This window comes from Haliotis cracherodii, unplaced genomic scaffold, assembly GCF_022045235.1.
Source record: "Haliotis cracherodii isolate W230 unplaced genomic scaffold, xgHalCrac1.p SCAF_20, whole genome shotgun sequence".
In the NCBI taxonomy this organism is placed as follows: Eukaryota; Metazoa; Mollusca; class Gastropoda; order Lepetellida; family Haliotidae; genus Haliotis; species Haliotis cracherodii.
In genome coordinates, this window is record NW_027266276.1 from 14,300,800 (window position 1) to 14,444,978 (window position 144,179).

General features: G+C 40.6%; 7 protein-coding genes across 9 annotated transcripts; 6 read left to right on the forward strand and 1 right to left on the reverse strand.

The window, feature by feature from the left end:
* Positions 1-610: 610 nt before the first annotated feature.
* On the forward strand, positions 611-45,902 carry LOC139470345 (hypoxanthine-guanine phosphoribosyltransferase-like). 2 transcript variants are annotated; one of them, XM_071252721.1, is made up of 9 exons: positions 611-711; positions 23,197-23,303; positions 23,578-23,761; positions 27,722-27,742; positions 31,365-31,430; positions 40,137-40,237; positions 41,352-41,398; positions 42,186-42,262; positions 43,283-45,902. In XM_071252721.1, the coding sequence occupies exons 1-9, from the start codon at positions 688-690 to the stop codon at positions 43,334-43,336; spliced, it is 681 nt and encodes a 226-aa protein (XP_071108822.1). In that variant the 5' UTR covers positions 611-687; the 3' UTR covers positions 43,337-45,902. The 2 variants fall into 2 exon arrangements, with proteins under 2 accessions (XP_071108822.1, XP_071108824.1); XM_071252723.1 differs by lacking the exon at positions 27,722-27,742.
* Positions 45,903-52,739: 6,837 nt separating this feature from the next.
* Positions 52,740-53,522, forward strand: LOC139470395 (uncharacterized). The gene is made up of 2 exons (XM_071252812.1): positions 52,740-52,828; positions 53,120-53,522. The coding sequence occupies exons 1-2, from the start codon at positions 52,740-52,742 to the stop codon at positions 53,520-53,522; spliced, it is 492 nt and encodes a 163-aa protein (XP_071108913.1).
* A 152-nt stretch (positions 53,523-53,674) lies between these two features.
* LOC139470394 (integrase/recombinase xerD homolog) lies at positions 53,675-56,560 on the forward strand. Its single transcript, XM_071252811.1, has 2 exons — positions 53,675-53,771; positions 55,746-56,560. Exons 1-2 carry the CDS (start codon positions 53,675-53,677, stop codon positions 56,558-56,560), a joined length of 912 nt encoding a protein of 303 aa, XP_071108912.1.
* An 888-nt stretch (positions 56,561-57,448) lies between these two features.
* LOC139470204 (rhodopsin-like) lies at positions 57,449-70,606 on the forward strand. Of its 2 annotated transcripts, none has more exons than XM_071252519.1 (2): positions 57,449-57,496; positions 68,640-70,606. In XM_071252519.1, the coding sequence occupies exon 2, from the start codon at positions 68,685-68,687 to the stop codon at positions 69,702-69,704; it is 1,020 nt and encodes a 339-aa protein (XP_071108620.1). In that variant the 5' UTR covers positions 57,449-57,496; positions 68,640-68,684; the 3' UTR covers positions 69,705-70,606. The 2 variants fall into 2 exon arrangements, with proteins under 2 accessions (XP_071108620.1, XP_071108619.1); XM_071252518.1 differs by lacking the exon at positions 57,449-57,496 and adding an exon at positions 59,445-59,638.
* LOC139470028 (putative golgin subfamily A member 6-like protein 19) lies at positions 66,853-67,617 on the forward strand. Its single transcript, XM_071252320.1, has one exon. The coding sequence runs from the start codon at positions 66,853-66,855 to the stop codon at positions 67,615-67,617; it is 765 nt and encodes a 254-aa protein (XP_071108421.1).
* Positions 70,607-84,028: 13,422 nt separating the features above from the next.
* Positions 84,029-93,552, forward strand: LOC139470224 (cysteinyl leukotriene receptor 2-like). The gene is made up of 3 exons (XM_071252542.1): positions 84,029-84,091; positions 91,508-91,561; positions 91,868-93,552. Exon 3 carries the CDS (start codon positions 91,882-91,884, stop codon positions 92,953-92,955), a length of 1,074 nt encoding a protein of 357 aa, XP_071108643.1. The 5' UTR covers positions 84,029-84,091; positions 91,508-91,561; positions 91,868-91,881; the 3' UTR covers positions 92,956-93,552.
* A 15,358-nt stretch (positions 93,553-108,910) lies between these two features.
* On the reverse strand, positions 108,911-118,397 carry LOC139470029 (telomerase protein component 1-like). Its single transcript, XM_071252321.1, has 5 exons — positions 118,302-118,397; positions 114,851-114,997; positions 113,698-113,889; positions 109,527-109,705; positions 108,911-109,181 (listed from the first exon to the last, which is right to left on the reverse strand). The coding sequence occupies exons 2-5, from the start codon at positions 114,995-114,997 to the stop codon at positions 108,911-108,913; spliced, it is 789 nt and encodes a 262-aa protein (XP_071108422.1). The 5' UTR covers positions 118,302-118,397.
* Between the last annotated feature and the right edge of the window lie 25,782 nt (positions 118,398-144,179).

Consider the following 144,179-nt stretch of genomic DNA (forward strand, 5'->3'; position numbering starts at 1 on the left):
ATATGTTGCTACTGTGTATCATGTGTAAATTTCTCACGTATGCATCTGTAGAGTGCAGTTCGATGTAGGTCGTGGAGCCACAATATAGATAAGTACATCGCCATTAATTATATTGTAAATGAACGTTATTTCAAGTGTGAACATAATTTAGGCAAAATGAAAATAACAAAATATTTCAAGGCTTATTGGCAAACTTACGCACGTGTGATTCCATATTCATGATAATTCACAGCAAATACTTCAACGGAGAGTGTGACATCTCGTTCAATGAATTAAAATAATAATGAATGTTATCTTTCGCGCATACAAGTGAATGATTTACCTAACTACGAACAGCGACCCAATTTATATTTACATATTCATGATAATTATAGCAATAATACAACGAGGAGTGTGGCATGTCCTGCGTGGAATTAAAATAATAATGAATGTAATCTTTTGCGCCTGCAAGTAAATGATTATTCTAACAACAAACTGCGACAGAGTAACATATTATTTTATCTTTATCAATCCGTTAGTTCTAACACCGTCACCACACGCTGAATGGGTCGGAATCCGCGACTACAGCCTAAGGGAGGTAACTGTCGTTTCACCACCCTTTCCACACGAGGCGTACACAATGGCACAACGTGTTTGACTGAGCTCTTTGGATTTAACCGTTTTACCTGAATCAAATATATTTTCACAATGGCCGAAGAGAAGTACATTAAGGTAAGTTGGTAGGGTAGGCATAAACGTTAATATTGGACCAATGTCGGCGCCGAATCTTACCCCAAACAAATAATCAGCCCACTTGAAATTAAATGTATGTCCACTTTGAAGCCAGTGGGTATATTATTCAAAATCAGTGTATTATGAATGCGGTGCGTATCACGAGGACAGCTGTCAGTGTGGGATTATCGGTTCTTGGTGCATCTGTGACCTCTGAGGTCCTTCACTGTGACCTGAATTGGGGCCCTGTATGGGTATATGAACACAGGTGACATTGGGTCAGATTTGTCCTTGTCGGTTTTTAAATAACGTGGAGGACGACAAACAGGATACAGTACATGTCATGAATTACAGCACTTCATTTCATAGTGACAGTTAGATAAACATATCAAATATCATAACAAGATTTATGTTATGATGGATTCTGGAGGCTGGGTCACTGCATCGTGAATTTACAGCTGATAGGAGAAGTGCTAGGCATACCCATGTATCGATTCACATGCTATGCATACCCATACAACGATTCAAATGCCATGCATACCCCTGTATCGATTCACATGCTATACATACCCATGTATCGATTCACATGCTATGCATACCCATGTATTGATTCACATGTTATGCATAACCATGTATCGATTCACATGCTATGCATACCCATATATCGATTCAAATGCTATGCATTCCCATGTAATGATTCACGTGCTATGCATACCCATGTATCGATTCACATGCTATGCATACCCATGTATCGGTTCACATGATTTGCATACCCATGTATCGATTCACATGCTATGCATACCCATGTATCGATTCACATGCTATGCATACCCATGTATCGATTCACATGCTATGCATACCCATGTATCGATTCACATGCTATACATACCCATGTATCGATTCACATGCTATACATACCCATGTATCAATTCACATGCTATACATACCCATGTATTGATTCACATGCTATACATACCCATGTATCGATTCACATGCTATGCATACCCATGTATTGATTCACATGCTATGCATACCCATATAACGATTCAAATGCTATGCATACCCATGTATCGATTCACATGTTATGCATACCCATGTTATGCATACCCATGTATCGATTCACATGCTATGCATACCCATATAACGATTCAAATGCTATGCATACCCATATATCGATTCACATGTTATGCATACCCATGTATCGATTCACATGCTATGCATACCCATATATCGATTCAAATGCTAAGCATTCCCATGTAATGATTCACATGCTATGCATACCCATGTATCGTTTCACATGCTATGCATACCCATGTATCGGTTCACATGATTTGCATACCCATGTATCGATTCAAATGCTATGCATACCCATGTATCGATTCACATGCTATACATACCCATATATTGATTCACATGCTATGCATACCCATATATCGATTCAAATGCTATGCATACCCATGTATCGATTCACATGCTATACATACCCCTGTATCGATTCAGATGCTATACATACCCCTGTATTGATTCACATGCTATACATGCCCCTGTATCGATTCACATGCTATACATATCCATGTATTGATTCACATGCTATACATACCTATGTATCGATTCACATGCTATACAAACCCCTGTATCGATTCACATGCTATGCATACCCATGGGTCAATTCCCATGTTAACTGAACTGCAATAACCTCCCCTGAAAATAACTTGAGCCAGCTTACCTCATCACCTCTCACAATTCTGATTCAAACTCAAGTATTGTGTTACATTAATGGTATTATATACATTGTATCACAGTTCTTAACATGTACCATATACCATGTACCATAGGCACACAGTTCTTAGTTCAGCAGTAACTCTGTACTACACAAGTGATTGCACAGTTCTATATCACAGTTCCATATCGCATATCAACTTGGTCCATGGTTTGAAGCACAGATATTCAGCAGCTCAGATGGTGTTATGTCTTAGTTCAGCACTAACTCTGTACTACACAAGTGATTGCACAGTTCTATATCACAGTTCCATATCGCATATCAACTTGGTCCATGGTTTGAAGCACAGATATTCAGCAGCTCAGATGGTGTTATGTCTTAGTTCAGCACTAACTCTGTACTACACAAGTGATTGCACAGTTCTATATCACAGTTCCATATCGCATATCAACTTGGTCCATGGTTTGAAGCACATATATTCAGCAGCTCAGATGGTGTTATGTCTTAGTTCAGCACTAACTCTGTACTACACAAGTGATTGCACAGTTCTATATCACAGTTCCATATCGCATATCAACTTGGTCCATGGTTTGAAGCACATATATTCAGCAGCTCAGATGGTGTTATGTCTTAGTTCAGCACTAACTCTGTACTACACAAGTGATTGCACAGTTCTATATCACAGTTCCATATCGCATATCAACTTGGTCCATGGTTTGAAGCACAGATATTCAGCAGCTCAGATGGTGTTATGTCTTAGTTCAGCACTAACTCTGTACTACACAAGTGATTGCACAGTTCTATATCACAGTTCCATATCGCATATCAACTTGGTCCATGGTTTGAAGCACATATATTCAGCAGCTCAGATGGTGTTATGTCTTAGTTCAGCACTAACTCTGTACTACACAAGTGATTGCACAGTTCTATATCACAGTTCCATATCGCATATCAACTTGGTCCATGGTTTGAAGCACATATATTCAGCAGCTCAGATGGTGTTATGTCTTAGTTCAGCACTAACTCTGTACTACACAAGTGATTGCACAGTTCTATATCACAGTTCCATATCGCATATCAACTTGGTCCATGGTTTGAAGCACATATATTCAGCAGCTCAGATGGTGTTATGTCTTAGTTCAGCACTAACTCTGTACTACACAAGTGATTGCACAGTTCTATATCACAGTTCCATATCGCATATCAACTTGGTCCATGGTTTGAAGCACATATATTCAGCAGCTCAGATGGTGTTATGTCTTAGTTCAGCACTAACTCTGTACTACACAAGTGATTGCACAGTTCTATATCACAGTTCCATATCGCATATCAACTTGGTCCATGGTTTGAAGCACATATATTCAGCAGCTCAGATGGTGTTATGTCTTAGTTCAGCACTAACTCTGTACTACACAAGTGATTGCACAGTTCTATATCACAGTTCCATATCGCATATCAACTTGGTCCATGGTTTGAAGCACATATATTCAGCAGCTCAGATGGTGTTATGTCTTAGTTCAGCACTAACTCTGTACTACACAAGTGATTGCACAGTTCTATATCACAGTTCCATATCGCATATCAACTTGGTCCATGGTTTGAAGCACATATATTCAGCAGCTCAGATGGTGTTATGTCTTAGTTCAGCACTAACTCTGTACTACACAAGTGATTGCACAGTTCTATATCACAGTTCCATATCGCATATCAACTTGGTCCATGGTTTGAAGCACATATATTCAGCAGCTCAGATGGTGTTATGTCTTAGTTCAGCACTAACTCTGTACTACACAAGTGATTGCACAGTTCTATATCACAGTTCCATATCGCATATCAACTTGGTCCATGGTTTGAAGCACAGATATTCAGCAGCTCAGATGGTGTTATGTCTTAGTTCAGCACTAACTCTGTACTACACAAGTGATTGCACAGTTCTATATCACAGTTCCATATCGCATATCAACTTGGTCCATGGTTTGAAGCACAGATATTCAGCAGCTCAGATGGTGATATGTCTTAGTTCAGCACTAACTCTGTACTACACAAGTGATTGCACAGTTCTATATCACAGTTCCATATCGCATATCAACTTGGTCCATGGTTTGAAGCACAGATATTCAGCAGCTCAGATGGTGTTATGTCTTAGTTCAGCAGTAACTCTGTACTACACAAGTGATTGCACAGTTCTATATCACAGTTCCATATCGCATATCAACTTGGTCCATGGTTTGAAGCACATATATTCAGCAGCTCAGATGGTGTTATGTCTTAGTTCAGCACTAACTCTGTACTACACAAGTGATTGCACAGTTCTATATCACAGTTCCATATCGCATATCAACTTGGTCCATGGTTTGAAGCACATATATTCAGCAGCTCAGATGGTGTTATGTCTTAGTTCAGCACTAACTCTGTACTACACAAGTGATTGCACAGTTCTATATCACAGTTCCATATCGCATATCAACTTGGTCCATGGTTTGAAGCACAGATATTCAGCAGCTCAGATGGTGTTATGTCTTAGTTCAGCACTAACTCTGTACTACACAAGTGATTGCACAGTTCTATATCACAGTTCCATATCGCATATCAACTTGGTCCATGGTTTGAAGCACATATATTCAGCAGCTCAGATGGTGTTATGTCTTAGTTCAGCAGTAACTCTGTACTACACAAGTGATTGCACAGTTCTATATCACAGTTCCATATCGCATATCAACTTGGTCCATGGTTTGAAGCACATATATTCAGCAGCTCAGATGGTGTTATGTCTTAGTTCAGCACTAACTCTGTACTACACAAGTGATTGCACAGTTCTATATCACAGTTCCATATCGCATATCAACTTGGTCCATGGTTTGAAGCACATATATTCAGCAGCTCAGATGGTGTTATGTCTTAGTTCAGCACTAACTCTGTACTACACAAGTGATTGCACAGTTCTATATCACAGTTCCATATCGCATATCAACTTGGTCCATGGTTTGAAGCACAGATATTCAGCAGCTCAGATGGTGTTATGTCTTAGTTCAGCACTAACTCTGTACTACACAAGTGATTGCACAGTTCTATATCACAGTTCCATATCGCATATCAACTTGGTCCATGGTTTGAAGCACATATATTCAGCAGCTCAGATGGTGTTATGTCTTAGTTCAGCACTAACTCAGTACTACACAAGTGATTGCACAGTTCTATATCACAGTTCCATATCGCATATCAACTTGGTCCATGGTTTGAAGCACAGATATTCAGCAGCTCAGATGGTGTTATGTCTTAGTTCAGCACTAACTCTGTACTACACAAGTGATTGCACAGTTCTATATCACAGTTCCATATCGCATATCAACTTGGTCCATGGTTTGAAGCACAGATATTCAGCAGCTCAGATGGTGTTATGTCTTAGTTCAGCACTAACTCTGTACTACACAAGTGATTGCACAGTTCTATATCACAGTTCCATATCGCATATCAACTTGGTCCATGGTTTGAAGCACAGATATTCAGCAGCTCAGATGGTGTTATGTCTTAGTTCAGCACTAACTCTGTACTACACAAGTGATTGCACAGTTCTATATCACAGTTCCATATCGCATATCAACTTGGTCCATGGTTTGAAGCACAGATATTCAGCAGCTCAGATGGTGTTATGTCTTAGTTCAGCACTAACTCTGTACTACACAAGTGATTGCACAGTTCTATATCACAGTTCCATATCGCATATCAACTTGGTCCATGGTTTGAAGCACATATATACAGCAGCTCAGATGGTGTTATGTCTTAGTTCAGCACTAACTCTGTACTACACAAGTGATTGCACAGTTCTATATCACAGTTCCATATCGCATATCAACTTGGTCCATGGTTTGAAGCACAGATATTCAGCAGCTCAGATGGTGTTATGTCTTAGTTCAGCAGTAACTCTGTACTACACAAGTGATTGCACAGTTCTATATCACAGTTCCATATCGCATATCAACTTGGTCCATGGTTTGAAGCACAGATATTCAGCAGCTCAGATGGTGTTATGTCTTAGTTCAGCACTAACTCTGTACTACACAAGTGATTGCACAGTTCTATATCACAGTTCCATATCGCATATCAACTTGGTCCATGGTTTGAAGCACAGATATTCAGCAGCTCAGATGGTGTTATGTCTTAGTTCAGCACTAACTCTGTACTACACAAGTGATTGCACAGTTCTATATCACAGTTCCATATCGCATATCAACTTGGTCCATGGTTTGAAGCACAGATATTCAGCAGCTCAGATGGTGTTATGTCTTAGTTCAGCACTAACTCTGTACTACACAAGTGATTGCACAGTTCTATATCACAGTTCCATATTGCATATCAACTTGGTCCATGGTTTGAAGCACATATATTCAGCAGCTCAGATGGTGTTATGTCTTAGTTCAGCACTAACTCTGTACTACACAAGTGATTGCACAGTTCTATATCACAGTTCCATATCGCATATCAACTTGGTCCATGGTTTGAAGCACAGATATTCAGCAGCTCAGATGGTGTTATGTCTTAGTTCAGCACTAACTCAGTACTACACAAGTGATTGCACAGTTCTATATCACAGTTCCATATCGCATATCAACTTGGTCCATGGTTTGAAGCACAGATATTCAGCAGCTCAGATGGTGTTATGTCTTAGTTCAGCACTAACTCTGTACTACACAAGTGATTGCACAGTTCTATATCACAGTTCCATATCGCATATCAACTTGGTCCATGGTTTGAAGCACAGATATTCAGCAGCTCAGATGGTGTTATGTCTTAGTTCAGCACTAACTCTGTACTACACAAGTGATTGCACAGTTCTATATCACAGTTCCATATCGCATATCAACTTGGTCCATGGTTTGAAGCACATATATTCAGCAGCTCAGATGGTGTTATGTCTTAGTTCAGCACTAACTCTGTACTACACAAGTGATTGCACAGTTCTATATCACAGTTCCATATCGCATATCAACTTGGTCCATGGTTTGAAGCACATATATTCAGCAGCTCAGATGGTGTTATGTCTTAGTTCAGCACTAACTCTGTACTACACAAGTGATTGCACAGTTCTATATCACAGTTCCATATCGCATATCAACTTGGTCCATGGTTTGAAGCACAGATATTCAGCAGCTCAGATGGTGTTATGTCTTAGTTCAGCACTAACTCTGTACTACACAAGTGATTGCACAGTTCTATATCACAGTTCCATATCGCATATCAACTTGGTCCATGGTTTGAAGCACAGATATTCAGCAGCTCAGATGGTGTTATGTCTTAGTTCAGCACTAACTCTGTACTACACAAGTGATTGCACAGTTCTATATCACAGTTCCATATCGCATATCAACTTGGTCCATGGTTTGAAGCACATATATTCAGCAGCTCAGATGGTGTTATGTCTTAGTTCAGCACTAACTCAGTACTACACAAGTGATTGCACAGTTCTATATCACAGTTCCATATCGCATATCAACTTGGTCCATGGTTTGAAGCACAGATATTCAGCAGCTCAGATGGTGTTATGTCTTAGTTCAGCACTAACTCTGTACTACACAAGTGATTGCACAGTTCTATATCACAGTTCCATATCGCATATCAACTTGGTCCATGGTTTGAAGCACAGATATTCAGCAGCTCAGATGGTGTTATGTCTTAGTTCAGCACTAACTCAGTACTACACAAGTGATTGCACAGTTCTATATCACAGTTCCATATCGCATATCAACTTGGTCCATGGTTTGAAGCACAGATATTCAGCAGCTCAGATGGTGTTATGTCTTAGTTCAGCACTAACTCTGTACTACACAAGTGATTGCACAGTTCTATATCACAGTTCCATATCGCATATCAACTTGGTCCATGGTTTGAAGCACATATATTCAGCAGCTCAGATGGTGTTATGTCTTAGTTCAGCACTAACTCTGTACTACACAAGTGATTGCACAGTTCTATATCACAGTTCCATATCGCATATCAACTTGGTCCATGGTTTGAAGCACATATATTCAGCAGCTCAGATGGTGTTATGTCTTAGTTCAGCACTAACTCTGTACTACACAAGTGATTGCACAGTTCTATATCACAGTTCCATATCGCATATCAACTTGGTCCATGGTTTGAAGCACATATATTCAGCAGCTCAGATGGTGTTATGTCTTAGTTCAGCACTAACTCTGTACTACACAAGTGATTGCACAGTTCTATATCACAGTTCCATATCGCATATCAACTTGGTCCATGGTTTGAAGCACAGATATTCAGCAGCTCAGATGGTGTTATGTCTTAGTTCAGCACTAACTCTGTACTACACAAGTGATTGCACAGTTCTATATCACAGTTCCATATCGCATATCAACTTGGTCCATGGTTTGAAGCACAGATATTCAGCAGCTCAGATGGTGTTATGTCTTAGTTCAGCACTAACTCTGTACTACACAAGTGATTGCACAGTTCTATATCACAGTTCCATATCGCATATCAACTTGGTCCATGGTTTGAAGCACAGATATTCAGCAGCTCAGATGGTGTTATGTCTTAGTTCAGCACTAACTCTGTACTACACAAGTGATTGCACAGTTCTATATCACAGTTCCATATCACATATCAACTTGGTCCATGGTTTGAAGCACAGATATTCAGCAGCTCAGATGGTGTTATGTCTTAGTTCAGCACTAACTCTGTACTACACAAGTGATTGCACAGTTCTATATCACAGTTCCATATCGCATATCAACTTGGTCCATGGTTTGAAGCACAGATATTCAGCAGCTCAGATGGTGTTATGTCTTAGTTCAGCACTAACTCTGTACTACACAAGTGATTGCACAGTTCTATATCACAGTTCCATATCGCATATCAACTTGGTCCATGGTTTGAAGCACAGATATTCAGCAGCTCAGATGGTGTTATGTCTTAGTTCAGCACTAACTCTGTACTACACAAGTGATTGCACAGTTCTATATCACAGTTCCATATCGCATATCAACTTGGTCCATGGTTTGAAGCACAGATATTCAGCAGCTCAGATGGTGTTATGTCTTAATTCAGCGCTAACTCAGTACTACACAAGTGATTGCACAGTTCTATATCACAGTTCCATATCGCATATCAACTTGGTCCATGGTTTGAAGCACAGATATTCAGCAGCTCAGATGGTGTTATGTCTTAGTTCAGCACTAACTCTGTACTACACAAGTGATTGCACAGTTCTATATCACAGTTCCATATCGCATATCAACTTGGTCCATGGTTTGAAGCACAGATATTCAGCAGCTCAGATGGTGTTATGTCTTAGTTCAGCACTAACTCTGTACTACACAAGTGATTGCACAGTTCTATATCACAGTTCCATATCGCATATCAACTTGGTCCATGGTTTGAAGCACAGATATTCAGCAGCTCAGATGGTGTTATGTCTTAGTTCAGCACTAACTCTGTACTACACAAGTGATTGCACAGTTCTATATCACAGTTCCATATCACATATCAACTTGGTCCATGGTTTGAAGCACAGATATTCAGCAGCTCAGATGGTGTTATGTCTTAGTTCAGCACTAACTCTGTACTACACAAGTGATTGCACAGTTCTATATCACAGTTCCATATCGCATATCAACTTGGTCCATGGTTTGAAGCACAGATATTCAGCAGCTCAGATGGTGTTATGTCTTAGTTCAGCACTAACTCTGTACTACACAAGTGATTGCACAGTTCTATATCACAGTTCCATATCGCATATCAACTTGGTCCATGGTTTGAAGCACAGATATTCAGCAGCTCAGATGGTGTTATGTCTTAATTCAGCGCTAACTCAGTACTACACAAGTGATTGCACAGTTCTATATCACAGTTCCATATCGCATATCAACTTGGTCCATGGTTTGAAGCACAGATATTCAGCAGCTCAGATGGTGTTATGTCTTAGTTCAGCACTAACTCTGTACTACACAAGTGATTGCACAGTTCTATATCACAGTTCCATATCGCATATCAACTTGGTCCATGGTTTGAAGCACAGATATTCAGCAGCTCAGATGGTGTTATGTCTTAGTTCAGCACTAACTCTGTACTACACAAGTGATTGCACAGTTCTATATCACAGTTCCATATCGCATATCAACTTGGTCCATGGTTTGAAGCACATATATTCAGCAGCTCAGATGGTGTTATGTCTTAGTTCAGCACTAACTCTGTACTACACAAGTGATTGCACAGTTCTATATCACAGTTCCATATCGCATATCAACTTGGTCCATGGTTTGAAGCACAGATATTCAGCAGCTCAGATGGTGTTATGTCTTAGTTCAGCACTAACTCTGTACTACACAAGTGATTGCACAGTTCTATATCACAGTTCCATATCGCATATCAACTTGGTCCATGGTTTGAAGCACAGATATTCAGCAGCTCAGATGGTGTTATGTCTTAGTTCAGCAGTAACTCTGTACTACACAAGTGATTGCACAGTTCTATATCACAGTTCCATATCGCATATCAACTTGGTCCATGGTTTGAAGCACAGATATTCAGCAGCTCAGATGGTGTTATGTCTTAGTTCAGCACTAACTCTGTACTACACAAGTGATTGCACAGTTCTATATCACAGTTCCATATCGCATATCAACTTGGTCCATGGTTTGAAGCACAGATATTCAGCAGCTCAGATGGTGTTATGTCTTAGTTCAGCACTAACTCTGTACTACACAAGTGATTGCACAGTTCTATATCACAGTTCCATATCGCATATCAACTTGGTCCATGGTTTGAAGCACAGATATTCAGCAGCTCAGATGGTGTTATGTCTTAGTTCAGCACTAACTCTGTACTACACAAGTGATTGCACAGTTCTATATCACAGTTCCATATCGCATATCAACTTGGTCCATGGTTTGAAGCACAGATATTCAGCAGCTCAGATGGTGTTATGTCTTAGTTCAGCACTAACTCTGTACTACACAAGTGATTGCACAGTTCTATATCACAGTTCCATATCGCATATCAACTTGGTCCATGGTTTGAAGCACAGATATTCAGCAGCTCAGATGGTGTTATGTCTTAGTTCAGCACTAACTCTGTACTACACAAGTGATTGCACAGTTCTATATCACAGTTCCATATCGCATATCAACTTGGTCCATGGTTTGAAGCACAGATATTCAGCAGCTCAGATGGTGTTATGTCTTAGTTCAGCACTTACTCTGTACTACACAAGTGATTGCACAGTTCTATATCACAGTTCCATATCGCATATCAACTTGGTCCATGGTTTGAAGCACAGATATTCAGCAGCTCAGATGGTGTTATGTCTTAGTTCAGCAGTAACTCTGTACTACACAAGTGATTGCACAGTTCTATATCACAGTTCCATATCGCATATCAACTTGGTCCATGGTTTGAAGCACAGATATTCAGCAGCTCAGATGGTGTTATGTCTTAGTTCAGCACTAACTCTGTACTACACAAGTGATTGCACAGTTCTATATCACAGTTCCATATCGCATATCAACTTGGTCCATGGTTTGAAGCACAGATATTCAGCAGCTCAGATGGTGTTATGTCTTAGTTCAGCACTAACTCAGTACTACACAAGTGATTGCACAGTTCTATATCACAGTTCCATATCGCATATCAACTTGGTCCATGGTTTGAAGCACAGATATTCAGCAGCTCAGATGGTGTTATGTCTTAGTTCAGCACTAACTCAGTACTACACAAGTGATTGCACAGTTCTATATCACAGTTCCATATCGCATATCAACTTGGTCCATGGTTTGAAGCACAGATATTCAGCAGCTCAGATGGTGTTATGTCTTAGTTCAGCACTAACTCTGTACTACACAAGTGATTGCACAGTTCTATATCACAGTTCCATATCGCATATCAACTTGGTCCATGGTTTGAAGCACAGATATTCAGCAGCTCAGATGGTGTTATGTCTTAGTTCAGCACTAACTCTGTACTACACAAGTGATTGCACAGTTCTATATCACAGTTCCATATCGCATATCAACTTGGTCCATGGTTTGAAGCACAGATATTCAGCAGCTCAGATGGTGTTATGTCTTAGTTCAGCACTAACTCTGTACTACACAAGTGATTGCACAGTTCTATATCACAGTTCCATATCGCATATCAACTTGGTCCATGGTTTGAAGCACAGATATTCAGCAGCTCAGATGGTGTTATGTCTTAGTTCAGCACTAACTCAGTACTACACAAGTGATTGCACAGTTCTATATCACAGTTCCATATCGCATATCAACTTGGTCCATGGTTTGAAGCACATATATTCAGCAGCTCAGATGGTGTTATGTCTTAGTTCAGCACTAACTCAGTACTACACAAGTGATTGCACAGTTCTATATCACAGTTCCATATCGCATATCAACTTGGTCCATGGTTTGAAGCACATATATTCAGCAGCTCAGATGGTGTTATGTCTTAGTTCAGCACTAACTCAGTACTACACAAGTGATTGCACAGTTCTATATCACAGTTCCATATCGCATATCAACTTGGTCCATGGTTTGAAGCACATATATTCAGCAGCTCAGATGGTGTTATGTCTTAGTTCAGCACTAACTCAGTACTACACAAGTGATTGCACAGTTCTATATCACAGTTCCATATCGCATATCAACTTGGTCCATGGTTTGAAGCACAGATATTCAGCAGCTCAGATGGTGTTATGTCTTAGTTCAGCACTAACTCTGTACTACACAAGTGATTGCACAGTTCTATATCACAGTTCCATATCGCATATCAACTTGGTCCATGGTTTGAAGCACAGATATTCAGCAGCTCAGATGGTGTTATGTCTTAGTTCAGCACTAACTCTGTACTACACAAGTGATTGCACAGTTCTATATCACAGTTCCATATCGCATATCAACTTGGTCCATGGTTTGAAGCACATATATTCAGCAGCTCAGATGGTGTTATGTTTAGTTCAGCACTAACTCTGTACTACACAAGTGATTGCACAGTTCTATATCACAGTTCCATATCGCATATCAACTTGGTCCATGGTTTGAAGCACATATATTCAGCAGCTCAGATGGTGTTATGTTTAGTTCAGCACTAACTCTGTACTACACAAGTGATTGCACAGTTCTATATCACAGTTCCATATCACATATCAACTTGGTCCATGGTTTGAAGCACATATATTCAGCAGCTCAGATGGTGTTATGTCTTAGTTCAGCACTAACTCAGTACTACACAAGTGATTGCACAGTTCTATATCACAGTTCCATATCGCATATCAACTTGGTCCATGGTTTGAAGCACATATATTCAGCAGCTCAGATGGTGTTATGTCTTAGTTCAGCACTAACTCTGTACTACACAAGTGATTGCACAGTTCTATATCACAGTTCCATATCACATATCAACTTGGTCCATGGTTTGAAGCACAGATATTCAGCAGCTCAGATGGTGTTATGTCTTAGTTCAGCACTAACTCTGTACTACACAAGTGATTGCACAGTTCTATATCACAGTTCCATATCACATATCAACTTGGTCCATGGTTTGAAGCACAGATATTCAGCAGCTCAGATGGTGTTATGTCTTAGTTCAGCACTAACTCTGTACTACACAAGTGATTGCACAGTTCTATATCACAGTTCCATATCGCATATCAACTTGGTCCATGGTTTGAAGCACAGATATTCAGCAGCTCAGATGGTGTTATGTCTTAGTTCAGCACTAACTCTGTACTACACAAGTGATTGCACAGTTCTATATCACAGTTCCATATCGCATATCAACTTGGTCCATGGTTTGAAGCACAGATATTCAGCAGCTCAGATGGTGTTATGTCTTAGTTCAGCACTAACTCTGTACTACACAAGTGATTGCACAGTTCTATATCACAGTTCCATATCGCATATCAACTTGGTCCATGGTTTGAAGCACAGATATTCAGCAGCTCAGATGGTGTTATGTCTTAGTTCAGCACTAACTCTGTACTACACAAGTGATTGCACAGTTCTATATCACAGTTCCATATCGCATATCAACTTGGTCCATGGTTTGAAGCACAGATATTCAGCAGCTCAGATGGTGTTATGTCTTAGTTCAGCACTAACTCTGTACTACACAAGTGATTGCACAGTTCTATATCACAGTTCCATATCGCATATCAACTTGGTCCATGGTTTGAAGCACAGATATTCAGCAGCTCAGATGGTGTTATGTCTTAGTTCAGCACTAACTCTGTACTACACAAGTGATTGCACAGTTCTATATCACAGTTCCATATCGCATATCAACTTGGTCCATGGTTTGAAGCACATATATTCAGCAGCTCAGATGGTGTTATGTCTTAGTTCAGCACTAACTCTGTACTACACAAGTGATTGCACAGTTCTATATCACAGTTCCATATCGCATATCAACTTGGTCCATGGTTTGAAGCACAGATATTCAGCAGCTCAGATGGTGTTATGTCGACGTCCTTGTACATTCTCCAGGCCGCGAAGATTTCTTCTTGCTGATTTGTAGCATTCTAGTTGATGTTGCAGCGGAGGTTGCCAGCTTGCATCTGGGGGACCTGAAGCCCAAGGAGAGATCCCACCTTGTGTAGGATTAGTTTAATATATAAATTGAAAGGTTTACTCATTAGGATAAAAGTTCATTTATGTTTTCACAACAGATTGGTACACTGGTCAGGACAGAGGTCTAAGTAAATTGATGAGATTGGTTCAAACAACACGTGAACTCTACTGGAAGATATTACATTGTAATAACAACATCTAACATGTATACTGTGCACATCCTGCTCACATTCATCTATTATCATAGACATTTTGACTTTTTACCTGTGGCTGTTTAGACTTTTAAGTTTTGAGGCCGTTCTGACATGATGTATGTATCCCAGGTGCCTTTCTCTAGACACAGATGTACTCTAACTAATTAACGCTGACAGGGTCACTTTCATCTGTTTACCTTTGACATGCATTCCAGATATATGAAATTGTTCCCAGCTTCATGGTGTAATGAGTGAAGGAGTGAGTTGGTTATCATGGTTATAACGCAGCACTTAACAGTATTCCAGTTATATCGCGGCGTGTCAGCTTAATGTGGGAGGAAAGCCCGAAGTGATGCTGGTCTCAGACGTATACCACTTCGGTGAAACCCACGAGCATGGGTATGGTGCTGACAAACTTAGAAACATAATCGCGGCGAACCGGGATTCGAACCCACAATCATAGGTTTCTGGCATGCCAAAGGGACGGAACTCTGCACAGCGAATCGCGGCACCTTAGACGACAGGGCCACCCGTGCCCCTCCATGGTGTAATAATGAACTGTAATCAATAACATGTTCCAATGAACAGCATGACAACATTATACAGTTAAAGAACCATGTTCTGTGAGCTGATAACAGGCAGACTGAGCTGAGGTCTTGATACCTTTGTTTTGTACCCAGGGTACATATTGATGGTAACTTGATCACGAGTGACCCAATGACTATAACAGTGTCAGCAATATTGATGGCACTGAAGTCAGGATTGCATGGTATTAAGAAAAAACAGAATAATACTTGCGCCATATTGCACATGCGACTGAGTTTATGTGATAGCCAAACTGCGAGTATTGTTGGATGCAACATGTGCAAGAGTGAGTGAGTATGGTTTTACATAGTTTCTAGCAATATTCCTGCAATATCATCATGGGGGATGCAGGAAATGGGATTCACACATTGTACCCATGTGGGGAATTAAACTTGGACCTTCGGCATTACAAGTTACAGTTCAGTTATGTTCCCATTCTACACAGCTGTTTTCTGTAAATATTTCATAATATACATGAGAACATATGGACTGTCATGTAAATTTTCGATCTTAGTCAGGGTAGGGGGTGTTACAAAAATTACTTTCACACAGTGGTTAGAAGTTGTGAAGGTTGTACTTACTACAGTGAAAACGGTACTTTAGGAACATCAAAATGTAGTGTACTGAAGAGAAGGTGTCTAGGTGTAATAGTTGAATGACATTGGATTGTCTGGCTACGTGTGACCTTCTGATCTGACCTGCAGCTGACAGGGCTTAAGGTTGCTATCAGTGTGGTCACCATGGTAACCTATATGTTAATTTTGGCAAATATACTTCTTGAACCAGTTGCCAAATTGTATCATTTTGGTTTGGTGCTCATATTGTATTTTAAAATAATTGCTATTCTGAGTGACAGAGTGAGTGAGTATGGTTTTACGCTGGTTTTAGCAATATTACAACAATGTCACGGCGGGGGACACCAGAAATTGGCTTCACACATTGTACCCATGTCGGGAATTGAACCCGGGTCTTCGGCATGACGAGCGAACGCTTTAACCACTAGGCTACCCGACCGCCCTGCCATTCTGTGATTAGTCATTAGTGAGCATGTATTTGATTTAGACTGTGCTGGGTTTGTCTGCCTAATCAATGTGGCGCTTAATTTTGTTCATTTTGTTAATCTGCTCAGCTGGTCAAATGATATTTCATACGGAATAATCAGTGAGGGTTCAGCACTCTTCAGTCATCGAAACTTGAAGTGCGACTGATTTGTTTTTCATTTGTGTTGGGGATATGTAGTTCCGATGATGGTGTCTCCAACACTCTTTTTCTTCTTCATACCCAGAAAAGTGTGAATGAAAATGTTTTTTGAGTGAAACTGGACTTTTACAGTCAGTTAACTCCCTTGCCTTGGGCAGATGCCCAAAGAAGCGGAACCATCTCCAACACTCTTTTTCTTCTTCATACCCAGAAAAGTGCATCTTCCTGAGGCAAGAGAGTTAACTGACTTTAAATGTCCAGTTTCCACACTTGCCGAATATGGCTGCAGTTCCTGGGCTCGACCAGTGGCTATTACGAGTTATGTCCCTTCTGTGCCTCTCCTATGGACCAATCAGGTTCCACCTCTTGTATCACTTGCTTTTGCTTCAAACAAAATGGTGGCTTACAGTCAAGACGATCTGAGTGATAATCAAGGTCTATATTGTGATAAAACGGATCTTACATGGCGAAGTTCATCAAATCAAATGAGCACCTTGATTAAAAACATGAAAAGATTTGGAAAATATCTGTTGACAACGAGTTGGTAGTGCACATGTTTTGCAAACTCTGCAATCGACCGAAATCTGCATTTCAGTTTACGAACCGGATTTCGATTTCATAGTGCAATTTTGATTGGACTATGCATAGACTCGTTAGTCCAGCCAAAATCTGACTCCATAATACCAGCGTAGTTCGGCAAGGATGGAAACTGGACTTTTATAGTCAGTTAACTCTCTTGCCTTGGGAAGATGGAAAAGCGTGAATGAAATTCTTTTGAGTGAAACTGGACTTTTACAGTCAGTTAACTTCTTTGCCTCAAGAAGATGCCCGAAGAAGTGGATCCTTGCTCATAATATCAATTACTGGATTGTCTGGTCCAGACTCGATTATATACATGCTGCTGTCATGTGACTAGATTATACAAACACACTATTTGTGACTTACACTTTTGAATCTATAGTTAGCAACATTAAACCCAACTCTTTCTGACTGATGCCGTGATCGAGAGATTCACGTGATTAATGACAGCACTTTGCTTTGTTGTATTGTCAGGCTCATTGATTGTGTCTGTCTTCACCTGTAACGTTTGGTGTCACCTGACAGCAGGATGCACAGATGCTGCACCCAGTAGATGGAATCAATTTCTGCAGCCTGTGAGAAGCTTGGGCTTGGTGTTTTCTGGTGGTAGACTCATGTAATTGCTTGTTAAGCATGTGCTGGTCAATAATGGTAATGATTTGCAAATACCATCTTTACTGTATTGGAGGTTTCTATGGTAACGATAAATAATGGAATTTATTGGTATTCACTATGGTTGTTTTCAGCAAAGAGCAGTTCAGTATGCTTAGATAGATCATTTTGTGTGGTTTTTAGTTTTTGAGAAATTTATGATATTGCTTCTTATGAAAATTTCGTTGGACATAATATTCTTTTGGTCAGAATAATTTCTATTCTTGCTTTATGAATTTTAAAAAAAATTATGAAGAGTGGAAAGTATGTTAACAAGCATCTTGAGGCAAGGGAGTTAACTGACTATAAAAGTCCAGTTTCCACCCTTGCCGAACTAGGCTGGTATTATGGAGTTACATTTTGGCTGGACTAACGAGTCTATGCATAGTCCAATCAAAATTGTGCACCGAAATCGAAATCCGGTTCGTAAAGTGTCATGCAGATTTCGGTCGATTGCAGGATTTGCAAAGCATATGCACCGCCAACTCGATGTCAGCAGATATTTTCCAAATCTTTTCATGTTTTTAATCAAGGTGCTCATGTGATTTGATGCATTTCGCGATGTAAGATCCGTTTTATCACAATATAGATCTTGATTATCGATCAGATCGTCCTGACTCTGTGCCATCATTTTGTTTGAAGCAAACGCAAGTGATCAGAGAGGTGGAATCTCATTGGTCCATAGGAGAGGCTTAAAAGGGACATAACTGGTAATAGCCACTGGTGGCGCTACGGTCGTGACCAGAATTTCCAGCCTAGTTCGGCAAGGGTGGAAACTGGACTTTTAAAGTCAGTTAACTCTCTTGCCTCGGGAAGATGGTTAACAAGTGTCATGTTTATTTAGAGGTTTCAAATTCAGAAGAAGGAAAACATTTCTTTCATGGTATGCATGTCAAATTATATATGTTTCAGTGAGTGAGTAAGGTCTTGCTTCGCTTTCAGCAATATTCCAGCAATATCACAGCAGGGGACACCAGAAATGTGCTTCACATATTGTACCTAGGAGGGGAATCAAACATGGGTCTTCGGCGTGACGAGCAAACGCTTTAACCATTCGACTACTCACTGTTGGTCTAGGTGTAGAATCTGTTAGCACTTGTACAAAGAGTTCCTTTTTCATGTAATAAAGTTTTGTCGTGGTGAAAAATTTAATTTTGACTTAAAAAACAACGAATTCGTGATATTTATGATCATGATGATAGGATTGTTTTTGTCCCCCGCCGCGCGAAAGCGCGAAGCGGGGGATATAGTATTCACGACCGTCCGTCGTACGTCCCAGCTGTTTGTTGCCGCGATATCTCAAGAACTAAACACTGGATTGTCTTCATATTTGGAACTATGGTGTATATACAGACTCCGCAGACACCAGTTGGTTTTGGTGACCTTGACCCCATTTTCAAGGTCACAGCAGGCAAATCTGCTTTTGGAGTTGGAAAACGGTGTTGCAGCGATATCTCAAGAACTAATCGCAGGATTGTCTTCATATTTGGAACTATGGTGTATATACAGACACCGCAGACACCAGTTGGTTTTGGTGACCTTGACCCCATTTTCAAGGTCACAGCAGGCAAATCTGCTTTTGGAGTTGGAAAACGGTGTTGCCGCGATACCTCAAGAACTAATCGCTGGATTGTCTTCATGTTTGGTACTATGGTGTATATACAGGCGGGGGACATTTTGTCACTTTGTGACAAATACTTGTTGTCAATCTTAGTTGTGAGGTCTCTCATTTGAATTTTAGAAGCTCTGAAAATGAAAGTTCAATCAAAGATTACACCAACATTATTTTCAGAATAAGGATATTTTCCAATGAATCCAGCATCTGTTGGTCCTGCTCATATACATCCTTTTTATATATCTGTATTTTAAAAAACCTGGACCACCTTTGACAGTTTACAATGTTTACTGGATTTCTTTGTTGGTTTTCACAATGTCTGTGGTAAAAAAAATGAAGGAAATTGTCTTCAAATGCACATGTCTGAACTCCCTGGGTTTGTGCCCTGAGACTTCCCTCATGAAGCACATGATGAATGGCGCCATTTTCCCACCAGAACAACTGCTCAAACAAATGCCAAATCTTTTTTCTGGTCCTCAAATTTGGCTTATCTGCAGTCATATATGGTATGTCATCATATCGGTCTACATCCCTTCAAACTTTCTGTTACACACTTCACTAAGTAGTTAGTATATCACAATGACCCCTCTTTTCAACACAAAATGATTTGAGTGACATTTCATGTTAACTTATGTTTATTTTTTTATTTTTTTTATATCAGTAGCATGTTTAGAAAAGGTGGTATTTTAAAACTACTGTAGTCATTTTGCGATCTTTCATGTTGGGCTGATCTGTCCCCCCAACCCCCCCCCCCCCCCCCCTCAAAACAAATAAATTTGAGGCCAGTGTGAATTAAACAATGCTAATTAAGAAAAGATGTCTGATCAAATTACGGTTCAGCCTGGTAGTCTAGTGGTTAAAGCGTTCGCTTGTCATATCAGAAGACCCAGGTTCGATTCCCACCATGGGTACAATGTGTGAAGCCCATTTCTGGTGTCTCCTGCCATGATATTGGTGGAATATTGCTGAAAGCGACGTAAAACGATACTCACTCACTTACTCACTGATCAAATTACACTGTTCTTTTTTGATAAAAACAAGCAGTGTTATCAACACTTGACTCCACTCTGGCTTGCCTTCTCCCACACAACATCAACGTCTTGCGGCATTAGGGATTCCCTCCCCTGTCTTCCATCTCAGGAAAACATCCTTTCCTGCTGAACATTCACTTATACTACTCTTGTGATTTGGGCGACCAGGATTAAACCATTACCATGAACATTCATCAAAATACAACAATGTAATTAGTACCGGTAATTACCAAGCTTGTTTGGGATGGCTGGCCGGCCGTAGTGGAACTTCACTTTGCAGTGGGATTAACAAAGCAAGCTAATGGAGGGATTAGCCTGTCTGTTGAAGAGTAACATCCTTTTTTGACATTGAGATGACAATAAGTGTTCAATAAGTGTTGCATTGGACAGTGGTTGTCCTGTGTCCGATACTATCATGCCATGGCGGCATTTGGGTCCAGGGTATATTTATGAATTGACTTCAATATATTTTGCATTGATGGCAGTATAAATGAGAACAGTATGAACTTTAAAGCCGTTGTTGTTGTTGTTGTTGTTGTTGTTTAATGCCCCACTCAGCAATATTCCAACTATATGAAGGTGGTCTGTAAATAATCGACTCTAGACCAGACAATCCAGTGATGGACATTATGGGCATAGATCCACGCAACTGGGTTATGAGGACATGCATCAACCAAATCAGGGAGCCTGGTCGCCTCTTCCGACAAGCATAGTCTCTTTTTACGGCAAGCATGGGTTGCTGAAAACCTATTCTACCCTAGATTTTAATGGGCCCTGAGGCTGTTGAATATTTTTTGTTAAGCTTGCTGTACAGATCAATCAACAGCTAGTGGTGAACTGGTGGGTTTTGATGATTTGGGATGTTGAAAGATACTGAACAGCATTATTTTTTCTTCACCTAACTGAAGGTTTCCAGTGGCAATGAACCAAAAGTTGGGTATGGGTAGCCAAACTCCATGTGTTATTGACCATTATAGCTAAAATGGATAGAATTATCATTAAACCGCCCGCACGTTATCAGAAATTAGCGGGCCACTGTAACTTGATAATGCCCTCATATTGTTTGACGAAAGGCCATTATCAAGCCCATTGTTAGGTGACGTCAAAGGGTAGAGAAAATGACGTCACATATTATCATGATTATAGTGATGTCATCTGGTTTGTTCTATGACGTTTCCATATTTGTAAAATGTGGTCAGTGACATTCGTGTTGATTGCAGTAAATGTTTCAAAACCGATGTTGTTGTTTCTTTTTATTTGATAAAAAATTCCATCCATTTTAGCTATAATAACGGTAATGCTCTTTTTCAGGTCATTATCATTTGCAGAAGCCCTCGGTCTTTTCAACTGCCCTTCTTCGTCGGGCAGTTAATGGAAGGCCTTGGGCTTCTGCAAATGATAATGCCCTGAAAAATGGCGTTACCCTTATATTAATTTTGCCAAATCATAATCATATCAGAAATGTCACCTTGTGTCAAAGGCCACTCCTATTGATGTTAGTGGTGCCCTGATACATTTGGGTGTGCCATCCCAAAAAATCTGAATACTCTTCAGTGAAAAATGAAGTAAGTTATACAAAATGTTTTTACTTGAGTATGCTAAGCATGTTCATACATTCAACATATTCCATGTGTTTTCCAGTTTACAAATGTGAAATATATTTATCACTGACTTTAATTCATAAAATTGTCTAAAAGAATGTATTTACTAAAAAGTGATTTCTACAATGTTCTTAATGTGCCCTTAACATGCTTAAGGCCATCCATTTTTTATTTTGTCATTTCATGGGCCTGCCACCCCTACTGAAAAGCAGCCGGTCCAAGATATGAATTAAACTTAAAAATATTTATTTTTATTATGTTTCCCGCTAGTAATATAGACCCTCATATACAATAAAATATGTTATATGTAAATTCCATGTCTCAGTGGTTCAAGAAGCCTGCTGCAATTTTGACTCCACGGGAGAAGGACTTTCATACAAACAAACAAACAAACAAACAAACAAACAAACAAACAAACTAAGCTTGTTTGGGATGGCTGGCCATAGTGGAACTTAACAGTGTGGTGGGATTAACAAAGCAAGTTAATGGAGGGATTAGCCTTGCTGTTGAAGAGTAACATCCTAACAACTAACAAACAAAACAAACAAACAAACTATTTAATTTTATTTTTATTTCGACTGACCTTGTGTGGAAAAACTGGAATAAATCCATGAAACATAAAACAAAAAAAGTGTGGCCAAAGGCATGATAATGTTTTAAACCATGCCATTGGCGCTTTAATACTAGGAACTTTAAACCCAGATATCTGATATAATATGTTTGTTTCCCAGATCGCGGACGACTATCAGGGTTACCCGCTGGACATGTTCTGTATACCCAAGCACTATGAACAGGATCTTCAACATGTCCTCATTCCCTCGGGACTCATCAATGATAGGTAAGTAGCATATCACATTTGCTGTGGATACTGGGCCACAAAAATAATTCCTTCAACGGTACCCCTTTTTGGTGCAGCCTTTATTGTTTACATTTGGGACTTGTCATTTCACTTCGTTTTTGAGATCAGATATCCTTGCTTGAAAGTTTTGCTTTCTCATGCCAAGATTTTAGAAATCTTGGTTGATTGGCTGATTAGAAAGATCACAAAGTGATGTCCTGATGAGAGGTTTGTCATATCTTCATAAAATTTGGTATGTTTTTCTCCTTTGAAGGATAGAGCGTCTGGCGAGAGACATCATGCGGGACTTCTCCCATGAGGCCATTGTCGGCTTGTGTGTCCTGAAGGGAGGCTACAAGTTCTTCACGGATCTCCTGGACAAGCTCAAGGCACTCAACAGAAATAGTGAAGTTTCAGTTCCCATGGCTGTCGACTTCATTCGGTTAAAGAGTTACAGGGTATGTAAACTTTTCTGTTGCTTTTGAACCTGATCTTTGCCACTTACTTACATATTTCACGTCAGATACAAATCTGAGTTCTTTAAGTTTTATGGCTGAGAGGAGAGGTTTGGTGGTGATGGGCGAGGTTTGGGGTGAGAGGTGAGGTTAAGGGGTGAGTGGTGATGTTTGGGGTTGATGGGTGAGGTTTGGGGTGAGAAGTGAGGTGTGGAGTGAGAGGTGAGGTTTGGGGGTGGTGGGTGAGGTTTGGGGGTGGTGGGTGAGGTTTGGGGGTGTTGGGCGAGGTGTCGTGGCAACGGGTGAAGTTTGTGATGATGGGTGAGGTTTGCAGGTGATGGGTGAGGTTTGGGGGTTGTGGATGAGGTTTGGGGGTTGTGGATGAGGTTTGGGGGTGTTGGGTGAGGTTTGGGGGTGATGGGTGAGGGTTTTGGGGTGATGGGTGAGGTTTGGGGTGAGAAGTGAGGTTTGGGATGATTGGTGACCCTTTTGAGTTGAGTTGATTGGTTCAACAGTGTCACATGGCCCTGTGACGCAGGGTTAGCATTATGCAGATGGCTGTTACAATGAATGCTCGTTCCAGCCGTGATGAACAGGTCTGGTTGTTGATGAAATATAGTGATAGCTAAATAGACAGATTTTTTATTCATGCACCGATTGTCTTTAAATGTCATATCCAGTTATGTATGACTGTTTAATAATCTCATACCAACTTTGACCGGAGTAGGTCCAATAGTTTTTCAGATATTGTAGTAAATGTCGGTACCTTAAATTTTACTTCCAGATAATATCTATGGAAGCACTGTCTATATTCCATTCTACCAAAAGGTTTTTAACAATCTGATTTATGCTAGATTGTGATCTTAATTGCTTGATTTGCAAGTTTAAAACAAAAGAGCTGTATAAGAATAAGGTGCGTGTTTGCGTAAAATATGTATTAAGTAAACTGAAATACGCAGAGAAATCAAATCCCAGCGTATCTAATACACAACAAAAACTATAAATATGCAATTTAAACTTGATGGGTATGCTACAACTTTTAGATAAAATGTTTGATCAAATGATTGTGTATCAGCTGATCGTGAAATTCCTTTATCATTCGAAAAGCTTGTGCGACAAAGATACTGACAGATGCCACCTTGAAAAGCACATCGTGCCTTGTCAATGTACATGTTGTATCTTAATCAGTCGCTGATTGGTGATTCAAGAAATAGCGCCTTTCTTACAATACTAGGTTTTGCAAACCAAAATGGCTTCCTGGAGTGGGAGACAAGCAGACTACTATTCATATAGTTTTAAATGATTTACAGGGATTGTTACGAAACAGGTTTTCAGTTACAATACACAAATTTCGAGAAACAGATGGATAAAAATATCTTAATACCCTCTACAAAATGTGGTACCCAATCAAAATCAAACCCCTGGGTAAAATACCCAAATAACCAAACGCTTATCTAGAGCTCTGTACATGATTGTTACATTTGAAGGGATACATTGACACCAGCAGCGGGTAAGGTATTGACAAATGGAGATCTTTATGTAAATCAATACACAATTAATAATTCACAGAAACAAAGTTGGAATTTATGTTTCAACATATCATGATACTTTTAAGTTGATATGTCGATGCTAAATAGGTAATGGTGGGTTGTCTTTGACTTGTTTACTATTTACCAGTCCTTAAGCATGTTAAGCTCTGGCTGACCACCAGCTTAATACATTGTGTGTGTGTGTGTGTGTGTGTCTGTGTGTCTGTGTGTCTGTGTCTGTCTGTGTGTGTGTGTGTGTCTGTGTGTGTGTGTGTGTGTCTGTGTCTGTGTGTCTGTCTGTCTGTGTGTGTGTCTCTGTGTGTGTGTCTCTGTCTGTCTGTCTGTCTGTCTGTCTGTGTCTGCATAATCTTCTCTTGTCTGCCGGGTGTTTCTAGGTTTGTCACCACCAGATCTGTGCTCGTGGGTTTCACCAATATGGAAAATGCCTGAGACATCACTTCAAGCTTTCCTTCCACATTAAGCTGACACACTGTTATATAACTGGAATACCTTTCAAAGCGATGTTAAGCCCAACTCACTCACTCACTCACTGAAACCCTGACGTAATGTCCGACCACTGACCCACCTGTCTCTAAACATGTGCTCATCCAGAAATATATATGTGGGTCATATAAAGTTTTTGAATAAACCATATTTAGTCGACTGTGTTATTCCTATTTTTCTTATTTAGTTGACTCTAATCTCATGCGAAATGTAGGGTATCACAATAAATCGAAATATCGATATGTTACTATTGGTAAGCACTTAAAGTCACTAAATCGATTGTTAAATCAGTTTCCGATCAATAGTATTGATTTCAGTTAGGAATATCGATAGTTTTGATTGTATTTACCATATCAATAAAATACATGCAGTGCTCTTCAAATTTGTTTTTCGTGTGATCATGAGTGGTAGTAATTTACACATGGTAATGTGGAAGTTCCTTTTTCTTAAATTATTAGGGTAAAGAAAATAAAATCAGTCATATCTCAAACTTTACTTTTTATTTGTTGTTATGCTTATCACATTTTAAGGAAACTTCAGATCCAAGGTTTAATTCAACTTTTAAATCCATCTAAAATGATACACTGAAAACTATCCATATTTATTGCAATAGTTGCTTGCAATATCAATAGTTATCGGCTTACCACAATAGTTTCTTTCAATATTAATAGTTCTTGCAATAGTGATTTCCAGACCAATAGTCACCCCAAGCAAAATGTGTTCTTGTATGCCTTCCTCGTTATCAGTATCATTGTCAGAACAGTAGTCGGTACTTGCCGATCAATGTATTTCTGCTTCTGTCTTTTGACTAGGGCTGTCACGATTCACTCGCATATTTGAAGAATCGAACCGTATCCATTCACGAATTGAATTCGTTATTCGTGACCAATAGAATCGAATATTTATGAATATGCAGTCATGTTCATTTACATACCCTGTATCTAAAAATATCCATTAGAACATATTATTTGCATAGATTTCTTCAAAGACAACACTCTTATAATATTTAATTTGACAGTTATGTGGTCACTGGTCACTGTTGCATTTGAGCAGATACTAGTACCTGGGTAAGGGCAGTATATAAATGTATAATATGTTAATAATTAACAAACCATGTCAAATAATTTGTGTTGCTTTTGTTTCTTTGAATATAACAAATAATACATCAACTGCTGACTTGTTATTGTATTCGTGAATTAATATTCACATTCTTTACCCTATGTTCATGATACAATTCGTATTCGCATCATAGTATATTCGTTGCAGCCCTACTCGTGACAGTCATGAAAATATTCTGAACTGATGTTTTTTGAGTGCTAATGTTCCATCAGCTGAGTAAATCGTGATCGATCTTACAGAACATTTGGTATTTGTCCGTAGACTGTCAGTAGGCATCGCTCTAGGATTGAGGGCATTTAAAGCGATGTACAGATTATTAAAAAAAAACAATTCTTTGAAAAGGTAAAGTTAACTTTTGCTAAGTCTACAAATTAAAAGATATGTAAACAATGGTGTTTATGACAAAACACTTTATGACAAAATTAACATTCGTCTGCTCGTATTTTGACAGTGCACCGCATAATATTTCAGTGTGTCATTGTGCAGGGGCAAGACATTGAATGAACTTTGGAAGGTGTGTACATGTATTGAGAGTTCTGATTATATTTTGGGGCGGTGGGGTAGCCTTGTGGTTAAAGCGTTCGCTCGTCATGCTGAAGGCCCAGGTTCGACTCCCACATGGGTACAATGTGTGAAGCCCATTTCTGGTCTGTCCTGGCTTGATACTGCTGGAAGTTACTTAAAGCTCATTAAAACCAACCTCACTCACTCACTCTGATTACTTTTGTGTTCTAATGGTGTAGCAGTTCTAGCTATTTCTATCTTCAATAGTTTTGTAGATGTTTTTTTATGTTTGTCTATTTTGTTATAGTCTTCCTACGGAAGTAAAGAGGTAAATTTTCATTACTAGATGTTGTATGTAGCCTCTAGTTCTTATTATCATTTAGATATTTTAGTTTTTCTGTAAAAATATTTCATTATTATTTTGTAATTAACTAACATGTAATCTCCATGACTATATTTTTTGTGGTATATTGCATTAAAAAAATAATATTCTAAAAAATGGCATGGTGTGATGCAGGGAAGAGTTGATTTCACATTTGTTCCTAATAATGGTTGTTTCAGATCTGGTGAGATTTAAAAACATAAATATAATTTACATGTATTATATTACTTTTGGTACATTACTCTTTATATGGATTTAATAGAAAGTTGAAAATAATCTTTCAATAAATCTGAATATTCTGAACTTCACCTTATTATCATTTATGAATACACATTTGTACTAATCAGCACTGCTAATGAACAATTTTATGTTATTGTTATTTAATTATTATTTTACAATTTGGCTACAGGATCTAGTTTGAAATTTACCTCAACTAACATTTTCTTCATTTTATGTTCATTTACCTGAACTTAGAGTTGCCTGTATATTGTTGTTTGTTTGTTTGTTTGTTGTTTAACGCCGCACTCAGCAATATTCTAGCTATATGATGGCAGTCTGTTAACAGTCAAGTCTGGACCAGACAACCCAGTGGTTGACATCAGGAACATTGCTCTACGCAATTGGGATACAATGACATGCATCAACCAAGTCAGCAAGGCTGACCACCCGATCCCGTTAGTTGCTTCTTACAAGCATAGACGCCTCTTATGCCAAGCATGGGTTGCTGAAGACCAATTCTAACTTCGGATCTTCATGGATAGTGTGTATATCTTTCCTCCTGCCCATCTGTCTATCTATCCATGCATCTGTCTATCTATTCATCCCTCTCTCAATGTTATTCCCTGTGTCCTTTTGTATTACATGCTAAAGTCGCTAACAAGTATATCCTCCACTTTCTCCTCTGAAATCTCAATGGCCTTTGTATACATGATTTCAGTAACCATGTCTCTAAGAATTTATTTGTCACAGAATTCTATGCAGATGTTGTGGGGCACATGATCCTGCCTAAATAATTCTGATCTGATGTGCACAGTTAGTCCAGAAACCTATGATCGTGGGTTCGAAAACCAGATTCTCTTGACAATGTCCTGGTCTATCGGTGGTTAATGTTTAAGACCTGCATCAGTTCAGGCTCTCCTCCCACATGAAACTGACATGCCGTGATATAACTGAAATACTGTTCAAAGCAGGGATAACCACTCATTGATCAGATTTTAAGATGGCTATCACAGGTACCATTGTCGTCATGTCTGAAAAGTCCTTTTGTCTCAACACGGAATGTTTTATTTATTATTTTTGCATTAATGATGTGGTGTGCAGAATAATAGAAATTCTTGGTGTGTGTAGTTGTATTTTTCACTTTGCTGTGGTCATTGACCTTCATATATAAAAAACTTTTTGAGTTTTATTGCATTTTGGACATAATTTTTTATCCCAGGAATGATGTCTTTGAAATCTGTTCACAGAATTTGGATTTGATCCTAATTTTATGTCCATATTAATAATGTATTTTTTGCCCATTATTCACACATTTCTTGTTGTTTGTTTATGAGTTTGTAATATGCAGAAATACAAATAATTATTCGTGAATATCTTGTCTTACTTGTATACTTTATTGCATACTTTCCCCCACACAGTAAAGATGTAGAGTAGGGTCCACATTATACAAACAGGGAATGAGTTTTTGTTGTTTAGCTGAAGCAGAAACAATCTCCCTTGTATGTAGCACTAGTAACAGCCTGTCAACAAATCTCTACTGAAGTATGCAAGCTCTGTTATTACACTATCTGTTCACTGGATATCTGGCTTTGTGTCTAATCTAGTTTATTAATTGTATTCAAAATTTCATTTGATATTGTTTGCATTAATTCCTGTGAAATCATGTGTGGACTGATTGGACAGATAACATCCAGAGCTACCGATAAGTAGTGTATTTGCGTAAAATACCCCCCTCCCCAAAATATTAAAAACCCAATGAAAAATGAAATAATCCAATTAATGTAGAAACCTTGAAGTAAAAACTCAATTGCTCAATTGACTTTTAACTAGACATTCAGGCCAGCTTTACAGAAATGTTTCTAGCCCAATTTTAAAGACACTTCTTATTAGTTAGGGGGCAGGCAGCTATGTCGAACACTATGTCAAAACTGCCAAGTAATAAACATAGTAAATATTTCTGTTTCCATGGCATGACTAGCCTCAGACTCTGAGAGGACTAGTGAAATAAGGTATACACTAGTCGTATGGACTATTCTAAAAAAAAACCAAATATATCATCCAAAAACTTGTGATGCTTTGGTCTGTATTTCAATGTGTATGGGAATACATGTATATTGCCATTCACATACAACAATTGTGCTATAATAGGTCTGTATTGCGATATAGATTGAAATATATTCCAATGCAGATACCATGGATACTGCTATGTAAACTTCCTCATTCAAACCTCCCTTTTTTTCGTGAACCAAAAAAGCTCATGTACTTTTCCCATTGTGTTGTGAACAAGCTCGTAGTCAAGAGGCCCGACCGACATTAGTCATGCTTTATCAAGAGACGAACACAGTGACATAATGCAGTACAAGAAATATTATTCGTCTGTGATTTGAGACAGACATATTGACAACAACCTTGACAGTGAAAGACAGAAAAAGGCTAGTTGTCAGTTATTTGCACATGTCTGATAAGTTTCATACCAAGATAGACACAATTTTTATGGATTACAACTTCTTTAATACTGTGAAAAGCGACGTTTCGGTATAGATCCTTATGCCGTTGTCAAGCAAGACTGAATGGGGGACATAGTGCAGAATATATATAGTAGGTGGGGGATTAACAGTAGAGGATTAACAGTAACAACAATAGTATACATGGGTGGGATAACATAGGTAGGTGTGACAACAAAGGGATGATGCTGTTACAACACGATGGACAGAAAACACATAGCTGGAAGCCAATAGGGACATGAAGGCATGAACGTCGCTTTTCATAGTATTATAGAAGTTGTTATCCATTAAAATTGTGTCTATCTTGTCTTCCGTCAACTTCTAAGTAATGCCTATCAAACAAAGTTTCATACCATTATTACAAAGTTTTCATGTGACATTTATGTGGAACGTGAAGGACATTCATCCTCCCTTCTCCTTCGGTAGTGGAGAATGACGATTTGAGTATCAAAGGAAGGCTTATCATAACACAAACTAGGGTACTTCAGTATGGAGATGTTGACATGCTATAATTGGTCATGTTTTTTTTTAGAAAAGAAAATCAGGACTCCTTGTCTGTATGCCAAGTGCACATTCCACTCTGAACAGCTGTATTTTGTTTTTTATGAATGTGTGCATCATACACCCTACACAGGAAGTGGTATCTCGTGGCAAACCGTCACCTGTCATGTGAGGTGTGTGTTGATTAGGAGCATCTGCATTTTACACAGGAAGTGGCTCAGTCTTGTCCTGTATGTTGACCTTTGTGTGACCTTTTGACCTTTCCCAGGTTCTGAGTCAAGCTAGATCCTCAATGATATAATAAAATGACGTGTTTGATGACTGACTGCTGTTTTCTATTTCAGAACGACATCTCAACAGGGAACATCGAGGTGATAGGTGGAGACAACCTGGCTAATCTCGAAGGAAAGGTGAGATAACTCTAACACCTCATACTGCATAGAAAGCTCTGTCACAGATTCAGTCTCCATTTCGTATTTTACTGATACCTTCTGATATAGAATCACGGTCGATGATACATCATGCCAATGTATAAATATAGCATGTGTGGAGTTGATTGAAAATCATGAAAATAGCAATAGCTGAGTCAAACTCTTAAGACTGTAAAGGGCTTGTAATGCAAAAAATAGTCACACACAGTGTCAGTATACTATATAAATGAAATGGGATGTAACGAGACCAACTGACTAAGTTTGTTCGAGGAAAAATTCAACAATGTCCACTGTAAATACTCATCACTCATTTCAAGCCAATACATTTAGAAACACAATGAGACATAGATGAAGAAAATCGAAGCCGTACTTTTGGAGCTAGCGTCTTCAGAAGCTGAAAATATCGTGAGTTTTCGATTCCGAGTCACAATCTCAGAATTTGTACAGCTAACTTACCAATTTTTTGTTTATTAGATTGTGTACTCAAATACCAAAACACATTCAATCGCTGGCCCGCCCATTATCATTCTTTCCGTGACACACAAACCTGATGGTATAATGTGTTTACTGTCAGCCCGCCCATCATCATTTTTTCCGTGACACACAAACCTGATGGTATAATGTGTTTACTGTCAGCCCGCCCATCATCATTCTTTCCGTGACACACAAACCTGATGGTATAATGTGTTTACTGTCAGCCCGCCCATCATCATTCTTTCCGCGACACACAAACCTGATGGTATAACATGGTATAATGTGTTTACTGTCAGCCCGCCCATCATCATTCTTTCCGTGACACACAAACCTGATGATATAACATGGTATAATGTGTTTACTGTCAGCCCGCCCATCATCATTCTTTCCATGACACACAAACCTGATGATATAACATGGTATAATGTGTTTACTGTCAGCCCGCCCATCATCATTCTTTCCATGACACACAAACCTGATGGTATAACATGGTATAATGTGTTTACTGTCAGCCCGCCCATCATCATTCTTTCCGCGACACACAAACCTGATGGTATAACATGGTATAATGTGTTTACTGTCAGCCCGCCCATCATCATTCTTTCCATGACACACAAACCTGATGGTATAACATGGTATAATGTGTTTACTGTCAGCCCGCCCATCATCATTCTTTCCGTGACACACAAACCTGATGGTATAATGTGTTTACTGTCAGCCCGCCCATCATCATTCTTTCTGTGACACACAAACCTGATGGTATAACATGGTATAATGTGTTTACTGTCAGCCCGCCCATCATCATTCTTTCCGCGACACACAAACCTGATGGTATAACATGGTATAATGTGTTTACTGTCAGCCCGCCCATCATCATTCTTTCCGCGACACACAAACCTGATGGTATAACATGGTATAATGTGTTTACTGTCAGCCCGCCCATCATCATTCTTTCCATGACACACAAACCTGATGGTATAATGTGTTTACTGTCAGCCTGCCCATCATCATTCTTTCCGTGACACACAAACCTGATGGTATAATGTGTTTACTGTCAGCTCGCCCATCATCATTCTTTCCATGACACACAAACCTGATGGTATAATGTGTTTACTGTCAGCTCGCCCATCATCATTCTTTCCATGACACACAAACCTGATGGTATAATGTGTTTACTGTCAGCTCGCCCATCATCATTCTTTCCATGACACACAAACCTGATGGTATAATGTGTTTACTGTCAGCCCGCCCATCATCATTCTTTCCGTGACACACAAACCTGATGGTATAATGTGTTTACTGTCAGCTCGCCCATCATCATTCTTTCCATGACACACAAACCTGATGGTGTAATGTGTTTACTGTCAGCTCGCCCATCATCATTCTTTCCATGACACACAAACCTAATGGTGTAATGTGTTTACTGTCAGCCCGCCCATCATCATTCTTTCCATGACACACAAACCTGATGGTATAATGTGTTTACTGTCAGCCCGCCCATCATCATTCTTTCTGTGACACACAAACCTGATGGTATAATGTGTTTACTGTCAGCCCGCCCATCATCATTCTTTCCATGACACACAAACCTGATGGTATAATGTGTTTACTGTCAGCTCGCCCATCATCATTCTTTCTGTGACACACAAACCTGATGGTATAACATGGTATAATGTGTTTACTGTCAGCCCGCCCATCATTATTCTTTCCGCGACACACAAACCTGATGGTATAACATGGTATAATGTGTTTACTGTCAGCCCGCCCATCATCATTCTTTCCATGACACACAAACCTGATGGTGTAATGTGTTTACTGTCAGCCCGCCCATCATCATTCTTTCCGTGACACACAAACCTGATGGTATAATGTGTTTACTGTCAGCCCGCCCATCATCATTCTTTCCATGACACACAAACCTGATGGTATAATGTGTTTACTGTCAGCCCGCCCATCATCATTCTTTCCATGACACACAAACCTGATGGTATAATGTGTTTACTGTCAGCCCGCCCATCATCATTCTTTCCATGACACACAAACCTGATGGTGTAATGTGTTTACTGTCAGCCCGCCCATCATCATTCTTTCCGTGACACACAAACCTGATGGTATAACATGGTATAATGTGTTTACTGTCAGCCCGCCCATCATCATTCTTTCCATGACACACAAACCTGATGGTATAACATGGTATAATGTGTTTACTGTCAGCCCGCCCATCATCATTCTTTCCATGACACACAAACCTGATGGTATAATGTGTTTACTGTCAGCCTGCCCATCATCATTCTTTCTGTGACACACAAACCTGATGGTATAATGTGTTTACTGTCAGCCCGCCCATCATCATTCTTTCCGTGACACACAAACCTGATGGTATAATGTGTTTACTGTCAGCCCGCCCATCATCATTCTTTCCATGACACACAAGCCTGATGGTATAATGTGTTTACTGTCAGCCCGCCCATCATCATTCTTTCCGTGACACACAAACCTGATGGTATAATGTGTTTACTGTCAGCCCGCCCATCATCATTCTTTCCATGACACACAAACCTGATGGTATAATGTGTTTACTGTCAGCTCGCCCATCATCATTCTTTCCGTGACACACAAACCTGATGGTATAACATGGTATAATGTGTTTACTGTCAGCTCGCCCATCATCATTCTTTCCATGACACACAAACCTGATGGTATAACATGGTATAATGTGTTTACTGTCAGCCCGCCCATCATCATTCTTTCCGTGACACACAAACCTGATGGTGTAATGTGTTTACTGTCAGCCCGCCCATCATCATTCTTTCCATGACACACAAACCTGATGGTATAACATGGTATAATGTGTTTACTGTCAGCCCGCCCATCATCATTCTTTCCATGACACACAAACCTGATGGTATAACATGGTATAATGTGTTTACTGTCAGCCCGCCCATCATCATTCTTTCCGCGACACACAAACCTGATGGTATAATGTGTTTACTGTCAGCCCGCCCATCATCATTCTTTCCGTGACACACAAACCTGATGGTGTAACATGGTATAATGTGTTTACTGTCAGCCCGCCCATCATCATTCTTTCCATGACACACAAACCTGATGGTATAACATGGTATAATGTGTTTACTGTCAGCCCGCCCATCATCATTCTTTCCGTGACACACAAACCTGATGGTATAACATGGTATAATGTGTTTACTGTCAGCCCGCCCATCATCATTCTTTCCGTGACACACAAACCTGATGGTATAATGTGTTTACTGTCAGCCCGCCCATCATCATTCTTTCCATGACACACAAACCTGATGGTATAATGTGTTTACTGTCAGCCCGCCCATCATCATTCTTTCTGTGACACACAAACCTGATGGTGTAATGTGTTTACTGTCAGCTCGCCCATCATCATTCTTTCCATGACACACAAACCTGATGGTATAACATGGTATAATGTGTTTACTGTCAGCCCGCCCATCATCATTCTTTCCGTGACACACAAACCTGATGGTATAATGTGTTTACTGTCAGCCCGCCCATCATCATTCTTTCCATGACACACAAACCTGATGGTATAATGTGTTTACTGTCAGCCCGCCCATCATCATTCTTTCCATGACACACAAACCTGATGGTATAATGTGTTTACTGTCAGCCCGCCCATCATCATTCTTTCCATGACACACAAACCTGATGGTATAATGTGTTTACTGTCAGCCCGCCCATCATCATTCTTTCCATGACACACAAACCTGATGGTGTAATGTGTTTACTGTCAGCCCGCCCATCATCATTCTTTCCGTGACACACAAACCTGATGGTATAATGTGTTTACTGTCAGCTCGCCCATCATCATTCTTTCCATGACACACAAACCTGATGGTATAATGTGTTTACGTACATTTATTCGTTTCAATAACCCCTTTGCTGTGCCCTGTCCACCATAGTCCGACCTTGGCCTTGCCATACCCTACACTGAAAAAAGTTGTGCCATTCATTTACCAAACGATGTAGAGGACAAAAAACTATTTTATTTATAGCCAATCAGATCGCTTGCTATTCAGTGCAGGGTATGTCAGGGCCAAGGAAGTCTGTGGCGGGCGGGGCACGGCACGGCAGGGCAAAGGGCTTATTGAGACGGAAAATCCCGAGGCCAGGGTGTTAACTGACTATGAAAGTCCAGTTTCCGCTGTGTGAGAGTTGACTAGTCACAGGGATTTACCTGGGTCTGTGAGAGTTGACTAGTCACAGGGATTTACCTGGGTCTGTGAGAGTTGACTAGTCACAGGGATTTACCTGGGTCTGTGAGAGTTGATTAGTCACAGGGATTTACCTGGGTCTGTGAGAGTTGACTAGTCACAGGGATCTATTTATTTTGATAAATAATTCTGCTTAAACCATGAAACTGATGTTTCAGATGACTTCTAATATGCATCCATTCACGTGCTGCCCCAGTGTGTAACATGTCACATAAACTCACAACACCGATGCACAACACGTGAAATGTTGTGCCTTTTTTATACATTATACACTCTTGTAGATCTCATACATTATACACTCTTGTAGATCTCATACTTTATACACTCTTGTAGATCTCATACATTATACACTCTTGTAGATCTCATACATTATACACTCTTGTAGATCTCATACATTATACACTCTTGTAGATCTCATACATTATACACTCTTGTAGATCTCATACATTATACACTCTTGTAGATCTCATACATTATACACTCTTGTAGATCTCATACATTATACACTCTTGTAGATCTCATACATTATACACTCTTGTAGATCTCATACATTATACACTCTTGTAGATCTCATACATTATACACTCTTGTAGATCTCATACATTATACACTCTTGTAGATCTCATGTATGTGTTTGATCCCAGCATTCGATCAGTAAATACAGATTTGTACAGAATTACAAGTAAGCAATGTGAAAGCATACTTTGTGCAATCAGTACTTATTAAGTACACCGAGTGTTGTGTTTTTTTAAATCTTTCAAGCATGTTTGTACACATGCAGCTCAAAATTAATTGGATAATGGTGATTTGTTTTGCATATTTCAAGCACATACACCGCTTATCTGGAGCTCGGCCATGTGATCGCACAGGCACAGAAGCTTAAAAGCCTATTTTTGAGTGGGTTAAAGCTTGAAGAACATAAGCCATTGGCACCCGGAACTTTGAGTAGATTTCTTATAAAAGAAATGTCAGTTATATGTAACATGCAATCTTACGATTTCGTAAATTAAATGATTCAAACAGCCATACTTTTTGTGTCTCACAGCACTTGCAATGTCAATTATTATTGGATAACTATAGGATGCAGTATTTTCCTTCTGGAACAATTTTAAGTCATCATATGGGCTTAATTGCTTAAACTGCTTAAAGTTAAGTGTAATTATTGACAGAAAGCCTCTGGAGTCATTCTAGACCTCGGATATAAACTCATCGCCATGGAAATACATGAACTCCAGTTAATTACACAGGTACTTCATGGAATCTTTTCATGTCAACATTGCTGTGAGGAATAAGTTTAGGATAGATTCTACACAATGATATCCTCAGCGTTGTTTCATTATCTACACGTGCAGGACGACGAAGCAAGCCTTTGTATGTTTTGGTGAAAGAGATTAACCTAGCAAATCCTATTAATTTCCTCCAGCTAAGTAATTGTGTAGATCATTAAATCTTTCCTGAAGGCTGCATCATCTCGTTAACAGACATGGATATTGATTGAGAAATCTCCAGAAGAGGGATATTGCATGTGTGGCAAGCTCGTCATCAGTGTTGATGAAGTTGATGGAAGAGTTTGTGATGAAATGTGGGGCTGGAGAAGCAGTGGCGTTCAGCCAAACCCGCCGGCTCACTTCTACCAGAATGTATTTTAATGGGAGATAACCCCTTATACGTGATTTTCACATTAACCCGACCAAACCTCATGAAGCATCATAAAATCTCTTCCCTGGTCCTGTCCAGTGAGGATGTAGGGAGATTCTGTGAGTCGGCAAGATGAGGGGGCCGAGGAGTGCACCAGCAGTAACAGGCCTTCCAATGAAAACTGACAGACTGCAACCGAAAACTGTCATATGTCTACAATACACAAGTAATCAGCAACATCCAACAATGAGAACAAAACAATGAGAACAAGACAATGAGAACAAGACAATGACAAGAAGACAATGAGAACAAGACAATGAGAACAAGACAATGAGATCAAGACAATGAGATCAAGACAATGAGAACAAGACAATGAGAACAAGACAATGAGATCAAGACAATGACAAGAAGACAATGAGAACAAGACAATGAGAACAAGACAATGAGAACAAGACAATGACAAGAAGACAATGAGAACAAGACAATGAGAACAAGACAATGAGATCAAGACAATGAGAACAAGACAATGACAAGAAGACAATGAGAACAAGACAATGAGATCAAGACAATGAGAACAAGACAATGAGATCAAGACAATGAGAACAAGACAATGAGATCAAGACAATGACAAGAAGACAATGAGAACAAGACAATGAGAACAAGACTGAAGTTGATAGTCATGATCATGAGGATCAAACAGCGAGTTAATGTACATCTTTCAGCGCCAATATAGAATATTCTAGATGTATATTGTTGTATTGCTGCTGTCAGATGTAAATCAACTCGTTGTTTGTTGATGCTCATGACATGATTGTCAACGCACTTCTTGTTCTGCATGTTCTGTGCCTGTCTAGTTTGGAAGGTTGTGATCTGTGTGTTTTAGTGCTGCTGTTTCCATGTTTTCAGCAGCATGCTCTCAGATTTTTTGGCTGTTTTTTTGTTTTTTGGCTATGTGCTCACAGTTTTCTGTTGCCGATTCCTTGTGTATGGTAGATATATGACAGATTTGGGTTGCAGTATGTCAGTTTTCATTGGGCATCTTCCCAAGGCAAGAAAGTTCACTGACTTTAAAAGTCCAGTTTCCACCCTTGCCAAACTAGACTGATATTATGGTTTGATGCACTTCGCGATGTAAAACCAGTTTTATCACAGTATAGATCTTGCTTATTAATCAGATCGTCTTGACTGGGCGCCGCCATTTTGTTTGAAGTAAATGCAAGTAACACGAGAGGTGGAATCTGATTGGTCCATATGAGAGGCATAGAAGGGACATAACTAGCCACTGGTGGCGCTATGATCGAGCCCAGGAATTCCAGCCTAGTTCGGCAAGGGTGGAAAATGGACTTTTGTAGTCAGTTTGCTCTCTTGCCTCAGGAAGATGTCATTGCGTAAGAAGTGCAGCGTGTGATATGATAGAAACAGAATTGGGCACGCCTGCCTTTCATTCACTTGCCCTCTGACTCTTTGCTCATCCATTTCATTTCCCTCTCTCACTCATTCTCTCCATCACTTGGTCTCTCCCACATTCACTCGCTCACTCTCTAGGGCACGGGATGCATAATCAACTACGAATCTGCAGTTAGCTGTGTAGAGTTGTGCCCCCTTGTAGTGCATGAATCCGATGACAACTTAAATATTGTTGAAAGCAGGGTTTTACCTCGACTTACAAAACTAGGCATCCATACTTTATTTAAAGTAAATATGAGGGTCCTGTAAAGTAATGAAATGGTGTAGTGTACTGTACTGTAAGATTTTATAATTACTTTGATTAAACAACCTATATATTTTGTGTCAAGGAATTGGTACAATGAAAGTTATTGTGTGTCCATTGCGATACAATACATCCATTCTATACATTTGTGTATACTGGACTCACATTATGTGTCATGTTAAACCCTGGGAAAGCCTAATGAACTTATGCACAACTCACGCACTCACTCACTCACTCACTCACTCACTCACTCATGTTCTCACTCATGAACTCACTCATGAACTCACTCATGAACACCGGGTTAGAATTGATCTTCAACAAACCTTGCTCTCGGCAAGACGCGACTAACACGATTGGCTGGTAAGACTCGCTGACTTGGTTGATGCATGTCATCATATCCGAATTACGTACATTGATGCTCATGATGACAGTCACTGGATTGTCTGGTCCAGACTTAATTATTTACAGACCACCTTCCTACAGCTGGAATATTTGCTGAGTGCAGAGTTGGATAAGATACAAATACTCCCTCTGGCTATTTAAGTGGAATCAGTGCTGTAGCTTCAGATAGTGACCTTGACCTTTGTTCTGCTGTTTCAGAATGTTTTGGTTGTGGAAGACATCATCGACACTGGTGGCACGATGACGCAACTGCTGGCACTCCTGAAGGAAGTGAAGCCCAAGTCTGTCAGAGTGGCAAGGTAACATTGAGTAGGGGTCGAAGGTTATCTCGAATGTTTATGAAAGGGATCTTTATCATGAGACAAACAGACTTGGGCTGTGGGGTTAGTGCCAGTTTCTCTCCCTGCTATTCTGGTGTCCCCCACCCAGATATTGATGGAATATTCCAGAAAGTGACATAAGCTCATACTCACTCACTCACTCTTCCTGCCATCACTGATCCAAGAATAATGTAGCCGTCACTGGCCCAGATGCCTGTCAGGGAACACTTTCTAGTGTGGTTAGCGCAGGTCAGGTTAGTGAATGATGCTTAACGCCCAAGTCTGCAATATTCCAGCAATATTGTGACATCGTGAACACTTCCCATCACTATGTTGTTCTTAGTCAAGTAATGACGAGACCTTGAATAACTGATGGAAGTCAAATGAGTCCTACTTTTAGCATGTACTACGTACCTACATTGGTGGGCGGTGGGTTAGCCTAGTGGTTACATTTTCGCTAGTCATGCATGTAACATGTGTAATTTGGGCTCTCCATTTTGTGAATTATTGTAATACGATTTATGTGCCCATATGCCAACCCAAACAGATAATACATTATGTTGCTGATGTAATCTTAAGAGTTTACCAGGCTGTTGTTGATGTGGTTGGTGTGGACGCTGTAGTTGATGGGACTGTTGTGGTTGATGTGGATGCTGTGGTCGATGTGGTTGATGTGGTTGATGTAGGTGTTGTGGTTGATGTAGATGCTGTGGTTGATATAGATGCTGTGGTTGTAGATGTTGTAGTTGATGTGGTCGATGTGGTTGATGTAGATGCTGTGGTTGATATAGATGCTGTGATTGTTGTAGTTGATGTGGATGCTGTGGTTGATGTAGATGTTGTGGTTAATGTGGTCGATGTGGTTGATGTGGTCGATAGGGTTGATATAGATGCTGTGGTTGTAGATGTTACAGTTGAAGTGGTTGATGTGGTCGATGTGGTCTATGTAGATGCTGTGGTTGATATAGATGCTGTGGTTGTTGTAGATGTTGTGGTTGATGTGGATGCTGTGGTTGATATGGTCTGTGTAGATGCTGTTAATGAAGATGCTGTTAATGAAGATTCTGTGGTTGATGTTGATGTTGTGTTGCAGTTTGCTGGTCAAGCGGACGTCCAGGAGTGTGGGATACAGGCCAGACTGTAAGTTATGTTGAATGTCAAAAGTCAGCTCACATCTGAATTCGAAATTCCTTTCCAAAATTATCATACACCTTAAGCAGGAACATTTGATAAGGGTTGAAAGAAGACACACTAGTTGTGATCTGTTGTGTTTTGATAATAGTTGAAAGTAATGTCAAATTAGCTCCATGCTTCCCATGGCCAGTACATGGTGAAATGTAATGATTTTGGGGGGTTTCAAAACTTGGTATGTTTTTTGTAGAGAACAACTAATCAGGGTTGGTTGGTTGGTTGTTTCACGCTGCACTCAGCAATATTCCAGCTATATCATGTATATGATGGCAGTCTGTAAATAATTGAGTCTGGACCAGACAATCCAGTGATTGATATCATGAGCATCGATCCAAGCAATTGGGATACGATGACATGCTTCAACCAAGTCAGCGAGCATTAAACATAATGAAGTTAGTAATTTAGTCATGTTTATTGATGAATATCTTTAAAAGTTATATATGTAAAGAAAACAGAATTGTGTCATTGAACCAAGGAAAGCTGTATCATTTAACTTGCAGCCTTCCCGTGTGTTGGTCGAGACGTATGATGTTCATAATGGCATGACAGGAAAGTCATTACGAAAAAAATACAAACTGGCTAACGTTGTACAATTTTGTTATGTTTGATCCTGAATTGGCTGCTCTCTCTACAAAACATACCAGCATTTCCATTTCACAATCGACCCATAATCAACTGTTGATCAGTTTATGATGGATTTGTTTCTGTCTAATCATGAGAAATGTGTGCATTTCAGATGTAGGCTTCGAGGTGCCGGACAAGTTTGTCGTAGGCTACGCTTTGGATTATAACGAGTACTTCAGAGATCTAAGTGTAAGTTGGTTTCTGTTGCTTTCTTACCGGTATTTGTGTACTGCTCAACTGGTTTGCCACCTTGGGCAGGCATGGTGTCAAAGGTGGCCCTCTACGGGCCATCTCATTAGAAAGCATCCATCTCTATATGCCTTTGCTTGCTTGACAAGCAGTTGATCATAGCCTTAATATATAGAGTTATGCTTGGCTTTCTGGGGATCATGAGGGGCGGTCGGGTAGCCTAGTGGTTAAAGCGTTCGCTCATCACGTCGAAGACCCGGGTTATAATCCCGACATGGGTACAATCTATGAAACCCATTTCTGGTGTCCCCCGCCGTGATATTGCTGGAATATTGCTAAAAGCGGCGTAAAACCAAACTCACTCACTCACTCTGGGGATCGGGTGGCCCAGTCGTGTAAGGTGCTACATGCAGAGTTGCATCCATTGGGCGGGATGTTATCCTACGTCTTATTTCGTCCTGATTATGATCCTTGGTTGTCACCTGTGTTGATGAATTTTCAACCAAGTGATAAACATCAAGGAGCTGCATTGCTTTGAGCTTTCCTCTGACATTATGTTTTATTTAAACTGACACAGGGTCAAATAACTGATATACTGTTCAAAGCATTGTGATTGCCTCAGTGGTGTATTGGACAGAGTCTCCCTGGAGCGAGGAGGTCGGTGGTTCCATCTGCTGGATGTGTCATTTGAAAACACATTAATAAATGGAACTTGTTGTTACCCTGCCTGGTGTTTGTCATTTAGTAGATAAAACAAAGACTGGTTGGCTTAGAGTCAGTAATATGTGTCAGAGTGGGGTATTCATGTTAAACTGTGTCATGGTGTCTCAGTGGGCTAGCACTATAAAAAACACTGGTACATTTGTGCATGAGCATCGTTATATAAGTGCAATAATCTTGGAATGTTACGTGAAACCACATTTCACCTCACTTATGACTGATATTCTGGCTTCAATTGTGTGAAATTGTGATTCCTGGTTTATGAGGATTGGTGTTTTAGAACTTTTTTTTCTATTGCAGCATATCTGTGTCATCAATGACAATGGCATCAGCAAATACTCGGTGAAGAGATAGGCAAGGCGGCGGCCATATTGTTTTATACTGCAGCAGATAAGGGGAGATCATTCCAGTCGCCACTTCTCAGGTCTGCAGCGCTGATACGCAACACATCCAACAACAATTTCTTTAGTTTATTGAAAGAATTGTGTTTAACAAAAGGTTATGAAGAAACTTTGTATGCAGCCTACTTATGTTATGAAGATCATATTTTGATGAAACAGATTTGAGCTGTTTCACATCTATTAACACAGCCAGATGTGAGATAATTTGTGTACATCACTAACATGTGTATCCAGTCCCCAAGGAAACAAATATCAACTTTACAGCATTCATTTCATTTCTGCACCTGTAACAGAAATTACTTTTTTGATCGTAGGACTTTATATGTTGTTGTTGTGTTTGTGGAGATGCAGTTGAATATTTGTTGTAGGTTGTTTAAAAAACGTTTTCGAAACATAACCATAGCCTCATTGAAAAAGCGAACATCGTGTAAGTTCTACGTCATACTATAAGTCCTTCGTCATCCTGAATTAAAATTTGAGCAACAACAGTTGTAGTGTAATTGATTTCTACTGAGGCTTCAACTTTTCTAAGATGTGTTTTTATATAATCTTTATTACTAGTCTAGTTCAGTGTCCATGTGACACAAGAAGGGAGTTAGTGGGCATTTTGGGGCACAGACACAACCTGCAGTCCGTTAGACAGAGACTAGTGAAAATCTAGATGGACCGGTTGTTTTCTCCCCTGATTTAGTTATTTTACATAACCTCTAGTTGGAAGTGAGCTGGCCGACATGACCAGTGGTGTCCACCCCTGATTTAGTTATTTTACATTACCTCTAGTTGGAAGTGAGCTGGCCGACATGACCAGTGGTGTCCACCCCTGATTTAGTTATTTTACATATCCTCTAGTTGGAAGTGAGCTGGCCGACATGACCAGTGGTGTCTAACCCTGATTTAGATGTACCTTCACTTGTTAACTCCCCGCTACTCTCTACTGGGTGGCATTTAGGGAAATCATTCATCATGTTAATTTTAAATTAAAGGGAAATTTATAGTATTAAACATTAATGAATATTTTTACCAGATATAGGTCAAACATGTTCAGTTTAGAAAACATTAGTTCTATATGTTATTATGTTATTTTATTGGCTAATTGGTAAACATGACCCTCAATTTCAAATGTGCAGCCACGTTTTGTGGATTAAGTCCTTACAGCGCTACAATGTCAGGGGTAAAAAAATGTTGCTGTAAGCCATACACGAGGCATCGTATAATGAGAATTTATTCCCTTTTTGTTAGATAAGGCCATATTTGACTTTTAGTCCATGATTCTTAGCGTCAAAGCTTCATATCAGCGATAGATTGAGGAGCCAAAACTAATGATTGTAATATACTATTCAAAAGAAGTTAAAGAACACCAGGTTCTTTCCTATTGTTATAGTTAATCTGCCATGGTATAAGTAGTATATGTTTTAGATTTATAACATTAGTCCAAATTTGTAGTTATTCATTTAAGCCATGCAGAGTTGTGTCCCCTAGCCATGCCAGGATCCGGTAGTGGGATAAAATTCCATATTCACTATGATTGTGATCCTTAGACTATCAGAACCATGCCTACCTGTGTTCGTGATTTTGACCCAAGTTATAAACGTCTGTTGACAACTCTGTCTTGACTCTTGTATCCAGATGACACCCGTGCTGATATTCCAGTGCTTCATGGAGAAACAGGTCACTGTCCACACAAAACTCTGTCTCTAGTTGTTCCAGCACCTAGACAGCATGGATTCTCAAGATTATTTGTGATCACTTATATCAATCATTATGGATGAATGATCTTTGATGAACAATCATTAGTGATTTCATAGAGGAAACTATACAAGTAATGATGTGTCCTCACTGATTTTTTTATGCAAATGTCAGAGCTCCAGATAAGCTTTTGGTATTGTGGGTATTTTATCCATGCATTTTAAAATCATTGGGTATCAGTAATTCTACCTGGGTATTCAAATTTCTGTTACCCACTAGTTTTTATACATGTGGGTATTTAAGTTAAATATTTAAAAACGCTATTCATCTAGTCCCTGCAAACTGGTGTCGTGTAGGTTTGAGAGCTTTATAGGACTCAAAAATACCACGATACTTCCACAAGAAAGTGTGATGGCAAATGATCATGATGTAACTGTCATTGTGGAGTTTGGCAAGCTTGACGGAACGTCCGTTTATAATTTCAAAATAAGTTGCTAATTTGCTAATCGAATATGCGGGGTTACTTCACAATATTTTGATGATATGCACAAGTTTTATTTTTGTAGCATATCTGTAATGTTCGTTGCATATTTGATTCGCTTGGATTTTATTTTACTGCATATTTCTGCATTTCTGATGTGTATTTTACGCAGAGACGCAGCTTATCTGGAGCTCTGAATTTATATCATGATGTGAAATTCAAGCACAATTAATGGGTGTGGTGTGGGACTCTTGTCCCTGCATGCACAGACAGACAGACAGACAGACTGAGACACGCTGTATAAGTACAATAATCTTGGAACACGACAATAAACCTGATATCACCAAGAAAATGAGATCTTCGGTGTTTGGTTTTGCTGCTATTGTAGTGTCCCCTCACCATGATATTGCTGGGGATATTGCTCACAGTGGTGTAAAACGCAACTCACTCACTCATTCTGCTTTCATGCTTTAGTTGCCTACAGTAACTGCACTGTTCCCTCGCTGTTGCGCCCTTCAATATAGCGCTAACTCGGTTGTAGTGCTGTAACACAAGGCTTCGCAAATTAACTTCCATTTTTAGTGAACTCAAGTTTTACACAGACACAATGTTTTGCCCCCATCTCAAAAAACATTATCACCTGATCAACGAGAAATACCAGTCAACAAATCTAAACTAAAGTAGACAAATTAATGCCATTATATATTTATATATCTGGACTTCTGTTTACAATATATTTTATTGATTTTATTCAAATTTCATTCAATATTGTTCAGTGAAATTGTATGTGAAGTGATCAGTAGATTGCACACCTCACCATTATTTACAGCAACCACTCAGATTACTGCTATTGACGCCTTGAAATGAACTTTGGTTGCTAGAGAATTGCTACATGTATCAGTATATGCAGTAATTATAAATCACTATAAAACAAGGGGGCAGTCCCTGTGCATAGTTGCTTCCCTTAGGAGTGCCAGAATCCGATGACTGTTGGTTTGAATCCCGGTTCGCCTGATTATGTTTCTAGGTTTGTCAGCACCATACCCATGCGCGTGGGTTTCAGCGGAGTGGTAAACGTCTGAGACCTGCATCACTCCAGGCTTTCCTCCCATCAGTCTGACTGACACAAAGTATTACAACAGTAATACTGTTAAAAACGCAACATTCACTAACTCACTCACTAAATTCATCTATGAATTTGTAATGACTGTAAAGCTGGTTGGTTGGTTTGTTGTTTAACATTTGTTTAATGCCGCACTCAGCAATATTCCAGCTATATGACGGCAGTCTTTATATAATCGAGTCTGGACCGGACAATCCAGTGATTAATATCATGAACATTACATCGTCCCGAGGTATGGGAGTGCAGTTGCCACCCTTGCTGTATTAGGCTGGAATTATGGAGTTATGTTTTGGGCTGAACTAAAGTCCAAACAAAATCCGGTAAGGAAATCGACATTCGGTTTGTCAACCGCCGTGTATATTTTGGTTTATTGCAAGATTTGTAGAGCATGTGCACCGCCATCTTGGCATCAACATATATTTTCCAAATCCAATCATGTTCCTAATCATGGTGCTCAGGTGATTTGATGCACCTTGCGAAGTAAAACTCATTTTGTTACAAACAGATCTTAACTATCGATATAATCGTCTTGACTGGCTGCGGCCATGTTGGTTGAAGCAAATGCAAGTGATATGAGAGGTGGAATCTGATTGGTCAATAGGAGTGACATAACTCGTAATAGCCACTGGTGGCGCAACAATCGAGTCTGGAAGTTCAAGTCTGGTTTGGCAAGGGTGGAAACTGGACTTTTATAGTCTGTTACCTCCCTTGCCTCGGGAAGATTGGACTATTATTGTGCGATGTGATCAGTCATTTGTTCTGTGGTTTTACTGGTTTCTTTTTGGAAGCAGGCCATTGCCTGATTTGTTTGGTATCAATAACAACTACATGGCAACTCAGCTGTCGGTATGGACAGGTGATGGAGGAACGCAGTGTATACAAATGGGGGAGTATTGATGATAACATTAGAACTGCTACCAGATACTTTGTACTCTGTCGGTCTTAGACAGTATGGTTTGTTGTGTACACAGAAGATTTGTTTATTTCATCACAATTAAGTTGTTAATAAATGCTATATGATCTTAGTTATTTTCTTTTTTACATGTACCTGTTACTAATGAGGAATGGGTAATTACTTTGCTAGAACTTGTTCTTGGTTCTATTCATGTACCATATATGCCGTAATAAGTGCCTTGGCAATTAAAAATTTGACAAATAGGGGTTCGTATTAATTTTAAAACCATTCACAGGCCAAATTTGTTGTCAGATCGTGAGGCTGAGAAAAGTATTAGTTCCAATGTCTGTGAAACTAAACCTTTTTTGATAATTTAATATAGTTATATATCCTTCCTACGCTGCTGTGTTTACTGTAAAAAGAAAATATGTATTGTCATGTCAAATTTAGTTCTGCACGGAATACTTACAGATTGGTCGAGAAGTTTGCCAGGGGCTTGCATTGAAGCAGGGCGCTTAATACGATGAATACGGTATATGATTTAACTCAAGTTTTCGGGTGGATGTTTGTCATTAGGGTCGCTATTGTACATTCAGGGTCTTATACGATAATATTGATATCAGATATACCGTAATTGTTTATTGAAGTTTGTATTTTGTTAATTTGATTTTACGTTATAGTTGTTTTTTATTGAAATAGTCATTTCACATGTTTTTACACTGTAATACTGTTATTATTGGAAAGAATATATAGTTACATGTATAATGACATAATATCAGTTAGTGTTGTGGGTGCACCACGTGGCTGTGCAGAGTTGCATCCCTTAGGTATGCTAGAAACCTATGATTGTGGGTTTCGAAAACCCCTATTTGCTTTGACTTGGTTTCTTGGTTTGGCAGCGCCATACCTATGCATTTGGGTTCCACTAAAGTGGTAAAGATTTTAGACCTTTTATCACTTTTGGTTTTCCTCGCCCCACATTAAGTTGACATGCCCTGACACAGTGTTAAAAGCAGCGTTAAGCCCAACTCACTCACAGAATCAGGATAGTAGCAGAGAGCAAAGAAGCTGTTTCAGAAATTCATGGTATTTGTTGTTTGATATTTTGAAGATTTCACACAGTCATGTTCGAATAAAAAATATATCCTGTACAGGGTGCTTTTAAATTTATAGTATTGAGGTACAGTTCATTGTTTCATGTCATACAGTATCTTTGTGTGACAGGTGCTTTCAGTTACCACTTTCCCATACTCAGAAAAGGTGGCACCATGGTTGGTGCCCTAACACAAATACGGGTTTGATTCTCCACATTTTGGGAAGCCCATTCTTAGTGTACTAACTGTACTCTGTTAAGAAATTGTAGCAGTTTTCATCCTCACTTGTCTAGGGAAAGTTTACTTTGGTAATGATTACCTACCCTGGAGGGTGGTGGGGTAGCCTAGTGGTTAAAGGGTTCACTAGTTAACTGAAGACAGGGTTTGGTTCCCAACATGGGTGCAATGTGTGGAACCTGTTTCTGATCTCGCTGCCATGATATGGCTGGAACATTGCTAAAAGTGGTTAAAACCCTACTCACTTACTCACACCTATACAAGGTAAAAGAGAATTTCACCCTCATGTCTTTTGATTTCAAATATATCAACACAAGTTGATAAAAGTTTAAAGCTCCATGCTTGCTGATGAATTTTTAACTTGTTTATACGTGTGTTGATATATTTGATATAAAAAGACACGAGGGTGAGATTCTGTTTATCATCCAATATCATTCTCCCTACATTTTCAGTTTGTAGAAATAATAACAGTGTTTGGAATAAAAAGTACGGCTATCCAGCTTCAGTGGCAGAGAGATTAGTTATTTCATTTGATAGTAATCGATGACATCATAGTGTCTGCAAAGCACTGTTTAGCAATTTCATTGTAGCCACTTGATCTCACCCAACGATAGCTCCTGTGAGAGCCAGTTTTGGATGATTGAGTATGTTACACATCCTCATGACTTGGCCATGGGCCAAAGTTCTACATGGATGTAGTACTGATTAAAGAAATAGGGAACACATAGAAATATAGCAACGTGCATGTTTAATGTCGCACTTGGCAATATTTCAGCTATATGAAAGCGACCTGTCGGATGTTCGGACCAGTTCTAATCCAGAATCCTCACAGGATGGGGGGCATGGGTGTCCCAGTCGTCTAAGGCGCCGCAATTCGCTGTGCAGAGTTGCGTACCCTGGACACGCCAGAAACCTGTGATTCAGGTTTTGAATCCCGGTTCGCCCCGATTATTTTTCTAGGTTTGTCAGCACCATACCCGTGCTCATGGGTTTCACCAAATTGGTAAACGTCTGAGACCTGCATCACTTCTGGCTTTCCTTCAACATTAAGCTGACATGCCGCAATATAACTGTAATAATGTTAAAAGCAGGGTTAAACCCAACTCACTCACTCACTCACTCACTCACTTAATACTTTCATGATCCAAACATGGAGGCTGCCATGATATAGCTTTCATGATCCAAACATGCAAGCTGCCATGATAGAGCATTTTTAATCCAAACATGCAGGCTGCCATGATATAGCTTTTATGATCCAAACATGCAGGCTGCCATGATATAGCTTTCATGATCCAAACATGCAGGCTGCCATGATATAGCTTTCATGATCCAAACATGCAGGCTGCCATGATATAGCTTTCAGGATCCAAACATGCAGGCTGCCATGATATAGCTTTCATGATCCAAACATGCAGGCTGTCATGATATAGCTTTCACGATCCAAACATGCAGGCTGCCATGATATAGCTTTCAGGATCCAAACATGCAGGCTGTCATGATATAGCTTTCATGATCCAAACATGCAGGCTGCCATGATATAGCTTTCAGGATCCAAACATGCAGGCTGCCATGATATAGCTTTCATGATCCAAACATGCAGGCTGCCATGATATAGCTTTCATGATCCAAACATGCAGGCTGCCATGATATAGCTTTTATGATCCACAGTTTCAATGATAAGCACAGTTTTAATTACTCATGTGAAGGGAACTATACTTCTCAAAAGAGGTTAAGGATCACCCGATTCTTTCATATTGGTAAAGTTAATCTGGCATGGCATGAGAGATTAACTATTTTAATATGAAAGAATCAGGTGATCCTTAACTTCTTTTGAGTAGTATATATTAATGGAAATCTCTTTAAAATAAGATGTTCACTTGGATACAATACCTGTATTATTTTAATGAGTTGCATTCATTCTTACGTGAGAAACGATGGAACATAAAACGTAGTTTCTGAATTACAAAGTGTGGAAGAGACCTTTCCCAATATATCATGTATAGCCTGCGTCACAACTGTCGCCCAGTAAGTTAGACGTATTCAGGGATATTCAGTAAGATTAGGAGACAGCAGCACAGCCTTAAAGGGGCAGATAGAACATTGTTTCATAATATCCATATATTTTATCTTTCATGAACAGAGGTCTGCGAAGTGGCCAGATGCCGTTATAGCAATGGTTTTGTCGTCTACTCAGCATTAGCTTTAAGGAGGGAAGAGAGTATAGTGAAAACATAGGCTGTGAATACAGCGTGGAACATTTAGTTAGATGACAGAAAATCGAAAGTATGTTTGTTGTTTTACGCCATACTCGGCAATATTCCAGCTATATGACGGCGATCTGTAAATAATCGAGTCTGGATGAGACAATCCACTGATTGATACCCAATAAAAAAGAAAAGAAAAGAAGCCTTATAACGATTTGATCATAACTTTCAACAAGCTCCATAAGTTAAACTGAAATGCAATTGTAAGTAGGAAAAAACATTCAATGAAACAGTTGTGTAGTGCAGTAGAAAATCGTTCAATCCTACATTCTATTTTTGATGGAATTGACCGCTTTACAGAAGAACAACAATCACTTTCTGCTTTGTTTTGTCATGATCGTCGACCCACGCAACTGGAATACGATGACATGCTACAAGTCAGGAAGCCTGACCACCCGATCCCAAACAGGGTCGAACTATAAATAAAACGCCATGTGCGATTGAAGATTGCTAACAATTATATTTGAAATATGGACCAAAAGATCTGCCAAGACGAACATGAACGATGAGCCAAAAATCAGTGTCTGAAATATGCCGAAAGAGGGGAGGGGACTTACTGGGGATTTGCAAGGAAAACAAAACACAATATAGCGTAGGGAATGGACAGACCTAAAGTAAAACAAAAAAAGTAAATTACGGTTATAACGAACTCAAAGGGAACACTAATTTTTGTTCGTTATAAGCGTAGTTCGTTATAAGCATATATACAACAGTTGTTTGTGTGTGTGTGTTCTTTTCCTGCGACGACACACAGTCGACATAACTGGAATATTATTTATGGATATTCACACACGGAAGCAAGGGGATCACCGTTTAGCATTTAGCTTCACTGTCACATATTCAATCACGGGTGGCCCAGTCGACTATCAGGCGCCGCGATTCGCTGTGCAGAGTTGCGTCCCTTGGGCACGCCAGAAACCTATGATTGTGGGTTCGAATTCCGGTTCGTCATGTTTCTAGGTTTGTCAGCGTCATACCCGTGCTCGTGGGTTTCACTGATGTGGTAAACGTTTTAGACCTGCATCACTTCGGGCTTTCCTCCAACATTAAGCTGACACGCCGAGATGTAACTGGGATACTGTTAAAAGCGGCATTTAACACAGCTCACTCTCTCACATATCCAATTTTGAGCACTGCTACTTCATCAGCAATAAACATAGTCATCATAAATATCCTAAACTTAGGAGAAGGCTCCAAATATATCAGCATCCCGACATTATGAACATATTTCTGCAGAATCTGAAGTCAAAGAAATCCAACTACGTGGACCGATGATGCTGTTTTTGAAACTGATTAATGGTGTAACCTTTCGCCACACGTTTTTAACTGTATAACATCCAAGCACATAAATTGTTTCTCTCTGTTACGTCTTTTGAAACCGACAAACTATGAGAAGTCGGGCACGCTGTCTAAACCGACATGACAGAACGTGGTTACATAAACGGTTTCGGTTTCAAATGGTTCGATATGTGTGAGTCAATTTTGTTTTACGCCGCTTTAAATAATATTCCAGTTATGTCGACTTTGTGTGGTCGCAGGAAATGAACTGTTGAGCTGTTGTCTTTCTTTGTTCGGAATGGATTCACCACAGCAGGAAAATCTTGACTCCGTTGAAGAACTACACATTCCTGGTCAACCTAACAAAGCACAGGATTCTGTTGAAGGGTACGAAACGTTTCAACTTTTTAAGCAATATATGGACTGAAAGTTGAAAACTTTCAAAAGTGAAATTATTGATGAAACTGAGCATAGGTCGTTCTCTGTTATCAAGAGAGCTAGAAAAGACTCTCCACAGGTTAGATTCAAAGGGAATCAGTTACAATATAAGTTCAACATTGGTATTTTGGATCAGGTTGACTCTGCTATTCGTTTCATCAATCGGGATAACACGGTCGATTGTGTGCATGTCTTGAGAGAAATTAGCTCTAACATCAGTAAAAGAATCAAGCACATAAGACTTGCAGACAGATCTCCAGTCCGTTGGGCAGTAGTCTTGGAGTTGGAAGGGGATGAGTTGGCTTCAAACTCGGATGAAGAGAGACGTTTCGAGAGAGCAGAAAGTAAGGCACAGCGCAGAAAGCGCCCTACTTCTTTCAATTCCCGTGGTAGAAGTTATAGTCCTCATCCTTCTGCAACTTTCCCCAATCCTAACAGCGATTTACCCAAACAGGCCCCTCAGGTTCAGCAGAACCAGCCCTTTCGATTTCAACCCAGGAAAACAGCACTTCCAAACCAACAATGCTACTTTTGCGGAGCCTTTGGGCACTGGAGAGCCACATGTCCCCTTGCAGCCGCCCAGAGGTCATCGCTGTCAAGTAATCTCAACCCACCACAAGGACTTCAGCCTACAGAGGCCTGAAAAAAGCAGTGATTATTCAGGTAAATCAAAACCACTTTTGAGATATGACATATATATTTGAGTGGCTAATGCGTTACTATCTTGATTGAGATTGTATTACATATGTTTCAGGGGATCAGAACTCAAGCAGAAGTATTAAAAGAAAAACTAACATGGATTTGCCACAGGTCTCCCGTTCAACAGAACAGCCTTGTAGTAGGTCACAGCTTGATGTTTCACCCGTAGACAAAGTCAAACCTGAAACCAGAGGTATTAGTACTGATTTTGTACCTGTACCTAGTTATCTTGACAGAACAGACACGTCAGCGAGTAAGCATAACATTAAGGAAAATCTTAAGAGGCACATCTCATTTTGGAAGGATATAGAAGCTCTAGAATTCATCATTAGAACTATTACGGAAGGTTACATCATCCCCTTTGTGGAGTCGCCTCCCTTGTCTTTTAGTAAGAACAACGCTTCTGCTGTAAAACATAGCGACTTTGTCTCTGAGGCTATGCAGGATCTCCTGTTAAACAACTGTATTGTTGAAGTCGTAGACTTACCTCAGGTTGTAAATCCCCTATCAGTTTCTATTAATAGCTCTGGTAAGAAAAGGTTGATTTTAGACCTAAGAGAAGTAAAAGACCTAAGAGAAGTTAACAAATATGTTTGGAAAGAAAAGATAGTCTTTGAGGATTACAAGATTGCTTTGGATTTCGTTAGACCTTGTGGATACATGTACAAGTTTGATCTTAAGTCTGGGTATCACCACATAGATATTCACCCTAGTCAACACATGTTTTTAGACTTTTCTTGGTCAGTTAAAGGTGTACAGCGTTTTTATTGTTTCACAGTTTTACCTTTTGGTCTAACCTCGGCCCACTTATATATTTACTAAGTGTTTTAGGCCATTAGTTAGATACTGGAGAAAACATTCTGTAGATGTTGTAGTTTACTTAGATGATGGATTTGGGTTTGCTTTGGAAGCCTTAGGCAAGGAGCGATCTGGTTTTGTTAAATCTTCTTTGTGCAGAGCAGGCTTTGTTTGTAACGATCAGAAGTCAGTTTGGGAACCCACAAGACACCTTGAATGGCTCGGGCTGAATTGGAATCTTGACATAGGTGTGATATCTATTCCTTCTAGGAAATTAGATAATGTGAGAAACACATGCGCAGGATTCTTGGCAGGTTTACCGCAATTCACAGCACGTAACCTGGCTAGTTTAACAGGACAATTTATCTCTTTCACCAGTTTATGGGGATGTCTGCAGACTTTTGACTAGACGCATGTATTCAGTAATACAAAGAGCTTCAAGTTGGGATAGAAAGCAAAGTCTAGTTGACCCCCTGTGTGTTTTTGAACTTATATTCCGGAGAGATAATGTTTACACTTTTAATAGCAGAAGATTTTATGAAACTTTTGTCTCAGTTTTGACCGTTTTCGCAGATGCTAGTTCCAAGGGCTGTGCTGCTTATATACAGAATTCTGACCGGGTATTTCTGTGTTTATGGGACGAGGATCAAGTGGGCAAGAGTTCAACTTGGCGGGAATTGAAGGCTGTTGAATTATCTTTGAACGTTTTCAGAGAGGTTCTGTCTAATCAGACTGTTAAGTGGATAGCAAGGCTTGCTGTCAAATTGTTTCTTTTGGTAGTTTCAATTAATCCTTACAGGAGCTTGCTATGTCCGTGTTCACCGTGGTTAGGATGTATAACATCAGGATAAAGTTTAGCTGGATTCCACGTTCAGAGAACGACAGAGCAGATGCGTTAAGTAAATTTGAAGATGCTGACGACTGGATTGTTACTGATGCTGTCTTCAAGTTGCTAAACCAGAAGTGGGGTCCACAAACTGTTGATAGATTTGCTAGTCATTATAATGCTAAGTTGTTTTAGATTCAATTCCAGATCTTGGTGCCCTGGCACAGAAGCAGTAGATGCTTTTACACAGTCATGGCAATATGATAACTGGGTTGCCCCCCCTGTGCATTTGGTAACAAAGGCTATTAGATATGCTCTTCAAAGTAAAGCTAGCATAACTTTAGTAGTGCCTAGGTGGCAATCAGCTGTGTTCTGGACTTCACTTTTTGATGACGGAAAGTTCAAACATTATATCGCGGATAGTTTGCAATTAAATGGAAGAATTGCATTTTCAGGCGGCAGCAAGAAATCCTTGTTTGACAAATTCGATGGCTACGCATTAGCAGTTAGGATTATTCCATGAGATCAAAGTTATTGTTTCAGACATGTTCTCCACCGGTATCTGGAAGCTGAAGAACAATTTAGTTCATACAGACCTTATTGATCTAGCAGGACATATGCCAGATTTAGTTCTCAAGTCTAAGGCCCCAGCGACAGTCTATAAGTATGAAAGATCTAATAATAGTTGGAAAAAATGGAGTTCAAAATTTAAGATTACATGTTTGCCTGCTCATCCATTTCATGTTGCTTTGTATCTTACATCACTTGTTCAGGGAGGTAAGAAAGCTCCATCTGTCATGGAAGCTATTTACGGTATTAGTTGGGCGCACAAGCTTGCATGTCTGCCAGATCCTTGTAAACATGATTTGATTGTGAACATCAGAGAAGCGGCATTAAGAACTTGTAGTACTCCAGTCAAGAAAAAAGAACCTGTTACTTGTGACACGTTAAAGAAATTGGTTGTTATATCTGGGAAAACTCCCTCTCTACTTGATTTAAGGTTTTTAACAATGTCACTTTTATCTTTTGCTGGGTTTTTCAGATTTTCTGAAGTAGTGAATATCAGACGGTCAAACATTAAATTCAAGGATGGCTTCATGAGTATTTTTGTTGAGAACAGTAAAACTGACGTTTATAGGGATGGGCGTCATGTTTTGATCGCTGCTACAGGCTCAGATCTATGTCCAGTAAATATGCTAAACAGGTACCTGATTGCTGGAAATGTTGCTGAAACTTCTAATGAATATATTTTTCGTCAACTTTCCTTCTGTAAATCTGTACAAAAGTATGTACTTAAAGGTCAGAAACCTTTATCATATACCAGAGCGAGGGAATCTTTATTGAGAAATTCAAACTAATTGGTGAAGATGTAAAAAAAGTGGGTCTTCACAGTTTTCGGTCAGTCGGAGCGACTGCTGCAGCTAACGCCGGAGTAACAGACAGACTGTTGAAGAGACACGGACGCTGGGCGTCAGATAAGGCCAAAGACGGCTATATCAAAGACAATGTTTCTGAACTGTTGAGTGTGTCATCAATGTTGGGATTGTAAATAAGTTGAAATAAATCTGCTGCGTGGACCCGTTCTTTTAATTCGAGCAGCGGTAGGCATTACCCATGAGTGGAGTATGTTGTCATAGTAAATGTTTTATGTTCGGTTGAACATAGTGAATTAGAACACAACCACGCTGACACTCCGTAACCAATCAAATTACATATTTTCCTATCCATAAAATCAAATTATTTGTCTCCTCTGAGAAACCACGCAACAGTTTGGGTAATACTAGAACTACACCTACATGAAGAAGGACTGACACTAAAAGCATAACGCCTGGCAGTCAACGCAGAGTTGATTGAAGTCAAAACCATGCCATTTGATTGCCTGATACTCATGTTTTACGAGCAGATCATTGAAGTGGTTAAAGACTACCGTATTACAGAGATAGTCTCACACATAGCGCTCGACTTCCAGGCGTAGGAGACGGACAGCACAATGTAAGGAGTACTACTTCCTTTGAGTGGGTGAGTGCGCGAATGGCGTGAGTTAGTTTTAACGTTCCTTTGAACAGTATTTCCGTTACAAGAATTAGCTTGATGTGGGAGGAAAGCCCGAAGAGATGCAGGACGTTTACCACTTTGGCGAAACCCACAAGCAGGAGTATGTAGCTCACAAACCTAGAAACATCATTAGGGCGAATCTGGATGAGTTTCGGCCACTCGGGACCCCCTTATCTTTAAGTGCCAGTTTGGAGGCGTACCAATGAAGACAACACATATCTTCAAGAGAACGTCATTGTGTGAGTATCTGTACAGAAACTTTACACTGAAGTAAGAAGTTGAAATCCACAAGTTAATCCTCGCCTCATTGAAGGTGTCGCGGCAATGTCCTTCATCCATCGCAAAATGTTCTCTTTTCCTCGTACTTACACTTTCATTTACTCGTTTGAAAAAACAACTGCTGTAACATGAATTAATGGTAGCATGGTAACTGTTCAATTCAATTGGACAGTGTGACATTTTAAACATCCTAAATAATCATGGCTGCTTAGTAGTTTTGATAATGACGTTTTTCAAAACTATTAATCTTTGTATCTCTAGTTCAGACTAATAGCTATGTAATCATCTAGAGCAGACAATCAAGTGATTGACATCATGAGCATTGACCTACGCAATTGGGATACGACGACATGCATAAACCAAGTCAGCGAGCCTGACCACACGATCCCGTTTGTCGCCTCTTACGAGAAGCATTGGTTCCTGGATGTTCACGAGGTCACTTGGAGCCTCTTTCCCCTTCATTAAGCCCTATTGTTTAGTATGCCACTTTCATCTGAGACCTTCGCCGCGAATAGCTGCAAAATTGCTGATGAGGCGTTAAGCAATATTCACTCTCACTCATCTGAGACCTATATGCCTAGATCTATAAAATATTAATATGTTATTTGGAAAGAAAGTTGATGGAGCAAATAACTGCCACGTTATAAGGACAACAAGTAAGGTGGCATAGCATTGCACCGTCTCTCTCGGACTGGTTCAAGCAGCCACACCCAACGTTAAACCCTCTTTCACCTCGCCAATTACTCTTCAAAAAAGGAAACGCACAGGTAGTTATAGTTCATTGAACCTAACTACACAAAAAATCTTGTATATAAATTGGATATATCTTATTTGAAAATGTTGGTGGCGAATCTCATTAAAATCATCTTAGTTCTCGCTATCACTAAACAAAGATCTGAGGACATCCCATTACGGGTCATGTCAGAACGACCTTTCATCCGACCAATCAAAGCGTCGCTTACCAGATCGTGAAGGTGACAGTCGGAATGTGTTTTCTAATGAATGCAACCACGAAAACGTTAACATGGGGTATTCCGAACAACAGTTACGGCCCGGACGACTGATTCCGTCAAAATCATCATCTATCTCTCGCTTCCAGGGGATAACATTGAACGGAAGAGGCGATGCGCGGTACGTGGGAAGCACTGCCATACAATCTCAACCATAAGATAGACATTCCGGAATTATCGTTTGTTCAGGTTTCAAAATTTTAATCGAGAACTTAGTCAACATATTTTTCAAGCGTAGTCTGAAATGGAAGTCGCCAGGTTGAAACCGGTGCCGTAAAGTTCGAGAAAGCTGCTTTCTAATTGGCTGATGTCGACTTCGTGTTAGTCATTTCAGTCATTTCAGTGGTGCTTGTCTACCACTCTCGCCCAGTAGGACAACGTTTCATTATAATCCTTATCAGTGGTGCTTGTCAAACTCTCACACCTGCCCCATGAAAGGAAATTGTGCGTCTTGTAGCAGTGGCCATAAAAATATTCTGTTTTCAATAAATTTAATAAAAAATCATAGAATAATTAATTTGTCTGTCCTTTATAATGCCATATTTCAGACACACACACACACACACACACACACACACACACACTATAACCATGCCTCACTGAAAGACGCACACACGCTGTAATCATACACCTTGTTTTAGATGACGATGACGTAATTCTTTCTGTCACATCTGTACTTAATAAGTACGGTTACAAATACAACATAAATACCACATTTGTGGAACAATCTGTCATTAGTTATGACGTCGGAATATCAGATCTTCCGAGCTAATTAGCCAATCTATTTGGTTATTTTCTCTTTTCAGAAAAAATCACTTACATCGATAATGACAGTACTCCTACCATAGAATAAATAGACGACGCCAGCTCCGGCGCACAATGACGCCGAGAGGTTTGACGGGGAACGTTCTTGTGATATTCTGGTTAACGTCATATACAACATAGTCCCCTTAGCCTCACTTTAGGCATATAAGGGACATTCTCTGAATCGAGGTAATTCAGTGACATTGCTGAAACATGTATATCTATTGACATCTTCAGGAAGGACTTGGTCAGGGATTAGGAATCGACTTGTCCTGAAGTCCAATCAAGGTAAGTATTTATAGAATTGTTATTCTGCTGTTCATTTGTTTCTTGTACATGTTTTTTTATAGGATATTTGGTAAACTGTGTAAATATTCGAATCTGTTCATTTTTCGCTCACGGCATAAAAATGTGCATGGCATTTAGTTGTGTCATTTTAATCGGTTTTGTATTCAAAATTGCCCAATGTTATTTCATTTTCATGTCTCATTGTATTGCCAAACCATTGACGATCCGGGTTAGAATTGGTCTCCACCAATCCATGCTTGTCGTAAGAGGCGTCTAACGGGATCGAGTGGTCATGCTGACGTGGTTCTTTCATGTCATCGAATCCCAATTGCTTAGATCGATGCTGACAATGACAATCACTGGATTGTCTGGTCCAGACTCGAATATTTACAGACCGCCGTATAACTGGAATATTGCTGAGTGCGGCGTTAAAACAACAAAGAAACAAACTTTGCGGAAATGGTGCAGGCAATCTGACATGAGATGTTTAAGAGCTTGAAAGGTTACTCACCACCATAGGGTATGTCTGTAGATATGTGTCTAGCAGGCCGCTACTTATCAATCTAAATGTAACCCTTGGTCATTCCGGGTTAGAATACGCCCCTTGCAACCTATGCTTATCACTAAAGGTGACACATTGGATCGGCGGTGAGGATCGATGACTTGGTTGAAACTGTCTCGTGGATCGTTGCTCACAATATCAAACACTGGTCGATTATTTACAGACAGCAGCATATCACTGGAATAGTAGGAAGTGCAGCGTTAAAAAAGCAAACAAACAAACAAACAAACAAAGAGTCTGCCCTCTCGCAGAGATTTGCATGTATGCATATTTACAATTTAATTCATTAAATGACAGAAGAGAAATGGTGAGTGAGTGAGTGAATGAGTATGGTTTAACGCCGCTTATAGCAATGTTCAAGCAATGGGCTTCACACATGGTACCCATGTGGGGAATCGAACCATGTGTGAAGCCCATTTCTGGTGTTCCCCACCGTGATATTGCTGGAATATTGCTAAAAGCGGCGTAAAACCATACTCACTCACTCCCTTGTTTAAACCCTTTTCCATTCACCATCACCGTATCTTAATATTAAATTGATGATGCTAATTTGTTTAGACCATATGAGACCATATCAGTGAGTGACAGAGTGAGTGGGTATGGTTTTACGCCGCTTTTAGCAATATTCCAGCAATATCACGGCGGGGGACACCGGAAATGGGCTTCACACATTGTACCCATGTCGGGATTCGAACCCGGGTCTTCGGCGTGACGAGCGAACGCTTTAACCACTAGGCTACCCGACCGCCCCTAGAGAGACCATATGAGACCATATGAGACTATGATATGGTGAAACTGTAGATTTATCTGTTCTCAAATCGAACTAAAATTGAGAGGAGGTTTCAATGCTACCGCCAAATAAAGATCTTTATTTAGCGGTAGCGAGAACTAAAATCTGATTTTAATAAGATTGGCATAAACGTGGATTCAGAAATATTTGTGCGTAATAAAGGCATTGTTAAATTAAGAGCGGTTCTAAGGTTGAATGTAATGATTGTCCCAACAGAGTGAGCAGTAACTTATGTTTTCTCATCGAATGAAACAACTTTGATGAGGTTTTAATGATTGAATCAACATGACATGCCCACGTGCCTGATAAGGACAATATAACACTTAGGTGTTTGAGTGTTTTACCATTTAAATGTTTTCATTCTCCAAAACTAATTTCAGAGTTTGATGCGGTATTTTGTGGAGACAAGAATCGATTTTCTTTGGCTGGGAATAATATAATTAATCTCTCAGGAGTCGATTCGTTAATATTTAATAACTATTCATAGTAGATTCTAAACATTCAATGTTATTAGATGATAGGCCCAGGGATGTATCCTCGCCAAACAATCTGGTTAAACAGTTCAGTTTATCAGTTCTATCACTGATGTACACAAGGAACAGGAAAGGGCCCAGTACCGATCCCTGTGGCACACCCGCTGTAGCTCCTCTGTGTTAGACAAGGTTCCTTTGAAAGAAACATATTGTTTGCGAGCTCTTAGGTAATCTGCCAGCCACTCTAGTAATTCCTCGTTCACACCATAACCTTTAAATTTGTATGTAGCCCACTGTGCGATACTCTATCAATCGCTTTTGAAGTATCACAGAATACCATTCCATAGAACTCTTTGTTATCGACTGCCTTGCACAGTTGATTACATAATTCCAATGAATGGCGGACGGTCGAGTGACCGGCATGGAATCCGGATTGGTATTTCTACAACACTGAATTCACATGAAAATAATTGTGCAAGTGCTTGAACACAACGCGTTCTAATAGACTTTATATGGCTAATCAAATATACTGGGCCTAGATTTTCAATACGATCTTAGCCCTAAGATTATCGTAAAGTTATCGTAAGGAAATCGTAGGCTATCGTGGCCTATTTTCGAAACTATCGTAGCCCTAAGATATCTTAAGTTTGTCGTAAATCTAAGATAGCCCTATACCTGTCGTAAGTTTATTTTATCTTCATCCAAGATGGCGCCATACTTTTCCATAGATATTTTGCCAAACAATTAGTCCGCTTTACGTTAAAACATTGACATTTCATTTTGTAAGTGATTCAAGGATTTTACGTCAAAAATGTTCTTAATCGCGACAGCGATCCACATAACTGTGGAGTCGATAGCTTACAATATATTTCTATCCGAATCCATGCTGAAGAAGTGTGAAACAACATACCTTTTCTACGGTGGCCCATAAGGGACATGGAGTCTGTTTTTCCATATTTTAATATTTCACTTACTTTTATCGTTACCTTTAGCAAATTAACACGTTTTGTCTTACAAATATGTGATAAATCATGTGCAAAGAAGATATTGAATCGCTGAAAATGTGAAACGAAAATGTCAAAAACTAAAATGAAAATGTCAAAAAACAAAAACGAAAATGTCAAAAACTAAAATGAAAATGTCAAAAACAAAAGCGAAAATGACAAAAACTAAAATGAAAATACAGAAAACAATTTCCACCGCGGTGATAATATTTCCACCGCGGTGAAAACTATTTCTACCGCGGTGGAAATAGTTTTCTGTATTTTCATTTTAGTTTTTGACATTTTCGCTTTTGTTTTTGACATTTCCATTTTAGTTTTTGACATTTTCGCTTCACATTTCAGCGACTCAATAGCTACTTGAAAGTACATATTCAATGTTTTCAGTGGTTTTTATACATGATTTATCACATATTTGTATGGCAAATCGTGTTAATTTGCAAAGGGTTACGATAACAGTATGTGAAATATCAAAATATGGATAAACAGACTCCATGTCCCTTATGGGCCACCGTACTTTTCGATATTTTGGGAAGGATAAAAACGGAAGGTGTCGGCAGGCTACTGTAATGGCCGTGACCTCATTGATAACTCAGGGGGAGGGGGTGTTTCTCGTCACACCGAATGCCCTGGATTGATGCCCCGCAATGTGGGTACAATGTGTGAAGCCCATTTCTGGTGTCCCCCACTGTGATACTGCTTAAATGATGCCAAAAGCAGAATTAAACCATTATTACTTACTCAGACTCAAGTCTGATTGGGGTGTTCTCACTGTACCGGCAGCTATCGTTTAGGGTAATTTAGCTAATCTACCCTTTAACAATAGAAGGATTAAAATTGGTATAATCGTGCCGGCAAGTTCTGGTTCAATGGAAAAAGGAGCACTAAACACAATTTATGAATTTCTTAAATTTATTGATTTCAGACATACAATAATTTACAACCCAACAAGATGGCAAGCGGAATCTCCGTACTGTTACAGATTTTGTACCAGAAACCAGGCACAATTTCAGACGATCGAGTTCATGTTCCAGTTGGCAGTACTGCTTCCTTTTGTCCGTTTACAACCACCCGATTCCAATTATGTTATCTAACTCCCGTCATCGTTTGTTCAGATTGAATCAAACTGATAACTCGGTAAATGTTGGGATGGTTGGTTGTCATTTTGCTGATTCTGGAGTGCCACCTCTCTACATGGTTAGTGGTTCTGGGACCCAAGGTGTCGAAATGGTTCCAAATATTTCTCCTCTCCCTCGACCCACTGTTCAGTCACGTAATCAGCAAATTTCAGGGTGGTAGGATCTTCGGTGTTAGCTGATTCTAGGGCATGAAACCAATAGTCATCTATATCACCAGGTCTGAAGAGAGAGAGGGAGGGCTGATGCTCGTCTCACGAAAAGGTTAACGTCGGGATTGTTTGCAAAGGCAGTTTGCAGACCATACTTCTGAGCATTGCGCCAAACTGCCTGTCGGAAATGAAACAAACCTTTCAGTTCACAGGCAAACACATGTTTGACAGACTTCAGTGCTTCTTTCTCAAAGTCTGTAAAACCAGGCCCGAGTCGAAGTTGTAGGTCGACACCGACACAGTGAGAACACCCGACCAAGAGTATCAGTTTGCGAGGCCTTCATATTCACTGACTCGCGTGATGATTCCTATTCATAACTGGTCCCAAGCAAAGCTTTGCCGATCGTAAGAAGCTTCGCCAGACCCAGTGATATTGCTAATTCTACCATGAATTTGGAAATTGGTCAATCAGAGGTTGTCAAATCACAATAAATCCCCTCTAATTGAAACAGTCGATTTGACGGCCGCATCACCACGGCAGCTAATATTCATAGAATAGTACTTTTTCAGTCATTGTTGGTAGGCATATGTATTTTTTTATCTACAATTATAGGTTACAAAATGCAAAGTTGCGGTTGCTACACTATTCAAAGGATGTGTGGCACTTTCGTGCAGAAAACAAGACAGAAATCTAAAGAAAAAGTATTTTAAAGTTTTTGGCTATATGGCACTTTACAATGTACGATTGTGTCATCACAGCTTTTGCGTCACAATGAGCAATATGACACGCATAGAACGAAAGCTTTGCAAGGTTTGCTTAGTTTACTAAGGGTCGCCCACCATGTGTTATGTTCCAGTGAAGTATTACTGAGTAAACAGACTGCTTGAGCATATACAGCTCAATATTTTGTTGACAGGCTGTTGCCGGGGTCGGTGTCGTGATCCAGACCGACAGCCCACTCAAAACACTGGACTCAATCCATGCCGTTCCACTCAATACATTTGCTGACACCAAAGAGTTCGTATTTTATTCAGTCATGACAGAATTGAGAATACAACCTGTTCCTAATGATATTGCCACAGGACACTATTTTATCTGTCTCTGGGTGGCTCTCAAATTACGTAATTTTCCTCTCTACATCCGGCTTCCCCATTAGCGGGTCCATTAGACTACGTGTGTAAATAGTAGGATTGGTTTGATCGTGATTTCATCAGTTTGTGTTTATTCCCCATCGGAGATCTTATTGTTGTGAGCCCGACTGTTTTCCACCATCGATAATCCATAATTATATGGCCAGTTTATTATATTATATACTGGGTGCCGGTGTACAAAGCAATCTTAGTGCTATCGTGACCGTAACTCCCATACCTTAACCCCCTGGATGCCAGAGGGACATATTTGTCCCTCCTCTTCGACCCTCACTTTGAAGTCGAATAAACTTTAACATACTTCACGCACACAAATACATTTCACAGTTTTGAATCCTGTGTGAAATTCTCTGTTATTTGACACTGTCATTTTAGGCAAAGCAAAATTACTGAAAATGACCTCTGAAAATTGATACATCGCCATTACTAAATGATCATTCACGGCGTTATTTATAGCATGCTTTGAAATAAAAGTTTTGGATATTTACTCGGAGATATGAATTTCAAAAATAGCATATTAGTGATCACGGGTGTCTTGTCTTTTATCAAATCACCAATGATCATTCCATAACTGGTTTAATATTTGCAGATACATTTACACCATCAGTGAGTGAGTGAATGAGTGAGTATGGTTTTACGCCGCTTTTAGCAATATTCCAGCAATATCACGGTGGGGGGACACCAGAAATGGGCTTCACTCATTGTACCCATGTCGGGAATCGAACCCGGGTCTTCGGCGTGACGAGCGAACGCTTTAACCACTAGGCTACCCGACCGCCCAGGTTACACCATCAGATAGGAAATTTAATATTCTACATTCTGCGTATTTTTATAGCCGGAGGTAGATCCAGTGCCGCGTGAGCGCAATTCTCGCCAAACCAAAATGTGCGTCAGAAATAACACCTCGGCATCCAGAGGGTTAACAGAGACGTGTGACAGTCGTAGCGCTAAGGTTGTTTTGTACAACGATATCAGGGCATACTTAGTGCTACGATATTCGTAAGCCTATAAGAACTAGTATGAGAGGTTAGGACAGGTCGTAAGGCTGCGAACGCCTTGTGGATCAGGGAACGGTTTCACAAAGCGATTTTAGCGCTGAGGTGATCGTAACTCCCATACTTTAACATTGACTTACGACAGTCGTAGCGTTACGATCGCTTTGTGGAACGGACCCTAGCTACGAGACCAAACGATTAGCGAATGGGTCCAGGATCAAGGGCTCCGTTGCACAAAGCGATCTTAGCACTACGACTATCGTAAGCCTACATTAAAGTATGGGAGTAAGGACCACCTTAGCGCTAAGATAGCGTTGTGGAACGGGGCCCTGGACCCATCCGCTACTTGTTTGGTCACGATTCAAATGGCACGTCCCTAATAGTAGCATCTACTGTTCTAAAGATCGAGAGAAATAAAACTATTTTTTTAAATCTTTGGAAGCCGACGGGGTTCGTCTTAAGCCCAATTAAACTAGGAGAGCTTTTGAGCAAATGCTCACATGTATATCATGTAATTCCTTGGCCGATCAGGCTGAAAAAAACAGGTTGATTTCCCATGGGGGTATATGGCTTCAGGGGAGGGGAGGTAGGCTAATGGTGAAAGCGTTTGTTCGTCACGGCGAATGCCCGGGTTCCATTCCCCACATGGGTACAATGTGTGAAGCCCATTTCTGATGTCTCCCCACCCGGATATTGAGGGATTATCTGTAGAAGCGGCGTAAACCCATACTTAATCACCCCGCTCTTGAAATCTGATTATTTCGACACAAAGAATCGAACATACATGTATAAGTCCACTCCACTACCAAACAATCTATACATTTTCACTACTGACACACAAATATTGACGTTTGGATATTTCCAACAAATACTATTTATTTGTATTTCAGAACTACCAAATAACTATTCATTTTGGGGCATATTCTGAACAAACTATTTATTTTAATCAAGAGCGTATGGGACCACTGAAAGAGAGTACGAGACCATTGAGAGAGTGTATGAGACCACTAAGACAGAGTGCGAGACCACTGAGAGAGTACGAGACAACTGGGAGAGTGTATGAGACCACTGAGAGAGAGTACGAGACAACTGGGAGAGTGTATGAGACCACTGAGAGAGAGTACGAGACAACTGAGAGAGTGTATGAGACCACTAAGAGAGTGTATGAGACCACTAAGACAGAGTGCGAGACCACTGAGAGAGAGTACGAGACAACTGAGAGAGTGTATGAGACCACTAAGACAGAGTGCGAGACCACTGAGAGAGAGTACGAGACAACTGTGAGAGTGTATGAGACCACTAAGAGAGTGTACGAGACAACTGAGAGAGTGTATGAGACCACTGAGAGAGTGTACGAGACCACTGAGAGAGAGTACGAGACAACTGTGAGAGTGTATGAGACCACTGAGAGAGTGTACGAGACCACTGAGAGAGTGTACGAGACCACTGGGAGAGAGTGCGAGACCACTGAGAGAGTGTACGAGACCACTAAGAGAGTGTGCGAGACCACTGAGAGAGTGTACGAGACCACTGAGAGAGTGTACGAGACCACTGGGAGAGAGTGCGAGACCACTGAGAGAGTGTACGACACCACAGAGAGAGTGTACGAGACCACTGAGAGAGTGTACGAGACCACTAAGAGAGTGTACGAGACCACTGAGAGAGAGTACGAGACCACTGAGAGAGTGTACGAGACCACTGAGAGACTCATGGTGTTTTAGGCAGAGGGTGCATCTTTCGTAATACACAACGTCAGCGTCAGTGCTACCATTGAAGAAAGTTCACTTATAAGTGAGTTGAGTATAAACATAGTCCATTACGCTCGTATTGATAATAAATCATGATATATCGCTGGAGTGAGTGAGTCCGCTTTTAACAGTATTTCAGTTATATCACGGCGTGTCAGCTTAATGTGGGAGGAAAGCCCGAAGTGATGCAATCTCGGACTTTTACCACTTCGTTGAAACCAAAGGGAACGGGTATGGTGCTGACAAACCTAGAAACATAATCGGGGCAAACCGGGATTCGAACCCACAATCATAGGTTTCTGACATGCCCAAGGGACGCAACCCTGCACAGCGAATCGCAGCGCCTTAGACGACTTGGCCACGCGTGCACCCTATACTGATGGAAACAAATGATGTTACAATGAAAAGTATAGGGAAATAAGCTTTACTGTCAAATCGTTTGAAATAGCGTGCATACAAATTTAAAACGTCAGAATCAAATGTTGAGATGTGTTTGTGTGCATTGTTTCGGACGCGTAGACAAGGCTGTGAAACCATGATAGCATATCATTTTACTGTGTCTAAAACTAAGTGTCCCCTTATTCATTTCCATCAGTATATAAACTCACCTCCAAAAGAAACGCGAAAACCATACATGTTGGTTAATATATTTCGAATTACTCATATTCAAGAGATATTTGATTGGTTCGAGGCACAAACGAACATACTTGCCTGTTGTGTGAACTGACGCTCATGGAAGCATCAGATATGACGTCAGATGTGATTCGAGATGTAAAGTTTGGAAATCACGTGCAGCATATCGTGAATAAAGACACTCTGTGGAAACACTTGACTGATTGTTAGTTTTGTCATTAATTGGTATACGTTGGAAACATCTCTTCTGAACGTACATACGTCTCTATATGTTTCTATAGTTCGCGTTTCTTTTGGCGGTGAGTGTATATAAAATATCGATAACACCGTTTTAACATAATTTATTTGTTTGTAAATTTCAGGACGTCATTTTTGTGATTCACACATCAGACCATCCCGCAAATAAGATGGACGTAGAATACAACATATCCGACGTACGAGTCAACATCTCTACGTGCCCTGTCAACGCGACCTCCGGCGAGTACGACGATCTTGTGGTAGCTGCCTCCGTGGTTAGGCGTTTCTACATCTGGTTTGTGTTTGCTTTTGGTTTCCCTGGCAACACCATCAGCGCTATTGTGGTCACCAGGATGTGTCGGCAACGTCTTACAACGTCGTTGTTCTACGTCGGTTTGCTCGCCGTGGTGGACAACGTCGCTATTGTTCTGAAGCTCGTGGAGAACCAGTCCCAGAACAGAAGATTCACTATGGACAACACAAGCTGCAGAGGACTGTTCTTCCTGGGGCTGATATTCTCCACCTACGCCAACTGGATACTTACCACCCTGGCAATAGAGAGATTCCTCGTGGTCAGGTACCCGTTCAAGATGGCGGTGTTGTGGACTGTTAGGAAAGGCCTGGTGATTATTTCGTGTGTGTTTGTGCTGCTGTGTCTGATCCACCTCCATCTGTTGTGGACAGTCATTCACTATGAAGGATACACGTGTAGGCTGACACTAGAAGGGCCATCGTTTAAGGCCTGGTTCTATGTCGGGTCCTTCCTGTACGCCATCCTGCCGGCTTCCTGGCTCTTCATCTGCAACATCCTCCTTATCATCTACGTCAGGAGGTCGGCCACCAGACGGCGGGCTCTGTCAGAGAATCACTCGACCACAGTTGCCACTAGAAGATTCGATGCACAGATCACTTCGATGCTGGTTATTGTTGCAGCAGTCTTTGTTATTTTGTCGTTTCCTAGATGCGTTTTCACGGCCGCATATGCGTACTGGAATCCAACCAGTTGTTCTATAGGTGAAGCGAGAAAATATTTTCTCGACGTCCTGACCAGCAACATTGCCGACACCAACCACGCCGTTAACTTCTACCTGTACTTCCTTGCTGGGAAGAGATTCAGACATGCCTATTCTTCTATTATCCGGGAAGTCTCGTCCAGAAAACGAACCCAGATAACGACCTCAGTGAGTTAATATGTCACGTCGCTCTAGCAATGTCTCAGCCGAAAAGCGACTGTCAGTAAAGACAGCCATGTTCAATCATCGCCACTCAGGGGCGGTCGGGTAGCCTAGTGGTAAAAGCGTTCACTCGTCACGCCGAAGACCCGGGTTCGATTCTCGACATGGGTTTAATGTGTGAAGCTTATTTCTGGTGTCCGCCGCCGTGATATTGCTGGAATATTGCTAAAAGGGGCGTAAAACCATCGCCACTCTCTAAGTTCAGCAACGTGTTGCTCAGTCGTCAAAGCAACGCAATCCGCTGTGCAGAGTTGCGTCCCGTAGATGTGCCAGAAACCTATGATCTTGGGTTCGAATCCCGGTTTGCTCTTATTGCTTTTGGTTTGTCGACACCACACCCGTGCTCGACAATCTGTTTTTTAAATGTGGTAAACGTCTAAGACCTGCCACACTTCAAGCTTTCCTCCTACAACCTGATATAAATGAAATATTGTTCAAAAGAGGCAATTAATTTACCACCATAAAGAGGTGCTCAATTACTATATTATAAATAAATAAAATAACAAACTGTGTTCTTTGGACACGTGTTATTATAAACGATCAATAAGAAGGTGGCTTGATTACTTTTTTTCAGAAAAAAACTCCCTCTCTCTCCCACCTGAAAGTCAAATTGTTGCTGTCTTGACTTATCGTAAGCTTTAAAATTGATGCAATTTTGTTTGGAAATGTAAACGGTCGGGAAGTGTAAATGAATTTAAATCAGTTCATAAATATATTATTGCAAGCCAGCGATTTCATTACTTTGATGATATGATCGATTTTATTCATGATCTATTTTCTCCTTATTTTATGCCATATTAGAAAACACATTTTCTTGTTTACGTGTTTATGATGATTATAAGTATCATGTATTTCTTTAGGCGACCCAGTGAGCAGGATGTGCTTTTATCCCAATCCAGATTGACATGTCAATAAAATATGCTTAAATCAAGTCATACCTTAGTATTTCCTGTTTCCAGTCGTATATAATTTCCAGTGGCCTATTGTGAAAGCAAACGGGCCCTCAGCTTATGCATGATCGATGTGGATTCGAAAGTTTGACAAACAATTAACGAATTTGATTGCCAGCTACATTTATTTTCAAGTTCTCTCGTTGTGTTTGTACGTCAGTGTCACCTGCAGGCCTCGTCTGTCTCCCAGCATCTCCCAGTCACGTTTCAACCACTTGAAGCTCGTGCAGCACGAGCACTTGTCACTCCGAGTCACGGAGCGGCCTGGTTATTAAATTTGGATCGACTGTCGGATTGGCCGGCAAGTTAGCCTGGGTCAGACAGATGTAGAGTCGACTAAACGAATTTGATCACAAGAGAGCGAAGAGCACAAGCACACGCAAGAAGTGCATCTGTATGCTCTTGGATGCCATCTCCTTAATTCTAGACATAGCATCTATTAATATCAGAAAAATAGAATTCAATTAAATCATTTTACGTTAGTTTTATGATTATAATTTCAGTAAAAATGTTTACACATTTAAATCCTTGAACAGAAATCCTAGAAATCCCGATATCGCTAGAACTGCAAACTATCTGGAATTGTATGTCCATGCAAAATCTACAGGAAATTAACTCTTAATTCAGACATTCCTTTTAAAGTTTAATCAACAAATCCACCAGGGCTAGTACCACAATGGTAATGATAAAAGGTACTGCTACTAAATTTATATTTACGATGTAACGTATAGATTGTACACACATGAAAGTCTGGTAATATACGGCTAAAACATTGTGTGAACCCTACATTAACCTTTCAACTGTTAGGTCATCGACAAAGTCATAAATATGAACACCATACAACATTTTATACTTGAAATAATACTGGATGTTGAATACTGTTCTGAAAACATGGCGCACTGCAACAAGGCGGGTAGCCCAGTGGTTAAAGCGTTCTCTTGTTACGCCGAAAGTGCAGGTTCGGTTTTCAGTGTATAGAATGCGTGAACCCTATTGCTTGTGATATTGCTAAAACGGCGTAAAAAAATTACTCACGCATTTGTCGTGGTTGAACGAAGATTAAATTCACCAATCTTTTGAAACTGAAAGATGTAGAATGTAGGTGGTACTGCTACGCTCGCATTTTTATGTTGTAATAGTATTAAATCTCTGACATAAAAAATATTTTCTTTAATTTCTCGGACAATAATGCTGTTCGAAGATGAGGAAAGGTTTCATCCGATGGCCGTAAATGGTCTACAGGCGTCCAGGAGAACGTTTTAGCGACGCTTGCGTAGCTCTGGAAGTGTAATGGTGAGATGAGGTGAGGTGAAATGGGGTTTAACGTCGTGTCCAAGATTATTGCACTTATATAACGACGTGCATGGACGTGTGTGTGTTTGTGTGGCTGCTTGTACTAGTCCGGACTGATGCCGAATTATAGTGCTAGCTCACTGAGATACCATGCCGCAGTTTAACATGAATACCCCACTCAGAAACAGCCGACCAGTCCTTGTTTTAGCCCCTTAATGCCGAGCGCCAGACAGGATAACAACAAGTACCATCTTTTAACGTCGTTTGGTATGACGCAGCCGGGGATCGAACCCCGGACCTTCCGCTCTCCAGGCGTACGCTCTACCATTAGAGCACGGAGGCGGTCTGAAGTGTAATGGTGTGGGGTGGCATCATAATTCATGAACACAACTCATCATTGTTAAAGGCAATTTGAATGGCGTACGCTACCTGGCTGACATCGTTTGTAAGAATGTAGGGACGTTGCAGCAGGGTAATGTACTCCAACATAATTGCACGTGTTGTAACAGACTTAGGCAGCATAATATTAGTGTACTGTTATAGCTGTTTCTTCAGACCTCTGCTTCAAAGAGCATGTCTGGGATGAGATAGACCGACGCCTACAACAGGATCAGAACCAGCCGGTAACGTTTCCTCAGTTGGGAAGTCTTTGTACAAGATCCCCCAGGCTTCTGGTGTCTTTAATCCACCACCTCTCCCTCGCCTGCATCAACGCAAATGGTGGCCATACCCGATATTGACATTGTTAATTGAGTTGTTACACCACCTCTCCTTGATTAGCTTCCAATGGTAGATAATTAATAAGTAAAGAGCTTCCGTGCGTTTTAATAAGAACTGCACACTACATCATTAAGGTATACATAATGGTGTGCTCTGCAGAGTTGCGTCACTTGGGCACGCCAGAAACCTATGATTGTGGGTTCGAATCCCGGTTCGCCACGATTATGTTTCTAGGTTTGTCAGCACCATACCCGTGCTCGTAGGTTTCACCGAAGTAGTAAACGTCTGAAACTTGCATCACTTCGGACTTTCCTCCCACATTAAGCTGACACGCCGTGATATAACTGGAATACCGTTAAAAGCCGCGTTAAACCCAACTCACTCACTCACTTACTCACTCTCTCACTCATAATGGTGTGACAGGACTCTTGAATGCCGGCTTCCTTTCAATCACTATAATAATACTTATCATTATCGTGGCGAAAGTACAAGTTAAAGAGATATCGAAAGAACAAACTATCTATAAAGTTTTCTAAATCGTTATAAACATTGATAACAAGTTGTTGAAATAGCATTATGATGTTCAGCTGTTCTTCATCTTCATAACAGAACAGACTTGCGCCAACAAAAATAATGGAAAATGGAATGAGTTATCTGAGAGATCTAAGGATAATAGTCAGTTTTCTGATGCACGTAGAAGATGCTTTCGTATCAAACACCTTCATAGCGTTGACGTTGTTTTATTGATAGAAATAACCATTTTGATTATCGTTGATGCTGTTGCTGTTTCAAATCTGAAAATAATCAATGAAGTATTTACTGTTCACCAGCATTAAGGGGCGTGCCATTGGGTACCCGGTAGGGATGTGTAGGGTGGTGTGTGGTGTGTGGTGTGTGCGGTGTGTGTGGTGTGGTGTGTGATGTGTGATGTGTGGTGTGTGTGGTGACGGTGTGGTGTGGTGTGTGATGGCGGTGTGTGATGTGTGTGGTGGCGGTGTGGTGTGGTGTGGTGTGGTGTGTGATGTGTGATGTGTGTGGTGGCGGTGTGTGTGGTGGCGGTGTGTGATGGCGGTGTGGTGTGGTGTGGTGTGGTGTGGTGTGTGATGTGTGGTGTGTGTGGTGGCGGTGTGTGTGGTGTGTGATGGCGGTGTGTGTGGTGTGTGATGTGTGGTGTGTGGTGTGTGCGGTGTGTGGTGGCGGTGTGTGTGGTGTGGTGTGTGATGTGTGATGTGTGTGGTGACGGTGTGGTGTGGTGTGTGATGGCGGTGTGTGATGTGTGTGGTGGCGGTGTGGTGTGGTGTGGTGTGGTGTGGTGTGGTGTGTGATGTGTGATGTGTGTGGTGGCGGTGTGTGTGGTGGCGGTGTGTGATGGCGGTGTGGTGTGGTGTGGTGTGGTGTGGTGTGTGATGTGTGGTGTGTGTGATGGCGGTGTGTGTTGTGGCGGTGTGGTGTGGTGTGTGGTGGCGGTGTGTGATGTGTGTGGTGGCGGTGTGGTGTGGTGTGGTGTGGTGTGGTGTTGTGTTGTGTTGTGTTGTGTTGTGTTGTGTTGTGTTGTGTTGTGTTGTGTTGTGTGGTGTGTGATGTGTGGTGGCGGTGTGTGTGGTGGCGGTGTGTGTGGTGGCGGTGTGTGATGGCGGTGTGGTGTGGTGTGGTGTGGTGTGGTGTGGTGTGGTGTGATGTGATGTGTGGTGTGTGTGGTGGCGGTGTGGTGTGGTGTGGTGTGGTGTATGTGGTGGCGGTGTGTGTGGTGGCGGAGTTTGTGGTGTGTGATGCGTGTGGTGGCGGTGTGTGTGGTGTGGTGGCGGTGTGTGGGTTGTGTGATGTGTGTGGTGGCGGTGTGTGGTGTTGTGGTGGCGGTGTGTGGTGAAAGTGTGTGTGGTGAAAGTGTGTGTGGTGGCGGTGTGTGTGTGGTGGTGGTGGCGGTGTGTGTGGTGTGTGATGTGTGTGGTGGCGGTGTGTGTGGTTGTGTGTGATGTGTGTGGTGTGTGTGTGTGGTGTGTGTGGGTTGCGTGGTGTGTGTGGTGGCGGTGTGTGTGGTGTGTGTGGTGGCGGTGTGTGGGGTGTGATGTGTGTGGTGGCGGTGTGTGTGGTTGTGTGTGATGTGTGTGGTGGGTGTGTGTGTGGTGTGTGTGGGTTGCGTGGTGTGTGTGGTGGCGGTGTGTGGGGTGTGTGGTGTGCGTGATGTGTGTGGTGGCGGTGTGTGTGGTGTGTGATGTGTGTGGTGGCGGTGTGTGATGTGTGTGGTGGCGGTGTGTGTGTTGTGTGGTGGTGATGTGTGGGGACGTTATTGAAGAAAAAAGATTGTCCTGAAAAGTATTATACTTCAAACCTTTGAAAAAAAAATTAAATTGCCTGCCACAAAATTGACATTTTTACAAGGTGTTTTTCTTTAAAAAAAAATTCAGACTTAGTGTTTTAAATTTTAAAAATCTGGTTTTGCATCTGGAGCTGAAAAATATCTACTCTTGATACCAAATCCCAGAGATTGCTAAAATCGGCGTCAAACCATACTTGCTCGCGCCCTCAATGATCGACTTTAAGTCGATGAAAAGAAGTTCCCGAAGAGCACTATTTTAATCAGCGCAAACCTGGTTCATATTGTGGATCGAGCAAACATCACAAGATATGAGGTGCACTCGTAGTTAGAGAAATACTTATTTTTTTAAGACATCACTTTGGGAATCTGATTTACGAAAAAACGTGTTGTCAAGACGTGTGAAGCCCATATCTGGTGTCCCCCGCCGTGACATTGCTGGAATGTTGCAATAAGCATACTCACTTACTGATATAATTTTGAAATATTATAGAAGAACCGGACTAGTAAGCGCACGCACGCACGCAAGCACGCACGTCGCTTTATAAGAATAATAATCTTGGACGCGATGTTGAACCTCATTTCACCTCACCTCTAAACGTGGTTTAACTAAATTCATGTCTGCTATTGCACGGCCATAGCACAGGTTAAACACTCATGTGTTAACCAGTTAATGAGTCAGTCAGTTATTATCAGTGAAATAGGATTAGTCTTATATAGCGACACGTGTGGATGTGTTTGTGCGTTCGTGCATCTGTGTGTGCCCGGGCTAATGGTTTTGTAGTGCTAGCCCACTGACATGCCATGTCGCAGTTTAAAATGGATACCCAAATCTGACTCCAAGCCGACCGACCTGTCCCTGGTTTGTTCCCTTAAGGACTCGGTCACACATTCATGATTTCACTGTCGTCCTTGATATGACCATTACCGATTGAAATGTGTCAAAAGTCTGATCAAGTTCCTGTGCTTCGTGGCGGGATATTCACAAACATTCAGATATTGTTCAGGAAGCGTCCTGATTCAGCCGTTTCCAGCCGAATTCGTCCCTATTCTCCCATTCTCAATCCGAATCTGATCCGATTTGACAAGAAACGGCAATAAACAAATCATGCCCGTTCATCACGACAGCGTCCCGATCCACAGGACACCGTCCAGACAACGCAGGACATTGTTACGATTTTGATCCGATACAGCAGAATCTGCCACGACATAGTCACGATTGTAATCCGACGAGACAAAATCGGCTGAGTTTCCCGAATGTTACGGGCACCATACTGTCGGGAGTGCTTGGCCGACCTCTCTGGGCCTTTCCCGATCCGTAGGATTCTGTTACGAACGTGTACGACTGCGTTCAGACAATGTTGGACATTCCAGATCATTGAGGAAAGTAATCCGACTTTTTCACTTTTCGTGTCCTAGCTCTGATCTCAAACGGGAGCCATAATGGGCCCTGTGTGAACCTGGCCTAATGTCGAACGCCAGGCAGGGTTCGACCAGTACCACGTTTCAACGTCTTTGGGTATGACGCTAATTAAACCAAAAACACAGATTGGTATCGTTTTACATCGGTGTTTCTAAACGTTTTATACAAGAAATCATACGAACGACGTTAATGGTTTTCTGACACAAATAGCTGGGGATTCCAATGATTAATCTCGTTTGACGACAGCTCAGCTATGGATGCCCAGTATTCTCTGTGATAGACGAGGAAAACCTAGTTTGTGTCACATGTAATAATAACATTTAACAACATCCATTTTCGAACGAAGTAAAATTTTTGTCATAATGTCAGATTTCATCAGTATCATCGGAAGTAGAAAGTAAGTTCAGTGAATCGTTCGGGCATTTCAATTTATTTGTGAAGGCTGTAATTGTGCCCCATTAAACTACTTTCAAGCCACGTGTTGTGGTATATGTTAGTTCCACGCCTGCCTGCTCTACGCTATGGAATCCTAGAAGACCTCTGTCGCCCTTACAAAAACAAGCGAACAGTGACAAAATTAACCAAAGCGCGACAATGCGACAACACAATTGGTCAAAATGTCGCGCGGTCGGGCTATGGTAAATTTTGCCATTTTTCTTAGTTATACAGGCGACAACGCAATAATGTCCCGTCACACACACACACACTCCCCTCCAACCCCTCTCGGCATATAATGCGGGGGATTTTAGTCATCACCTGGTCCGTCTGTCCAGGGGCTGGAATGGTGCCTTTTGCTATTGTGGGGTCCGGGCAGATTTGTCACTTTCTGGTGACTCTTGTGTTTCACGGCGACGATACACAGTTACGGTTATCTGAGTGTATGTGTGTTGGTGAATTTGTGCGTGTATTCCTGGCAAAACTGATCATCAAGGTTGAAATTAAAGTTTCAAATGTTCTTAAAGTGAAACACAACACTAGTCTCTGAGAAAATGGCATCACATGTCTGTATCTCGTGTGTCCGCCATGTGCCTTGATGACTGCCGTGCAACGTCGATACATGGAATGGATGAGGTGGTTGATGAAGGCCATAGGCACTTGAGCCCACACTCTGAGGAACACCTGACGCAGTTCAGCTGCAGTTGTCGGACGTCATTCAGCCGTCTTTGAATCTCATCCCACAGGTGCTTAATTGGATTTATATCGGGACGGAGGGCAGGCCAATGCATGCTTCTTATGCCATTCTCTTCTCTTGTTGCTCTCGCAGTGTGGGCACGGGCGTTATCATGCTGAAAATCGTGGTCGCGGCGACGTACCAAATGAGGTATGGCGTGTTGTCTCAAGACTTGATCAATGTACCGAGCTGCTGTGACACCATTGCCTCTCCCTGGACCGATGTTCTGGTAGACCACAGGGCCGACACTCTGTGCAAGACCAATTCCACCCCACACCATGATGCTCGGATCACCCCATGAGAATCTCTCAACAACAAAAGCATCCGAATGACGTTCCCCATGGCGTCGTCAGACTCTCTCTCTCTCTCTGCCATCTGCTGTTGAGATACAGTAACGGCTCTCGTCTGAGAAGAGGACTCTTCTCCACTGCTGGTGGCGCCAATGCTGGTGCTGTGGTGCCCACTGAAGACGGTCCCGGCGATGACGTGGTGTAAGAATGGGTCCTCGGATTGGCCTGTGACAGTGGAGGTGTCTGCTCGTCAATCGTCGACGCACGGAGTCCGCACCAATGTGTCGCTGGTGTGTCCCCATGATCTGTCGAGCAGTTTCCGCAGCAGTAACAAAGCGATCTTGAAGATGCTGTCTCACAATCTGACGATCTCGACGTTCCTGACGTCGGGTGGTGGTACCGTTGCTGGAACCTATATATGGTCCTTACGTGGACTTGAAATGGATTGGCAACTTACCGGGGCGGTTTGTCCAGCTTGCAATCGTGCAACGGCTTGGTGTCACTGATTTTTCTTGTCAGTTGAATAACGAATGAATGTTAGCTGATCTGGGTGGATTTTTATAGGGCAAGAAATGGGGGAACGCATGTGCATTTCAATTTGCACGGAACTCACGTGCATCGTGTTACCATGGCCAATGCCGTGATGCGTTTGGGCGATCGGTTTTATTGTCATCTGCCTTGGTTTTTTTTCATCAAATTTCATTTTTCCTGACACTGTAATGTTAAATTTTAGAAACTTTGAAAAAAATTACCCAGATATTTAAATGACAACTTTTCATGCAATGTCACTTGGGGTGACGTTTCTTTTGCGGTTCAGTATATAACATAGTTATAGCTTCCTTTTAATGTATGATAGTATGATAGAGAAAGGTGAGGTTAAATTGGGTTTAACGTCTCGTCCAAGATTATTGCACTTATATAGCGACGTGCATGCACGTGTGTGTGTGTCTGCTTGTACTTGTCCGGACTAATGCCGATTTATAGTGCTAGCTCACTGAGATACCATGACGCAGTTCAACATGAATACCCCACTCAGACACAGCATACTGACTCCGAGCCGACCAGTCCTTGTTTTAGGGTGACAGCAAGCACCATCTTTTAACGTCTTTTGGTATGACGCGGCCGTGAATCGAACCCCGAACCGTCCTCCGGGCGGACGCTCTACAACTAGACCACGGAGGCGGTCTGATAGAGGAAGAATTTCGAAACAATTGGTTAGTATCTCAAATGTATTTGCGTGTATGAATTCTGAAATTTTATTGTGTAAGAAACAATACAAATAAGTCCGGACTAGTACACGCACGCACTTGCATGCACGTCGTTATATAATAAAAATAATCTTGAAGTGACGAAAAACCCCATTTCACCTCACCTCAAATCATCTCTGCATTTGCAGCGTTATGACCACGGGCTTAAACCTCTGTGTAAATCATTTAATGGGTGAGTTTTTGGTGAGTCACGTGGAGACTCGGAACCGGGTCAGCGTCGAGATGAGCGAACCCGTTACCTACAAGACCACCACAGCTCCTTTATGCACGGGTCTGGTGCAAATAGTTTTTTTAAGGTCGTAGATTCGTATTTTCTTCTTTGCATTTTTTACAGCTTTTTAAAAATAAACCTGTTTCAAGAGAACCCATGTCTTTCATACTGCGCAAAGACTGGCGCTTATTGTGTGTGATTGGACAAGCTGGACAGCTGAGTGACGCGGCCGCCAAGGTTGCAATCGCTCCTGGATGTTTTTTAACAGTTTCTGTTTCTCACACGATTAAACCAAGTGTACTTTACGTATGTTTATCACCTTTTGGGGCCTAAACTTCCGAGACCTGATTCTTAACGAATTGGGGCGTTTATTTGAGACAGAATATTTTTTCAGTCCGAGTTTCAAAAAATACAATTTCTTCTCAGAAAAGCTTTATTTTACAGAACATCAATCACGTCCAGGTTGAGGTCAACTTAGATACTTCCAGTGTATTGATTCTCCATGCACAAACATTAGACTCTAGGATATTAAAGCCTGTAGGACCGCGTGTATATGTGAACATGAATCTGCAAACACACCCCATTAACAGCCCGATCTTTTGATGTATTGAAAGTATCTATGAGGATGCTGGAAAACGTATCCAGTATCAGACAAACCAGCAAATCAGCATTCGAGTGAGCGTCATCAGTCTGATAATCCTACTTCGTGCAGGCTGTTACAAGAACAAAATCAATAGAATAACGAGAACGTTTCACAATGAATTAAACGTTTTTTAACCATTTCCGTGGGATAGGGGAGACGAATCTCGAATAAATCCCATTGCAATTTGTGAAAATTAATGTCCTGTAACTTTCATGAATGTTCTAAAATCGATAAAAAATAATGCTATGGTGTTTTTGATATCAGCTTGTTGTTTGAAGCTCGGTGAATAAACAACATCGTAAAAATGCGTTCCTTTACATTTTGGTATGTTGAATCTTGGTTTACAATTTTTGTCTTTTATCCACGATGATATAAGGATATGTGCTCAAAGTGTGATGCGATCTCTCTCTATTCAAATGTGGCCATACCGATGTAATGAACGTCTTCGTTGTCCTGGTTTACATTTTACGAGATGTGAGATCCCACATGGCGGCAGGTTATAGATATTTACACCAGAAATAACAAGGAAACATACATAATGATTATCTATGCTCAAAGGTAATATCGTATGTGTTTACTTCATTCTGAGTTTCAATAGTGACACAGGCATCGAAGATAAACAATTACATAAAGAAAAAAAGCAATCTATTTCTGAACCATGACAAATGTCAAAAAACATGGCATGGGATGACTGACCACAGGAGCTGGGTGATACCAATGTCATCGGATAGAACAAACATTTGACAACAAATTAAGAAGATATTGGTGAGTTTTGATTGAAATTTACTGACAAAAACATCATGGTAACACAGGTACTGTTTTTGACCTTAGACAATAACTCAAAAAAGTATGGAGCTGCATGATTAAGTAAACGAGTTACGTTTGATGTTTCATGTGAAAATGTTCCTTAAAGTCTCTACTTGACATGACACGTGATGCAGATCAGTAGCGGGTATAACCGCCACGTGCCCGGATGACACATTCCACCCTACGTCTCATGCCTCCAGTCAGACGTTGGATCTGTTTATGGGTCAACAACAACCACTCCTGATGCAATGCTGCTTCCAATTGGCGTAAACCGGATCTCGTGCCTGTATGCGCCGCCCCAGAATATTCCAGACATCAGCCACATGTAACAGTCGGTTTAATGTTCCTGGGGTTGTAGGCCGTGTTCCGGTGCCTCCATACTCTCGTTCTTCCATCAGTGACGTGGAGCAGAAAGCGACTTTCGTCTGACCACTGGATCCGTCGCCAAGTTCTCAGATTCCAGTTCTGTCGCGCAATACGCCATGCTAAACGCGCAGCTTTGTGGTGATCTCTCAACAAGGGACGCTTTATGACTCGTCTAACCCTCAGTCCTACTGCTTTCAGTCGGTTCCTGACGGTTCTGGTGCTGAAACGACGATTGGGCAACCACAGCTGTTTCAGACGAGTAGTGCTAATAATAACTGTTTAAAACCGAGCTTAAGAAAGCAAATTTTAACGTTTGGATATACTGCTCTTAGAGATACTCGAGGGTATCATGCTGCACGGACATACCATGCATCTCGAGAAAACATAATTCTTCCCGTAATTATATCTTTCATGACTGTTACCAATATTGGGACCAAACAATAATGTGTTTGAGTTTTTTCTTTGTATATATATTCTGCCATTTTTATTCTTAGGCGTTCAATTAGCGTGAAATAAGCATATATTTCTGCTGATTATTTATATGGTAAATAAATTCAGTAGCCATACTAAACTGGCGGGCAAAGAAAATATACACTCGAAAACTGGATTTGATAAAAAAAATAAAAACTTGAAGCATTTTCAAAACGTTACAAGGCTGAAAACAGTCGCCGAAACACTAAAAATTAAGTTAAAAAACACAACAATGACATCCGTATAAAACATCACAATCGAGTAACCATTGCTTGTTTGTTTCATTTTACTATCAAAGATGGGTGTATACTTTCTTTTTCTCGGCAGTTAAGACAACCCATGTCCCGCGGAGATTCCGGCTTAGAATTGGTCTTCAGCAATCCATGCATGTCGTAAGAGGCGACTAACGAGATTGGATGATCAGGCTTGCTAACTTGGTTGATTCATGTCATCGTGTCCCATTTGCGTAGATCGATGCTCATGATGTCAATCACTTGATTGTCTGGTCCAGTCTCAATTATTTACAGACCACCGTGATAGAGCTGGGATATTGCTAAGTGCGGTGTTAAACAAACAAACAAACAAACTAACAAACAAAGACAACTCATGTCTTGGTGATGGTGAAGGTACAGTAGCCTCGGACTAACGGTGCAGCATATAGGTATCGGAACATACTATCGTATCAATTTGCGTGGGAGGCACCGGAAAGCGTTAATTGAATGTCATCTGAAACCCATCTTAATTACACACGCACAAGGGAGCAGTATTAACAGAATTCCCCTATAATCAAATGGTTGCACGATAAATTCATTATAGTGAGTGTGTGTGTGTGTGTGTGTGTGCGTGCGTGCGTGCGTGTGTGTGTGTGTGAGTGCGTGCATGCGTGCGTGCGTGCGTGCGTGCGTGCGTGCGTGCGTGCGAGTGATATCAGAATCCCGCGGTAGAATCACTGTTGGATGAGTGAGGAGTCGAAAGTTGTCCACAGTGGCGCCATCAAGGTTTCGCTGCTCAGAACATTGAAAGGCGGAAAAGCACAAAATACATAAGGAGTCCAAGATATGGTTGGTTTTGCTTGTTTTTTGTTTAACGCCGCACTCAGCAATATTCCATCTATATGACGGTGGTCTGTAAATAATCGAGTCTGGACCAGACAATCCAGTGATTGATATCATGAACACACACACACACACACACACACACACACACACACACACACACACACGCTTCAGAGACTGAAAGAGGATCACCTTAGGGTTTATGGCGTAATTGGGACCTTCGTGACTTGGTGTAGCACGTGATTTGGTATTGTCGACTGACGATAGTAGTTTGTTTGTTTGTTGTTTAATGCCGCACTCTGCAATATTCCAGCTATATGATTCATTCAGTGATTGACATCATGAGCATCATAAACCAAGACAGCAAGCCTCACCACCCGATCCCGTTAGTCGCCTCTTACAAGCATAGTCGCCTTTCACGGCAAGCCTGGGTCGCTGAAGACCTATTCTCCACCCGGATCTTCACGGGTCCTAACAGTAGTAAAGTGACTCAAGCTTCACGTTGGGGACACTGACGACGAGGTCGCCAAGTCGTCCTGCTAATTGTTTTATCGTAATGAGATACCTGTTTTGCATTCTGGAGCACAGTGACCTCATGATGTCGGCAGTCTCGGGCGTAAGTGACACAACCATCTGACCGAGTTCATGGCGAAGCCTGAGAACACACCGATTTAGTTGGATGGTGAATCAGAGACGGGTGGACCGTGCAGCTGTTTCTTGCACAAATGGTTTGTTTTTTGTTTTGTTTAACGCCGCACTCATCAATATTCCAGCTATATACCGGCGGCCAGTATATAATCAAGTCTGCATAGGACAATCCTGTGACTGAACGTGAACGATCCACGCCGTTGTTGTTTAACGTCGCACACAGCAAATTCCGGCTTAGAATTCGAAGTAACTTCAGTACATTTACCTCCATTCTTTTAAGGTTGCATTTCACCAATTGCGTAGATTGATGCTCAAGATGTCAATCACTGGATGTCTGACCGCTGTCATATAGCTGGAATATTGCTGAGTGCGGCGTTAAACAACAAACAATTTATCGATTTGTTTAGCAATAATGCTCTTCTCAGTAGCATTTAATTAAATTTCTTAAATTTTGCCAAATTAGTCGGATGGTGTTTTGTATCAAAACTGATACGAAAACCAGAGACAGTTTGTTAGACAAATCTGGCTGATGTAAGTTTAACTCACTCGTGGAGGACAACACTGAATTCTGCGCTCGTTATCACACGAACACATATCAGCTCACCAGGGCTGTTGTCTAATATCTCGGAAATCCTCCCACGAGAGGAAACGTCCGCACAACCGAGCCAGACTGGATTGCAGGTGACTGGTACTCTCTCTTCGGGCCGACTCGGTAAGTATGTTATATTTAGTATGATATTTAGAAATAGCAAACAAACAGATGAAAGCTATTAAGCCAGTTGCATCAGTAGAGGAATCAGATGTGTTGGGGTCCTCTCATATTGAAACTCATGACATAGTCTCCATTCGTTATGTGTTTTTGTTGACTTCGTGATCCGGGAGCCGCCTCTGAGCATGATGCTGAACTTGAATGTTGTAATCACAACACAGTAAACTACGTTTATAACGAACACGCTTATAACGAACTTACCAATATAACGAACTTGTTTTTTAGTCCCGGCCATTTGTTGCATATATGCTATATGCTTATAACGAACGACGGTTATTACGAACTAAAATTAGTGGTCCCTTTGAGTTCGTTATAACCGTAGTTTACTGTACTATTGTTTCTGTAAAGTCATGAGAATCTGGTGATTCCGGAATCAATATTCTAGTGATTACTCCGACGTGAACCATGCTATGGTTCATATAACATTTCTCTATAATTTGGTATATTGACCTGTAGTTGCGTCAGTTTTTCTTGTTAAAATCCACGTTCAGGATGGTCAGTGAGCCCTGAACAAATTGCAACAACAGTTTAAATTAATTATGGTTTAAATCATACATTAGGGACTCACCATTTAGTGTTCAGGGAGGGTGAGGGCGGTTAGAGACAGGTTGCGTTTTCGGTCACTTCAACCCAGATACATAAAATGACAGGGAAACTATCATTTTGACGATGAAATGGCAGAAAAGGGTAATCGCATTGCATTAAGACTGAACAAATTACTAACTCAATTCGGAGGCACGGGTTCGAATCCCGGTTCGCCCCGATTATGTTTCCAGGTTTGTCAGCACCATGTCTTGCTCATTGGTTTCACCAAAGTGGTAAACGTCTGAAACCTGCATCACTTCGGGCTTTCCTCTCACATTAAGCTGGTGAGATCGGATAGCCTAGTGGTTAAAGCGTTTGCTCGTCACGCCGAAGACCCGGGTTCGATTCCCGACATGGATACAATGTATGAAACCCATTTCTGGTGTCCCCCGCCGTGATATTGCTGGAATATTGCTAAAAGCGGCGTAAAACCATACTCACTTATGTTATTATGCATGCAATTTCGAAAACCATTACATTCTTCGCAGATGACCACGTTTACTCAATCAACTTAACTGCATTCCCCATAATCATTTACTGAAATTTAACTAACTTTTCCAAATAGAAGAGCTGTCTAGCTCATTTATATACATAAGAAGTCCCTGTTTCAAACACACGCAGGCTCTAGCACAATTGGGCGGAGCGGCCTATTGTATCAGAACGTAAAATTGACTCACGCCATTAATTTACATATGACCTTTGTGATGAAACCTGACCTGATGTGAGAGCCAACAGCTGTTGTTGACATTTGCCCGTAAACATTAACCTCATACATGTCAGTCATTTCATGAAGGCACAGTTGGCCCAGTGGTCTGAGACGCGCACTTACTGGACAGGGTTACCTTATTTAGCTGTGGGGGAATCTCGTAGCGAGTTCGATTGCCTAGTTGCCTGCAGTGGTACAAAGATGGTACAGATGTAGGTACAGTACGTTTATAACGAACGCGCTTATAACGAACTTACCGATATAATGAACTTGATTTTTAGTCCCGGCCATTTGTTCATATATGCTGTATATATGCTTCTAACGAACTACGGTTATTACGAACAAAAATTAGTGGTCCCTTTGAGTTCGTTATAACCGTAGTTTACTGTACAAAGGTGGCACACCTGTAGTGGTACAGTTGTGCTTTATACCACTACTTCCACCACTTCATTTGTTAATTACGTTTGTAATAGTGAGTGAGTGAGTTGGGTTTAACGCCGCCTTAAACAGTATTACAGTTATGCATCCTTCGGATGAAGTACATATACCCGTGAAGGATCCGGGTTAAGTCTTCAGCATCCCTTGCTTGCCGTATAAGGCGACTTTGCTTGTCGTGAGAGGCGACTAACGGGATCGTGTGGTCAGACTCGGTGACTTAGTTGATGCAGGTCGTATCCCAATTGCGTGCATCGATGCTCATGATATCAATCACTGTGGTTCAGACTCGATTATTTATAGACAGTCATCATATAAGTGGAATTCTGCTGAGTGCGGCGTAGACAACAAACAAACAAATCTTATGAAGGTAATATTCTTGTTATAAAGTGCATATCCTTCTTTGATCAGGATTACTGTTATATCATGACGTGTCAGCTTGATGTGGAAGGAAAGCCTGAAGTTATGCAGATTTACATAGTTTAGAAATGTGTGCAATGAAAAATATATTGTTTAACGATAAAACAGAAATATTGATAAGCAACGTTTTCAGCTATGTTCGGGAACTGTCCTTCCGATACACTAAATAGCCTTCTGATGAAGTAAATATGCTTCTGAGGAAGTAAGAATCTTTATGGAGTACACATCCTTCTGATGAAGTAATATGAGGTCTGGTCAAAAGGATCTAAGCCCAACAAACAAAACCAACAATTCTGAAAGTGTTTTTAATCTTATTTTTCAATCTGCTTTTCAATACACTTCTCATATCGATAGTGAAGATTTTCAATTCCAGTCAGTCTGAAGGCACTCTGAAAAACCCATTCACGGCAGCTTTGGGGTCATCGTTGTCGTCATAGCAGTTTCCACGAAGGTGTTCTTTCAGTTTAGAAACAGGTGGAAATCACTTGGCGCCAGGTCTGGCGAGTATGGAGGCTGAGGAACCTATTCCAACACACATTATAGCACAGAGGCCTTTGCAAGGCGAGAGGTATGAGAAGGGGCATTGTCATGAACTAGTAGGACTCCAGCAGTCAGCAGTCACCCTTTGAATCTTAGAATACAGTGGCCGTAACTTTTTTACTGATCTTAAAGACTTGAATTCCTTTGGTGCCGGAGAAGTGGAATGGTGCCTTTACATGGATTGACGTTTGGACTCGGGATCATAGTGGTAGACCCATGTTTCATCACCCGTTACAAATCTCTTTTTGAATTTGACGAAATCCTTCTCAATGAGCTCTAAATATTCTGGCAATGTCAGTTCTCTTTCCCTTAGATCAGATTTTAGAAAAAAAACTTTGGCATCTTATTCATCTGTAAATGTTCATGAATAAGTGTTTCAGTTGATCCATGGCTTAGACCTGTGTCTTCCTCAAATTCAGCAATGGTTGGTTGGTTTGTTGTTTTACGCCGCACTCAGCAATATTCCAGCTATTACGGCGGTGGTAACATGTCTATCTGACAGAAACAGTTTTTCTTTCTCCTTGAGTGAATCTTCATTGATGGAAGTTGAGGGACGTCCAGATCTAGGGTAACCATCAAGGCTTGTTCTCCCAGCCTTAAAACGTAGCTGCCCAGACGTTTAACCGTGGAATAGCTAGGGCACTTATCACCATGCATTTGTGACATGCGGTCATGAATTCCTTTGGGAGTACCTTTCTCTAAAGTAAAAAACGTGACGATTGCTCGGTACTCGTTCTTTTCCATTTCTGTGTCTATCACGTTCAATTGGCTGTCACTATTACACAAACGGCCTCAACAGACCAAATACACTTGCAATGAACTACTCAAACAATGTACTACATTGACTAGTTCACTTTGTTATTGCCCATAGTTGAAAGTTAGTCAGGCTTAGAACTTTTTGAACAGCCCACGTATATCCTTCTGGTGAAGTACATAGCATTCTAAAGAGTACATTTCGTCTTGATGAAGTATAATCCTTCTGATGAAGTGCATCGCCTTTTGATAAAGTACACACCCTTCTAATGAATTAAATAGACTTCGGATGAAGTAGCTATCCTTCTGATTAAGCAAATATTCTTCGGATGAAGGTCATGATGAAGTAAACAACATTCTTGTGAACTAAACATCACTCTGATGAAGTAAAGATCCTTCTTAGGGTAGTAAATACCCGTCTGTTGTAATAGATATCCTTCTGACGAAGTACATCTTCTGATAAAGGACATCACATTTGAATGAAGTAAATATCCTTCTGGTGAAGTCAGCAATCATCTGATAAAGTATACATCCTGATGACGTTACTTATATCCTTCTGACGAAGTACAAATTCTTCTGATGAAATAAATATCCTTCTAATCAAGTAAATATCCATTCAATGGCGTTGTCTCTAACCTTGTGACGAAGTTAATATCTTTCTGATGAAGTAAATATCCTTTTTCGAGGAAGGATATATCCTTAGCTTCTTATAAAAGTTACATCCTTCTGATCAAGTAAATATCCTTCGGAGGATGTAAATATACTTGAAGTACATCTATCTTATGAAGTATAAATCCCTCTGATGAAGTATGTATCCTTTTGATGAAGCGAGTATCTTTCGGATGATGTAAGTATACTTTTCAGGAATTAACTATCGTTCATGTCAACTACATTATAAACAACATTCACAATCACACACCCCTTGAGTCACACCGACCTTTGGTTCTTTTAAAAGCCGTTCCTTTATTTCTGTGCATCAGTATATTACTACAATCTTACTCAAGCATTAAATAAACACATCAGGTGATGCACTACCCGGTGGAACATATCAACATGATTTAGAATGTATGTAAAACCTCAGCCTCACTGTTGTTTTCAGACTGAACAAAAAACATGAGATCGATGTCCCGTAATGAAGTAATTTGAGGCTGCGTTATGACAAACCGTGATCATTATACTTCCTACCTAGATTCACAGGCCTGTACTTCCGGTGTAGAGTGCATTCAGGACTACCCGTCCCGTGGTGAAATGCATTTGGCTCGTTGTGACAGAATCTCCCATGAGACAGTGCTCTAGTGGTTTGTAATTTAGTTGATTATGCCTTTGACAAGGGATTTGATGTTTTGAACGTCGCAGTATTAAGAATTCATGTTAGGAGAACACTGAGCGAAGGGATAAATGTACAACAGTTGGCAGCTGATTTCAGGTGTTTTAATAAATTATATTAAAACAATCCATTCGTGGGGCCCATGGGAAGGGTGTTAGATTATTTATTGTCCAATCTCGTTAAAATCCGTTCTCGTGGTTGTCTGAGTGAAGATCTGGGGACACCGCCATGAGGCCGAGCCGAACGCTCTGGATCAGCCAATCAGCGCCGATGCTAAGAATTTCTCGGTACGAATGAACTAAATAACCTACCTGGTTTCTGTATTCGGTCATAAAATTGTTTTTTATATATTTTTCTGTGTCAATTTCAGGGAAGACTAAAAGATGTTTCATCTCAAAATTGGTTTGCAAAATTGTCTGCTTCAAAATATTTAACACATTATTCAAATGTTAAATCTTTGCTGAATGTAGAAAAATATATTGATTCTTTGCAGGATAAATCTCTCAGAAGAACCTTTTGTAAATTTAGGATTAGCTTACATCATTTTAATGTTCAGTTTCTACGTAAAACCCCCTCAGATAATGAAAATAGTTTATGTAAATATTGTAACAAGGGTTGTATTGAAAATGAAGATCATGTCTTTTTCACTTGTGAATATTACCAGACTTTACGGAAACATTATACTACTCAACTACAGGATATGTATGACTTCCAAATATTCTTAACTGCAAAAATGTCAATGTAATAAAACTGACTTCTGTATACCTGTATAAGATATTTAAATTAAGAAAAACGTGACTAAATTTATATTTTACTGACATTGTAATATAGGCCATATGGCCCACATTACCGAATACATCTGTCTCTGTCTGTCATAAAATTGTTGTGGATATTTTATACACTCTGTTGTTACTGAGCACATAGCATTTTACACCTAAACCGGAGTACCATCATCTTCCCGAGGCAAGGGAGTTAACTGACTATAAAAGTCAAGTTTCCACCCTTGCCGAACAAGGCTGGAATTCCGGAGTGCCATTTTGGCTAGACTAACGAGTCAGTGTACAATCCAATCACAATCGTGTAACAGTCTTGACATCCGTTTCGTAAACAACATGAATTTCAACGTGCATGTTTCGATCGACTGTAGGATTTATAAGCATGTGTACCTCCTACTGGACGTCGTCAAATATTTTTCAAACCATATCATGTTTTTAATCAAGTGCTCAAATGATTTGATGCACTTCGTGTGGTAACACCCGGTTTATTACAATTGAGATTTTGATTATCGATCAGATCGTCTTAACTGGGCGCCGCCATTTTGTTTGAAGCAAATGCAAGTGATATGAAAGATTGAATCTGATTGGTCAGTAGGGGGGACGTAGAAGGGACGTAATTCGTAATAGCCACTTGTGGCGCTACGATCGAGCCTGGAAATTCCTGTCAGTTTGGCAAGGGTGGAAACTGGACTTTTACAGTTAGTTAACTCCCTTGCCTCGGGAAGATGGAGTGCCATTAGGATGTCCATAATATTTTCCCCATATCCCGCCAAACCTGAAGTTTCATTCCGCCCTGAAATAATAAAAATGATTTCGTGTCTTAGTTTTCTCCGCCGCTGTTGGAGATTGTGCTCCTGTGTGACAAAAGACATTGCACACTCATTAAAACCCAGATCAGCTTCATCTTTCTTCAGCTGTGTTGACTAAAATTCGTTTGAAGTAAGGCGACTCGGTATACGTCATAAATTAATTTAGAGACAAGTTTTTAAGTCATAAAATAAGTGTGAGAGAATTTGTATTTCATTATTTTGAATTTTTTTATTTCATCCGCCGCTTTCTTGGTTGAGGTTTGAGATGAGAAACACATAAATGGATATCGATGGCCTTGAGGTGAGACGACAATGAAGCCGAATCGTTTCAGAAAGCTGGCATCTGATTGTCTCATTCAGACTGGGATGTCAGAGTTCGCTAAAGGTTCGCCGAGTCGGCTTTAACCCCGCCTTAAACCGTAATTCATGAGACATTTAATCCACACCTGGGGTTGTCAGTCCACAGTGATGCAAACCGTAAACATCTTCAATTCTGGTAAAACCAACGAATACGTCGTTGGTACTGACAAAGCGATATTCTCTATCAAGGCGAACCTTGGAATCTCCAGTTATAGGGGGCACGGGTGGCCCAGTCGTCTAAGGCGCCGCGATTCGCTGTACAGAGTTGCGTCCCTTGGGCACGCCAGAAACCTATGATTGTGGGTTCGAATCCCGGTTCGCCCCGATTATGTTTCTAGGTTTGTCAGCACCATACCCGTGCTCGTAGGTTTCACCGAAGTGGTAAACGTCTGAGACCTGCATCACTTTCCTCCCACATTAAGCTGACACGCTGCGATATAACTGGAATACTGTTAAAAGCGGCGTTAAACTCAACTCACTCACTCATTCCAGTTATATGTTTGTTTGGAATGCCAAGGGAAGCAACTCCGCCTTAGACGACTTACCCCCGCAGATGTGATGAGGTTGAGGGTGAGATGAATTAAAGCGAATCCCTTGCTATCGATCATGTGGTTGTGTCTCACCAACAATTTATCTTTACCTTTTCAGGGCATTCGTAACCAAGGGGTTCTTGCAAGAAGTGTCCATAGCGAAGTTGGCCTGGTGAGTATGAGATACTGGGATGTTGTTTAGAGAGAAAATGGAGAGAATATGTTTTCTGTCCCTGCTTCAAGGATACGTTTTCTCTGACATTGGCGCAAAACAGTTGTTTGGCGGAACCACAAAATAACTTTTTTCGGAACTTAACATTATATTTTTTGCGTTTGTAATCAGAGGCCGAACAGTTTTTGCTAGCATTTTCTGAATCATTTAACGTTTGAGTGCCCGCCCCTTTCGCCATTATTGTCAGCATATAAACTTCTTTGTCCTGTACATTGTTACTAGAAGATAAATGTTTTTCTCTTTCAGACGTTTTGCCTTATATGGATATGACTGACGCAACACCAATCACCATGGTAACAGACCATGAAAACTTCACCGTGCACACCAATGTGACAACCCTTATATATCCAGCAGAATATTACAAGTTGAATGCATTAATAACCTTCCTTAACACCTACTACATATGGATTATATTTGCATTTGGGTTTCCAGGAAATACTCTCAGTTTGTTTGTCATCTTTAGAATGTCGAAGACTGGATTGACAACATCGTTATTCTATGTAGCGGTGCTGAGTTCTGTAGACAATATCACCATCATCTTAAAGATTATAGAAAACCAGACCCGACAAATGAAGATGTCGATCGATGAAACGGGATGTCAGTTTCTGTTTTTCTTTGGTTTAACATGCGCAGCATCTGCAAACTGGACACTGATCGTGATATCAGCAGAGCGGTTCACAGCGGTGGCGTTGCCGTTCAAGGTGGCGTTGGTGTGGTCGTTGAAGCGGGCAGTTGTCATCATCGTCGGCGTCGTCGTATTCCTCTGCTTCATCCACAGCCACATCTTCATCACAGTCACTCATTACGAACACTACACGTGTACAGTCAAAGAACGGTTTCACAAATATCTAATGATCTGGTTCTTCATCAGTGCTTCCGTTTTCGCCTTCATCCCTGCCGGGTTCCTCATTGTATTAAACGCCCTCACTGTTCTGATAATGCGCAGATCCACAACAAGACGCCAAATCATGACGTCGGCATATGGCCATGTTCATCGCGCAGCGCGACGTCAGGAACGACATATCACCGTCATGCTCGTCGCTCTCGCCATCGGCTTCCTCGTCCTCAACATCCCACGTTGCGTGTACGTAATCGCCTACAACTACATCTGCGCGAGTGACGAGGACGTTATGTGTAGTACAAGAAGAGGGTTTGTTAACATATTGACCACACAAATCGCGGACTCGAACCACGCCATCAATTTCTACCTGTACTTCATGACGGGGAGAAAGTTTCGAGCGCACTCCTTGAAGTTATTCCAATGCAGAAGAGCAACATTCTTGTCCAGTGGCCCCTCGCAATTGTCAGAGCTTCCCTTCACAGAGTCAAGCTAATATTGTCCTCGCGTGTCTTTCACCAATTTACACTTTTAATATTTATGTGATTTTAGCTATCGCGGAATTCCGCCATGGCTTCGATTGTCTCAATGATCCTGTTCTGGCGACCACGGAAATGCAGACTAAAACTTATTTTAAAGGAAATCGACTACCTCGGCAGTGTAGTGGATAGAGCCTGCTCGGGGAGCGGGAGATCGGTGGTTCGATCTCCTAGCTTTTAAACACCAAAAGACGTTAAAAGATGATACTTGTTGTTACCCTGCCTGACGCTCGCCATAAAGGGAAAAATGAAGGACTGGTCGGCTTGGAGTCAGTATACTGCGTCTAGTTGGGGAATTCATGTTAAACTGTGGCATGGTATCTCAGTGGGATAACGCAGTAAAATGGACATAAATCCAAACCAGTATAAGCAGCCACACACACACAGACACACAGACACACACACACACGTTATATAAGTACAATCATCTTTAACAGGGCGTTAAACCGCTTTCACCACACCTCAAACGAAATGTTCTATGTTCTTCATCTTGTGTATTTCTACCCAGTCCTATGTGGTATAATGTTTATGCTACGCGTTCATGATCTAGCTTATCTTTCAACCCAGATTGCTCGGCTTATATCTTTGTGATTTTGTCATCTACCTGGTATTGATCATGTGACACAATCCATGTTCCTTAACACATATTGTAGTCACGTTGGGACAGTATATCAAAATGAGATGTCCAAGTTGAATCCTATTTTGGCTACAACATATTACTGATACTATAGAGCTATACTGATTATTGGTATTAATATGAACACGCATTAAAAACGTATTTCGTTTTGGTTATAGTTTTCTGAATCTTGCCTTCTAAAAAATATGTGAAATATATAATAACGTGTTATTGTATATTAGTCGGAGGAAGTACTGGAATCTGTGTTTTCACACGTGTACTAGCTGTCTTCCTTGACCTGCGTCTAAGGCGTCGTGATTCACTGTGCAGAGTTGCGTCCCTTGGACACGCCAGAAACCTATGATTGTGGGTTCGAATCCCGGTTCGCCCCGATTATGTTTCTAGGTTTGTCAGCACCATACCCGTGCTCGTGGGTTTCACCGAAGTGGTAAACGTCTGAGACCTGCGTCATTTCAGGCTTTCCTCCCACATTAAGCTGGCACGCCGTGATATAACTGGAATACTGTTAAAAGCGGCGTTAAACCCAACTCACTCACACTGCTTGACCTGTAAGATCTGCAAACCTTGCGAACTTCAAACACGTATTTGAATTCCTAAACCAACCTCGATGAAAAGAATCTCAGCACTGGCAATCTAGGTGTCCAAGCTGTATTTGTTGAGGATATTTTGGGAAATCTGGAGTTTTATGGTGAATAAAGAAAACTCATTGACATTGAGTAACGGTGAAAAATAGATAGTGTCGAACTGCCGGATACAAGTCCACTTGTAAGGCTCTGATATAGCCGTGTTCTGGTTGGTACAGCGCAATAGCATTCTCTAGAAACAGGTTAAAGTGGTTAACAAGGAGCGAGGAAAGGGGTAGGGGAAGGGGTGGGGGAAGGGGTGGCGGAAGGGGTGGGGGAAAGGGTGGGGAAGTGTCGGAAGAAGGGTCGAGATAAATGGGCATAGCTAACAAAAACAGTCAACTTGTGCTTGTACTTCTATTTGTATGTTTACATGGGTATCTTGTTAATATATGTGATTTGCAAACTATTCCAATATGAATCAAAGTATTATGAAGAAATTCCTGGACCAAAGTGATTGTAATCACGCGCGAATTCCGATTGGTGTGTCGTATTTTCACACATAACATTCATCGATAGGGGGAATCCGGGTACCCCGGGTCATAGGTCAGTGCGGCTCCCACACAGTGAATCCAAGATGGTGGACTTTTATAAATGAAAATGTACAACATAGCGTACGTTTATTACAGAACATTCCGAGTTTCAGTGGTTCCGGGTGTCGTTATACTAACGTACTTGAGTACTATCAACTGATTGACATGCGCATCGATCTATGTAAATGGGAAACAATGACATGCATCAATCAAGTAAGAGCTTGTCCACCCGAAGGCGCCGCGATTCGCTGTGCAGAGTTGCGTCCCTTGGGCACGCCAGAAACCTATGATTGTGGGTTCGAGTCCCGGTTCGCCCTGATTATGTTTCTAGGTTTGTCAGCACCATGTTCCTGCTCGTGGGTTTCACCGAAGTGGTTAACGTCTGAGACCTGCATCACTTCGGGCTTTCCTCCCACATTAAGCTGACACGCCATGATATAACTAGAATACGGTTAAGCATGGGTTCCTGAAGATCAACTCTAACCCGGTTTTTCACGGGATACCGCCAAATGAAAACATCAGTCACCAGATTTTTCACACATGGTGTCTTAATCGTAAGCACTCCCCCACCTCCCCAAAGATTCGAAATATTACACACATGAACGTACTCCGACGACGTACTGTCTGACTTTCCCTCGGAAAAAGTGTAAGGGAAAACATGGGTGATTGAAGCGTGTGTAAAATGTTAATCTTAATGCAGGTCATTACAATCATACCACATTAACTCTTTTAGTCAAAGCCGAGCCCTGTGCCACCATCTGGATTTTTATATACAGATCAGTGTTTGTTTCAAGATTTGTATAATGGATGTGTGAGGCCGCGGAAGCGTTCTGACAGACATCCTTACCTTGACAGCTGACGAGAAACATCCTCGGGTACATGAACAGTCCCGCCTCAGATCAGAAGGTCCGCGATTCGCCATTCAGCACTAGGCGGACATTTTATGGCCGTTACAGCTACATTTGGTTTGTTTGTTGTTAACGTCGCACTCGGTCTGTAAATTAACGAGTCTGGACAAGACAATCCAGTGCTTAACGTATTTAGAATCGACCTACGCAGTTAGGATACGATGACATGCATCAACCAACCACAGCTATCCAGATAAGGGACGGGTGTGTGTGTGAGAAAAGTTGCGAGATAAGGGCTGAGGAAGGGGGTGTGGCAAGGGGCGAAGGAAGGGAGGGGGAAGGTGAGGGGAAGGAGCTAGAGATGGAATGGGGGAAATCATCATTGACACTATGTCACCATTTCCGAATTCGTGTTTCTGGGGTTTAGATACTTGTCCGAGAATTTCATCATATTAGTCAACAACAATATTTATAATTTTCAAATTTCACCCTAGGAAAACATAAATCGTCACATATTCATAAAGTACTCACTTACCAAGAGTCTGTAACAAATATAGGGATGAGTCGTGATGCTTTGAGTGAGTGAGTGAGTGAGTGAGTGAGTCTGGTTTAACGCTGCTGTTCCAATATTCCAGCAATATTCCGGCGGGGGGCACCAGAAATGGGCTTCGCACATTGTACCCATGTGGGGAATAGAACCCGGTCGGCGTGACGAGCGAAAGTTTTAACCACTTGGCTACCACACCGCCGGAAAGGCAGTTGATATGTCAATGCTGATAGCAACTAAACTTGGAAGTTCACTTCGACCAAGCAATGCTTCATCACACAAATGGTCATGTTGTGATTTATACATCCCTGACAGACACTGCCGAGCACCTGCACGGCACATGAGACAATAACACTGGTGCAGAACGCACTTGTGTCGTTCTTGCAACTGTATACGATAGCATGCGATATTGCACCATGTTTTCATATAATAAACACTGCAGTTCCTCGCCCGAAGTCACACAATGTATTTAAAATTTTAAAACATAGTTTATTCTAATTTGCTTTTCCCTTGAATTTAAATGCTGTGCTGATGTGTTTTATAAAAAGGATAACAAGGTTCCTCATCCAAAAATAAGATTGAGAAATACGACTTTCTTCATCGTGAAAAAGTTCCCCGAAAGCATGGAGAAGTATATCCACGTAGACCGTTCGTATCAACACTCCCCTGTAAGATAAGACCAATGGTTTCATGGTATGGACAACATGTTGTTCGTGGCGAGGACAACGCTTCAGCAACAGAGACACCTTTTTGGGCGTATGGTCACACATATTAAGTTGGTTGGTTGGTTGGCTTGTTGTTTAACGCCGCACTCAGCTATATGACGGCGGTCTGTAAATAATCGAGTCTGGACCAGACAATCCAGTGATTAATATCATGAGCATCGATCCACGCAATTGGGATCGATGACATGCTTCAACCAAGTCAGCGAGCCTGACCACCCGATACCGTTAGTCGCCTTTTACGACAAGCATAGTCGCCTTTTACGGCAAGCATGGGTTGCTGAAGACCTATTCTAACCCGGAATCTAACCCGGGTCCACACCTTAATTAACAAAGAGTTGCCTGTGTTTGAAGAACACATCCGAGATGACTGCCTCTGGAAAGCAGGAATTAATGGGAATATTATCTCACCAAACAATGGCTCATAGTACTTGGACACAATACGAACAATAGGAAATCTTGTAAAAACCTTTAATATTACAATAAACTGTAAAATAACTTTTCAAGTACAAATGTAAATTGTAAATATAGATTGTAAATGCAATTTCTGTGCAAAAACACGATCACATGTTGTATCACAGATATCCACAGTAATCATGGTTTGTTTGTTTGTTTATTTGTTGTCTAACGCCGCACCATCAATCTATAGGAAGAAAGCCTCAGTGATGCATGTGTTAGACGTTACAAAGTTATAGTAGAGGTGTTTGTCATGCCTGAATAACACGATTTAGGAACCACTTGTGCCCTATTTTGACAGTAAAGAGATCATTATGCATAGAACATGTATATAGGTATATATAATAATATCATAACAGATAAAAAACCCATTGGCATTACATCAAATGGGTGTGTCCAGAAAATGAGTTAGGATATTGTTACCTGAAAGTTGGTGGGTTTCAACCATGCTTTAAACAGTATTTCTGTCATCTTGTTGTATCACAGTCTATCATTGATTGATTGAGTATGGTTTTACGCCGTTTTAGCAATATTCCAGCAATATCACAGCGGGGGACACCAGAAATGGGCTTCACACATTGTACCCATGTCAGGAATGAAACCTGGGTCATCGGTGTGACGAGCGAACGCTTTAACCACTAGGCTACCCGACTGCCCCCACAGTCTATCAGCTTAGTGAGGGAGAAATACACAAACAGATGAAGCCAAATACTTTCGTGACACCCAAAAAACACTTTTCTTCAAGACATCTTAGACTATCAAATGGTCTGTCACCAAGGCCAGCAACTCGATACAGCTTCCTCTGGAGACTCCATATTCCATTAACATGCATTATTCTACAGGAAATCCCCATAGCAATGGATCATTGCAAGGTCTGCACAAAAGTAATACAAAATGTCCATGTTCTAATTTTGTTCTTAATGTGATTTACGTCCAGAACATTCCTTAAATGCAAGTCTCATAACATCAGGTATTTTCAGCTCAGGAACACAACTTGATAAAACAAGTATATCAGTCACCTGGTCCCACTTGCACAAAACGATCTTAGCGCTTAGATTATTGTAAGCCAATATCCAGGTGGATCCTGGTTGTACTTTTTGGCCTCGTCACAGGTAAGCAATGGTCTTGGCATCAGCAGATGGATCCTGGTTGTATTTCGTGGCCCCGTCATAGTTAAGCAATTGTCTTGGCTTCACCAGGTTGATCCTGGTTGTACTTGTTGGCCTCGTCATAGTTAAGCAATGGTCTTGGCATCAGCAGGTTGATCCTGCTTGTACTACTTGGCCTCGTCATAGTTAAGCAGTGGTCTTGGCATCAGCAGGTTGATCCTGGTTGTACTTGTTGGCCTCGTCATAGTTAAGCAATGGTCTTGGCATCAGCAGGTGGATCCTGGTTGTACTACTTGGCCTCGTCATAGTGAAGCAATGGTCTTGGCATCAGCAGGTTGAGCCTGGTTGTACTTCTTGGCCTCGTCGTAGTTAAGCAATGGTCTTGGCATCAGCAGGTTGATCCTGGTTGTATTTCTTGGCCTCGTCATGTCTGTTGAGTTTCTGGAGGATGATGATGACATCTTCTCGGGATCGCACAGTGTTGGGGTGCAGCTTCCCCTGGACCTCCTCAAGGATCTCCAGCTCCACCAAGTACAGGGCCAGGCACTTCTCCAGCCAGTCCTGGCGACCTGCGGTACTGCTCCACCTGTTCCAGTACAGCTGCCCGTACAGCTGGTAGCATCGTGCAGTCTGAAGATGATATCGGCCAAAAGAGGCAAGGCACAGGGCCTGGGACTGCTCAAAGTATGACTCGGGAACTCCTGTGTATAATAGGAAAATATATAAATTGCAAATGTGTTGCATTATTGTGCTCAACAATGTAGCTTATTTGTACTGTTGTCTACAGTCTTTTCATGCTACTGATCAAATAAACAGTCTGTGAAGTTATTACTGTTAATGTATTTATTTTTAGAACTTACTTTAATATGTTTTTGCATTTATGGAGTTATATGTGTAAACATAAAAAAATGGTGTGCAAACTTTGCGAAAATCCAAACAAAGCCATGCAGATTTACAAAGTGTGCACACCGTCTTTCATGTTGATACTTCCCCATAAAGAAGAAATACATTGTGAAGGAGTGATTTTTTACAAACAGTATTTCGTTGAGCAGCAGGGGTTTCTGGTTAAGTGTTATATCTGCCAGTCATGGGGACAAGAAAATACTGGAGGTTACCATGTGTTGTTGGTCAGTTTCATTTGAATTAAAATAACATATGAATAAAGACTCCATTTTGATCCATTGTGGCCCCTATGCCATCTCCTAATGTTCCACTATCACTTAAGATTCACATTTGCTGGTCAATATCTGGGATATAACTTGATTTGTTAGTCCTCAATTGCCTGGTCTCCTGCCTTCACTGTTAGCCATTGTAAACAAGCTTGGTAATCAAGTCATGATATTTTTATAGGAGTGTATTTAGAAAATAAATATTTTGTTTTGTAAGATTTGTGTGATGTAATGCTGAATGAACGTACAAAAATATCCATTTGAACACAACGCCTACAAAACGAAATATTTATCGACATTGTAACATGAACGTTAATTTGAATTATATTTACTGCTCCTTCGTGTACATGATGGCATAGACTCACTGATGTCCCTATTGTACTGCTTCTTTGTGTACATGATGGCATAGACTCACTGATGTCCCTATTGTACTGCTTCTTTGTGTACATGATGGCATAGACTCACTGATGTCCCTATTGTACTGCTTCTTTGTGTACATGATGGCATAGACTCACCAATGTCCCTATTGTACTGCTTCTTTGTGTACATGATGGCATAGACTCACTGATGTCCCTATTGTACTGCTTCTTTGTGTACATGATGGCATAGACTCACCGATGTCCCTATTGTAGTGCTTCTTTGTGTACATGAAGACATAGACTCACTGATGTCGCTATTGTACTGCTTCTTTGTGTACATGATGGCATAGACTCACCAATGTCCCTATTGTACTGCTTCTTTGTGTACATGATGGCATAGACTCACTGAGGTCCCTATTGTACTGCTTCTTTGTGTACATGATGGCATAGACTCACTGATGTCCCTATTGTACTGCTTCTTTGTGTACATGATGGCATAGACTCACTGATGTCCCTATTGTACTGCTTCTTTGTGTACATGATGGCATAGACTCACTGATGTCCCTATTGTACTGCTTCTTTGTGTACATGATGGCATAGACTCACCAATGTCCCTATTGTACTGCTTCTTTGTGTACATGATGGCATAGACTCACTGATGTCCCTATTGTACTGCTTCTTTGTGTACATGATGGCATAGACTCACCGATGTCCCTATTGTAGTGCTTCTTTGTGTACATGAAGACATAGACTCACTGATGTCGCTATTGTACTGCTTCTTTGTGTACATGATGGCATAGACTCACCAATGTCCCTATTGTACTGCTTCTTTGTGTACATGATGGCATAGACTCACTGAGGTCCCTATTGTACTGCTTCTTTGTGTACATGATGGCATAGACTCACCGATGTCCCTATTGTACTGCTTCTTTGTGTACATGATGGCATAGACACACTGATGTCCCTATTGTACTGCTTCTTTGTGTACATGATGGCATAGACTCACCGATGTCCCTATTGTATTACTTCTTTGTGTACATGATGGCATAGACTCACTGATGTCCCTATTGTACTGCTTCTTTGTGTACATGATGGCATAGACTCACTGAGGTCCCTATTGTACTGCTTCTTTGGGTACATGATGGCAAAGACTCACCGATGTCCCTATTGTACTGCTTCTTTGTGTACATGATGGCATAGACTCACTGATGTCCCTATTGTACTACTTCTTTGTGTACATGATGGCATAGACTCACTGAGGTCCCTATTGTACTGCTTCTTTGTGTACATGATGGCATAGACTCACCGATGTCCCTATTCTACTGCTTCTTTGTGTACATGATGGCATAGACTCACTGAGGTCCCTATTGTACTGCTTCTTTATGTACATGATGGCATAGACTCACTGATGTCCCTATTGTACCGCTCCTTTGTGTACATGATGGCATAGACTCACTGATGTCCCTATTGTACTGCTTCTTTGTGTACATGATGGCATAGACTCACTGAGGTCCCTATTGTACTGCTTCTTTGTGTACATGATAGCATAGACACACTGATGTCCCTATTGTACTGCTTCTTTGTGTACATGATGGCATAGACTCACTGATGTCCCTATTGTACAGCTTCTTTGTGTACATGATGGCATAGACTCACTGAGGTCCCTATTGTACTGCTCCTTTGTGTACATGATGGAAGAGACTCACCGATGTCGCTGTTGTACTGGTCCTTCTCTCCCAGCATGTACAGAACCTCAGAAAGACCCTTTTTGTTCATGGTTTTTGCAAAGATTTCTCTGCAGTTCTTCAGGAGTGAAGACTTGAAATAACCACATGTCACCAACACCTGGCCCAGGTAGTCATCATCAGGTGCCCAATGCAAGCGGTGAATCTGGCAGGGAAGAAAGTAAAAGGAGTGAGTGAGATGAGTTTGGTGTTGCTGTCAAAAATATTTCAGTTACATCACTGAGTGTGGAGGAACAGGTGGTCCAGCTGCAACTCCCTCTGAAGACTCTTCCTCAGGAGAGTCATGATCCAATGATTCGGTCTCCAAATCCCAAAGATCTATAATGATCCTCGTTTGTCAGCACCACAGCCATGATCATGGATCTCACCAAATAATAATAATAATCATCATAAATTGATATTTGTAATGTGCTATAGGCCATTCGTTGATGCATCATGCTGACACCATTATTACCCAAGTCAGTGGATCAGGGTGCTCTCACTTTTCTGTCTCAGCTCATTAGGGAGTATGCAATCCAAGCTGCCAAGGAGGCACTAGAAGGTAAACAGTCACATAACCATCTCATCCTATGCTGCGTGTACAGAGGCATATTGTGAACAAAGTCACTTGCCTACATGGGCTTCAGTGAGGGGCAGGAACGAACCCATAGACACTCTCTGGAGTCAAGCTGCCGACACGTTCATCCATCCAAATACTCTCCGTGACAAACTGTTGTTTAACTTCAGCTGATTTGTGATATGTGTGCTGTGCACAGGACCCTGTGCCACCAAAGTTGTATATATCTAAGACCTGCGTTGGATCATGCTTTCCACTCACATTTAAATTCTGAAATACAGTGGTTAGGTGGTTGAGAGCCCCATTAAGATTAATACCTTGGTGAATTTAAGTCATGTTTGAAAAGTACCTTTTCATGTTTTTCTGACTCTTTTGCAGGGCTACAGGATTTGTAAACCCTAAAATACTCTGATAAAGACTGGCCCAGCATGTCTGACAAAGTGCCTGGACTGATAGTCAGTATTTTTAGTTCTTACAACCCATTCTAGCTATTGGGCTGGACATGCAAGTGTTGGAAGGAAAAAAGTCCAAGAAACTGTGGCTGGTAATTGATTAAAAACATTGCAGTAAAACAACAACATAAAGTGGAGGGAAAGAAGGGAAGGAAGGACAGGGTGAACAATTAAGTTTAAAGGGGTGAAAAAGGAATCAAAATGTTGTGTCAAAATAGTGAAATCTGACGATGCATTTGCATGCTCTAACGCCTCTTTATGTAAATAAATTATCCTTTTCATGATATAATGTTTCTTTGCTTGATGTTTAGCAATATTCCTGCTAAATGATAGCAGCCTGTAGATAATCTGTAGATAAATCTAGACCAGAATATTTATTGCAAGAACCTTTCTGGATCAGCTTCAAACAGAGCTAGATTGTCACAAGATAATGTGCTTTTGTGTTTTTGATCAGATGATTTAATACACAATCATATTTACCATTTCACACTGAGGTGCGTACTTCTCCCCATATATCCTGCTGGATCTGTAACCTGGGTGGGTGTTATACACAAAGGTGAGAGCTGAAAGCAAAGGTTTAAATGTATACCATATATTTCTGATTAGGCCATTACAAAATAAGTTTTACACTTTTACCCAAGCCCACCTGATGACAAAACACTCCCACCTCACATAATTTTATTGTCCCCAAGAACCTAAGGATGAAAAATCATGCTCATGTGTGGCCCATACTTTCTTTGCATTATGAATAACACCACGTATAGAGTCCCACAAAACATCAATTGACAGTTAATGCACACAGAAGCCTTCAAAATTTGTTTATATATAAGAAGCCTAAAAGATGAAGATGTCTCAGTGAGTGAGTGAGTGAGTGAGTGAGTGAGTGATGGGTTTAACACCGCTTTTAACACTATTCCAGTTATATCAAGGGATGTCAGTTCAATGTGGGAGGAAAGCCCAAAGTGATGCAGGTCTTAGATATTTGCCACTTCATTACCATGAGCAAAGGTATGGTGCTGACAAATCTAGAAACATAACCAGAGCGAACCAGGATTTGAATCCACAATCATAGTTTTCCGGCGTGTCCAAGGGACGCAACTCTGCACACGGAATTGCGGTGCCTTAGACGACTGGGCCATCTTTGCCCCCAACTCTGCATGAAGATCTGACCTCTCCATACGTCGCATCAAGTGAACTTTGTATGAGCCAATCAATGTTGAGGCTTCCAAATTCTCAGTATGAATGAGAGAAGCATTCGGTCCTACATATCTAATTTCTGTTTCTCAGAAAGGAAGTTACTTGCCTTGTTAAAAAAATAAACGAAACAGGCCATGATATTTGTTGTGGACATTTTGTTCACCCTGACGTATCTGAGCATCAGGGCATCTACACGCAAAAAGGAGCACTATCCAAAATAAATTAGAATTTACGTTTTGTTTGGAGGCCCTTTTCTTAAAAGTGAAATTTCCAATCAAGGTGGTAAGGAAATGAATTAATAGACAGCTAACATCTGAACCATGCTTCCTTCATTTAGATTGGGAGGTCAGTGGTTGTTCAGGGTTCACGTGACACGACAGATAAAGGAAGTACCCTGAGATCTTCAAGCAGAGAGGTATCATATCAGAGTAAAAGTGAGTTAAAATGGGGTTTAACGTCGCGTCCAAGATTATTGCACTTATATAGCGACGTGCATGTACATGTGTGTGTGTGGCTGCTTGTACTAGTCCGGACTAATGCCGATTTATAGTGCTAGCCCACTGAGATACTAGCCGCAGTTTAACATAAATACCCCACTCAGATACAGTATACTGACTCCGAGCCGACCAGTCCTTGTTTTAGCATCTTAATACCGAGCGCCAGACAGGGTAACAACAAGTACCATCTTTTAATGTCTTTTGGTATGATGCGGTCAGGGATCGAACCCCCGACCTTCTGCTCTCCGGGCGGACTCTCTACCACTAGACCACGAAAGCGGTCATCAGAGTAAAAGACCAGAATCTAATGAGATTGAAGCTAACAAACAAAAGTGTGAGATGATTGCACGCAATTTGCGTTGAGTATAGCCATGTTATTGTGTTGAAAACATATCACCGAATGATGTTGTAATAGCTAGTGTAACACTTTAAATGAATACCCCTGTGTGGCAATCTGGATCTGTATTATATAAAGTATTTGAAAAGTTCCTTTGTTTAATATGGTCACCTGATATCTTTTGCACAAGTCTCATGTTAGAATTTCCTTCATCCAGAATCATGCAAATCTTCTCTTGTATTATTAATGTGAATAGTCTCTCAAACTGTTTTTCAGTACTGATTATTGACACATGAAACCTGAAGCTTTAGAAACACTCACCTTTCCTGTAAAGTGCAGTCATCACTGCATACATTGGGTCAGCCAGTTCCTTTGCCTTTTCACCATACTTCTTCTTTGACCCTTCAATGACCTTATACAGAAGGTCAAGGCACTGATCGTATTGGCCAATGTCCACCATGAACCAACCTACGTGGGTCTGGAGTCGGTAGCCTTCGTCAGTGTCCTCAAGGTTTTGTGACTAAGGAATATACAGGAATATGTATTGTCTGAAGGAAAGGATAATTACTTGACATACACTTCATGAATTGTTCTACTACAATGCTGAAAAGTGGCATCCTCGTTTATCCAGTGTATCATGTTTCCATTTTTGTATGATCAATACCCTCGAACCATTCACAGACATAGCTTAGTTTTTGGAATGAGAGTTTCTCTCAGTCAGGAACTTGACATCAACAAACAATTAAACTGAATGTGAGTCTTGAACTATTGAAAATGGCCTACCTTTTGTAGGGATAAAACGATCTGTTAATGAAGTTGTCTCTCCTACCACAATGTGTTCCACAGGATGTCAGTATATACAGTTGCATGTCTCCTATACCTCAGTGTGTTCATGCAGGATGTCAGTATACCAAGTTGTCTCCCCTTCCTCAATCTGTTCATGCAGGATGTCAGTATACCAAGTTGTCTCCCCAGCCTCAATGTGTTCCTTCAGGAAGTCAGTATACAGAGTGGTCTCCCCTACCTCAATGTGTTTATGCAGGATGTCAGTATACCAAGTTGTCTCCCCTCCCTCAATGTGTTCCTTCAGAAAGTTGGTATTCAGAGTGGCCTCCCCTACCTCAATGTATTAATGAAGAAAGTCGGTATACACAGTGGTCCCCCCTGCCCTCAATGTGTTCCTTCAGACAGTCAGTATACAGAGTGGTCTCCCCTACCTCAATGTGTTCCTTCAGGAAGTCGGTATACACAGTGGTCTCCCCTACCTCAATGAGTTCCTTTAGGAAGTTGGTATACACAGTGGTCTCCCCTCCCTCAATGTGTTCCTTTAGGAAGTCAGTATACAGAGTGGTCTACCCTACCTCAATGCGTTCCTTCAGGAAGTCGGTATACAGAGTGGTCTCCCCTACCTCAATGTGTTCCTTTAGGAAGTTGGTATACACAGTGGTCTCCCCTACCTCAATGTATTCATGAAGAAAGTCAGTATAGAGGTGAGGTGAGGTGAGGTGAAATTGGGTTTAACGTCGCGTCCAAGATTATTGCACTTATATAGCGACGTGCATGCACGTGTATGTGTGTGTGTGGCTGCTTGTACTAGTCCGGACTGATGCCGATTTATAGTGCTAGCTCACTGAGATACCATGCCGCAGTTTAACATGAATACCCCACTCAGACACAGTATACTGACTCCGAGCCGACCAGTCCTTGTTTTAGCCCTTTAATGCCGAGCGCCAGACAGGGTAACAACAAGTACAATCTTTTAACGTCTTTTTGTATGACGCGGCCCGGGATCGAACCCTGGACCTTCCGCTCTCCGGGCGGACGCTCTACCACAGGACCACGGAGGCGGTCTTCAGTATAGAGAGTGGTCTCCCCTACCTCAATGTGTTCCTTCAGAAAGTCAGTATACAGAGTGGTCTCCCCTACCTCAATGTGTTCCTTCAGGAAGTCAGTATACAGAGTGGTCTCCCCTACCTCAATGCGTTCCTTCAGGAAGTCATAATACAGAGTGGTCTCCCCTACCTCAATGTGTTACTTTAGGAAGTTGGTATACACAGTGGTCTCCCCTACCTCAATGTATTCATGAAGAAAGTCAGTATAGAGAGTGGTCTCCCCTACCTCAATGTGTTCCTTCAGAAAGTCAGTATACAGAGTGGTCTCCCCTACCTCAATGTGTTCCTTCAGGAAGTCAGTATACAGAGTGGTCTCCCCTACCTCAATGTGTTCATGAAGAAAGTCAGTATACAGAGTGGTCTCCCCTACCTCAATGTGTTCATGAAGAAAGTCAGTATACAGAGTGGTCTCCCCTACCTCAATGTGTTCCTTCAGGAAGTTGGTATACACAGTGGTCTCCCCTACCTCAATAAGTTCCTTTAGGAAGTTGGAATACACAGTGTTCTCCCCTCCCTCAATGTGTTCCTTTAGGAAGTTGGTATACACAGTGGTCTCCCCTACCTCAATGTATTCATGAAGAAAGTCAGTATAGAGAGTGGTCTCCCCTACCTCAATGTGTTCCTTCAGAAAGTCAGTATACAGAGTGGTCTCCCCTACCTCAATGTGTTCCTTTAGGAAGTTGGTATACACAGTGGTCTCCCCTACCTCAATGAGTTCCTTTAGGAAGTTGGTATACACAGTGGTCTCCCCTACCTCAATGTATTCATGAAGAAAGTCAGTATACACAGTGGTCTCCCCTACCTCAATAAGTTCCTTTAGGAAGTTGGTATACACAGTGGTCTCCCCTACCTCAATGTGTTCCTTCAGAAAGTCGGTATACACAGTGGTCTCCCCTACCTCAATGAGTTCCTTTAGGAAGTTAGTATACACAGTGGTCTCCCCTCCCTCAATGTGTTCCTTTAGGAAGTTGGTATACACAGTGGTCTCCCCTCCCTCAATGTGTTCCTTTAGGAAGTCAGTATACAGAGTGGTCTCCCCTACCTCAATGTGTTCCTTCAGAAAGTCAGTATACAGAGTGGTCTCCCCTACCTCAATGTGTTCCTTCAGGAAGTCAGTATACAGAGTGGTCTCCCCTACCTCAATGTGTTCCTTCAGAAAGTCAGTATACAGAGTGGTCTCCCCTACCTCAATGTGTTCATGAAGAAAGTCAGTATACAGAGTGGTCTCCCCTACCTCAATGTGTTCATGAAGAAAGTCAGTATACAGAGTGGTCTCCCCTACCTCAATGTGTTCATGAAGAAAGTCAGTGTACAGAGTGGTCTCCCCTACCTCAATGTGTTCCTTCAGAAAGTCAGTATACAGAGTGGTCTCCCCTACCTCAATGTGTTCATGAAGAAAGTCATAATACAGAGTGGTCTCCCCTACCTCAATGTGTTCCTTCAGGAAGTCAGTATACACAGTGGTCTCCCCTACCTCAATGTATTCATGAAGAAAGTCAGTATACTGAGTGGTCTCCCCTACCTCAATGTGTTCCTTCAGAAAGTCGGTATACAGAGTGGTCTCCCCTACCTCAATGTGTTCCTTCTGGAAGTCAGTATACAGAGAGGTCTCCCCTACCTCAATGCGTTCCTTCAGGAAGTCATAATACAGAGTGGTCTCCCCTACCTCAATGTGTTCCTTTAGGAAGTTGGTATACACAGTGGTCTCCCCTACCTCAATGTGTTCCTTCAGAAAGTCAGTATACACAGTGGTCTCCCCTACCTCAATAAGTTCCTTGAGGAAGTTGGAATACACAGTGTTCTCCCCTCCCTCAATGTGTTCCTTTAGGAAGTTGGTATACACAGTGGTCTCCCCTACCTCAATGTATTCATGAAGAAAGTCAGTATACAGAGTGGTCTCCCCTACCCCAATGTGTTCCTTCAGAAAGTCAGTATACAGAGAGGTCTCCCCTACCTCAATAAGTTCCTTTAGGAAGTTGGTATACACAGTGGTCTCCCCTACCTCAATGTGTTCCTTTAGAAAGTCAGTATACAGAGTGGTCTCCCCTACCTCAATGTGTTCCTTCAGGAAGTCGGTATACACAGTGGTCTCCCCTACCTCAATAAGTTCCTTTAGGAAGTTGGAATACACAGTGTTCTCCCCTCCCTCAATGTGTTCCTTTAGGAAGTTGGTATACACAGTGGTCTACCCTCCCTCAATGTATTCATGAAGAAAGTCAGTATACAGAGTGGTCTACCCTCCCTCAATGTATTCATGAAGAAAGTCAGTATACAGAGTGGTCTCCCCTACCTCAATGTGTTCCTTTAGGAAGTTGGTATATGCAGCCGCTGCCTCTGTGTACCCCCCCAGCTGTTGCCAGGTCTTCATCAGGTACTGCTTGTGTTTGTCCTGGGACATGTGCTCAAACACTGCTCTGTCTGTCAGCACTGCACGGAGCTCAGTCTTATCCTGGGCTGACAGTAGGTGGTATGGGAGCTCCTCACATTTCCTGGCAATGTCCTTGCTGGGGAGGAGGTGTCAAATTAAACCGTTAGTAAACATGTCAAATAAATGTATATGATCAGATCTGATTTCTATATTGACATCCAAGGATGATATATTATCCTGGAATCTTCCATGCAAAGCTTCTGAATATGTTTGGATAACTCTCAGATACATTCTTAAGGTAATTCTACTTTATTCTTCTGCCACAGCCACCACCAGCAATGTGGTATGGTAATGTCACCTTGCTTGTCTCAAAATTTCAATAACTTAACATACTGGAAGACATATGCAGAAACATTAATAGTGTAGGTTATACAGAAAATAACTTATTTTCAGTTATTCAATGAACTGGCTCACAAGTTACCATTGTTTAAAGAAGGCAGCAAGTCTTTTGTGATAGGCCACCTTGGTTGCCTCATCCTTCAGGAATACTTGGCGCACGACCTTGCTGGACGTTCTGTGGTAGAAGTCAAGTCGCCCATCATCTGAACCCCCTCCACAAGGTCGCAGAAACTGATGGAGGCCGAGGTACACAAATGCCCACTGCAATAGAGTGAATGGTCTCAGGTGGTTGACAAGAGTGGATGTAGGAGAGAGAGGTTTTATGTTGGCTTCTACATGTATTCATTCTCACATTACATTCATTGCAATAATATCATATTAAACTACATATGCAATGCTATAACATATAACATTTTAAAATGATTGTTTAGTTGAATTTGGATATCATTATGATATCTTTGGAAAATGGCTTCTGACAATGCCTGGTTTATTAATAATAACAAACTCAATATGTTTGGAATAGGATCAAAATTCTGAGAGCATGTTTAGGAGACTCCATTGGTGGGATGGGACACATCAGATATATTTTCAGCTTCAAAACCCAGGGGGAGATGTGAAAAGTGCATGTACATGAAATACACATAAATGCACTTGTGATTTTTGCCGTCATGCTAGAAAAGTTTGGTTGGTTGGTTTGTTGTTTTCTGCCGCACTCAGCAATATTCCAGCTATATGACGGCGGTCTGTAAATAATCGAGTCTGATCAGACAATCCAGTGATTAACATCATGAGCATCGATCAATGCAATTGGGACTGATGACATGCATCAACCAAGTCAGCGAGCCTAACACCCGATCCCATTAGTTGTCTTTTAGGACAAGCATAGTTGCCTTTTATGGCAAGCATGGGTTGCTAAACACACTTTCTACCCTACGAGTCCATTCTAGAAAAGCGTTGTCCTTGTAGTTGTTAGTTACATGTCCAAAATAATTACATCAGACAAAAATAATAATAAATTACAAGGCATAAATCTGAAGTAAATCTTATCAAGTTAGACATGATAATCATGGTAGTCGAACATTCAGCAATAATATGGCCAAAATAATTAGCACGGGATCAGTGGATGTTATTTACAGCTTTGTTGGGGATATTTAGCACCTTTACTTGACAAAATTACATATTATGTTTTATACAATATTTGTGTGAAGATTCTCTACCCCAAAAATGTGAAAGGTATTAGGTGGTATATTAACTACAATTTCCAAAAATTATTATGGTATATGATTGAAAAAGAATCTATCCGGCAGCGGTGGAAAATAACATTTTTAGTCCCCTAGTCCTTGTAATGATAACATACAGCAAACCCCCTAAAAATGGTAAATATCTACTTGTCTTTATGATGCCTTACCTTAACTATTGGTATAGGACTACAGGACTAGTGCCAATTTCTAGGGGCACTTATTTCTGATTGCACAAGTCAGAGCTAAATGTTCATGTCTCTGAAATCGGGTGACCAGTCCGTCTTTGACTGTCTGATACAATGGAATATATCAAACAACTTGTCCTTGTTTACAGTAGGTGATACAAAAAGGCCAGATGGACATTTTTAATGTGGTTTTCATTTTGGCCAAGTTAAAAATTTGAATTCTTTGAGCAATTTCTATTCATCATGCCTGGGATCATCTAAGCCAAGTTTGATGATGAACTTCTGAGGAGTAGTTTCTGAGGAAATGTCAACATCTGTGGCTGACAGACGGATGGACAGAGGGATCACACACAATGCACCATGACGTTACCTAACAAGAAATTGTCAAGTTGTTAGATTGTTTATCAATAATTCCATGCTGGTTTATAAATAATCTGCTTGTTTCTATAAATATGACTGATATGTCTCTCTAAGTATACATTCCTTATGGTACATTTAATTTATTCTTTAAGATTTTACCTATACAAAATAAATGAAATTTTTGTCTCTTTTGAACATACCTTCAACTTTGAAAAACGATAATTATTTGAGTCTTCTGTAAAACAATGGCTAAAAGTATATATATATTTTATTGAAAGTTTTGCAAAATCTATCCCAGAAATATCATTGCCACTTGTTGTTGTAGGAGATAAAATGTGCATAAGCAAAAACAAGAAAGGGACTTAACTCTGCAAGGCTTATCTCTGGAACCATGTCCCTGGTTTAGTAACAAGGTATGGATTATAAGAATATGTTTAATTAAGTTCTCTTTATGTGTGTCTAAAGCAGATTCATATAAGGGGAACTTTGAAATATTGTACCGTATATGACCGACCGGATAAGCCGACCCCGTAGATAAGCCGAGGTGTTAACTTGACCATTGAAATACGAAAGAAAATGATATGACCCGCAGATAAGCCGAACCAGGAATTGAAAGGCAAAAAACACTGCGAAGTCGGACTGCAAGACATGTGCCGGTACTCGCAGATATTCAAAAATAGAAGATGAAAAACGTTGTAATTATATTGAAAAAGTCATTATTATTTCTAATAAAGATTTAACAAACCAGTTATCCACTTTCATAATGTGGGAAGCTGTTTCTCGTGGGTTTTTAAATCTCATAGTGATCGTTATATGTTGCCATCAACAACGAAGCGCCATTTTATGAATCGGTGTATATAGAATTATTAACCCGAGAGAAAATACTTTCTGAAATATTCAACCTTACTGTCTGCCTTTTAATATGTTTTCCTATGCAATACATTTTACCTCATGACATAAACATTCTTTCTTCCTTAAATGTCCTACATCTTACTGTCATCATTCAGAGGTAGTCTGTGTAATATGATCCTCATTAACAGAAAATGATACTTTTATCATGCATTTCAAAGAGTTGGAATATAAATTTAACATTTTAAAACTTATACCTAACACTTTTGTTTTCATTTCAGAGTTAGCCTTGTCACATCTCCTGGTAACAAAGCAGTGACAATACAACTTGTTTATGTAATAACTGATCATGACTGATCGTGACTGATATCTCAGTTCAGTTCCTCCTCATGGTACAGATATGCGTCCCTTGGGCACGCCAGAAACCTATGATTGTGGGTTCGAATCCAGGTTCGCCCTGATTATGTTTCTAGGTTTGTCAGCACCATACCCGTGCTCGTGGGTTACACCAAAGTGGTAAACGTCTGAGGCCTGCATCACTTCGGGCTTTCCTCCCACATATAAATGGAGTACAGTTCAAAGCACCGCTAAACCCAACTCACTCACTCACTCACTCACTGCTACTCCAGGTAGATCCTAGGTAGGCTCAGGAAACACAGGCAATTCCAGGCACAAGAAAAGAGGATTGATAGGGGTCTGGGATGAGTCCAAATTTACTACCTGGGTACCCACTCCCCCATTATCCGACCCTACACTGATACCCGCTGTAGCTCTGAAAAGGTGGGTACAAAATATTCAAATGGGAATTGTTCTACTGGATCCTGGCAAAAACTATTTAGTATATGTGTATCGTTGGATCATATGTTTTTGGACGGCCATGTTTATCGGGATTACTCGCGCTATAACAGGGTCGTAGCATCATGCAGACATTGATAATAGCCAGATGATGGCTTGTTTTTAACAGAAAATTGTCTTTTATATGAGAATGAGATGTTTTACAGTTGTTCATGTGATTTGTGAGAAAACTACGAATGTTTTTTAAACGTCCGAAAACCCATAACACGGGTATACACGTATAAAACGATCTGGTCATGCATACACAAAGCATATGAAAGTCAGGAGTTTCTGGGCTCGATCGTAGCGCCACAAGTGGCCATTATGAGTTATTTTCCTTCTGTGTCCCTCCTACTGACCAATCAGATTCCACCTCTCATATCACTTGCATTTGCTTCAAACAAAATGGAGGCATCCAGTCTGATTGATAATAAAAATCTATATTGTACCACAACCTCGGGAAGTGCATCAAATCAGGTGAGCACCTTGATTAAATACATGAAAAGATTTACAAAATATCTGTCAACGCCCAGTTGACGGTACACATGCTCTGCAAATCTTGCAATCGACAGAAATCTGCACAGCAGTTTTACAAACCAGATGTCAATCTTGTTACACGATTTTGATTGGACTATGCATGGACTCGTTTGTCCTGCCAAAATATAACTCCATAATACAGCCTAGTTTGGCAAGGGTGGAAACTAGACTTTCAAGATTTCCAAATTTAGTTTATAAGTATCGTTATTGAATTATGAGTTGTAGATAAATCCTAGACATACACTACCTCTGCCATGTGAATCTTCTGCCCAGTAAACTGAATGGGGGCAGTGTTGCTGCTGCTGCTCGGGATGAGAGGCTCCACTGCCAGGAGTTGTACCAGCTCAGCCTCAGACAGGCCGAACCTCGATGTCTCGATGAGACACAGTGTGGACAGGACCTTGTCTCCACCGTACTCCTTAATGATGCGGTTTAACACCTGGAATACAGGTGACATGTAAAACAGGGCACATAGAACAAATACACCTTATCTATGTTCTATATAATGTGTTTCAAAACCTGAAATACAGAGGTGTGGAAAATAGGTAATATATTTAACTATACCTGTTTCCATAGCCTGTTTTAACACCTGCAGTTCACCACTGATTTATGAACAAATCATTACATCTTCAATAGTTTCATGCCTTGAGCTATGCTAACAAGACAGCTCTGTGCACTTCGGGTTTAAGGACCTTAATCCTCATATTCTAGATTATTTCTTGTTAAAAACATGGCTGTTAGCTTTAACAAACATGTATCACTCAACAGGAATTTGGTTGAGTGCTCTAAAAGGCAGAACTACATTAAGTGACCATTCCAGTGGTCTTGACCTTTTTATGAAGGCCATTCAAAACCTTACCACTTCAAAATAAGGGCGATATGTTCCAAATTTCATTTTATTACATACAGTGAACACTTCTTGAGTTAACATAAAAATATTGCAAATGACCACTTCATGCAAAAGGCTTTAAAAATTCTGCAGGAACAAAACAAAGGGAAAATAGCAAATGTACTTATGAATCACCTTCACTTTGACCTTGACCTAATCAATAAGTCACTCATGACCTCTTCCCGTTGTAGCTCTGGCCTAAACCAGCAACGTTGTAAGTATAATTGACCTACAGTATATCTTTCTCATGTTGGGCATTTAACAACCTAATTTGAGGCTATGACCTTGATAGTGACCTTGATGACTGATCAATGTGTCAAACACAATCATAAGGACCCTGTTCCACAAAGCTATCTTAGCGCTAGGACTGTCATATGTCATTGTTAAAGAACCGACTTGTATTGAACATCGATATGTATGAAATATTTTCAACCCTTTTTCTAGCTATTCAATCAGAGTAGAAGCTCGGAAGTTGTATGTACACACATAACAGCCACACCTTCACACTCACAATTTCAATAACACCAGACAGGTCACCAGGGAGACACTGTATTTTACTTGTGAGTTTCCGGAACTCCCCGAACACTCGGAGCTCTTCACACGAGATGGCGAGATATAATGGCCGCCCTGCATCTTCCTTGGTCACCAACAGTTGCATCTGAACAAATTAAAGCAACAAAATTATTTCCAAAATCATAAAAAAATCTCTGCTAAAAAGCAGCATGTACATCACTGTGATGTCAGGACCACATATGAAAAGAAGAAACAATGTCATTGCAAGAGGATACATAGTGTTGATTATCTGCCGAAACAGATTCCGTTTGGCGTAAAGGGCAAATAGCTGTGGAAAATTTATGAATGGACCACTAAAATCAATGAAGACACCAGGTGTATGCTTAAACAAACTCTGATTGGATGGGGAAAATTAGAAACACATAACACAAACATGTATTCTCGATGGTGGATTTCAAACCGAATAACATATTCTCACGTAATTATGTTGATTAACCAACTGCCACTCTTGTATTGTAGGTATCTTCCTATCTCACAGTAACCTTGTGAGAGGTAGTACTTCCATGTAAGACCTGCTCAGAGGTTTTACATTTGAATTGTAAGACCTAGGTTTTACAATTGAAATGTTATAAACTGCCCTTTTAATCTGAATATAATGTTGATTTTTGATTGGTTAAACAAATTCCATGACGTGCATCGAACCTGTAAGGTTTTGTAACCCACTGTTCTCCCACTGAGCCACTGGGGGAGGTGATGAAGGTTGTTTAATTTTACATGTCATAACTTCAGTTGTGTGCATGTTGCACTTGGTCTTTCTCTCTTGCTTTGATCAAATTCCTTTTATACCGCGATTGTTATTGTATTGTTTTACTATGAGATATCCCAATGTTTTCTTATTTTTTCTGGTATTTCTTGCCTTTAGACGATTCTTTGGTTGGATAAAACACTCCTACTCGGGTATGGTTGAAAATGTAAAAACCTCAAGCTCAGTAAAGCGCTCTGGCATTTCACAAGCTCAAGGTTTAACCTTTTCAACCAAAACTTTGAAGTCGTGTTTTATCTATAACATCCAAAACGTCATTTATTATAGTTTCCAAGAAAACATGTCCCCATTGATGGTACTACAGGCCATGTCCAAAGATCAAATAGGGTGTGAACATTTCAAGCTTTATCTACATACTCTATCACTTAATGATGAATGCAAAATGTCTTCCTTGTATGTAGGATTCTGAGAAAACATGGACAGTTGGATGGATGGATGGATGGAAGGATCAATCCATCCTCTTCACTACCATCCTCCATAATCCAGTATATCCCATCCCTATTTTCCCTGATAAATATCCTAGATCCATCCATTACCATACCATCAGTTTGAGTCTGTTCTCATTCATAACAAAGTCATCCCATCATTTCAAATTTGTGTGTGAGAGAAATTCTGTTCGGAACGTCAAACAAGAAACTCCTTGTTTTCCTAAGTGTGACAATCAGGTTCAGCTGTAATAAAAAAATACTTTAAACTAAAAGTTATTTTTGTTTCCACTCTCCAAACAAGTAATAAAAAAAACTTACTTATTAACATGTGTAGATCCAGACTCCTTTTCATCTTATCTTATCACTATTTGTCTTGAATCATTGGAGAAAAAGTAGTTTTAAACCTGCAAAAATCCTCTTTTTCATTACCTCAAGGAGGTGATCTGCACAAGTTTAATTGTCATAGAAGTTCTAGTTCTAGAGCTATCCAAACAGGAACTGTGTACGTCTAACAGAAGCTGACAACCTCCAAGTGGTGTACCTCTGCTGTGCCCAGATGTTTGTCATCTTTTTATCTACAGATGATCAGTAGGTTGGAAAAATTAAATAACAAAGACATTTCAGATTTGTGTTTGTTCCTCAGCAAGTTATCTGAAATGTGTTGTTGTATGAGCAGTGTTGGTGAAGCTGGTCTTGTCTGTCTCGCTGTTTTACACATTGTCTGTACAATCTTCTCGTGGTGAACATGTTCAGATAAGATCTTAGTTCCCTCTACTGCTAACAAAGAACTGAAGACATTCCATCACAGATCACATCAGAATGACCATTCATTCGACCAATCAGAGCATAGCTTACCAGATTGGGAAAGTGACAGTCGGAATGTGTTTATTAATCATGAAACCTGGAAAAGGTTGACATGGGGTATTCTGAACTCTGTATGACTGATTCTGTCAAAATCATTATCTATCTCTCGCTTTAGTGGGATAAACATTTTGATAGAAGCAGCTTTGCACAGCCCATGGGAAGTACTGACATACAATATTGGCTGTTTAGTAGACATTGCAGAATGTTCTTTTGTTAAGTTTTTAAATTTTGAATTGAGAAATTTGACCAGTAAAATTAGAGATATATTTCTTTGTTGCTCTCACATATCTTACAACAGGCTTGTTTGTGAAACAAAAACAACGTTGGTCTGTCCTGACACTTTGTATTGTAAACAGAGAGAGTAGGAGTGACTGGACTTAATCAGGATAAAAAGAGGGTGAGGACACTGAGTGAGCCCTATACAGTCAAGTCCCGTTAATCTGACATGGTTGGTTGCATATGATTATGTCGGATTAACGATTATGTCGCGAAACGAAATGATGTAGTATCAACGTTCGAGATCGAAAATCAGACAACAACACGATAGATAACGATACATTTTGTTATGTCACATTGTTAGCGGAATATGTTTTCTAATCATGCAACAGACTATACGACTTATTCAAAATACTTTAAAATGCATAGTCTGGAATGAAGTCGCAAGTTTGAAACTGGTACTGCAAAGCCGATTGTCGGATTAACGAGTGTCGGATTAACGAGACTTGACTATATATTCTTCTCTCAAGTAGAGTTTTGATCCCATTAAAGTACTGTCTAGAGTTCTCCTGTATAACTGGGATTTGAATGCACGATCATTCTGGCATGCCCAAGGCACTCAACTCTGCACAGCGAATTGAGGCGCCATGGACGACTTGGCCACCCCTGCCCCCACCAAAGTGACACACACTGGGCGCCCAGCAGGCAAATGACATTGTTTTAATGTTGAAATTTGGTTGATCTGAGGTTGCTATGTCAGAAACATTGTATCAAGATTATTTCAACAATGCCCTTTTGATATTTGCAAAAATGTTGAAATGTCACATTATTTAACATTGATTCAACATATGTTGAAATCTAAAAGTGATTCAACATTGTCCTTTCGATACTTGAAAATATGTGACATTGTTTTAAACACTGATTCCACACTGGCATTTTCATATAGAAAATATGTCGAAATCTGGTATTGTTTTCAACATTGATTCAACACTGGCCTTTTGATGTTGAAAGTATGTTGAAATCATACATTGTTCCAACATTGAGTTAACATTGTTGTGCCTACTGGATGAGTGCCATTGGTCATGCTCTGAGTTCATCTGAGCCACTGCTGGACCTACCTGCTCCTTGTCCAGCAACTTGTTGTACTCAGCGAGATATTCACCAACTATGTTGGTCCTGTAGTCTCTGTTCAGTGGGTCCACTGTCACCTCGTTACACTGGACCTCATGTGACCTCAGGGACTCTAGTGTGGTGCCCTCTAGTGTGCTCACAATGAGGCGCATCCCTTTGGGAAGTTTTCGGGGCAGCCATCCAAGTTTGTGAGCCATCCCTGTTTGTGAAATGTTGGCGTGTTTGAGTTTAAAGATACACAAACCACTTTACCACCATGACTTTAAAAAATAACCTATTCTGAATGGACAATCAAAGGTTTCAAATCACACATCATCGAGGCAAGGGAGTTAACTGACTATAAAAGTCCAGTTTCCACCCTTGCCAAACTAGGCTGGAATTTCTGGGCTTGATGTAGAGCAAACAGTGGCTATTATGAGTCATGTCCCTTCTATGTCTCTCCTATTGGAGACAATCAAATTCCACCTCTCATATCACTTGCATTTACTTCAACCAAAATGGCGGGGCCCTGTCAAGATGATCTAATTAATAATCAACATCTATATGGAGATAAAACGGGTCTTACTTTGTAAAGGGAATCAAATCATGTGAGAACCTTGATTAAAAACATGAAAATATTTGAAAAATATCTGTTGACACAGAGTTGCCGGTACACATACTTTGTTAATCATGCAAATCTGAATGGCAGTTTCATTACAACATTTTGTCTGGACTATGCATAGACTCATTAGGTCTGCCAAAATATAACTCCATAATTCCAGCCTAGTTCGGCATGGGTGGAAACTAGGAAGATGCAAATCACAGTAACTACCTCTTATTAATATAGGTCATTTGAAGGCTAAATGTTAAAGAGAGGAACCTTTTCACCAATTATGGCAGGCACTAAGAAGACAAACATGCTCTGTTGTCAATGTGAAGCTAGATTATCTGTATATTTAACCATGCTCAATTGAATTTGGAACTGAACACGTAGCTATGCTTTACTTGCAATGCCTATCATATATATTTGCGAGTGATGTATATCAGGCGAAAAAAAGGCTATTATGTTTCTGACCATGTCTGTATCATTTTCAACCCATCTTGTCAGGCTTTTTTAATTTTCAGGAAATTTTAACCAAGGGCAAGTAACTCTAACTTACTTGCACATCAACATGTCATTTTTGGCTGAACCAAAGACAAGAACATTTGGCCACAACTGTAAAAAATTATGTTTGATATAATTAAAGCTATTTCTGTGTTTCACCAATTCAGACTGGCAACATACTCTGAACATTGGACTCAACCTCTTTGCAGGTTATTTCTACAAAACCATAAAATTCATTATTTCTTCTTTATTTTAACATAAATTAGGAAACTTTTCATTCAATTTTGGGAAATTTTAATGACGCTTGCTGCAGACTTGTGTCTGAATATCAGCCTCGGAGCAGGTCTCAATAAATCTCTGCTACAGATATCCCCATGTAGACAAGGATTTACCTTCATCATCCATTTGATTCAGGGCATCAATATAAACCACAAGTTTTTCATATCCCTGATCAAGGACATATTCTGTTGACTTCTCAAACATGGTTTTTGTGTATCGCATCATCTCGTCTGGGTCAATAGGAGGCACGGTGTTGGGGGGCATGCACTCGTGGAACATCCTTGATAGGACACTGTATGAGTTGGTGGAGTCTGGAGTTGCACCAACAAAATGGAAGAACACCTAAACAGAAGAACACACGAGTCATCAAAATCAGCTTTTCAAATCAGCACCAAAACGGTGCCAGGCAGGGTAACAACAAGTACCATCTTGTAACATCTTTTGGTATGATGCAGGGGACTGAACAACTGACCTGCTCTCCAGGCAGATGCTCTATCCACTAGACCACAGAGGTGGTACCTAGTCAAATGGTCAGATCCTAGCATGAAGGTTTCAGCTCAGGCAAGATAAGCACATTACCAACCTTGAACTTGTCATTCTCAATGGCCTTCGTTGCTGAAGCCGCCATCAGGGAGCTCTTCCCCGCCCCTGCTGACCCCGCCAAGTACATGATGCAGGTGCTGTCAACGCTGCTGTTGATGTAGTTGGATATTTTATCAACTATGTCATCACGGCCTTTCAAACGCTGGCAACAATCAACAAGAACATATCTTTGAAAGCCACTTCATTGGGACATGATAAAATAGAGACACTCGACTGTAGGTCACCTGGGTCAATAGCCTAAATGCTGTACCAAAAGCATTTTTCTGTACACAGAAATCTACCTCGGCAAAGATCAGAATATAGAAAATGCACACTAGCTGGTCACTATACAGCACTGGAGCAACTGGACTAGGCCATTCTCTGGTACAGGGAACCATTAAATTCCACATCCAACTGTTCTAAAAACATCTATTATATATATTGACAACACTTTCATATCTAACAGCAATTCCCCAGCCAGGGAGACTGTTTCGTAAAGAGCTATGCAGTGGTAAGCTAGGGTACATTTCTTTAGTATCCACAGAGATGAAAATAGTAATTACATGACATTGAAGTTATTTTTTTGCTGATTTATATTTCCAAGCTGTATAGACTTGTTTTGTATCTATTGTATATATTGTGAGTGCCGTTTAACACCATATGATGGAAACTAGGCACTGTATCATTTAATTATTTTCTGCTATACCATTGAAGATTGCTTGACTCTGATAGAACTCTGATCAAAACAAAATTAGAATTGGGTATTAAATTATATTTGATACCTCTAAATTAACCTCTGAATTTACAGTGAGAAGACCTCAAAATTCTAAACAATGAAGGTTTATTATGATTATGATTGTGATTATGATTATTGTCATCATTACCTGTGATCTGAGGAGGAGGAAGTCTTCTTGTTCAGCATATGCCACTTCCACCTCTGTCATCTGCTGCTGCTCGGAGTCAAAGGGGTACTGCCTCTCAATACACGCCTGGGTAGCAAGTGAGTGAGTGAGTAGTCTAAATAGCCTAATTAAATAATATAATAGCCTATAAAATAAAATAAAATAAAATAAATGAAATACTTTTTGACATTTTGTTTGTTTTTGTAAGATAATATATAATTGTAGAATAAAAAATATTCAAATATAACATTTCTTTTCTGCATTGGGATTTTTTTGTGCCAGGAATACCATTTTTTAAATAACATTTATGTGAGAACACGTCCTCACACTTCATGGAGAACTGGTAAACTTATAAACAGTCTTCTTTGTAGCTGTATCTCATTCTAGTCAGTGAGCATGTATCTCAGGTCTTGGTCACACAGGGAAACAATTTGTGTTTTTTTTCTCTCGTAAAAGTGATTATTAGGCTCAGCGATATTAAAAATGCTATAAATTAGATAATATAACATTATCCAGGTAATAAAATGCCAAAATTTCATTTGCTGCTATGTAACCCATAACATTTGAACTATTCATATGATATTACAACTAAACAAGTTCATAACTACTCACACATTGTTTTATGAAATGCTTTCCAGATATTTTTGATACCATTAAGTTTGAAATTTGACTTAAAATTTTGGAACTGAAACTTAAGTTTTTGGCACGAATTTATGAATGGTTCGGTCTGATTTGTGTCAAACAGAATGCTACTAGTGTGTTGTGAAGATGTTACTGCTTAATTTTCTCAACCATCAACTATAATAATTTAGTGTCCTGAGCATTATCTTTGAGAGCGGAATCTAGCACATTAGTAATGAACTTTATCACTCGGTATCATTCTTCTTACCTTGAAATGATCGTGGACCTTCACAATGAAGTCTTCTAGTCCCCCAAGTACCAGCTTGCCGTTTTCCGTCTTCTCCACATGGCAGCTATAGTCATGTGTCCTGTCTCCGTACTTCTCCCTGATCTTGCCTAGCACAGAGAAGCAGAGATATGACACCAGGCAGAGCCAAAACTTCATATACTCTTAAAAAGAAGTTGGGGATACGCGGAAACAACTTAAAATTTCCAAAATTGTAAGAGTTATTAGTTTCTAGTAACAGTTGTATGATAAAAATGAACGTGTATTACTGGTAGTGACCTATGACAGTAGATGTTATAATTGCAACAATCTGGAAGGATGATAGGGGTAAGATGGGAAATTTCAAAGTTGACGTTTTTTTTATCAGTAGTGCGTAATATCACCACGATGTATCAAACATTCATTCACTTAGAGATGAGCTGCAATGTAGTCAATTCCTAATCATATGATCCATCTGAACTCATGCTTCAGTAGCCTTATGAAAGTTTGCAGTAATATACTTCGCTGTTTGAGCTGTAATTTAATTTGCAATTTCAACTCTAGTTCATAGAGCCTGGTTCCAGATCAGCTGATCATGCACTCTTGTCGCTGACCTGGGATGCCCTGAACAGGTTTATCGTCAACAGTTTGGGTTTTTTGGTACCAGTTCCAAACTGTGAAACATTGAACATATTGGCCACTGCATGCTGACTTCTGTCAGTTTCCAGCATGCCAATAGCCCGTAGAATCTCCGCCTACTGCTGATGCCGCATCGCCAGTTCATGCACAAACTTATATGAATGAACTCAAGTAAATCACAACTGTACAATCAAAAGTGTCAATAAGATTGACAGAAATAATGGGCCACAGAGATTAATCAACCTTCCTTTAAAGTGTCAAAATCAGGAATGACACCCAACGCATGTGTGTGGCACTAATGTATGTGCTCCCTGAGAGCAACAGAGGCCTTACGACATTTCTGATTCATGCAAGTAGACGGAGTATGTAGCAGGCGTAGAGTTAACCCACAGACAACATTCTTGACCTCTTTGGTCATGCAGTTAAGGCATCCAACTTCGGATCAGAAGATCCGTGTTTTTTTAATCCAACACAGGACATGGTATTTGTATACCGGCTATACATTTAATAAATACTTAGTATACATTGCCATAATCACCTTTGAGGACCCGCAGAGACTCGGCTGTTCCAGGATCTGACTCCTGGTAGACCTTGCGGATGTCTTCATCGGTCACGCCATTCAAGAAGCCTGGCTCCCGCATCATGAACAATGCCTGTAAAACACCATATAGCTTGGGAATCCAACTCCACCATGACATACATGTTGACGGATATGATAACTTAAAACGTAAGAGAGTTTTCAGCAATATCATGAGGAGAATTAAACCTGGGTCATCGGCATGACAAGCAGATGCTTTAACAAATAGGCTACCCCACCGATCAAAACATGACGATTCAATGTGTCAGTGATTCTTCCCAACCCTGCTACATACCAGTCCACATTAATTCTTAGAGTATGTTACATAACTACCATCACTCTACACATATCAAAGTTGTCAAAAACAAACACACAGCTCACAAGCATTCTGAAACTGTGTGACTATTCCCCTATCAACATCATGTGCTTTCATTTCACATTTAAACATATCACACATGTTTGCTTAATATTTAGTCTCAAGTCTAACATGTAAACAAATACACTGATGTTACAGAGAAGATGTACTGAGATGCTGAAGCTAGACACAGTTCCTCATCTTACATTGGGGTTTCTCTCCCAGTATGCTCCTGTGAAGACTTCCAGTGCCGTCACTGACATCCCTGGCAGCCATTTGTATCTGAAGTAGATATTACATGCATCATCCAAAACTGCGTCCACAGGAGATATCGCCTGTTGAGCTCAAGCCATATATCCTAGTTACATAAACGGTTATCTTGAAATAGTGGGTGAGTGAGAATAGTTTTACGCAGCTTTTAGCAATATCAAGCGATATCACCACCGGGGCCACCAGGAATTGGCTTCACACATTGTACCCATGTTGGGAATCAAACCCGGGTCTTCAGCGTGATGAGCGATTGCTTTAACCAATGGGCTACCAGACCGCCCTTAATAATGTCTTCCCCAGAATGGAGGGAGACATATTGTTTTTGGCACGGTTCCCGTCGGCGTCGGCGTCAGCGTTGGCGTCGGCGTTCCCACCGTTTCCGGACCATAACTCAGAAACCGTTTAATATTTTTTCGCGAAACTTTGTATACACATTAACCCAGCACTGAAGTGGTGCCTTTTGCTATTTAGAGATTTTTGACATTTTTATTTTTTCTCGTTTCCATGGAGATAACTTGAACATAGACTCTGAATGGGGGTAAGCTTGGTTTCCGGACCATAACTCGGAAACCGTTTAATATTTTTTCGCGAAACTTTGTGTACACATTAACCCAGCACTGAAGTGGTGCCTTTTGCTATTTAGAGATTTTTGACATTTTTATTTTTTCTCGTTTCCATGGAGATAACTTGAACATAGACTCTGAATGGGGGTAAGCTTGGTTTCCGGACCATAACTCGGAAACCGTTTAATATTTTTTCGCGAAACTTTGTATACACATTAACCCAGCACTGAAGTGGTGCCTTTTGCTATTTAGAGATTTTTGACATTTTTATTTTTTCTCGTTTCCATGGAGATAACTTGAACATAGGCTCTGAATGGGGGTAAGCTTTGTTTCCTGACCATAACTCAAAAAACGTTTAATATTTTTTCGCGAAACTTTGTATACACATTAACCCAGCACTGAAGTGGTGCCCATTAGTTGTTTGAAATTTCTAGGAGTTCTATTTTTGTCTCTGTTATTAAGTAATGGAGGGTGGGAATGAAGAGATGGGGGTTAACGTGAAGTAAACGATTGAATGGGGGTTAGGGGAGTGAGGGGAGACATATGTTTTTACGAGTAAAAACACTTTCTAGTCTTGAAATAAATGTGGCGCACATCCATTCATCCCTTGGCTTCTAGTGACTGCCCTGTCCGGGGAGCGCCTGACACAACAGGACATTAGCTATGATCCTCGTCCCACCTGATTTTGATGTCTTCTGGGACCTCCTCTGGCTTCATGACACTCCCGTAGCGCTCTGACAACATGTTCAGGAAGTAGGGATACTCATTTTGATCTCGACATCTACAAAAAAAAGACAATGTAGTAAGTTCAATTTGCCTCCACAATATATGATTTTGTGGACAGTTTATATATAAAAATAAGAGTATTTTAAACTGAACACCACAGTCAAAGATTAGGGTCATTTTACTATCATATACATAGTATTCTTAATGGCAATGCCACATTTTGAGATGATCTTGTCCAACATTTACAGTTCATGCTTATTAACACTGCTTGACTGTTGTTTTGTTTGACTGTTGTTTTGTTTGACCATTGTTTTGTTTGACTGTTGTTTGGTTTAACTGTTCTTTTGTTTGACCATTGTTTTTTTTTACTGTTGTTTTGTTTGACTGTAACATGTTTTGTTTGATAATTGTATTGTTTGATTGTTGTTTGGTTTGATTGTTGTTTGGTTTAACTATGGTTTTGTTTGACTGTTGTTGTTTTAGAGTCAGCAACATATCAATTGCATGGGAGCCGATAAGTAATGAGTCTGGACCAAACACATCAGTGATTGATATTGTGAGCAATGTCCACCTGCACCTGGGTATGATGACACTCAGGTCAGCCAAACCCCAAGTCGGATTACCGGGCCCATTTACTCTCACTGTAAAAATGGGTTCCTTTGGACCAATTCAAACTGGGATTCCCCACTGGGCCACCACATGGACAAACAATTCCCAGGCACCTTCCACACCACATACAAAATCTCTTGTCCAACACCTCCTCTCTTGTTTCATGTGGTGGCACATTGTTCTGTGTACCAGTCACAGGTCACAGGTCAATCAATGTTGGGCGAGGAGCGTAGGTGGATGGGTGTGTTAAGCAGCTTGACTCCTGAGAGGTTCTTGGTCTTTGGTCCTGCACATGTTACATGTGGTGTCTCTTTAGGCAGGTGACTTTGCTTGAAATATACCTATGTTCACCCAGCAGCTAATGGGTACCCAGTAGGATGAGATAGTCATGTGACTGTTGCCTTCTTATTGTATACTCACTTGTGTGCTGAGAGTGATAATCAAGACAGACTGATCCAGGAACCAAAGTAAGATGGTGTAGCACTATACTAGTGTATTGAATCTAGCGCAGCCTTAAGAATTTGTGTTTTTTAAACTAGTCCAGAGAACTAGTGGAAACCTTATTTCCCAAGTCCTCAGAGTTTGAGCTAGTCCTGAGACAAAACTGTAAAACTACAGGGGTAGAAACTAACAGTTTAAGTCAACTCGTCCTTATCATGAAAGCCAAACCCTCAAAAACAACAAATTTCTACTTATCCTTATTATACCTTAACTACTGGGCAGTTTGGCAAGGACTACAGGACCAGTACCAATTTCTAATGTTGTAAACTATGTTTCTATCAGTTATATTCAGTTCCTATTTGTAGCAATATTGAACAATTGAGATCTGATTCAGGATTAAAGCCCTCAAAGCTACTAGTAAATGAGGACTAGCATCATTGGAGTTTTATTTGCCCTCCAAAGGCTGGCACACTAGCGTGAATTTGAATGCTGTTAGCACATTATCAATAAACTCATTAGTAATATTTCTTGAGTAAGTGCAGTTAATTCCTTAAGAAGTAATGATAATATTATTGCTGCAAAAATGCTGAGTGATGCGATAAACAACAAACGTACAAACAGTGAACCAGTAAAATGTGACACCTGGTATAGATCAGGCAAATATTATATTTAAGATAGATACATGCACGCTACCTGTCTATCTCTGACAAACAGGCCAGGAAAGTTTCCCTGGTGTCTGAATCTTTGGGAACGCCCCATCGGAGGTCACATTCCACGAGGCGGAGGCGCCTCTCTGTACACCACTGCCTCAGTGCTGGGACCACCCCCTTCACCAGGACCTCTCTCTCCGAACTCATGTCCTTGAACGTTGAGCTGATGAAAAGACGAATTGTCTTCCATGTCTTCCGCTGTAAAGATATGGCAGAAAAAAAACCATGGGATTTTATCACCGCTGTTTGGAAAGAAATGGTGAATAATACCAATAGAGATCGTCTTTCTAACATAAAACAACAATGAAATGTTTTTTTCGTATTATTTTGCAATCATACTTTCCTGATTGTGTGACCAACAAGGTTTTTTTGGTTATTTAAATATAGTAGCAGTACTAATCTGAAAGTTAAATTTTTTAAATGCATTTTTTCCACCACTTACATTGAATGAGGCCAAAAATTGTGTAAACTAACTGCACATGTAATAACAAAAATAAAATGTCATATAATTGTTTTTTTCACTAGGATTCAATATTTTTCAGTCGAGTGAAACCCTGGTTAATATGCTTAAAAGGGACCAATCACGAACAATTCCGTAACAATCATTGGATTTTTATTATATTTAAACAGGATTTTTTGGGTCAATGCTTCGAAATATTCTTTTTTTGCTCTGAAAGAAGCCAAACATTTGGGGGGAACCACAACACATTTTATAAGGTATCCAGCATGTCCAATGAGCATTTTTTACAGTAAAACCTGAGGCTGATTTTTCCCCCAACATTTTTGGAAGCATAAATAACAAGCTTTTCATATAAATGTTCAGTCACTTATTTATTCACCATCTCCAGCAATCACTACCTCTGGGGTCACGGGTGGCCCAGTCATCTAAGGCGCTGTGATTCGCTGTGCAGAGTTGCGTCCCTTGGGCATGCCAGAAACCTATGATTGTGGGTTTCAATCCCGATTTGCCCTGATTATGTTTCTAGGTTTGTCAGCACCATACCCGTGCTTGCTCATTTCACTGGAGTGGTAAACATCTGAGACAAGGATCACTTCAGGCTTTCCTTCCACATTAAGCTGACACACCACAATATAACTGGAATACTGTTAAAAGTGGTGTTAAACCCAACTCACTCACCCATCACTACCTCCTGGCAAACTTAAATGTACTCACCTTTAAGTGGGGCTTGATCACCGGGGTATCCCTGACAACAAGATGATTGACCAGATCCCACCACTTGACAGTTTCATCGTCAATGCTGATGTTCAGACTCCTCATCAAGTCTTCAACATTAACTGTCTGCCATTTTGTTGTCTTTGATAAACTTTGGTCACTTTGGTCTTTGGAATTTTCAACCTCCTTTGTAGAATTTAGATCCTCGCCAGTGCATTTGGAACCCGATGTTGAGGTCTTGTTGTCCATCCCAGGGTTGTCTTGAGTGGAGTTCACTGTTGTGTGTGTCGAGATCATGTCTGGAGCTGCTTCAATGCTAATTGTGGGCTTGTTGACAATTTTCGACGAAGTAGATCTGATGTCTTCCAAGTTGGCGTATTCAGAGGACCCACAGCCCATTCTACGAACTGACCAAAATGAGAGTGAGTGAGTGAGTGGGGATTAACATTGCTTTGAGCAGTACTAATATTTCAGAGTGGGTGAGTGAGTGACTGAGTTGGGTTTTACGCTGCTTTTAGCAATATTCCAGAAATAGTGTGGTGGGCGACACCAGAAGTGGGCTTACCCATTTGGGAAATCATTACACTCTAAGCATTGTAATTACCTATGATATATAATAATATTTTGAAACCACTACTACCACTACAATGTGTGTGTGTGTGTGTGTGTGTGTGTGTGTGTGTGTGTGTGTGTGTGTGAATGCTTGTACAAGTCTCCGGACTAATGCTAATTTTATAGTGCTTGCCCACCGAGAAAGCATGTCGCAGTTTAACATGAATCAGACACAGTATACTGACACAGAGCCGACCAGTCCTTGTATTAGCCCCTTAACGCTAAACGCCAGGCAGAGTAACAACAAGTGCCATATTCGTGTCTTTTGGTATGACACAGCTGGGGATTGAACCCCTGGAGGCGGTTATATCTCTTATGGATGACTTTTTATTTCTCTACAATGTATAAATGTATATATTATAATGTTTTTAATCTAAATACATATATAATATTTTTGCATTTATTATTACGACTTTAAATAATATTTATGTAAATATATCCACATTATTTCTGAATTACAAATGTGCAAACTAATATACCTGAATTTCTTATAAATGTAAACAAAAAAAATTATCACAAGGGAAGAAATACAAACTCATTAATTTCTATCATATTAATTGTCGGGTTTTTTTTATGGGGCCGTTTTTAATATAATTTCGTGGCCGTTTAGGCTTGTAGCAATTTTTGTCAGCACGGTCGTCGATAACACAATGTTGCTGATTGTTTAAACATCGATCGTTGATTGTTTACATTTGACTGCTGTTGCATTTATTTTTTTGTTAATCAGACTCACCTGCTAGATACTGCTGTTAAATACGGCCACCTCACCATAAAATTCAAGATGTTGACGCTGCGCTACCTTCCCGTGATTATTTACATGTCATTATGTGACAATAGTTCATCCGTCAAGACAACACAACGAATAAAGAGTTACCCACCCTTGAGATCAACAAGATGTTTCCATAGCAACGTATAACAGGTGCGTTCATGCAGAACTGTATGCAGCATACATGAATGGGCAGTTGAAGACTGTAACAGTTTAACAGGGGAATATTATCTGAAAATTATAAGGGGCACTGATCTAACGCAATTCCCCGGGACTGGTTGTTGCCTTTGTTATTGTTTTTTCCCAGTGAGTACCCGGATGTACAGCAGAAATCTAGACTAGCTCGCGACCTCTGTTGCGCCATTCGTAAGCGCATTAGTCACTTTTATGGATACCGGTAGTAATAAGAGCGTATGGTCACATTGATCAACAAAATGAAATACAGTTTTCGAGATAATAAGGAAATGTAGGCATCTTTGTGGGTAGCATCGGTAATGGTGACGAAGTTTTGATAAGTCACATGCTTGGTAATTTTGCGATTTTCGTTTACACTATTTTGACTTGCAACACAAAGTAAATATTTCACCTGAGCATTACTGTTTTTATAGTGTGTATATTTTTTTAGTGTCAAAATGTGTAACATATTTATTAAACGTCTAAATATTCAGTTATTTTACAAAGTGACTGAAAAACATTTCCATCTGTATTATTATGATAACGAATTCCAATCATTTTGATGTTTAATGTCATCACCAAAAGACTGAAAATGTCACGTTGAAAAGTACATTTCTATGTTGTTTGGCTTCTAATCCTACATAATAATCTGTTGTGATGTTTGTAGGCCCTTTTGATCGTCTTAATCAATCTGGACAGAATTTTTATTCAAAATGACTGAAATATTTACACATTTTAAAAAATGCCTGAGAGAATCACATTTTACAAATTGACGGTAATCTATACACGCTTACAAAGGAAATGACCTGTGAAAAAAACGTCTATCGCGCATTGAAGAATTTCCCAACCAAGAGGTAGAAAAACAAGAACGAATCGGTTTAAATGAAGGAAAACAAAATGCAAATACCATAATTACAACTTACCAAATTTATGTGTATAAATAGGCAGCTTCCTTATTCGAGGAATGTATCCGTGAATATCCACACAAAGGAATAATATCCCACTCGTCTGCAGCTATACAAAATAACTTATTCGATGTCACGTGTCTCTGTAAAACTATCAAATATTCTAAAAGATATATATCGTTTCGGGTGTCAAGTCTCAAGGGTCGGCTGAGAAAGGCCACGTGACAACTATTTTCATTACGTCGACGGTTCCTAAAAAATCCATTGAGTTTGATAACAATGAGCAACCAATCAACGTATTATCAGTTAACCCTTTGAACAAATTGTATGTTGTTTTTACATCGGCACTTCACGCCATGATATGAGTGTATTCCCTTTGTTTTAGTAAACCTAGACATGTAAACACTCACTTTTGACATATCCACAGTGGTTAATCAATCAACGTATTTTCTGTTAATCCTTTGATGACTAGGAACGATCCGTTGATTTACAAAAAAAGTAAGTGTAGGGTTATACGAGAAAACGTGTATGACAACAAGGGAGTAGTAATCGTATTACACAATCCGAAATCCGAAAATGCTTTCACTGCATGGATACTTTTTTTAGTATTAAACTATAACCATCTGGGGTATTTCCAAATGACGACTTCCGATGAGCTCCGCCGTTCTTTTTGTCTGTTTGTTTAGGCTGAAGAAATTATTTAACATGCGCCCTTTGTCGAATCTTTATAGATCACAGTTAACCAATCAGTGTTTATGCAAAAATGCGTAAAACAAATATTGCCTCCAGCCTCCAAGTTTATTTAGCTGTCCTTGCAGACGGTAGCCCAGTCTCTGGTCACGCTCAGTTGCGTTGCGTATCATCCGGGTACTCACGGGGGAAAAAACAATAACAAAGGCAACAACCAGTCCGGGGAATGGCGTTAGATCAGTGCCCCTGTGTAGATTCACGCTTGTGAGTCTTTTACGTGCGTTTCGAACAGTTCTTAAGTTGTGTTGACAAACTGTGGGAAACTTCGTCCATAAAAATACAAACGACATTCGTCATAAAGTAGGGTTAAGAGGTAATCCTTCGTACATCTACAGTAGCAAACGTGGGTATGTTGGTCAGTGAGGATCACAAGTTAAAAGAAGAAATAATTAACCCCTATCATCAGAAGGCCTAAATTGACTCACCGCCCTTTGAACACGCCGCACACTGTATTAACTGACGCTGTCATAATACACTAAGCGGTAAAACTTCAGCCCAGCGTCGGCTTCATCGTTGGCCAAACATTATCGGCCCAGCACCGTCCAGCCATCGGCCCGACATCAGAAATAATCATCTGCTCAGCATCGGATTGTCATCGGTCCAACGTCGACAATAATTATCGTCGCAGCATTGGGTTGACAATGACCCGACAGTTAATATAGGTTTAGAATCAGCCTTGTCCAATCCCTCCAGTCCTGTCATTACCCAAGCATTGGTCAATCAGACTTCATCACCTTTTCTATCCTATGCTCATTTACAATGACAGCTGGGATGTTCAGTATTGTTACCATTCATTATATTTGATGGCAATTCTTGATTTTCTTCCAAATAAATGCACACATTCTGAAACAAATGGCTAACAACTTGCAATCATCTTTTAGAATTATCAATATCTTCAAAAATAGTCCAAAACATCTAAACTTTAAAAATTTCCTAATACTTCCTTAGTTTCTTCTGCTGAGATTGCCTCATAAGCTGATGTTCTGTAGTGTAGTTGCCTGCAGTAGTCATTACTGACAACATCTCTTAATATTTCACACAACAGAACTTTTCCAAGTGTAGTGGAAGGGCACATCAAACTAAGCATTTCCAAAGCAATAGCTCATATGTTAAAGTTACGAAGAGTAAAAGAAAAAATTAAATAATACTGAATTTAAAAAAAAGATAATCACATTTTGATCATGGTTAATACTTAGACAAGAGCTTGAAAACCAACTGTAGGTAACATGAATACTTCTAGCTGTACAAAACAATCCAAATGCTTATAGTACAATTTTATGTACCCTGATACATGTGTAGTTAATACTCATAATTAAACACAGAAAACAGAATAGAACAATAAACTTTATGATATTATTGACAAGGAAACAGTGTTAGTACCTGCCACAAGGCGGGTGGGAAACAGTTTTTGAAGTCGGTCAAAACATATCACTCATATCAGCCTGCACAATTTCATTTATTTGGCTTCAATAGTTCGCAAAAAAATTATGTTTCCCCATCACAGGCTGTGTGCATCAATGTAAAAAACAACAACATGATACAAAGGCCAATTCTCCATACAAAATAAATTCTCAAAACCAACTTTTGACTTGTGCCAAGACAAATGTCCCTCAGGTGGAAGGTTCAACTTATGTAACTTTAGTAGTGTCCAAGAAAACCTGGCAGTATGTACCAAGTTCCAAAACATGAAGCAAGGGACCTAATCCTGTAAAGCACAAGTTGTGAGCACCAACTTTTTGTCATACAAAGTGTTGAAACGGCTTTTCATTTTTAATCCACTGAAAATGTATTGAACCATGTTCCTTTGGAATTCAGCATTTTCATTTGTAGATTCCCTACCTGCAGCTCCGATTTACATGTAGCGTTTTCCTTGTGCCATTTCTAAGCCTTGCTACTGGAACTCGAAGCCATTCTTTTTACACGGGTCACGATGTCCTTGTGTGTGGCTTGGAGACCTCAGTTACAGCCTTCCTTCTCTGCTTCTGTAAACAAATGATAGTAAACAAATGTCATTGTGCATATAAAAAGTAATTGGCTTGGCAAACTCTTTCTCAAACTGTTTCATTTACTCTGACAATTATAAGTGATGAAATTCACAAGTGTGTCAAAACTAACTTATTGATAACATTGTGGAATACAAGAATACTTAATAGGTTCACATGCATCTCTATACACATGTGTATATATAACTTCAAGTCGACACCTGATAATAAGTAATTTGATGAGTTATATGTAAATAAGTAAATTGAGTTATGTGTAATTATATACAAATAAAAACACCAAAGTACACTATAACAAGGGTTCTACACTATGAAGTGATTGTAGCTTCAAGTTCAGTTTTAACAATTCAAAGTATTTTAAAAAATTAAATTTGAGCACGCATAAAACAAAACCAATTGTTGCTGGTTCTGCATTATCTAAGGGGGCGGGGATTTTGTATGGAGATATCTTTTTTCAGCTACAGCTGCAAAACCAGATATGTTTTTAATTACAACTATAAGCATGGGGATCATTTAGTGTCTTGATAAAACCCCAGCACCCCTCCCTCCAAATATTGAATGGCCTGCCCCTAATTAGTTAAAGATGTCAATTAAAAACACATTTATAATTGATGTATTCACCCTATGTATTCACCCCAATAAACATCCCCTATAAATATATGATATATATTTTATAAACCTATTTATATACCTATTTCTAGCTAAACGCGAGGACAAGGGCAAATGGGAAACATGACAAGATATGTTATTATTATCATGTAAGATGTGCGCCAGACGAGTCCACTCTCGGGGTCAGGGATTGCCAAGTGAATAGACAAGTCAACTAATTACTTACATTGATATTTTTTAATGAACATTGCTTCATTTGACATTGTCGCAGTCGTATTTGTTGAGTGTGGGGACGGGTAAGGTTAGAAAATTAATGACAAACTCGATTTAACAAGTCAAATCACAGCAGTGAACATGAAATTCTTAACGAGGCTTTCGGAAACTTTCAGCATTACGTGCTCATGTCATACGGTCTAGCTAATTCCTACTGATGTATGCATTACTGGGCTGAGCAATTTTATCTACCTGGATACCTTATATATAGATAAGATATACCGATGCCTGGTCTCTGTATCGATCGATTAAGGTGTAATCACGCAATTTCAATTCGAAATATGGCTGTTTATTCAGCCCATCTATTTTGCCAACATGCAACGGCTTTTCTGAAATAGAAATATAAGAATATTCTGGTTTACTTTTTAAAAGATGCTCTGCAGTTTGTGTAGTGAGCACTTAACTATGATCATGATGATATAATGAGATTGAGAGGAATATTGCTCAAAAAGATAAAGTAACTTGTAGAAAACCTTTAAATAAAGCTTAGGCCATACACAGATATCAGATACAGTAAAATACGTTTATAACGAACACTCTTATTACGAACTGACCGATATAACGAACTTATTGGGTGGCCCAGTCGTCTAAGGCGCTGCGATTCGCTGTGCAGAGTTGCCGGAAACCTATGATTGTGGGTTCGAATGCCGGTTCGCCTCGATTATGTTTCTAGGTTTTTCTGCACCATACCCGTGCTCGTGCGTTTCACCGAAGTGGTAAACGTCTAAGACCTGCATCACTTCGGGCTTTCCTCCTACATTAAGCTGACACGCCGTGATGTAACTTGAATAATGTTAAAAGCGGCGTTAAATCCAACTCACACACTCATTTGTACATAAGGCCCTTATTTGGAGCCCTGTAGCAGAAATAATTTCCAAAACATATATACACGTTGATACTTTTAAATGAGCATTGTTTCTTTTTTCAATTGTCAGGTTTGAAAATGAATTGAACACCTCGTAAACACATCAATGAAGGAAACACTTACCGGAAAATAGGTTACCCCTCAGCCCTCTAAAGTGTTATCCTCTAGTGTCGAGGCGGTGGGGTTGCCTAGTGGTATAAAAGCGTTGGCTGGTCACGCCGAAGACCCGGGTTCGATTCCCCACATGGGTACAGTGTGTGAAGCCCATTTTCCGGTGTCCCCCGCTGTGATATTGCTGGAATATTGCTAACAGCGGCATAAAACCAAACTCACTCACTCCTTTAGCGTCGTCTGCTTGATAGGACGTGCGTCGTCTGCTTGAAAGGACGCGCCCTCTATTACAAGAGTAGCTTCCCTTGAAGCAACTAACGTTACAAAACCGATCGCGATATTTCCAACCTTTGCCCATACATGAATGAGTGACCATGGTTTTACGCCGCCTTTAGCAATAGCTTCACACATTGTACCCACGTCGGGAATCGAACCTGGGTCTTTGGCGTGACGAGCGAACGCTTTAACCACTAGGCTACCCGACCGCCCCGCCCATATATTGTAATTTGCTGAATGAACTGTAAGATGTGACGAGTCCAGTCTGTAGCTTTCTCACTCTGTTGTATTGTCCGTCAAAATGGTCAGTGAATTTGCTATTTAATTTCAAAATTAAAAGTTTATTTAATATTTGAGTTAAAATAGAATTATTGTATTATTCGTAAATATTTGTGTCACAATGTAATCATCAAGCAATGTTTTTTTGGTTTTTTAAATTTTATGACAACAAAATCTAATCATATATCAGGTTTATCTTCATCCACACTAAACTAAGCGCTATATTCACGAGATGTACAATCAATGTCATGTATATTATCTGATAAACACACAACATGAAGAATAACTATTTATCGTTTATTGCTTTTTTCAATTTTCAGCGAAGTCCCCGATGCCCCGGAAGCTATGACGATGTATCTAGAGTTAATTCATTGCAACAAATACACAGAAAGAGCACCGCATCACTCACGCTGGTTTTGCGCGTTCACACCGCTCCCCATACTCGACGATGGCATCGAAACATGATACGATGTATGTGTACCTTAAAATCAGTGCAGACGTTCTAATTAGGAAGCCGGTGATTTATCACGACAGTATGACATTCTAAGGAGAGATTTTGTTTCTTAACGTCCACTGGTTTACAACGTCATTACTGTTTTTTAAAGAAACGATCCGATCTACTGATCGCTAGTCTGACAAATGAGCCATATATAACGTTTTGGTGCGGAAAGCAAGATGTAAAAATGATTCACAAGAAGCATGAGGTCATAATCATGTATTTTAAAATGTTTTCCAAATACTTTCCATATTGAGAAAATACATTTTCTGAGATCGCCTTGGTGACAGATTGGTTCTGTAGAATCTCGTTAAGTAAAATTTGCCTCAATTTTACATAAGCGATGGCAACAGCAGTGACCGTCTATTCTGATTAACATTTAAATAACAGAACACAAAACTGACAGTTAAATATAGAGTTTCTGGAGCGTCGTTTACTGGATTTAATTGCCTACTGTAGCATTAAACATCAGTCGTTCAGTCTGGAAGGCTAATTGTAAACTATGTCTGCGCTGTACAATGCTTTTTCATCTGCCTCGACATCGATGGTTGATCCTCACGTTCAGGACCAGGGTTTTGCCTGATCCGATCCGATACTTGGAGTGAATGATTATATTCCATGCAATGTTCTAAGAACATCACGGCGGGGTATGCATACAATGGGCTCAACACTTTGCAACCACGTGGCGAATTATACTGTAACTGGCTGATTGCGTGACTTTGTACCCCGACGGTGTGCTTTGTTTTCTTGTGCTATAAACCATTGGTTAGCCTAGCCTAGATCCGATTATTGACACGTTGGATGGAGTTGAAATATTGCTGGTTGCAGCTTGTTTGTTTGTTGTTTGTTTAACGCCGTACTCAGCAATATTTCAGCTACATGACGACGGTCTGTAAATAATCGAGTCTGAACCAGACATTCCAATGATCATTACCATGAGCATCGATCCACGTAATTGAGATACGATGACATGCATCAACCAGGTCAGCGAGCCTGACCACCCGATCCCGTTAGTCGTCTCTCACGACAAGCAAAGTCGCCTTATACGGTAAGTATGGGTTGCTGTAGGCCTATTCTACCCCGGATCTTCACGGGTCGGTTGCCACTTAAACAATATTGACTCAATGATTCCTTGGAACTTAAAATCATCATACACTGCGCGCACTCAAACGGCCACAACACGGTCTTGTACACCCTCAACTTCAATCCGTGGTTTAGTGGATAGAGCGCTTGTCCGGAGAGCGGTAGGTCGGTGGTTCGATCCCCTGGCCGTCACCATTACAAAAAGACGACCAAGATTTTACTTGTTGTAAGAGGATACAACTAGGAGCGGTCGGCTCGGAGTCATTATTCTATGTATGGGATGGGTATGTTAAACTGCGGAATGATATCTCGGTTAGTCCTGCACCATGACCGTGGAATATATTTATTTTATGAAAAAATAATGATCTAGAAATGCATGCAAAAGCAAGTCTAGCCAGCTCAAGCTAGCTCTATTCCACAGCATAGGGAATATTTTTTATTTTTCGAGTCAAGAAGGATATTGTGTAATATAAGATTTCAGAGACTAAATGTTAGTCTATATTTCGGTAGGTTAGCATTATAATACCGAGCGGCATTAGTACGTACTATTACAAGAAACCACACGCACGCACCGGAGTATTACTTCAAGGTTAAACGAGTTCATAATTACGTGTGACAGTAACACACAGTCTGATGTTTACCTAAACACAAGAAACAAACAGCATCGACTTTTTGATGTAGTTAGAATGCCAACAGCGGCATTAATGACTAGCTCCGTACAGAAATAAACAAACTGCTTTCCTTAATTTTTGTCAACGTACATTACAAGAGCCTGTTGCCTGCCAAAAACGTCCTTGAAGGGAAACACCTGTAGTTAATTTTGTTTATATGCGTCTTAACAGGTTGTTTAAAATAAATTACGAGCACATATAACGAGAATAATACTCAGAAAACATAAGCACAATATTATCTTTTCCCTTCATGAATCTATTGATGTTAAGCAGTACATTTAAAAATTACGGTGAAATCTCGTTTACTTGCACTAATGATGTATTAAGCGACGCTGGCGGCGTACGGTGATTGGCATGGTGACCACGCTCGGCGTGTCGGACTCCTGAGAGTTTCTGTCCCACACCGAAGCACATATTACAAACAAATGTACACGTTACTTTGATAGAAACGCATCTATTCTCTATTCCCGACAGGTAGAGTTGGAAATAGTAACACAACATTTCTGACGTCTAAAGGCAGGGAGTGTTGTCCCGAAGGTGACGAAGATGCAGTTTCTGCGTATAAAGCCTAAATTCTACCATTGCCACATCTAGGCCACATTTCTTGGTTCGACCCTAGCGCCGGCTCGTGTTGATCACGAGTTGTGCCCCTTGTAGTGAAAACGCGATATCCAATCAGATAGCAGCTTCACAAAGATGGCGACTACAATAGGCGACGACTCAGTCGATCAGATAACGATAACATTCGCGATTTCATCCCTGACACAAAGACATAGGCAATCGTTTGGGGTTTCAAAAGATGAAAAAGACATATTCTTGTCATCAAAGACAGGCAGTGGTATATCAGTTTTATACGAATGACCCAAGAAATAAATTAAAAAAGGAGTCCAACTCAAGTCTAGAATGATTTGGAACGTCCAGGCTACCTGAAATTAAGGTTTGTTTTGGGATCTATTTAAATTTTATTTTATATTTAATAGATATAGGTTTATTTCTGGGACTAAATGTCAGTCTCAGGGACACCTGCTTGTCTCTATTGCTAACTCGATAAATATTTTGCTTTAGTCCCATTGACATCGAGTGAACGAAGTTTCGTTGAATGTAACAGTGTTTGGCCGTTGAGCTGCGATCCACAAATCTACTGGGACACTGACTAGCGTGAACTTTTAAATCTGTCTGTGGTCAATGTGCAGCAATGTGCTAGTCAATACTTCCACAGTTTAAGGGATGGAGTTGGATGTATCCCGTGGTTGCCTTTATTGTAACTGATGTCCCAGTAGACGCGACCGGAAGACTGGTCGTATTCTAACCCGGATGTCCTCGACACAAAGTGTCTTCACAGAGGCCGTGCTTTTGCTAGAGGCCGTGCTGTGTATCGTTGGTCGTACTCTGTATTGAGGGTGCGCTCTGCATCGAGGTCGTGGTCTGCATAGAGGTCGTGCTCTGCATCGAGGTCATACTCTTCATAAAGGTCGTGCTCTTCATAAAGGCCATGCTCTTCATAAAGACCGTGGTCTTCAAAGAGGCCTTGCTCTTTAAAGAGGCCTTGTTTTTCATAAAGGCCGTGCTCTTCATAGAGGCCTTGCTCTTCAAAGAGGCCTTGCTTTTCATAAAGGCCGTGCTCTTCATAGAGGCCATGATCTTTATAAAGGCCGTGCTCTTCATGAAGACTGTGCTTTTAATAGAGACCGAGCTCTTCACAGAGGCCGTGGTCTTCATAGAGTCCATGTTCTTCATAAAGGCTGTGCTCTTCATAAAGGCCGTGCTCTTCATTGAGACCATGCTCTTCATAAAGATCGTGCTTTTCATAAAGGCCATGCTCTTCATAAAGGTCGTGCTTTTCATAGAGGTGGTGTTCTTCATAAAGGCTGTGCTCTTCATAGAGTCCGAGCTCTTCATAGAGGCCGTGCTCTTCATAAAGGCTGTGCTCTTCATAGAGGTCATTCTCTTCATAGAGGCCATGCTCTTCATAAAGGTCGTGCTCTTCATAGAGGCCATGCTCTTCATAAAGGCCATGCTCTTCATAAAGGTCATGCTCTACATAAAGGCCGTGCTCTTCAAAGAGGTCGTGCTCTACATAAAGGCCGTGCTCTTCATAGAGGCCATGCTCTTCATAAAGGTCATGCTCTACATAAAGGCCGTGCTCCTCAAAGAGGTCGTGCTCTACATAAAGTTCATTCTCATCACAGAGGCCGTGCTCTTCATAGAGTTGGTGTTTTCGTAGAGGTCGTTCTCTGCATAAAAGTCGTGTTCATTATAGAGGCCGGCTGTTCATAAGAGGTCGGTCAGACTCTTATTTTGGAATTCCTGCTCTTAATAGAAGCCCTGCTCTTAATAGAAGCTGGTTCTTAACAGAGGTCAGGCTCATATTATTTCAACACAGTTGTGATTTTTGTGCAACACTCTTACAGTATATTTTCGTATTAAATTATAACTGTTACCGTACATTTGTGTTGACACGGGTCTCAAATAGAAGTTTACATTGCAAATATTTTGGTAGCAAGGATAACATTTAGCGAATGTCAACGATCGAAAATATCCCTAATGACGTAAAACATCTACATTTCCCTTGACCCGCTTCATATTGAAAAAACCAAGTATCAGTCTCCCAACCACCATGCCTCCTGTCCTGTTTCTATTCCTAGAAAAACAAACAGTATCCGGTTGAACGATAGCAGTATTAGGTTTACGGTGCTTGCCCCGAGCTACGTTTATTTAACTTCAGAAAGTGTTATCTTTTACTGTTGGTGTTATCTTGTCAAATTATATTTGTGAGAGAGTGCACCAAGGTTTCTCGGCGAACAGGTGGAAGATGGGTACCACCTACCTGATCTGGAGGTCGGACCTTGATACAATGTGCTGTAGATACCTCATCACTTATACAGTGAACTCCCGTTAAACCGCGAAGTACTGTTACCTATGAAATCGTCCGGATTAACACACTTCCAGATTAACAAATACAGCGGGATTTCTCAGTCTCAACAAGATAATACTGAGCTAAAAAGGTGAGGTGAGGTGAAATTGGGTTTAACGCCGCTTCCAAGATTATTGCACTTATATAGCGACGTGCATGCATGTGTGTGTGTGTGTGAGTGTGTGTGTGTGTGTGTGTGTGTGTGTGTGTGTGTAACTAGTCCGGACTAATGCCGATTTATAGTGTTAGCTCACTGAGATACCATGCCGTAGTTTAACATGAATACCCCACTCAGATACCGTATACTGACTCCGAGCCGACCAGTCCTTGTTTTAGCCCCTAATGTCGAGCGCCAGACAGGGTAACAACAAGTACCATCTTCTAACGTCTTTTGGTATGACGCGGCCGGGGATCGAACCCCTAACCTTCCGCTCTCCGGGCGGACGCTCTACCACTAGGCCACGGAGGCGGTAATAATAGAGAAAGAGAAATAACGTCACATTGAAGGATGTTTACAACTGTACCGACGTCAAGCGGAGGACTGGGCAACAGCAATGACCCGACCAGATTAGCAGTGAAGGACTGTCATGTTCATTACTTTTAGAAACAAGTATTCAACATGGTTCCCACGGCGGCCATTTTGAAAATTTGAACAATATACTTATCCGGGAAGCCGGGGTTGACTGTAGAGAGCTTGATATCATCAATGAATGAATTGTCAGGTCCAGATTCAATTATTGAAATGCAGCGCTCCGTGGTGTGGCGGGAAAATTGTTGACTGCAAAGTTACACGACAAACAAAAACCCAGCTGGGAAATGCAATGACGTCGCCTTGAAAAGGTTTCTACAACTAGACTGACGCCAGGGAGGACTGGAGCTGGGAAATGCAATGACGTCGCCTCGAAAGGTTTCTACAACTTGACTGACGCCAGGGAGGAATGGAGCAAGGAAATGCAATGACGTCGCCTCGAAAGGTTTCCACAACTAGACTGTCGCCAGGGAGCACTGGAGCAGGGAAATGCAATGACGTCACCATGAAAGGTTTCTACAACTAGACTGACGCCAGGGAGCACTGGAGCTGGGAAATGCAATGACGTCACCATGAAAGGTTTCTACAACTAGACTGACGCCAGGGAGCACTGGAGCAGGGAAATGCAATGACGTCACCATGAAAGGTTTCTTCAACTAGACTGACGCCAGGGAGCACTGGAGAAGGGAAATGCAATGATGTCACCTTGAAAGGTTTCTACAATTAACTGACGCCAGGGAGGACTGGAGAACAGCAATGACTCGACATGATTAGCAGTAAAAAGAGGCATGTTCATTACACTGAGAGACAAATTGGCTGTGTTGTGGCCATTAATTGGATTCGACCCTACTGACCAAATTCCTCACCATCTGATCCATGACTTGGTGAACCCGATCTAGTCCGAAGACCTCTTCTATCCCGCGTCTCAGTGGGTGCCATACTGCATGTGAATCGTAGACTATTCATCCTTTTAGTGTCAGAACTTCGAGAAGGTATAGGGTAATCATTATATGTATATATCATCAATACCTACAACAGAAACCCGTGAAGATCCGGGGTAGAATAGGTGTTCAGCAACCCATGTTTGTCCTAAAAGGCGACTAAGCTTTCGTAAGAGGCGACAAATGGGATCGGTGGTCAGTCACGCTGACTTGGTTGATGCATGTCGTCGTATCCCAACTGCGTGGATCGATACTCATGATGTCAATCACTGGATTGTCTGGTCCAGACTCGATTATTTACAGAGAGCCGTCATATAGCTGGAATATTGCTGAGTGCGGCGTTAAACAACAAACAAACTAACCTACAACACGATGCAATATTCTCATTTTCTGTTGACATTGGAGTGAGCACACCCCATATTTTCATAAACCTACCACACGTATTGTAAAAATATGTACCCTGGCTTAATGATGCACATGACAATTAGCACTCGCCATACAACACAGCAACGTCATCATCTGTAAATCACCGGGAACGTTGCAGGTGCCGGAATTCACGGAGTAGAGTTGTCTCCCTTAGACATGCAAAGCACCCACGATGGTGTGTTCGAATCCTAGTTTCTTCCTGATCATGTGCTCGTGGTTTTCACCAAAGCTGACACGCCGTGATATACGATGGGTTGTAGTCCTGCACCATGACCGTGGAATATATTTATTTTATGAAAAAAACAACAACCTAGAAACGCATACAAAAGCAAGTCTAGCCAGCTCTAGCTAGCTCTATTCCACAGCAGAGGGATTTTTTTATATTTTTAGAGTCAAGAAGGATATTGTGTAAGATAAGATGTTAGTCTAGAAGGGTTGCTGAATAGCTCCGAGCCCAAAACGACGGATAATTGTACACCCATGTCACCAATTAGTGATAGATGGGCTTGTCGGTGATCAGATATCAGTTCGCTGTATCCGTTAGTTCGCTGTAGAGAGTTCGTTATATACGTAAATTTTATATGATATTATATAGGAGATAAATCGGGGATTTTTTAACAGTTCGTTGTTTCCGTTTGTTCGCTATATCCGGGTTCGTTATATCCGTGTTCTACTGTATTAACTACAATACTATCCGTGGTCACGGTCACAATTTGAACCAAATGTACAACCAGGCAGCATATTCCTGCAGGCACCAATGTGACTAGGCATGCTATGTTGATGAAAATGGACACAATCTGTAACTGAAGTCTCTGACTCACAACACATCACTTAACCGGTACAGTTGGCATCTCTCACAAGAGAGTGCTGAGAAATGTGCTGGGGATGACAATGGGTTTCAGCACGCTGGGTTCCAAGGCTCAGGGACAATCCAGGTTCATATCATTATTTACGTAGTTGGGAAGCAGAATCAGCTGATTTGGTCGTGCAGTGTGTATCAGTGGTCTGCCAGAGACTAAACACAACCGTCAAGGCAGAGGAACCATCCACCAGGACAATGCACCTTTTGACAAGTTGTTGCCATGGCTGCAATGCATGAGTGAGGCTTTAAACTTATTATTATACAACCTCCGTATTTACCAGATTGGTCAACGTCAGATTTCCACCTCGTAAAGAAGGAACTGTCTGGAAAGCATATTGCTCATGATGAGGATGTCGTTGCTGTCGTTGCTGATGTCGTTGTAAATATCCCCTTACAGGACCTCAGAGGCATTTGCTTTCTCGTCTTATAGTGCGTGGGGTGTGATGTACAGATGGCTGGTTCCTTGTAAAAAATACAATTTGATGTTAAACTGTCGTGATGTAACTGGTAAGATAATCAGATATGT

What these genes read in the sequence shown, in the direction of transcription:
- LOC139470028 (XM_071252320.1), top strand. Translation starts at nt 66,853, where the DNA reads ATGGGACCACTGAAAGAGAGTACGAGACCATTGAGAGAGTGTATGAGA.
- LOC139470224 (XM_071252542.1), top strand. Translation starts at nt 91,882, where the DNA reads ATGGATATGACTGACGCAACACCAATCACCATGGTAACAGACCATGAA.
- LOC139470394 (XM_071252811.1), top strand. Translation starts at nt 53,675, where the DNA reads ATGGATTTGCCACAGGTCTCCCGTTCAACAGAACAGCCTTGTAGTAGG. An exon ending in AGTCAAACCTGAAACCAGAG is followed by an intron (nt 53,772 to 55,745) that starts GTATTAGTACTG and finishes TTATTGTTTCAG; the next exon opens with ACATGTTCTCCACCGGTATC.
- LOC139470029 (XM_071252321.1), bottom strand. Translation starts at nt 114,997, where the DNA reads ATGCAACTGTTGGTGACCAAGGAAGATGCAGGGCGGCCATTATATCTC. An exon ending in TGTCTGGTGTTATTGAAATT is followed by an intron (nt 113,890 to 114,850) that starts GTGAGTGTGAAG and finishes CCTGTATTCCAG; the next exon opens with GTGTTAAACCGCATCATTAA. An exon ending in GCTGCCTTCTTTAAACAATG is followed by an intron (nt 109,182 to 109,526) that starts GTAACTTGTGAG and finishes CCTCCTCCCCAG; the next exon opens with CAAGGACATTGCCAGGAAAT.
- LOC139470395 (XM_071252812.1), top strand. Translation starts at nt 52,740, where the DNA reads ATGGATTCACCACAGCAGGAAAATCTTGACTCCGTTGAAGAACTACAC. An exon ending in GCACAGGATTCTGTTGAAGG is followed by an intron (nt 52,829 to 53,119) that starts GTACGAAACGTT and finishes CAAGCACATAAG; the next exon opens with ACTTGCAGACAGATCTCCAG.
- LOC139470345 (XM_071252721.1), top strand. Translation starts at nt 688, where the DNA reads ATGGCCGAAGAGAAGTACATTAAG. An exon ending in CCGAAGAGAAGTACATTAAG is followed by an intron (nt 712 to 23,196) that starts GTAAGTTGGTAG and finishes TTTGTTTCCCAG; the next exon opens with ATCGCGGACGACTATCAGGG. An exon ending in TCGGGACTCATCAATGATAG is followed by an intron (nt 23,304 to 23,577) that starts GTAAGTAGCATA and finishes TCTCCTTTGAAG; the next exon opens with GATAGAGCGTCTGGCGAGAG.
- LOC139470204 (XM_071252519.1), top strand. Translation starts at nt 68,685, where the DNA reads ATGGACGTAGAATACAACATATCCGACGTACGAGTCAACATCTCTACG.